The sequence below is a fragment of the Melanerpes formicivorus genome, unplaced genomic scaffold (assembly GCF_026170545.1).
Source record: "Melanerpes formicivorus ecotype bairdi unplaced genomic scaffold, bMelFor1.0.p_v2 SCAF_92, whole genome shotgun sequence".
NCBI lineage: Eukaryota > Metazoa > Chordata > Aves > Piciformes > Picidae > Melanerpes > Melanerpes formicivorus.
The window spans coordinates 2308343-2409650 of NW_027142444.1; the positions used below are offsets into that span (position 1 = coordinate 2308343).

Below are 101308 nucleotides of genomic sequence, written 5' to 3' on the forward strand. Positions count from 1 at the left end.
TCTTCTCCCAGGCAACCAGCACCAGAACAAGAGGACACAGTCTCAAGCTGTGCCAGGGGAGGTTCAGGCTGTATGTGAGGAAGAAGTTCTTCATAGAGAAAGTGATTGGCCATTGGGCTGTGCTGCCCAGGGGGGTGGCGGAGTCCCCATCCCTGGAGACCTCCCAGACAAGCCTGGCTGCGGCACTCGGTGCCACGGTCCGGTCGGTTGGACGGGGCTGGGGGGTAGGCTGGCCCGGGCGATCCTGGGGGTCTCTTCCCCCCTGCCTGATTCCATGCTTCTACGTCTCCCTCGCTCTTCGGAGGGGCCGGGGCGGCAGGCGGCGGCCCGGGGGCGCCGAGGCGGGAAGCGGCCCCGGGGGCGCCGCCGCGGCGGCTGATGACGTCTGGGCAGTTCCGGCGCGGCGAGCGGGGCACGCAGGGAAGGGGCCGCCGCCGGGAGGGCGCCGCGACGGAGCGGGCGCGGGGAGGGGCGGGCGCGCGGGCGCGAGAGAGAGCGAGCGAGCGAGAGAGAGAGCCGCGCGGGACCGAGCGCAGGCCAGGCCGGGCGGCGGCGGCGGGCGAGAGCGCGGGGGGCGGGCGGCGGTTGCGGGCGGCGGGAGCGGCGCCCGCCGTTGAGCGCCGCTGCTGCTGCCGCTGAAGGCGGCGGCAACGACAAGTATCGCGAGAGGTGGCGCGGCGCCGGCGCTAGAGGTGACCGAGACAGCGGCGGCCCCGGGTACCTCCTCCTCTTTCCTCGCCGGGAGCCGGCGCTTAGCGAGGCGGATCGGCGGCCATGGAGAAGGCGGCCGGCGCGGCGGCGGTAGCGGCGGTGGCCGAGGGAGGCGGTGACGGCGGCGACGCCGGCAGCGCCACGGCGGGGCCCGGTCCCCCCGAGGGGCAGAGCGGCGCCGCCGGCAGCTCGTCGCCGCCGTCGTGCCCTCCCGGGGCGGCGGCGGCGGCGGCGGGGCCGCGGGGGCTGGTGCGGGTGTGCGACCTCCTACTGAAGAAGAAGGCCCCGGCCAAGGCGAAGCGGAACGGGCGGGCGGGCCGGCCGGCCAGCAGCAGCGAGAGCGGCGGCGGCGGCAGCGAGAGCAGCAACAACGGCAGCGAGGAGGAGGAGGAGGAAGAGGAGGATGAGGAGGAAGAGGAAGAAGAAGAGGTCTCTGAGGTACTGCGGAGGCAGGCTGCGGCGGGGAGGCTGCGGGGGCCGCAGGGGGGCGATGCCCGAGGAGGGGAGGCCCCGGCGGCGGCGGGGAGGCCCCGGGGGTTGCCCTACTGATCCGGTTTCATAATTGCTGCCCGCTCCCGCCTCCCGCGGGGCCCTGCCGCAGAGGCAGGAAGGGGGCAGCACCGCGCCGGCCTCGTGGCGGGGCGGGACCGGGCCGGGGGCCGCGGCCTAACTGCGCCTCCCCGGCGGTGCCCCCCGCGCCCCCCGCCCGGCGCCGCCCGCGGGAGCGGCCATCGGCGCCCTGCCGCCCGCTTCCCCGGCGGGGACGGGCGGGATCCGGGGCGTTACAGGTGGATGCCGGCGTGGCCCGGTGGGAGCGGCGTGGCGGGGGGCCGGGGGTCGCCCCGCGGGCTCCCTGCGCAGCTCAGCCGGCCGCGGGCTCCCGCCGGCCGCGGGCAGGTGTGGGGTGGAAGGGGAGGGCCCAAGGGAACGCCGCAGGTGCCCCTCGGCGCCGTGTTTCGTGTCCCCGCGTGGAATTCGGATCGGGAGCGGGAGCGGGGGAGCGCTAGGGTGGGAGTGCTGCCGGTGCGCCGCGGAGAGAGGCCCGAGCCCCGGGTGTGCTGCTGCAGAGCTCCCACGCGTGGGAATCGGCTGGTCCTGAGGAGCAGCCGAGGGCGCAGCTGGCGCCCTGCCTGCCCTAGAGCCTGGGGTACTCCGCGCTCTCATCCCCCCCAGCAGCTTCCCCCTGTGATGCTGGAAGAAGCACACGGAAGCGTTTTTCACCTGCTCTGGTGTTAATGTGAGGTTCCTCAGGTAGGTGTTGCTGGGGAGAAAGGGGGGGAAAAAACCCCAAGCTGGACTTGAAGCCCCTGTCTTGTCTGCATACAGAGCCCCACGGAGTCGCTTTGCTGAGTGGTTTTCGTTCTCGAAGCTAAGCTGAAGGTTCCCTTAGGCTGTTTGATACTTTTTGTTTTTTCCCAGGCAAACCCCACTTCAGGTTGGTGAGCTGCTCCCTGAACTCGATTTCTGAGCAGTCTGGCTTTTAAGTGGTGTCTCTGCTTTTTGGGTTCAAAATTAACGTGTGCAGGAAGAAAGGGGAGGAAGAGCCTGATGCGTCTAAGGAAGGGCTGGGCTGAGATGGTGATAGGTTTCTCCACGGTTAAGGAGCACTCTGTTTCTAAAGAAGCTGATAAAAGAAGCGTTTGGTCCAGCTTCTGTGAGATAAATTGCACACAATAGGCCTCACTTAACGAGCAATTATGCCTGATGGCTTGTTCCTCTTGTGCTTGGCTTTAGGAAAGGGAATAATGTGTAGGTGGAAGGTTCTGGGGTGTAAAACCTGCAGGCTAGGCAGCCCTGATGGTTCGTGAGGAGCTCCAACAGGTCCATGTCCTTAGAATCAACCAGGTTGGAAGAGACCTCAGAGATCATCAGGTCCAACCTGTCACCCAACACCTCATGACTAACTAAACCATGGCACCAAGTGCCACATCCAGTCCTCTCTTGAGCAGCTCCAGGGATGGGGACTCCACCACCTCCCTGGGCAGCACATTCCTCCTTCTTGCATTGGAGTCCCCCAGGCTGGATGCAGTGCTCCAAGTGAGGCCCGGTTGGATGAGGCCTTGAGCAGCTGAGTCTGGTTGAGAGGCATCCCTGCTCTTTGAAGGGGGTTGGAGTGGCTCATCTCTGAGGTCCCTTCCAAGCCAAACCATTCTATGATTTTCCAAAGCTGTGAGGGCTTTACCTTCACAAGTTGCTTACTCAGAGATGGAGGAAGGAATCACAGAACTGTCAGGGTTGGAAGGCACCTCAAGGCTCATCCAGTTCCACCTCCCCTGCCATGGGCAGGGACACCTCACACCAGAGCAAGTTGCCCAGAGCCACCTGAGAGAAAAGGATTGCTCTCTCCTAGGATCACTCTGTCTCCTGGGATCACTCTCTTTTTCTCCTCACTGCTGGAGCATTTACAAGCTCTCTTAGTCTTGAACAGAGTCCACGGAGCGTTGCTGTGTGACAAAGGGGAGAAGGCCCTTTAACCACCTCGCAGATGCATTGATTCAGCCCTGAGATGAGTTGTGTGTGGTGGCAACTTTGAGCAGAAATTGTGTAAAGTCAGATTTATTGGCAAAATCGCAGGCAGATTGATCTATTTTCCTGTGGTCTGTAGCCATGCTTCCATGTGGCTCCTGCCTGAGAGCCTTCAAATGGTAAGAGTGCCCCCAGTGTGGTGGGAAAGGCAGAGACAGCCAGGGCTTGTGTGTAGGCTTAGGTGAGGTGAGCCTTGGCTCCCGTGCTGTGCCTTGCATAGCCATAGCTACCTATTGAATAGGCTTTGAGGGAGAGGAATAAAACCACCCAAATGGTTATTAAGTTGTCATGAGCTACCAGCAGAAAACTTCACTACTGCTGTTTTTTTGTTGGACAGAATGCTGTCTGCTGCATACATCAATGGCTGGGAATGCAGTTTGGCATCTGGAAGCTTCCCTGACAAGTTGTATCTTATTTATGAAGGCTTTCCCAGCCTAGGTGGTCTGAGATTAAATATTAAGCAGGGGGTGAGTGATAAATGAGTTAATAACGCTGTGGTGGCGAGGTTCAGGGGTGGCATACATTTTGTCATGCTTCAGCTGCATCCAGAACGATTCTTGGTTATTCAGGGTGCCTGCAAGCTAAAGCTGGCCTGGCCTTTCTCCCCCTGGCTTCAGGGTGGAATTCTGTAGAGCAGGCACAGTTGAAATCACAGATTTGTAGGCCTGTGACCATGAGGATGGCTGAGAAATGCAGCAGAGGATTTAACTTCAGAGTGGTTCCCAGCAGCTCCCGAGGAGCAAATGAGTTTGGAGTGTTCTCAGCAGAAGGGAGGTCTCCTTGTCTGAAAGCAGCCTGGTGTTAAACTTTGCCTTTTAGAAGGCTTAAAACCCAACCCAAACCCCACCCCAGCCATTTGTTCCTACTGTGGGGGGTTTTATTTGGAGGTTAATTCTGTGTTTAGGTCAGGCTCGAGCTGTGCAGAGCTGGTCTGGCTTTCAGCAGTTGGATCAAGGCCTTCTGAGCAGGGGCAGTCTGGGAGGCACATCAGAGGAGGAAACACAAAGCAATTGGAAGAGTGTGGCTTTGCTGTAAATGCAAAGCCTTGTGGAAATGCTGCCTGAGATGCTGTTCCCTCCTCACTGCCCTCTCCATTTTCTCTGTAAACTTAAGGCAGTTTGTCTCAGGCTATTTTTTGCCCTTCCCATGCTTAGTGCATTAAGACTTCTCTAATCTCTGAAGCGAAGCACTCCTAGATTTGACTGCTAAGGAGACAGGAGTCCAGCAGTCCAAGGAGCTATAATGGGAAACCTGGCAGATACTAAATCACCAAACCCCCAGGAGTGGAAGGGCATTGTGTGGCTCAGTTGCTGCTGAGCTGATGGAATGGAATGGAATAAAAAGTGGTAATCAGATGTTTTCATCTCAGCCTGTTTCTAAGCCCCATTAGAAAGCACATACATGGCTAGAGCCCTGGGAGAAGCTGCAATTGAGATTTCATACCAGCATCTTGGGGAGCACCTACCACAAAGCCCATGGCAACCTGCAAGGCTGCTGTTTGAAGTGGCAGCAAATTGTTGCTTGCCAAACCCCCAGGATTCCAGGTAATGTGCCCCAGTTTTGTCTGCAAGTGGCAGATTGCCTTCTCCCTAACCAAAACCTGGCAGTGCTCTTCAGAACACAGGAAGGGGAATCTTAAGGTACCAGACAAATGACAGTGAAGTTGCTTGGGGGGAGGAGGGGGGTGTCAGCTTGCATGCTGGGATTCTGGCCTGAGCTCACAGCAGAGCTGTGGAGGTTCCATAGGGTTGGTCTCTGAAGCTGCTGAGGAGCTGTGCAGGGCTGTAGGGCCACTTTGATCAGGTGATGGCTCGCAGGGAGTGTGAATTCAGGCAGAAACTGGGGGCAGGGGCACACAGGGAAGATCTGCTGGGTTGACAGGTTGGATGTTGGAGTGTGAGGTGAAGGTGCACCTCAGATCTCAATCAGCATTGTGTCAGGAGTGTTGCTGAAGGCAGCCAAATTCCTGTGACACAGAATCACAGAATGCTGGGGGCTGGAAGGGACCTTGAAAGCTCATCCAGTCCAACCCCCTGCCAGAGCAGGAGCACCTGGAGCAGATCACACAGGAACACATCCAGGCAGGTCTTGAAAGTCTCCAGAGAAGGAGACTCCACAACCCCCCTGGGCAGCCTGCTGCAGTGTTCTGTCACCCTCACAGTGAAATAATTCTTCCTCCTGTTTCCATGGAGCTTTCTATGCCTCAACTTCCACCACTGCCCCTTGTGCTGGCATTGGGCATCACCCAGCAGAGCCTGCTCCAGCCTCTTGGCCCTCCTCCTGCACATCTTTGTAAACATGACAGAGGTGACCCCTCAGTCACTGCATCCCTCATGGGAAGGTGCTTTTGCTTCTGAGGGGGGCTTTGTACAGCCCCTAGTTAGCATGGTTTATTGATAGGCAAGATGTGGAACTAACATGAAGAAAACCACTCTGACTTGTGCCTCAGGTCAAGTCAAAGGTCTCTTGTCTGAACTAGTTAAAAGATTTTTCAGGCCATGAGCCAAAACACAAAGAAGGTAAGAGGTTAGGTGAATGGAAGCTGCCATATCAGGTGAACCTTAGGGATATTGTTTGCTCTTATTTTATTTTTGGTGACATTGTGATTTAACAGCTCTGATCAGACCCAGATGTGTGCAGGTGTCTTGAAAGTGTTCCTGGGTGTGCACTTGCAGCCCAGAGAGCAAAGCAGGGCCTGGGCTGCAGCAAGAGAAGTGTGGCCAGCAGGGCAGGGAGGGGATTCTGCCCCTCTGCTCCACTCTGCTGAGACCACAGCTGGAGCTCTGGGTCCAGTTCTGGAGCCTCTGTGCCAGGAAGGAGCTGGAGGTGCTGGAAGGTGTCCAGAGCAGGGCCAGGAGGAGGAGCAGAGGGCTGGAACTGCTCTGAGGACAGACTGAGGGAGTTGGGGTTGTGCAGGCTGGAGAGGAGAAGGCTCCCAGGGGACCTCATTGTGGCCTTCCAGGATCTGCAGGGGGCTCCAAGAAAGCTGGGGAGGGACTTTTGAGGGTGTCAGGGAGTGGTAGGACTGGGGGGGATGGAGCAGAACTATAAATGGATAGATCCAGATTGGCTGTGAGGAAGAAGTTGTTCCCCATGAGGGTGGTGAGAGCCTGGCACAGGCTGCCCAGGGAGGTGGTGGAAGCCTCCTGGCTGGAGGTGTTTGCAGCCAGGCTGGAGGTGGCTGTGAGCAACCTGCTGTGGTGTGAGGTGTCCCTGCCCATGGCAGGGGGTTGGAACTGGCTGAGCCTTGAGCTCCCTTCCATCCCTGACACTTCTGTGGTTCTATGATCTTGTGAGGCATTTGGCATCAGGGAATAGTGAAACAGTGCAAAAATGAGCAAGGAGCAAGCCTGCTTCAGCTCTCTCAGCTTCCAGGATGTTTGCTGCTGGCAGTGAAGCTGATAGTTGTTTTCTCCTAGTGCCATCTCCATTTGAAGAGTTTGTATGTGGAGTTTTCTCCCTGAGCAGCAAGTCCTGTGATGAGCAGGTGTAGGTCAGGTTTGAATTTGTCTGTGTTTCTCTTTCTATTACCACTTGTGCCTGGTGTGGCTCCTGGGTTCTCTGAACCTCCTTACATCACTCTCAGTAGTGTGAGCTGTACCTTGAAGCGCTCTGCCATGCCAGGGATGTTTTTAAGTTGTTTTGGCTGTTCCTTCCAGCATTCCTGGGTTTATTTGGCCTCACAGCTGCTGTAAATAAAAAGCCCTTTTTGTTTTTTCAGCTGCCATCAGATTAGCAATGGAGCTGAAGTAGTAGGAAGAGGTAAATGAAAGGCCAGAGCCCCACCAGTCCTCTTGATGCAGAAGCAGCTACTCTTAACTGCTTGAGCTTCAGATACAAGGTGTTGAGCTGAAAACTTGGGTGTGCTGGTGTGATTTCAGGTGTCACAGGCACGTGGTTGTAATGCTTGATTTGCCCAAGGCTTTAACAGCTTAGGTGCTAAAGCAAGAGTTTATTTTACAGCTGCTTTTGAGTTTTTAAATCCCAGCCACCTTAATTAGAATCCTGGAGTGAGACCTTTGGATTCTGCAGGGCTGCTGAGGAGCCTGTGCACCACCACTGCTCTCATGCATCCCCTTGTGTCTCCAGAGATGGGCCTGAAGTGCAGCTTGTTGCTGTGTGACCTCCTGAGGCACAGTTCAGGCTCCCATTCTGCCCTGGTTCTTTGTGTCTGCTTGGGTGGTTTTTCACCTGTGCCATTTTCACAGGATCCCAGAATGATGATGCCAGGTTGGAAGGGACCCCCAGCACCATCTGCTCCAACCTTTCTAGGGAGCAGTCTGGTTGCAGAGAGCTGGCCCAGCACCCTGTCAGGCTGAGGCTTCAAACTGGCCAATGCAAAAGCCCAAACTTGTGCAAGGCCTGAGCTGATTTTGGCCTTTCCCTCATCAGTGCAGTTCCTGCAGCATAGAGCCTGGGGTAGCAACCTTCCTTCAGTTGAAGTGATGTGACTGAGCACAGGGGAGGCCCAGCAGGCTCTCTGCAGACTTCTCTTCCATCTCTAGAAAGAACCTTCTCATGGCACTTCAGAAATGCCAGTTCTCACCTGTGTGTTGTGGACACTCAACACCAAGGCTGCTCTTGGAGAAGAGGTCTGAGCTGGGCTGGTGCTGCAGGCGAGCGTTTGGCTCTGTCTTGTGAGGGATAAACCTAGAGCTGGCACCTATGGAGATGGGCTGGCAGTGTGGCAGGATGCTCCCCCCAAACCCCTGGAATAACAGGGCTGGCAGAGCTGTTGGGAGGTGAATGCACAACGGTGAGGCCTGCTGTAGCTGCCCCTAGGAAGCTTTAGCCAAAACCATCCTTTCCTGATAGCTTCCTAGCCTAGGTTCCAGCCAAATCACTCTGGAGAGCTGGGATAACGCCTTGGCTGGCTGCACTGTTCCCTGCCAAGCACCCTTCACTCATCACTGCCATCATCATGAGTGGCATGGTTCCACTTTAGGTAAGGGAATTGCCTTACTAGAGTTCATCTGCTAGGAGATCCAGTGTCCTGGTAACTACCTGAGGTGGTAAGCAAAGATCCTAGTGGGGTCTTCATAGAGTCACAGAATGGTTTGGGTTAGAAGGGACCTTGGAGATCATTTAGATCCAACCCTGTGCCACAGGCAGGGACACCTCCCACTAGCCCAGCTTGCTCAAGGCCTCTTCACGTGCCTGGCAAAGGATGCAGAGCTGAGAACCAGTGCATTTCCCCCCCTGTATCTTCAGGATGGGTTTAGCCTGCTCTGTGGAACTGGTGACTCTCTGGGTTTTAAAAGAAGTCCCCTGTGCAAAAGGAGCCCTGCAGAAGGTGGAGTTAGGTGCTGGTGGCACTGCATGATCTTGTTTACTTCCTCAGCTATTTCTCCAGGAAATGTCCTTATAAACATCACTGCTGTGCAGGCTGGAGCCCAACACCCCCTATCTGAAGCTGGTGATTTACTTCTTTAAAGGGAATGAGTTTTCTCTGGAAGAGCTTCAGCTGAGAGAATTTCTTTATCTGTCAGCTTTGAAGGCAAATGGGATTGTGGCTGCTTGTTTACTTTCCCCCTCTCTCTGTTTTAAAAACAAAACTATTGGCTGTTTATTCAGGATATAGCTGCTTTGGAAATTGAACTGAGGCACTGCAAAACAACAGCAAGAAAAGGGGAAGGCATCAATGTTGCAGTCCCAAGATGAGGGAGGAGGCTTTGTTCCTCAGGTTACAGAAATGAGCCCTCTTAACTCTGAGTTAAAAAAGAAAACTCCACAAATTAGTGATGAGAGTTTTAGGCCACTTGAGGCAGAAGCTGTGGCTGCCTTGGCAGACATTCTGCTTGCTATTGGTTTTGTTCCTTTCTGAAGTGATGATGTGCTCTCTGAGGTTCCTTCCAGCCTAAGCCATTCAAGTGCCTCAGCCAGGCTCCTCCTAGACACCTCCAGGGATGGAGACTCCACCACCTCCCTAGGCAGCACATCCCAATGGCAAATCACTTTCTCTATGAAGAACTTCTTCCTCACATCCAGCCTGAACCTCCCCTGGCACAGCTTGAGACTGTGTCCTCTTGTTCTGGTGCTGGCTGTCTGGGAGAAGAGACCAACCCCCACCTGGCTACAGCCTCCCTTCAGGGAGTTGGAGAGAGCAAGAAGGTCTCCCCTGAGCCTCCTCTTCTCCAGGCTAAGCAACCCCAGCTCCCTCAGCCTCTCCTCCCAGGGCTGTGCTCCAGACCCCTCCCCAGCTTTGTTGCCCTTCTCTGGACACCTTCCAGCATCTCAACATCTTTCCTAAACTGATGAAGAAACTCTTGCCAGTGAGGGTGGGGAGACCCTGGCACAGGTTGCCCAGGGAGGTTGTGGATGTCCCCTCCCTGGAGGTGTTCAAGGCCAGTTTGGATGAATACTTGAGCAAGCTGGGCTGGTGGGAGGTGTCCCTGCCCATTGCAGGGGTTGAAACTGGATGGTTTTTAAGGTCCCTTCCAACCCAACCCAATCTGTGAATTGATGCCTTGAAAGTGTCCTCCATCCATAGAGCTTCAGTACCTGTGTGGGACATTTTTGTCATGTCATTAACTTTGGGTGCCTCAAGGAGGAGTATTAATTGTGTGGGTGAGGAAGGCCTTAATGCTAGCAGCTGGTTTGGATGAGGTCCTGTCACACAGGTACTTAGGGAAGTACAAAGCCTTCCTTAACCTGTGGTTAGCCTCACACTTCTGTCAGTGTCTTGGTGTCCATGTGCACCTTCTGCTGACCTCTCTGCAGTCCTTGTGCAGCATCAGCAGGAGTATTTCAAAGAGCAGCTCCAGAATGTGCTTGGCCAAGGAAGGGCAGCACTGCTTCTGTTGCCACCAAGCAGTTAGTGCTTTGTGTTCCTGGTTACTCAGAGGTTATCTCAGTATCCCAGATGTGGGGGGTTTTAGCCACACTTAACCTCCTGTCTGCAATCCTGAGCTTGGAACTATCTGAGGAGCTGAAGCCATGTGGAAGCATTCCTTAACTCTTGTGTCACCTTATTTTCACATGGGCTTGCAGCTCTCTAGCAGGCTGAAAAGCAGCCACCAAGCCAAGCATGCCTGTAATATATCTCTGTTGATGCTTGCAGCCTTTTCTTTGGCTGAATGTTGTAATTATGATGATTTTGTTTGCCTTACCCACAGCAGTTTCTGACAAATTGAAATTGCTGGTGTTTGATGTGCAGGTGGTTTTCCTCTGCTGCTGTTTGAGCTGAATCCTCAAGCCTTAGGAGCAGAGTGGCATATTCTAGGAAATGGGCTGGAAGAAACCTTGATTCTAGTCATTTGGTTTTGGTTTCCCCCTGCCCCAATGTCTTAGGTCTTTGTGGTGTTAGTCATCAGGAATGGAGAATGTCTCCAAACACACAGCTGTCCAGATGCTAGAAAGCAGAGCTAGGAACAAGTTTGGAGTATGAAGAAGTACATAGAATCAACCAGGTGGGAAAAGACCTCAGAGATCATCAAGTCCAACCTATGACCTAATACCTAACACCTCCTGACAGCTAAACCATGGCTCCAGGTGCCATGTCCAGTCCTTTTTTGAACACTACCTGTTGCTGTTTGGAGTGTCACTTTGGGGTTTTGGCCTCCATTCTCCTCAGCTTCAGCTCAAAGCTGTCAAAAAGGGTCTGAATTCTTAGGTTTAGGTTCCCAAGCTGGCGGCTTGGGCTGAGCTTCCCAAGCTGGGGGCTTGGGCTGAGGTTCCCAATCCTCTTCCAGCTCAAAACCTTTCACACAATAAACCATCTTCTTTCTGGAGCTAAGGAAGCTGCCTCATGTTTGAGTTCAGGTCCATTTCCTCTTGCCCTAGTTAAAAAGGAATGCTTGTTGCTGAGCCTCTGTGTCTGTCCTTCCTTGCAGGGACTGTTGTGTGGATTCCAGCCTCAGCAGAAGGGCAACATCTGAAGCCTCTCCAGGGCAGGGAGTTAATCAGAGATAAGAGGAGGCAGGTTGTTTTTATCCTCCCCATTTTTTCCCCACACATGAGAACAGAGCAGAGCACTTCCTGGGGAGGCTCAGGCCCCTGGTTCATCTGTGCCTGGGCAGGTGTCTGGTGACTCCCACATTGCCCTGTCCCTGAACTTGACCATTTCAAAGCTTCAGGTGTTTCTTTGGTTAAGTCTTGTCCTGAAGCACTTTGCCAGCAGAATTTTCCTTGACATGCTGTTCTGCAGGTGTGAATTGTTCTCCTCCACAGCATGCTGAACAATGCTTTCCTGCAGTTGAAGATCTCAAGTGATGATGTGATAGCTTGTTCTTTTTAAACCCCCCCAACCCCCAAGTGCTTGGTGCTGCTGTTCAGCCTCTGTGTCAGCGTGGGTCTGAATCCCACTGAAGCCGAGAGGATTGGGCTGGTAGGAAGGTTACACTGAACACAGTGCTGCCAAAAAAAAAGCAAGCATTCCCTGCTGCTGCCAGCCACTTGGGAAGTGATCTGGTTGGAGAGCCCTCAGCAGCAGGGAGGGGGTTCACAGTCGATCAGCTCCTCACTCCAGTTGGTCAGGCGGCGGCACAAGAGCTTGTGCTGACACAGCGAAGAGCCAGGAGCTGGGGCAGGGAGGAGGGCTGAGGCCTGCCTCTTTTGGTGGAACTATTCATTTAAATGCCTGTCAAAGAAACACTTGCATTGTCTGGGGGGACTGGAAGTTAGGAATGGCAGCAGTTTGAGAGAATTCTTGTATGAAAGGGCAAAAGAGGCCTCCTGACGTCACCTTTGGATCTGCTGCTTGCAAGTGGCTGGGCATGGTCCTGGAAAGGTGGATCAGATGGGAATTGCTTTTTGTGTGGGTAGCTTTAAAACTTGAAACCTTCTGGAGATTAAATCAGCACTGACTGCTTTTTGTCTCACAGAATCACAGAACCATTCAGGTTGGAAAAGCCCCTCAGGATCACCAAGTCCAACCATTAACCCTATCCACAGGGTTCAGCCCTAAACCATAGAGGGCTGGAGCTCCTCTCCTGTGAGGACAGGCTGAGGGAGTTGGGGTTGTGCAGTCTGGAGAAGAGAAGGCTCCCAGGAGACCAGTATCTGCAGAGGGCTCCAAGAAAGCTGGGGAGGGACTTTTGAGGGTGTCAGGGAGTGATAGGACTGGGGGGGGATGGAGCAAAACTAGAAGTGGGGAGATTGAGATTGGCTGTGAGGAAGAAGTTGTTCCCCATGAGGGTGGTGGGAGCCTGGCACAGGTTGCCCAGGGAGGTGGTGGCAGCCTCCTGCCTGGAGGTGTTTGCAGCCAGGCTGGATGTGGCTGTGAGCAACCTGCTGTAGTGTGAGGTGTCCCTACCCATGGCAGGGGGTTGGAACTGGCTGATCCTTGAGGTCCCTTCCAACCCTGACAATTCCATGATTCTATATCCCCAAGCACTACATCCAAATGACCTTTAAACACCTCTAGGGTTGGCAGCTCAGCCACCTCCCTCAATGTTTAATGTCTCTGAAGTTTAAGGTTCTTGAAAGCAGCATATTGAGGACAGGGAGGAAAAGAGTCGAGGCAGTACTCTCTCCAAACATTGCCCCATGGAGCATCAGCATCTCCACTTCTGTGTCCCTTGGTGCAGCGCAGCAGAGGAGCCACTTTGTGCACTGGCCAGCAGAGGGTGGTCACAAAGCCCAGCTGTGATCAGCCTGGTGCTGGTGACACAAATAACCAGGAGGGCTTAAAGAAAAAGAGCACTTTCAACCCAGCAGCCTGCTGGCTGGGGGAACATATGCCTTCCCTCCATCTCCCTCCCTAACAGAAGTGAAAGTTGGCATGGCAGCCTGCTGGTATTTTTGTGAGGCAGCAGCTCCATGGAGGAGCTCCTCACTGATAAATATAGTGGCAAACTTGATGTGCTCAGCTTGGGAAAAGGGCTTTTCTGGAGCCTGGGGTGGGGGCTGGGGGGGAAATGTTTATGCTTCTGGGTGAAATAACTTCAAGTGCACTGTTGCCTGGGGGCTGGGGACAGTGCACTGTTTGGCCTGGGGTCTGTCTGAAAGGTGGTAACAAGTGGGTGCAAAGGGGCAGAAAGCTGGGGGGCAGTTTTTTGTTCAGTTGTTTGTTTGTCTTTTCTTTTGAGTCTGGAACCTGAGGGGTTGTATCAGCTCAGGATGTGTTTTGGGACTTGATATGCCCTCTTCAGCCAAGAGTTGATGAAAAGGCTCTGCCAAGTGCAGGGTTTGTTATGAAAGTTGATATGGATGCTAATTCCTCCTGGGCTTTGGAGCTGTGGTGTGCTGCTCTGCCCCAGCATTGCTTAGTCATGTCAGTGTGTGGCCAAAGCTAGGGCAGGTTGTAAATCTCTTTGCCTTCTGTAACTTTATCAGCCTCACTGGTTTGGAAGAAGGTTTGAGACCTTGAGCAGCCTGGTCTAGTGGGAGGTGTCCCTGCCCATGGCAGGGGCTTGGAACTGGGTGATCTTCAAGGTCCCTCCCAACCTAAGCCATGCTGTGAATGCTGTGAGTTCTGCCATGTGGTCCCCAGTCTGTGTTGGTTGTCTGATGGAACAAGAAGTGAACAACCCTATTAAAAGAACACAGAAGTCTCTCATTGTTTCTGTTCAGGGTGTGTGTTTTATCTCCTTCAGCCTTTCCTGACAGCTTGCTCTCTCTTAAATTCCAGGCTTGGTGTTTCTGGCAATGAGTGGAGTAGGTTTTCTCCCTGGTGTAGTCTGGGAACTTGCAGATGCCAGCTAAGTAACTCTGATTGAGAGCTTTGTAAAAGCAGCAACCCTGAAGTGCATAGTTAGGAGTCCTGCTCGCTTCCATAACAGTTAGGACAGGTCTCCACATTTGCTGTTGACCATTGCAAACAGCCTGCTGGAGTGCAGAGCTGCTGGAACAGCTGGCTGCTTCACAGCTGGGGAGACAGAGGGACATCCTGGGTTAGAATGTGGCAGGGAAGTACTTCCTATCAGTGTTCCCCTAATTGGATTATTGTACATAGAAGAAAATGGATGGACAAAGCCACTTAAAGGAGAGGAGCAGACTTTGTTCTAGAAAGCAGCTTGTTCTGGTTGAAAGCCTCCTAACTCTGCAGGGGATGCATTTGCATTTGATCTGTTCCAGAACTTCCAGTGGCTTACAGCTGGTACCTGCAAAAAGTGCTTGGACTGAAAGCACTGCAGAAGTTCCAGGGTGTGTTCAGATGAGAACAGAAGTTCATGCAAGTTCAGAAGAACCAGGAGTAAGGAACTAGCCTCCTGCATAGAATCACAGAGTTGTCAGGGTTGGAAGAGACCTCAGGGCTCAGGCAGTTCCAATCCCCCTGCCATGGGCAGGGACACCTCACACTGCAGCAGGTTGCTCACAGCCACATCCAGCCTGGCTGCAAACACCTCCAGGCAGGAGGCTGCCACCACCTCCCTGGGCAACCTGTGCCAGGCTCTCACCACCCTCATGGGGAAAACTTCTTCCTCACATCCAGTCTCAATCTCCCCATTTCTAGTTCTGCTCCATCCCCCGCAGCCCTATCACTCCCTGACACCCTCAAAAGTCCCTCCCCAGCTTTCCTGTAGCCCCCTGCAGATCCTGGAAGGCCACAGTGAGGTCTCCTGGGAGTCTTCACCTCTCTAGACTGAACAACCCCAACTCTCTCAGTCTGTCCTCAAGAGCAGAGCAGCTCCAACCCTCTGCTCCTCCTCCTGGCCCTGCTCTGGACACCTTCCAGCACCTCCAGATCTCTCTTGTAGTAGGGCCTCCAGAGCTGGATGCAGTACTGCAGGTGGGGAGGAATGCATGTTGCCTTCAGTCCTTTTTGTGGCTGCTGAGTCTTGTTTGGTGTGTTCTGTTGCTGGCTAGCCTGAGCTGCCAGCAATACCTTGTGTTACAGCAGGTAGAGGAGAAGGTGTCTGTGTTTGGGAGCTTGCATACCAGTATCAACTCGGTGAAAACCAAGAGCCAGCCTGAAGGAGGCATGTTCCACTTGCCTCTCAGGGTGCACAGAGCATCTCTTAAAGGAGGATGGGTTTGACCTTGTGCTCAGACTTTCACATACTGCTGTGAAGATATCCTGGCTGAGTGTCTGCCTTGGCACTTGAGAGGTGTTAGTGTGAACGTTGCTGGGCTGGACGTGACTCCTGCACGTGAGAAATGATGGCTCCCGTGGAGGCTGCCCGCAGCCTGCTCCCATTGCAGCTTCCTTCTCGCCAGCAGCTCACCTGGAACGAGAGGGAGTTTCATTCTGTTTGCAGAGGGATCCTCCCTGTTCCACACTGTTGTATCTGCTGAACACATTCCCCATCTTTCCTGGGTTTCCTAACTGTGTTTCTGGGCTGCACTGCAAGTTCTGGTGCTGGAGGCTCAGGATTTAATGACACCCAGTGCAAACACAGAGCACTCAGAGAGCTCAAAGGAAGCTCTTCCTTAGACAAAAGTCTGTGCCAGTAGTCATATACCTGATGAAAACCCTTTTGCTGCTGTGTTCTTTTGCCTTACTTCTGCAGCATTGTTGCCTGCATCTGAGTTTGCTTTGGGTAGTTCCTCCACAGCCAAATCACAGGGGCTCTTTTGGTGGGAGACACCAGAGAGAGGAGAAGGTGGAACTGCAGGCCTGTGTCTTGGCAGAGTTGGTTTTAATGGTGTTCTAGTTCAGTTCATCCTCAGGGCAGTGCTATGGATGAGTAAAGATATTTGGTTGCCTCCCTGCTTCATGCTTGCAAAGCTGACATCCAAACCAGGGCTGATGTAAGCACCTGCTGGAGAAGGAGGCTCTTTGCTGCTGAGAAGGGCTTCCCTCACTCCCTGCCAGACTGCTGCTCCCTTGCTAGGCTGTATTTAGATGTCAGTTTTGGTTAGGCATGGATGAAGCCCTTATTACACAAATATCCTTACACCAGACATCTACTCTGTGTGGAGATCAGTGGTGTGAGAGTAAGAGGCTGCTAATAGAATTGTAGGACATTAACTTGGACCTTGAGTGCTGCAGTGTCAGAGCTGCCTTTTGACATCCCTTCCCTTCAGAGCTCCTGGGAGAGGTGCTGCAAGCCGACTGTTGCTGCTTTGAGCCTGTGAGTGCTGTTGGTGAAGCCTTCTTTGCTCAGCTTCCCGATGTTTGTCAGTTGTGGAAGCGAGTGCTGGAATGAGAGATCTGCTATGAAATGGTAATGCAATGTGAAAGCTGAAATCCCCCAACTGATCCTGGCAGGAGATAATAGCTGTTTGAAAAGAGGTCTCTGGATATGGAGCTGTCACCTTCCCTGATCCCACCAGCACCTGATAGTTCCTGCAGGCTGCCAAGTCTCCTTTGCTCCAGCGCAGAGCTTCTGCTGAGGGGGAGCAGATCTGAGGAGGGCTGTGAAGGGAATGGGGCAGCTTTATTCCGTCAGACAGGTCATAAACATCAGAGCCTGCTGTCAACAGGCAGCCTTCAAACCTTTTTAGTTTTATGCAGCCTTTCCAATCGACATAAAAAGCTGGGGATGTGTTTATCTTGGCACTTGCAAAGGCAGTTATGTGCAGACACCTTTCAAAGATGCTAGTTTCCTTGGAGCTCTGGAAAACCTAGGTCTCAAGAATACCATGTGAAGGCTCCTCAAGGAAAAGAATTTCATCCTATCCACCTTTGTCTGCTGACCAAAATGAGTAAGACTTGAATGAAGAGAAAACACTGGATGTGGCAGAAGGGTCTGGAATGCCTTGCTGCTGCCCGAGGCCAAGTGAAGACAGAAAGGAAGGATTTGTCCTGGGAGAAAGCTGAGCTTTTGAGTGGGAAATAATCTTGGATGGTCAAAAAAAAGTTGGCAGAGAGTTGTTGCAGAAGAAAAGGGGGAAAAAAAATGTGTGTTCCTTGTGGAAGTTTCCTTGCAGGAGTACCAGAGCTGAAAGAAGGACTGTAAGGATGGGCAGCATCTTGTGATTGTAAAGCTCAGCGAGTGCTCCCCTCCAGCTTTGGGCACACGACTCTGACGTACTCAGAGGCACTGAATTAAGAGGATAACGAGGTAAAAAGCAATGGGAATAAAAGGATGTCTTTAAAAGTGGTAGAATTTTAATCAGGTCAAAGCCTGCAATCCCAGTAATGAAAATTGAAAGGATGAAGTGGGTTTCTTAGATCTGAAATTCACTCAAGCACTGTGGAGATGGGATTGCTGTGGGAGGGAAAAGCATCCTGTGTGAAAAAGCAGGGGAGGGGCAGGACCTTGGCATCTTTGGCTTGGGGGGGGCTTGGCATCTTTGGCTTGGGGGGGCTTGGCATCTTTGGCTTGGGGGGGCTTGGCATCTTTGGCTTGGGGGGGCTTGGCATCTTTGGCTTGGGGGGGCTTGGCATCTTTGGCTTGGGGGGGCTTGGCATCTTTGGCTTGGGGGGGCTTGGCATCTTTGGCTTGGGTTTTCTGCAGTCACTAGCACTGAGGATCAAGGGCAAGGGGTTTGGATCTGCCTGGAAAGAGAAGCTGCAAGAGTGGGTTCAAAGCTCTTTGGTGTTGCCATTGAACTAAGGGACCTTACAAAGGGCAGCAAGTGATGAGTGATGGGAGCTGCTATGAAGCAGAGGTATAAGATGATTTCTTGTATGTAAAGAAAACCCCAAGATGATGACAGGAGAAGTAGCAGGGAAGTTTAGTGGTTATCTGCTCTGGCTGCTGCTGTGATGGTGGAAGGTGTGTGCACAGGGGAGGATGTGTCTCTGGAGCAGTGTGTACCCTCTGGGTGTCTGTTTGGGGAAACACTCAGGGCAGACTTAGCTGTAGAGGGTTGTGAAAAGCTCTTGTTTTTACTCTTAAGAGCAAATAGGAAGAGCTTGGCTTAGTCCAACGAAATGAAGGTGTGTGGGAGGATCATCACTCCCTAAAAAAAGGCAGAAATGGACCCAACACAGAGCTGAAAGCCAGTGTTAGCAGGAGGAGGAGGAGCTGAGTGCTGGGTGGTGGATAATTGTAGTGTGTCACTTGGAGTTGTTTACCCATCAGTGTCTCCCAGTTAACTTAGGCTTCTTGCCCCCCCCCCCCCTTTTTTTTTTCTCCCTTGCTGTGCTGTCTTTATGATAATTTTACTGCAGAACAGCCTCAGGAACTGCCTCTGGTTCTGAGGGACACCAGCTTGCTAAGACTTTTTAGTAAGATTGCTCCTTTTAAAGCATTGTTTTGATGATCTGCAGCCACTAAGGCAGAATGAAGGGAGCCCTGGCTCCTGTAGGTCATCCCTCAGGACGTGATGGCTGGTGAAGACATTTGGCTTTTGGTGGTCATTTTGTAGGTGATTTCTTGTCTAAGGCATAGCTTCTGCTCTCTCCTTGAGCAGTAATAGGAGTGCATCTAGAGTGACTTGAGTTCCCTGCTTCATCCACTCACACAGACACAGGTTTGAAGTAGTCTTTGATGAAGCTGTCCAAAGATCCCTTACACCACTCAAAGTTTCTCTGACATACAAACAACTGCTCCCATGTCTTGGAAGGGGAAACTTGCTCATTTGAAAGCTGTAATGAATGAAGCTTCCCCTTTGTGGATGAGTTGAGGTTTCTGATCAGAGAGAACCTGTCTCTAATCCATGGGAAATGTCACTCTTCTCCTTGCAAGCACATCCTGTCCTGTTCAGCACGTTCAAATATCATCTGTGCCTCAGTGTGGGGAGGACTCTGGGGGAATTTTGGCCTCTTGGTGCTGCACACTGAGCAGGAAGTTGGAATGGCACAGGATCCTGGCTGGAAAGCCACCCTGCTTTTTGCTCTTAGCTGCCTCAGGAGCTTTTTGATTCTGTCTGAGGTCATCTTGTTAGGACCCTGCCTGCTGCTGGGAAGGGAAATGCTTGGGAAAGCCATGCTGGAGAGGATAACAGAGTGATACTTTGTACTGCATTGAAGGGCTATTTTGAACTGTTTTCCCACCTCAGTATCAGTTGTTTTTCTTAGTGATGAACGTGCCTCCTGGTTCTGCTGAATAAGGTGTTAGCCTCTGCGTGGGATGCAGTTTAAACCACCCAACCTTGACACTGAGCTCTGTGGCTCTGAAAACACACACACAAAAAAAGTGTGTTGATATGCTGTGGGACAGTTGGTGACCAGCACTGCTTGATCAGCTGGAAAGAGATAACAATGTGCTTTTGTGATATAAGAGTGGGAATTGTCTGATCAGTTGTTCAGATGCTTACACTTCTGGGTGCCAGAATCTCTCTCGGATCAATCGTGGGAGAGCTTCTGCTCAGAGTGATGTAGCCAGAGCTCAGAATTCCTGGGGCTCTGTGGTGCTAGAAGATGGAGTGAAGAACCTTCTTAAACTGCCCACTGGCTCTTGAGCACTTAGCCCCACTCCTTCATCCTGCAGGAGCCACTGTGTCCTTACAGATGCTTTCCTTCTCCCTTTGGTCGAATTCAATGCTTTCCACTTAGGTTTAGTTCCCAGTGCTGTGTGGGGACCACAGCACAAAGTAAACTAATTCTGCACTTGAATGAGAAATACTTGCTGAAGGCAAAACAAATCTTCACTTACTGACAAGAAGCTGAGGGCTGAAACTCTTCAGCCTGGAAAAAGAGAGGATGCTATATAGATGTATATGAGTAGGTAAAGGTTGAGAGGATAGGGCTGGGCTCTGTTCTGTGGTGGCCAGAGATAGGACAAAGGGCAGTGGGTACAAACAAGCACAGGAGGTTTCACTGGAACTTAACAAGAAGCTTCTTTACTGTGAGGGTGCTGGAGCAGGCTGCCAGCAGAGGTGGTGGATTCTCCTCTGGGGACATTCCAAACCCACCTGGATGTGTTCCTGTGTGACCTGCCCTAGGGGATCCTGCTTTGGTCCTTTCCAACCCCTCTCCTTCTAGGGTTCTAAACCAGTCTTGGTTTGTATCATCCCTGGCTTTGGCTTTCATAGAACTCTCTTTTGGGATTCCCCTTGGTCTAACAAGCTTGACTTTGGACTTCCCCCCCCATTCTTAAGCATTGCTATGCTAAGTTTGTCTCCTCAAGCTGCACTTGAAGTGTTTATCCTCCCACCTTCTATGTGGGGAGCATTTTTGTGTTTGAGCTTTCAGAGTGTAATAAGAAAACACGATGGATGAGGGTGACATGGACAGCTGTGTTGTTTCAAGGGACCTCAGCCTGCTCTTAGCAGTGGGCACTAATAGAGGAGAGCACTGACTAGGTCATGGCCTTCAGAGAAAGGCAAAAGCCTCTTTTAGACAGAAGCTGAGATGGTTCCAAAAGATAACATGGTTGGGTTTTTCCTAACAAAAACAGCTGGTTGAAGGAATTTGTAGAGCTGGCCTTGGAAGCAAGGAAGAAATGGATTTGTGTTCATCTGTGCAAAACTTCTTCAAGATCCATTTCTTGATGTGTGTTTTACAGCCCCAAATCACACAGCAGAAGTATCAGAAATGAATCCTGGATATCTAAAGAGTGACTAGAATAGAATAGAATAGAATTAACCAGGTTGGAAAAGACCTTTGAGATCATGGAGTCCAACCTCTCACCCAACACCATCTCATCAACTAAACCATGGCACCAAGCACCCCATCCAGTCTCTTCCTAAACACCTCCAGTGACGGAGACTCGGTTTAGTTGATGAGATGAGTTGGATTATTGGGATTGTGAGTGTGAAAGCAAACCAATGCTGGGTGTGACTTGCTCGGTGGAGTCCTGAGTTGGTGAGTTCCTTTGCTGCCCTGCTTGCTCCCCCCTAGAACCTGACACCTGGTGGTGCAGCACACCCTGAGGAGCTCGGGATCTTTTTTTCCCTTAAGGTTTTGTAAATGAAGTTAGGTTGCTGCAAACAGAACTCTCCCCTGCCTTCCAGGTGGGATGGGAAAGGGCTCAGCTCTGGGGCTGAGCTTGCTGCTTGTCTTCCAAGTCGTGTGATCGTTCTGTGATGGTGGAGGAGATGATGCTATGGGGTTTGCTTTGTGTGGGACAGATGACCTCTTTTGTTCCCCTGCGAGGCTGCCTTCCCATTTGAAAACGTTTGGCGTGTTGTCACATCCAAGTGCTAAGTCGTGTGTTCTGGGCTGGTTCTGGTGTGCTAAACGGTATCTCCTCTGCGCTGCTGGGGAGACTGGAGACAGGAGTGGTGAGTGGGAGGTGGTGACTGCTTTGGTGTTCTCTACATACAAAGAAATCCTTCGGGTTGGCAGGACTTGGGCTGAGATTTGCGTGGAGCTGCCTGGCTGCACGATCAATGGCATGGGGTTGCAAAGGGCATTAGCAGCGCTGACCTACAAGCACTGCTGCAGCGGAGCCATGGGATTCTGTCCTCTGCTTTCTTGCACGAACGTTTTCCTACGGAAAGCAAACTGTGGCTGTAGATGTCTGGGTGATTCATTTCCCTCATGCAGCTAAGACTTTAACGGCCGTGGTGGTGCTCGGTCCATGGTCGGGCTCGATGATCTCGGAGGTCTTTTCCAACCCAAACAATTCTCTGATTCTACGATTTCTATGAATCTTCTTGATGACCTGGCTTCAGATTGCCAAGATTTCATTTCCTTTTTTTTTTTCCCTGTGCTTGCCCCCCCTTTTTCCCCCTATTTTCCCCCCTCTTTATTTTTTGCTTCTTTTCCTGGATTTTTTTTCCCTTGGACTCTATTATTTCTATTTTCCTGGATCTTAATTTTTCTTTCTCCCCCTGGATTCTTCCGCCCTCCCCCCCGCCCTGGATTCTTTTTTTCCCCTCTTTTCTCCCTGGAGTAATTTTTTTCCCTCCTGGACTCTCTCTCTTTTTTTAATACTTTATTTTTTTTCCCCCCATTTCTTCGTTTTCCTCCTTGTTTTTCTTTTTCACTTCTCCTTTATTTCCCCCCCACACCCGGCGGCAGGCAGTGCCCGGCGCCCCCCCGCCCCGCGTTGGTAGGTGCCCGCCCCGCGCAGGGTGGAACGCTCCATTTCCTCTTCCCCTGCTGACAGCGGGGGGGAGCGAGCGTGCGGCTGCCGGCAGCGCGTCCGTCCGTCCGTCCGCGCCGGCGGAGGGCGGCAGGGGAGGGAGCGGGGCATGGCCGGGCGGTGAGGCCGGGCGCGGGCGGCGGGGCCGCCATGGAGGCGTACGTGCTGGAGGACATCCTGGAGGTAGGGCCGGGCCGGGGCCGCAGAACAAAGGGGGGCGCGGGGTCGGCGGGGGGAGAGGCGGCGGCGCCGAGCCCCGGGGAAGCGCCCGGCCGCGGGCGCACCGAGCCCGGTGGCCGCCGGCAGCCCTCCCGCCCGCCCCCCGCCGCCCTTGGGAGCGAGCGCGCCCCGGCGGGGCTGGCGCCGGCCGCGGCCGCGCGCTCGGGGCCTAGGTCGGGGCCGGGCCTCCTCCCGGCAGGGCGGCGGGGGCCTGGCCGGGCCGGGCTCGTGCGCTCGGCGGGGACGCGGCTACCGGAGCCGTGCTGCCGAGGGGAGGGGAGGGGAGGGGAGAGGGCGCTGTGGGAGCCCTCGGTGCCTCCTGGATGCCGGTGCCCGGGGCTGACACTGCAGCGCGGCTGCCCGGCCTCGGCCCCGCCGCACAGCGCCTGCCTCCTGCTGCTCCTTGCTCCTTTGCGGCGCTGGCTTGCCCCGGGTGCGCCTTGGGCTTGTGGGGCTTGCTCTGCCCAGCGCCCAGCCGCCTCCAGCGCAGCCTGGCCTTGCCTCCTCTGCATCGAGAAGTGAATGACATCTTCCCTTCTGGAGAGTGGCACTCAAAAACGCTCTTTCAGCCCCGGGAGAGAGACCTGCCTGGGAATCACAACGTGAAACTTCTGCTCAAGGGGACCCAGGCCCCTAGAGACTCCAGATGATATTTTCATAGACTCATAGGATCCTTGAGTGGGTTGGGTTGGAAGGAAGATTCAAGATCATCCAGTTCCAGCCCCTTTGCCATGGGCAGGGACACCTCCCACCAGCCCAGCTTGCTCAAGGTCTCATTTGCTCAGATAGTTGAAGGAAATGCCTCTTCTTGTCACCTTTCTTGTGGGTTTCCTAGTCCTGCAAGCAAAGCAGTGATTACATTGGCAGGTGGCTTCTTTAGAATATTTCCAACCTGGCCTTGAACACCTCCAGGGAGGGGACATCCTTCTTGTCACAAGAACCTGCTGCTCTTCACCCAAAAGGCTGCTTCCAGTGATGCTTGGCCCAGAGGTTGGTTTCCTTCATGGCCATCCTGAGTTTGCTGTAAAATTCATAGTCATAGGATCACAGAATGGCAGGGGTTGGCGGAGTCCCTCTGAGGATCAAGTCCAACTTGCCTGCCAAAGCAGGGCCACCTAGGGCAGCTCACACAGGAACACATATCCAGATGGGCCTTGAGAGCTTCCAGAGGAGGAGAGTGGTGTCACCTGCCTGGTGAGCCTTTGAACTGTTCGACATCATGACATCCAGAATGTTAACACAACTTACTAACCAGCAAGAAACTGGTGCAGATAATGTGAAGAAGGCATTTTTACCAGTATCCATGTGGCTGCTTTTCTCTGGTGAGATAGAGCAGAAGTGAGCTGGGCTTCCTGCCATCTGACAGATAATTCACTCATTTTTTCCTAGCTGCAGTTGTCATCTGCAACTCCATAGTATGTGAAATTAATGCATAGAATCACAGAATCATGCTTTGGGTTGGAAGGGATCTTCAAGCTCATCCAGTTCCAGCCCCTTGCCATGGGCAGGGACACCTCCCACCAGCACAGCTTGCTCAAAGTTCATCCAACCTGGCCTTGAACCCCTCCAGAGAGGGGACATCCCCAGCCTCCCTGGGCAACCTGTGCCAGTCTCTCCCCGCCCTCACTCAAGAATTTCTCCCTCATCTCCAATCTCAATCTCCCCCCTTCCAGCATCAGGAGTGTCTTGTCCTCTCAGCTGGTTGTAGTTTAAAACAGGGGAAGGAGGAGGGGTTTGTAGCTTGCTTGTTGAGGTAATGTGGTGACTGAGGCTGAGTTTGTTTGAGGTCCTGACTGCAAGAGGTGAGTGGCTGCTTCTGGGGCACAAATCACTTGTGAGTTAAGGTGGGGAGCAGTCCAGTAACTCACTGTTTACACCATCTAGCTTGCCCCAATGTGAAGGCTGCTTCCTTGGGGAGAGGAAGAAGTAAACTGGGCTGAAAGCAGAGCCTTTGCTTGTTTCATGACTGGTGGAAGTATTTTTCCCCAGCCCTCTCCTAGCAGAGGCTGAAGCTAAAATTGCTCTTCAGCATGTCTAATGCAGCTGCAGGCAGAGATGGCCACCAGCCTAGAGGGTTTCACGTGGCATCCTGGCTGCCCTGTGCTTGCACCACCTTCAAAGGAGCTGTCCTTAATGCAGAGCTGGAGCTGGCTTTGCTACTGGAGGCTGAAGATGGACATTCTCTTGGCTCTTCTGCTGGAATCTGGAGTTGGATGTGTTCTGTGGAAGTGCAGCTGAATAAAATGGAAGCACCAGGGGGTTAATCTGCAGGCAGCTTCTGCTCATTTGGTTCTTCTGATAGGTGTATCTTGGCCAGACTTCTGTGTTGATGGGTGACCTAGCTGGCAGCAAGGCTTTTGTTGTTGGTGTAACCTTGCAGGTTTGGGCTAGTATGTGCTAGTGAAAGAGCAATTATGCTTCAGGAGACCTTGGTGCTGCATTCAAAGAGAGCCATAAACCTGCAGCTGTGGTTTTGATGCTTGAGCTAGTCAAGAGAAGCATTTTCTGGGCTGGGAGCAGGGGAGGCATGTTTTGTCTTGATAGATGTGGCCTGTGTTGTAGTGCTCAGCTTGGTCTGAGGGCACAGAAATCCACTTAGGAAGCTTATGGCAGCAGAGGGATGCATTTCTATTCCCTGTGTTGATTTGAGACCTGGCAAGAGAAGCAACCATGTCTCTGACCTTCAGGTTCTCCACAAGTTTGGTTGTGCTTGACTTCAGAGAGGCAGATGGGAGTAGAATGCCAGCCCACATGTGGCAGTTTCTTCATGGACTTGCTGAGTGCAGTTAAGTTCAGTTCCCTTCAACTTTCTAGCTGAAGGTCATTCTCTCACCTGCCTTAAACTGTGACTCCAAATGGCTGTGCACAACCCTCCAGTTCTTGCTGTGCTCTGGAGAGTGGGCCCCACTTGCAGGAGGTTTTACTGATTCTCTGCTAGGGCCATGGGGCTGTTTTAATAACCCCCAAGATGCCACCTTGCTGCTTGGTGTGGAGCTGCCCTTGGGGTTGGTAAGAGGTGCTATCAAAGGGTCATGTCTTACATCTTCAGTAGTCCAGCAGGGACAGTGGATCAGAGCTCATGTGGTGACCAGAAGCTTTATGCAGGGCAGAGCCAGCCCAGGCTGAGCACAGGGGTGCATGATGAGATTAATCACAGAATCACCCAGCTTGGAAAAGACCTCAGAGATCATCAAGTCCAACCTATTACCTAATACTTAACACCTCCTGACAACTAAGCCATGGTTCCAAGTGCCACATCCAAGCCTTTTTGAACACCTCTAGGGACAGGGACTCCACCACCTCCCTGGGCAGCACATCCCAATGGCCAATCTCTCTTCCTGGGCAGAACTTTCTCCTCACCCTGAGCCTAAACCTCCCCTGGCATAGCTTGAGGCTGTGTCCTCTTGTTCTGGTGCTGGGTGCCTGGGAGAAGAGACCAACCCCCAGCTGGCTACAGCCTCCTTTCAGGCAGCTGCTTAACCAACCCTTCCCTGGGGTTTTGGCAGGCTGCAGCAGCTCAGGTCTGCAAGGGCCATCACTGCTCCCAGGGCTCCCCAGAAAGTGGGGACTTTGCACAAACCACCTGCAAACCGTCCCTGCTTCTGACCTGGGAACAGAATCTGGGGACTCCTCTGCAAGCTTGGCCTTCCCCCACCATCCTTCAGGGAAGAGTTAGCCACATAACCTCGAGATCCCCAAACAGAGCCTTGCTCCTTTATACATCACTCCCCAGCAGGCTGCCTTGCACCTGCTGAGAGCTCAAGAGCAGGCTGGGGACAGTGCAGGCAGCTCCTCCAAACCTCCTCCTGCAGCCTCCTCTAAGGGTTGTGTGGCTGTTGGGAGAGAGCAGAAAGGCCTTTCTGAAGGAGCAGGTGCAGTGCCTGGGCAGTCAGTTGTCCTGGTGGACCTCAGGATGACCATGAGCCTCCCTCTCTGGAGATGGTCAAGACCTGCCTGGCTGTGTTCTGTGGGACTGGCCCTAGGTGCCCCTGCTCTGGCTGCTGGCTGCAATGGGAGCAGGAGCAGCCATTAAATGGAAGAGTAATGCCTGCAGTGCACGTTTGGAGATCAGGGAGGCCTCTGCCATGCAGTTTATTGAGTTTTAACAGGCCAGGGCTTTTAATATTTATAAACACAGCAGTCTCTTGGTCTGCAGATTAAAATCAGGGATCTATTACAGTGTTCCTGTGCTGGGCACTGGGAGCTTTCCCACCTCCCAGCTCCCAAACTGGCTAATCCTTTCCCTGTTTTCTTTCTCATGGTTTCTCTTGCTAATCTTGTCTGCTTTGCTTCTTATCTTCCCCCCCTCTTCAGAAGAGTTCACCTAGGTGATGTCAGCTTTGGCCACTGATGTGCTCCAGCATTTGCTACTGATTCAGTGCAGCAGTTCATAGGTTGTCTGGCTGAGGAAAAAACCTTCCTAAAGGAGCTTTAATTTCAGTTCTACTGCTGGTTGTTTTCAAGACTATTACCCCTGCTAGTGGTATCAATTTTATCAAGGCTTTAAGTCTGGGCTGCCTTTAGTCCCCTAGCCCCAAGTCATGAGCACTGGGAGCTTGTGTTCCTAACTGGGCCCAAGGTAGTAGGCATAGGATTTGCTCTGAAGGAATCCTGAGTTAAGGTTTCTTAAGGAAGGAGGAAGAGGATCCCCACTTCAAGGCTGTGAGGTTTACCCCAGCAATGGTTTTTCACAGGGGTTGTTGAAGCTGGAGGCAAGGCAGCCAGAACACAGCACGGAGTACCTCAAGAGCTGGCCTCTTGCTTGCTGTGAAGCTGTGCCTGATGGTCTGAAGCAGAGATGCCCTTTTTCTCAGGGTCTGTGTGCTACCAAAGGCTAGGCAGGACTTTCTGTTCTGTAAGCCCTGCACTTGTGGCAGTCAGGAGCCCCCTGGTCATGCTCTTTGCCCAAGCTTTTGGAGCAGCAAATGGTTTTGATTGCTGGGTGAGGGTGTGGGACTGAATTGTCCTGAGGTGAACTTGTGTTCCAGGAGCTCTCTGGGTGAGTGAGAGCTGAACGTAGCTGAACATGCCTGGTCTGAAGTGTTGCTCAGGGAGGCAAAATGGCCTGGAGAAAAACAAGCTGAACATGATAACAGAAGAGGCTGAAATTCTTCAGCCATCTTAGCTTCAGGAGGTGGCACTGCCACCCTGGGTGATGTGCAGGGAAGGGAAGGAGGGAGACCAAGATGTCCCAGATCCTTGTCTGGCATGGATTTGGGGAAAGGGTAGAGGAAGTAGACATCCTTTCCTACCTCTGTCTGGAACCAGCTGGGGAAAAGAGGAGCTTTCTGAGCTTGCAGACCTCCTGTGCATCTCTGTGTGGAGCAAAACCCACTATGTGCTGCTGCCTTCTCTCCTGGCTGGTGGCATTTGACACTGCTGTGTCTGACAGAGCAGCAGCAGTGGCAGTCACCCAGGCTGGTGCCACCCTATCTTGGGAGTGTCTGCAGCGTGCCAGAGGTGAGTGGAAGGCAGAGTGAAGCTCCTGGCTCGTTCTGTTGCCTGGGGCTTTCACACAAAACAGGAAGGTGATTCTCCCTCCCCCTCTGGACCCTGCTGCCCCCCTGGCATGGCCTCTTCTGCCTGTTTTTCCCACGGCATGGGGCACAGAGCTTGGAACAGGCCTGCATGTGGAGTCTTCTAGAAAAGCAGAGCCTGCCTTTGAGCTCTGTTCTTCCCCTCTTCCAGCTGATTTGGTGGGTGTTTTGCAGGGGGAGAAGCTAATTTCCAGCCTCTGGGCCTGGCCTCCCTTGTGTGACAAGCAAGAAGCAGAAGCTGGTAGATGCTGATCTCTTTGGGTCTTAGGCTGTCTCTCATTGGCTTGCAGGCAGAGATTCCAAGCTTGATGGTATAATTGGAAACCATTCCAGTTATTTATGCTTTATTGCTTGGTCTTTTCAGTGACAGTTTGTGCTTGGTACAGTAATGTGAAAATGCAATTATTGTGGGAGCAACCTTGAAGGCAGTAAGTCACTCTGTACTTGAGCTGCTGTTTGAAAGGTCAGCCTTACTCCATGCTTGTGTCTTGCTAATTGGGGTAACTTAACCAAGGCCTTGGCTGGCAGTGGGTTCAGGTGATCTGCAAAGGTCTCTTCCAACCAAGTCTCTCCTGGCTTTTAAGCTAGTTCAGATTGGGTGCTGAATCACAAACAAGAAGAGAATGGAGGAAGATGCTTTAGTCAGTTGCATTTATATAGATCCTTTCCTCCTCTACCAATCACAGAATGGCTTGGGTTGGACAAGCCCTCCAAGCTCATCCAGTCCAACCATTGACCCAACACCACCATGGCCACTAAGCCCTGTCCCCAGCTGCCATGGCCACACATTCCACAGTATCACAGTATGCATTTCTTGCACACCTCCAGGCATGGGGACTCCACCACCTTCCTGGGCAGCCTCTTCCAATCCCTGACCACTTGCAGCAATGAAATCTCCAACCTAACCCTCCCCTGGCACAATTTCACTGCCTCTCCTCCTATCACCTGATACTAGGGAGAAGAGATGGACCCTCCCTCACTGCAACCTTCTTTCAGGGCTGTGTGGGAAGGTTCTTTCCATGCCAAGGTAGATCTCTCTTCTCCCTGCATGTGCAGAAACCTCTTCAGCTCTTTGCCTGGCTGGAATCTTCTGGCTGTGGTAACTGCTAGAAAGTTCCATGCCCTGGAGCTGGAGCCCACACTCCAGCCAACCTGCTGCACTGCCCCAGTATGGTGGGAGAAGGAGCTCTGGGCAGCTGGCTTGGCCAAATAATGCTTCTCTGTCACTTCATGGCCACTGCCTCCCAGGCTCCACAGCCACTGCACACTTTCTTCCATTCCATTGCACTTTCCTGCTAGCAGGTGATGAAGCTGAGCATCTTGGATGTTGCTGTAGGAAGCAGTGTGGTGTTGCTGCTGTTCCTGGTGGACCCTCATGTCCTCAGAGGAGAAGCAGCTTTGAGAAGCTGCTGGTGGGGCTGTGGTCATGTAAACATTGACTCAGTATCCCTGAAAGGCTTCATGGGGCAGTGTGGTGGGTTGAAGTTTCCCCCCAGCATTAACTTTGCCAGAGCAAGTCAGTTAGAAGCAAATGGAGCTGTGTTTGTATGTGATCAGAAGCATTGAGGGGAGAGGAGAGATTCACACTGGGGTCAGGGGTTGAAGGGGTTTGGCACAGTGCTGTATCTAGCATGCAAGGCAAGCAGTGGAAAGGAAGCTCTCCACTGCCTCTGCTCTGCCCTTACACCTTGACTTAGTTTCCTTCCCTGGGCCCTTTTTGACAAGAGAGCAAAGAGATCTCTTGGGGCTGAGTGGAATGGCTGTGCCTTGCTGTAGCTACCTGCAGGAGTCTGGGGGTGAGATCTGTTGAGATCTGTTCAACATGCAGAAGGTTTCAGTTGGGAGTGCCCAGCAGAGCAGGCAAAGGCAGGAATCCATGTGTTAGGCCTGGCTGGCAGCAGGCTGTGCTGAGGGCAGAGCTCAGTGATTTATCAGCCTTGGCAGAACTGTACCCAAATGAGGTGAAATTATTAGAAATCATTCCCTCTGTGCTCACTTCCCCAGGCACTAACAGCAGGAATCCTAATCAGATGCTGCACTTGGCTCTTGCCTGCTGTAGCTTCAGCCTCTCACTTCCCAGCAGAAGGGCAGGCTGGTGAAGGAGGCCATGCCAGGCCCTTCAGGAGGAAAGGCCTCAGATGGGAATAGAGGCAGGGAGATCTGCAGTGCCTTTTGCTTGGCTCCATTGCACCTTCTTGTGGGGCTCTGTTTTGACATCTCCAAGTGTGGCCTCTTGTTTTGGGACACCTCTGGAGCTGTTTCTCCACTGAATTTTCTAGGCCAAGAATAAATCCCTCTAAAGAGGGCAGGAGTGACTCAGTCATATCAGGGCTCTGCACCTACCTACTCATATCTTCCCAAACTGTTTTAGTGAACTCCCTCAGTGTCTCCCCATGCCACTTTGGATTGGTTGTGCTGCATGAGGAGAGGTACTGAAAGGAGATTCCAGCACAGAGGAAAGCAGATGTGCTCTGAGGACACCTCCCATTCCTACTTGGGGAAAGTTTGTCACCATGAAGAAAACTTCTCCCATGAGAGCAGTTGGGCATTGGAATCATTGCAGCACAGGGGGTTCCACCTCAGCACAAGGGGGAACTTCTCTGCTGTAAGGGTCACAGGGCACTGGAACAGGCTCCCCAGAGGGGTTGTGGAGTCTCCTCCTCTGGAGGCTTTCAAGGCCTGTCTGGATGTGTTCCTCTGTGACCTGAGCTAGATTGTATGGCCCTGCTCTGGCAGGGGGCTTGGAATGGGTGACCTCTTTGGGTCCCTTCCAGCCCCTGACATCCTGTGATCATCTCCCAGGGGAGCAGTGGATTCCCCTGCATTGGTCACTTTGAAGCCTCATCTTGACAGGGTGCTGGGCCAGCTCATTTCAGCTGGACTGTTACCTAGAAGGGTTGGACCAGATGGTCCTTGGGGTCCCTCCTAAGCTGGCATGCTGTGAAATGTTTGAAGGCTTGCAGTAACTCCAGTTCTGCTGTTGGATCATTGCTCTTGGTTCCCATTCCTCTCCAGGTCTGCTGGCTCTTGGTCACTTGGTGCAGCATGGCCCAAAGGAGCATCATGAGAGATGATGTGTGCAACACAAGTGATGTTTCTTCTTGGAGAAAGATGCACAGTGCTGCCTTCTTGGGTTTTGTTTAGCCCCTGGAACAGCACCTTGAATTAAGAGCATGAAGAGGGGGATGGAGTCCTCTTAAACTTGTATGATAACTTACACAGTGAACTGCTCATAGAATCATTGAGGTTGGAAGAGATCTCTAAGGGCATCAAGCCCAACCCATTCTACCCAGCACCTCTGTGACCACTGGACCATGTCTTGAAGTGCCACATCCTCTAGTTTTAAACTTCACCTCAACATGAGGAGAAAGTTCTTTACAGTGAGGGTGCTGGAGCCCTGGAGCAGGCTGCCCAGAGGGGTTGTGGAGCCTCCTTCTCTGGAGACTTTCCAAACCCACCTGGATGCCTTCCTGTGCAGGCTACCCTAAGTGATCCTGCTTTGGCAGGGGGTTTGAACTTGATGATCTCTTGAGGTTCCCTTCCAACCTCTAATGTACTGTGATGCTGTGACTCCACCACCTCCCTGGGCAGCCTGTTCCAATCCTTGACCACTCTGATAGCAAAGAAATTCTTCCTCATTTCCTACCCAAACCTCCTCTGGAGCAGCTTGAGGCCATTTCCTCATCTGGTCATCAGTTACATGGCAGAAGAGGCCAGCACCACCCTCAACACCTCCTTTCAGGGAGCTGTAGAGAGCAATGATGTCTCCTCTCAGGCTAAACAGCCTCAGTGCCCCCAGCCTCTCCTAAGACCTGTTGTGCAGCCCCTTCACCAGTCAGGTGATGGGGAAGGAGGGCTCTGAGTAAGCTCAGCTCCAGGTTGGGTTGCTTGAAGAAGATTTGTTGTAGTGTTCCTCATTGTGTTCACAGAAGGTGGTGCTGTGGACAAGCCCCTGCACACAGCAGGGTTTCATTCATGCAGGGGAAGCTCTGAGCTGGGCTCCCACAGGATAGCTGTTTGTGCCTCCATCCTGGCCCTCCTCCACAGGTCCTCCTCGCCTTCTGCTGCTCCATCCTTCCTGCTGGAGTGCTTGGTGCTGTGAAGAGCAGCTGGCCAAGCCCCCTTGCAGAAGGGGTTGTTTTGCTGGTGATTTTGTGTGGGGGAGGGAAAATCCCCATGTGGGCAGCTTCAAGCCATTTCTGTTGCCAGTCCCACTGGTGCTGTGCAGGTCAGGCCCCTTGCTGGCTGTGGTTGTGCTCAGCAGCCACAGTGAAGGAGGGAGTAGCTTTGTGTGCCCTCTGGGTGACTCTGCACCTGATGCCTGGGATGCAGATGTTGGAGTATGAGCAGAATTGAGGAGCTGAGAGGATTTGTCAGGGGAGTTTGATGGGAACAGTGAGGAAGAGGAGAGGTGGTGCTGCTGAGCATCAGTCCCTCCTTGAGGGCAGTGAAAAAAACTGCTGAGCTACAGCTGCTGGCTTTGGGCTTTGGCCTGCTTGCAAGGCTTCATTGCCTGGTGTGGTCTTACAGGAGAAGGAACTGATCTGGAGGGAGCAGAGATTGTACATGGTGGGCAAAACAGGCAGCCTGGAGTGGGAGGCAAACAGTTTTTCCCCCTCTTGCTGTGCTGGGAGAGATGGATACCTGCCACTGATGGGGCTTGTCCTCCTGAAGCAGATCTTCACTCTGCTGAGCAGAGGCACAGAGAGTCTGCTGCCATGGAGGGGGCAGGAGGGCTTGGGCCTGGCTTGTGGCACTGCTTTTTGCAGTGCACAATGGTGTTTCTTCAGTCCCTGATGGTGTTTTAGGCTCTGGGACTATTTGCAAGGGCTTGTAGTGCTAGGAGAGGGGATGGATTGAAGCTGGAAGAGGGGAGGTTGAGACTGGAGATGAGGAAGAAATACTTGACTGTGAGGGTGGGGAGAGACTGGAACAGGTTGTGGTGCCCCTTCCCTGGTGGTATTCCAGGCCAGGCTGGATGAGGCCTTGAGCAACCTGGGCTTAGTGGGAGGTGTCCCTGCCCATGGCAGGGGCTTGAGGCTGGGTGATCTTCAAGGTCCTTTCCAACCCAACCCATTGTGTGAATCTGAGGGTTTGTTCCCTTTCCAGCCTGGTGGTGGAGAGGGCAGGGAGAGGGCTGGTGGCTGCAGTGGGTTGCCTGCTCTGCCACGCTTTGCTGCTTCCCTGCATTTCATCAGCTGCCAGCCAAGGCAGTTTTACTGCCCCAGGCTTGGTCTGTCATCATGACCGGGGAGATTTCAGGCTGGCTGTTGGTGCAGCTTCATGCTCACTTTCACATGAAAGAGAGGAAACAGGATGCTTTGGGGGAAGCTGAAGCCTTTTCCCCACGGTGTGACCCACTCAGAAGCATGGGTTTTGGTCTGTGGCAGCGATCAGGTGGAGAGTCTGTGCGGGTTCCACCCCAGGCTACCAGCAGAACTGCCAGAAGCTTCTCCTGTGCCTTTTAGCAGCTGCTGTAGTGGAAGCGTGCAGTTCGTGCTCTGTGTTCAGAGGAGCCCTGAGCACTTCCAGCAACATGTTAAATAACTGGAGTTCTTGCAGCACAGCACCACTGGGGCAGCTCTGGCAAAGCACATCTGAGCGAGCTGGCTGCTGCTGTGCAGCACCGAGCCATTTTGAGCCTCTTCTGCGCAGGAGCCTTGCCGCTGGCTCCCCGCCCGGGAGGGAGGGCGCTTGGGGTCGGGTAGGACCCTGGGGAAACGCTGCTCTTCTGCCCCGGCTCCCTGGGGTGGGCTGCCTTCTGTCGGGAGGCTTTGTGGTGGTAATCGGCACCTGAGCTGCTAGGGCTGGGTTTGGCCGTGAGGTCTGAGTGGGGAAGTGCACAGGCAGAAGCCCTTCGGCCCCAGTGAGGGCACAGGGGTAGCTGCCGGTGGGAGCCGGGGCCGCCTCAGCAGCGCTGTGGTCCCTTGCAGGCGCGGGGAGGAACGAAGCCAAGCTGACGAGGCTAATTGCTGGAAGTTGTGCTGACTGAGAAATGCTTTCTGGCAGGTTTAGCATAGCAAAGCTGAGGCATCTCTCGGTGGAGAGCGGGGAAGTCGGTGGTTCCCCTCCTCCTAACCTCCCCGGCGCAGCCTGCTGCCAGGGAGCCCTGGCCGCGCAGCGGTGCTGCTGGGGCCTCGCCTTTGGGAGATGTTTGGAATGCACGGATGGTCCCGAGGGATAGGAGGGTGGTCTGCCCGGTGACTGACAGGAGACCTTTGTCCTCTTTTCCCTCTGAATCTGCACGGTGTAAGCTTGGCAGCTTCCTTGGCAGGGACTACAGAGAAGCTGGTTTGGGTCATCTGAGGCCTGGCCTGGTTGCAAGCGGTGCGCGGCTCTGCGAGAGCTGGGCTTGCATGGACAGACATCAGCGCTGCTGGGAGGAAATCTGGGTGAAGGCAAGGCCCCACAGCACTCCTGCTGCTGCAGCTGGGCTGCTGCTGGCTTTGTCTGCTCCGGAGCTATGATGTGGTGTTTCCATTGTTGGGCTGTGCTGATCTCCAGCCCTTAGAATAACAACTTGTTTCAGCTGGAAATGGATGGGTGTGCACGGTTCTGAGCTCCAAACTTCAGCAGAGTGCCTGGGGCCATTGAGATGGGAGAGGTGAAAAATCTTCCAGCAGAAGCACTGGGGAGAAGTTGGGCCACCTTTAGTTTTGCTGAGCTGCTCTAAACTCCCTTCTCAGAGGATTAGTTAAGGGTCTTGATCTGTTACAACAAAGCCTGAGAGTGACAGAGGAATGGCTGCTTACTGAGCTGTGAAAGGAGAGCTGGGGATACTTCTTGAAGGCTGCGGGCAGCAAACTGCAGGGAAGCCCCCCAGAAGTTAACCAGTGACAGAGGTAATAAACGAGCAGTGGGATGTCAGGCTTGGCTCTGTCAGAGACAGCAGAGTGGAAGTGGTGCATTCCTGCTGGGAACAGCTCAGGGGGGTCTGGTTTCTGAAGCTTTCACTTCTTCCTTAGGTGGCATTTAAAAAGAGGCTGGTTCAAGGTCCTCAGTGCGTGGACGTGGGCCTGTCAGGGAGCTCTTGTGCTGAGACTCCACCTGCTCACTCTGTCCTTGCAGTGAAGGATTTTCTCTTTCTGGTGAGCTCACCTTCCTTAAACAAGGCTTAGGAGAGTCATTAGCCCCTGGAAAGTAGGGCAGTGAGGAGCAGGATGTAAGGGTGCACAGCAGGGTGCCTGGTCCCTGTGGAGCACTGCTCAGAGCTGCTGGGGTGCTGTCAGTCGAGGGGCTGCTCAGGGTGTCCAGACTCTCGTGGTAGGAGCAGAGCCCTGCTTAATGTGCCTCCCAATTTGCACACATCGAATGAGGAACCTGGAGAGGCTTCCACACAGCTGTGCTGCTCTCTGCTCCTCCTCCTCTTTGTGCTCTGCAGTTCTTGCTGCTGCATCCATGACAGCCATGGCATGGTTAAGGTCAGTCTGATGGTGATGGTCCTCAGGACGGGCTTGAAGTGGGTGCTTATCCAGAGAGATTTAGAGTCCTTGAGCTGTCCTTCAGCAGCAGGAGGGGTGGGAAGGCTCTACAAGGCTGCTGATGAGGCTGAGAAGGTTGCCTGTGGTACAGTCTGGGTGGAGACTTAGCTGGGTGGGCAGGGGCTTTTGAGAGCTGCAGTGAGCACTCTCTGCCTTCTGTGGCCCTGTGAGGGACTTGGTAAGGAGCTTAAGTGATGCTTACCTCTGGTACAGGAGAGAGAGTCCTAGGGGGCTGCAGTTCTTGCTCAAGTGTGACACTGGGGACAAGGGTGATGTGGGGGGAGGGGGATTCTTGGAAGCTCACTTGCATCATCTCTTCTCCTCGTGGTGGTTTTGTGTCCTCTTCAGTGTGTGTCTGATAGACCTGTATGGGTTGGGAAAATGTGACAGGTTAGCTGCTAATGGCAGCAGAAATTGCCTGCGTAGGATCAGGCTGTCTGCTGGTATCCTTCAGTTGTCAGGGTGATCCTGCAGAGAGCTGCTTCCATTTTGGGGCTGTGACAGTATGGGAGCAACCTGGCTTAGAGCTGGGCTCTGCTGAACAGCAGGATGAGAGGGGCAGTAGCTCTGAGCTTGAAGAGGGCAGATTGAGACTGGAAATGAGGAAGAAATTCTTGCCAGTGAGGGTGGGGAGAGACTGGCACAGGTTGCCCAGGGAGGTGGTGGATGTCCCCTCCCTGGAGGTGTTCAATGCAGGCTGGATGAGGCCCTGAGCAAGCTGTGCTGGTGGGAGGGGTCCCTGCCCATGGTGAGGGGCTGGAACTGGATCATCTTCAAGGTCCCTTCCAACCCAAACCATTCTGCACTGCTGTGTAGACCACAAGAACATCTGAGGGCTGCCCAGAGCTAGCAGCAGAGTGACCTGTGGCACTGTCAAGGCTTTGCCCCTGTGCTCAGCTCTTCCCAAGGAGAGATGGCTTCTGTCAGGTGTTGCTGGTGAGCTGCCCTGTGGGGCTTGGAGGGGCAGGGTGGAGGTTCATGGCTGTGGTCAAGGGCTTGCCCTGGGAAGCTGTCAGCCCCTGGCAGGCTGTGAGTGAGGCTTTTTGTGGGCAGTGTAGCAGCAGTGTGTGGAGCTCTGAGCTTTCAGAGGCGTGGTGGCACTGGGAGAGTGTCTTAGCAATTTCTTCTTTTGAGTGATTTCTTTGTTTTTTCTTGTCTCCTGTTACTCATCTCTCAGACCAAAAGTGGGGCAGTGAACTTCAGAAGAGAGTGAGCTGGAGGTGGTGGTATTTTTGTGTTGACATGGAATCTCTCTCAAACAACTGCAGCTGAACTCCAGTTAATGCAGCAGTGTGCCTAGGGTGGAGGTGTGTGTGCCCAGGGTTTGGAATGAAGGCTGGAAATGGGGAGCAAAACACCCACCTGGAGGTGTTTTTCCTTGTAGGCTGACAGCCTCCTTGTAGCTCAGAGTATCCATCTGCCTGTCTATTGTCTGTGGAGCCAGGGATGGAGAAGAGAGGAGGGGATGCTGGTGTGAATACATCAGCACCTGTCTCGTCAGCAGCAGCTCGCTAACACTGCAGTACTAATGCAGGTGTCCCTGCAGCAGCAGCTCTGGAGGTGCCAGCCATGAGGACAGGGTTATGCCATTTCAGCAGCATGGGCTGGGACTCTTCTCACCCTTCTCCTCCCCCTTGTCATTCTTCCTTGCAGCAGCCAGAGAAAGGCAGCGTGAGGTTGGTGGAAATAAATGCAGGGTGACACTGCCGAGCCCCTCCAGCTGCTGGACTGCAGCTTCCTGCTGAAGCAGGCATGCAGGTTTGGGGAGGGTCACTGCATGGCTGGAAGACAGCAGATCTGATTATGGATCCCAGATAACTGAAGGGAAGCAGCCCTGCTGTAGGGCTGTGTGTGTGCTGTAGTAGCTGGGGAGGCTGAGGGAGCGCTGCACAGCTCGTTCTGTTTCAAAATAGATTTGGAGGGGTGGGGGGGAGGAAACCCAACCCTACAAAAACTGCAAAGCTGACATGGAGCAGGCAAAAAAGCTGCTTTGGCTTCAGCTCTCCCTTGCTGTCAGCAGGAGACTGCTCTTTAGCTAAAGGAAATGGTCTCTTGTGTGAATATCCAGCAAAGCACTTCTTGGCTTCCCAGCTGTGCCGTAGGAGCGAGCGGTGGTGAGGCTCTGGTTTGTCCCCCCCAGAAGAGGCAAGCCCTGGCAGAGGCTGGCCTGCCCCGAGGCCTTGACCGGGCATTTGCATGCAGTGAGTGATTAATGCTGTGAAGGTCTGCATCTGGAGGTGGGGTGGTGGCTCCAGCAGAGCTGTAAGCTGCAAACAGGCAGCCTGGGGTGAAAAGGCAGAGCCGTTCACCGCCCTGGAGGTGTTCAAGGCCAGGGTGGGGGAGGCCTTGAGCAACCTGCTCCAGCTGAGAGATGTCCCTGCCCACGGCCTGAAGGCTGATGTAGATGACCTCTGAGGTTCCTTCCAACCTGAGCCATTCTGTGGAGCTCCCTTGAGCGTTTTGTCTCTAAGACCCCACCTGATTTTTGTGCCAGTTAGAGGGGAAAGCTGCACCTACAGGCTTTGACAGCCCTTTGAGGTTAAAACCACCCTGGAGCTGCAAGGGGCTCTACAGTGCCTGCTTGCCTCTGAGGCTGTGGATGCCTCAGTGACAAATGGGTGCTTGGAATCCTTGTCCTGGTTTGCCACGTTCCAAATATATCCTGGCTTTGTTCTGCTTCCCTCCTACCTCCCAAATCCCTTGATGCTCCCTGAATGTTTAGATACAAGGCATTAAAACTACCCAGCAGTGTCGTGCAGAGCAAAACCCAACTGGTTATGAGTCAGAGCTGGACTTTGTTCTCGCCCTGGGAGCGTTGTTGATTTCCTCCTCTGGGTTGCAGTTGCAAGGTGAGAGTACAAAAGCTGCAGTTTCTGTGGGGAGCAGGCTGGCTGGGGGGAATGCATGGAGCAGCCAGGGGGAAAGGCTTGGTTGGAAAGAAATGCTCATGAAAATTGTATGAAAGGAGGAGAGATCCATAAAATATGCTGGGTTTGGTGTCTTGCACTGACTTAGAATCATGGAGTTGTTAAGGTTGGAAGGGATCCTCAAGGATCCTCCAGTTCCAACCCCCTGCCATGGGCAGGGACACCTCACACTCCAGCAGGTTGCTCACAGCCACATCCAGCCTGGCTGCAAACACCTCCAGGCAGGAGGCTTCCACCACCTCCCTGGGCAGCCTGTGCCAGGCTCTCACCACCCTCATGGGGAACAACTTCTTCCTCACAGCCAATCTCAATCTCCCCTCTTCTAGTTTTGTTCCATCCCCCCCAGTCCTGTCCCTCCCTGATCTCCTCCAAAGTCCTTCCCCAGCTTTCTTGACTTTCTTTGACTTGGAACAATATTCCCAGGGCTGCAGGAAGTGATCAGCAGATGTTCAGTGGATCTGATGGGCAGCAAAGAATACCTGGGGACCATTTCTTGCACAACAAGGGGCAGGGGAAAATCCTGCTGTCAGGCTCCAGTGAAGTGTTTTGGCTTGTGTGTGATCTTCATGCAAAGGTGTGTGTGCCAGCCTAGTGCCTGTCCAGGCCTGCAGGGCCAGTTGGTGAGGTGGCTGTGCTGCAGGGCCAGGTCCAAAGCAGCAAATGACAGTGGCTGTGAAAAGAGTCTTGTTGTCTTAGTGAGCTGTGAAGGGCAGGGACAGAAATAATAAGCCCTCTGCCACTGGAGGTGAGGGAGCTAAAACTGTTCTGGAGCAAGAGCAGAGATTATCTTGGAGAGTCCTTAGTGGGGTCAGGCTCTGCCTGCTCATGAGGAACCTGAGTTGCTCCTCAGGTACATCAGGGTTCACACTGCTCACCCCAGGAGAGTGGAGGGTTGGAAGCATCCTTGCTCTTTATCTTGTAACTTGTGGGTGTAGTGGGACTAAAGTTCATCCCCTGCCCTGGCAGTGGTTGGGTGTTTGGTCTGAAGGTGGCTTTGCAGTACCTGAAGGACTTGACAATCCTTGCTGAGGTTCATATTGTCCTCAGAAACCTTTTGCTGCTCTCCAGGAATGCTGGAAGGATGCTGGGGGGAAATCAGTTGTCAGAGTGCTTGCACATTGGCAGTGAGCCACAGACTCACAAGATGTTAGGGGTTAGGAGGGACCTCCCAAGATCATCTAGTCCAGCCCCCCTGCCAGAGCAGGAGCAGCCTGGAGTCCTTCTGTACCTCCCAAGAATCAATCCAAGAGATCTGGCAGCTGAGGGCTGTTGGGGTGAAACTGGCTCCCTGGCAGCAGCCACTGTCCCATGTGCCTGAGGTCCTCCAGAAAGGCTTTGTACTCAGTCCTGCTTCTTCTGGGATCCACCTGGCACCCTCTGGCTATTGAACACCAAACTCTGAATTTTGGGGTGGGAAATCAGCTGGTAAACCTCTGATCAGTGCCTAAGAAGAGGCCCAAGGCATGGGGGGCACCTGACAGGAGCTGAAAACAGGCTCCAGCCCCCAGAAAAAATACCTGCAGAGAAAGCATTTTCCCATGAGAGATGGTCTGGGGGCTTTCAGAAGCGTTTGTCTGAGCTGGTGTGGTTCCTCCCAAGTCTGCTTTCAGATGCTGTTTATGGAGCTTAAAGAAACCCCCCCCAGAAGCTCCATCCTCTGATGTTAATGAGCAGCTCCTGCTACTTCACAGCCTGCCAGAGCTGCTGCTTGCCAGCCAGCTGCCAGACACCAACACTGGATTTCACTGGGGGCTGGATGCTTTTCCAGGAGCTGTTACTAGTGGGGGGGGGGGTGTTTATTTATTTATTTGTTTATTTAGCATGCCTTCAAGCCAGACAATGGGATGGTCCTCTCCTCCCCCTCAGCCAGGAGCTCATGGTGCTTGCAGGAGGGTCTTGCTGCATCAAAGGCAGCATGGCCAGCAGATGGGAGAGAGGTGATTCTGCCACCCTAACCTGATCTGGTGAGCCCCCAGCTGGAGTCCTCTGTCCAGCTCTGGGGCCCACAATACAAGAAGGACATGGAATTGTTAGAGTGGGGCCAGAGAAGGCCACAAGGATGATCAGAGGGCTGGAGCAGCTCTTCCAACCCAAACCATTCTTTGAATGCATGAATCTTGCAGGGCTGTCCTCAGGCTGTGAAGACATGAGGCCTGTCTTGGGAAATTGGAATGACTCTTTTTGCCCAGTGAAAAACAGGGCTGGGGAGCATGTGCTGAGGTCATTGTGGCATGAGAGGTCCCTGTGGTTTGGAGCTGTGCACCTGCTAACACCACTCTTCCCTAAGCCATGTGGAAGTTCTCATCTTAGCTCTGGTCATAGATTGGTCTGGGTTGGGAGGGACCTTAAAGCTCATCCAGTTCCAACCCCCTGCCATGGGCAGGGATACCTCCCAGCAGCCCAGGCTGCTCAGGGCCTCATCCAGCCTGGCCTTGAACACCTCCAGGGTGGAGGCAGCCGCAACCTCCCTGGGCAGCCTGTTCCAGTGTCTCCCCACCCTCACTGTCAAGAGTTTCTTCCTCATCTCCAGTCTCAATCTAGTCTAAATTCAGGGCATCAAAAGTAAGCTGTTGTGCTTGGGAGCAGTCAGAACGTGGCTGTCCTGTTCTCCCAGCATCTTTTGGGTGCCTCAAACAGCAACAGCAGTGATCCTGGGCAGAGTAAGCTTGAGCAAGTACAGAACATGAGGTTTTTATTGCAGGATGAGAGAGGAGGAGAAATCTTGTAAAAGGCCTTCTGCTGGGGACTGTCTCAACAATTGGATTATGTCAGAGCATTGTTTGAGGGGAGGAATGCTGCCTGGGAGGGCAGATGAAAGGCTCTGATATGTGAGGTGGGGTATCTGGGCATGTTCCTTTAGCTAAGGGAAAGAAAATACATCTGAGGGCCACTCAAGGAAATGTCTGTTTACTTGGGCTGCTGCTGGGAATGCTGTGTCTGTGGGCTGGAGCTTCTGTGGAGAGGGCAGTGCTTGCTGGGAGAGGCTCATGGCAGCTTCACTTCTCCCAAGGTGCAGTTTGGGTCAGCTCTGTTGGTCCTCTGCCCATCAGTCAGTCACATTGAACTGGCTGAAAAGCCAAAGCTGGTGGAACTCTAAGCTAAAAGGCAGCTGGGGAGACATCAGAGTGTAAGTGGAGGCTGGCTGGGAGGTTCTGCAGGCCACAGGTGGAGCATTCTATGTCTGAAAAGGAAAACCAGCTGTGTTTGATGTCAGCAGATAGTCAGGATGGCTTCTTTAATAAGTGGAGTCCTTAAGAGGCTGCTCAGGTATGGTTTAAATGAGAGCAGACAATCTGAGGTGACTAATGAGCAGCTACTAATGAGCAGTAATCAATTGTTTTCATTCCATGAGGGGAGAGAGACCTTATTGCTCTCTACAGCTCCCTGAAAGGTTGCAGTGAGGTGGGGGTTGGTCTCTTCTCCCTAGTCTCAGGGGATGGAAGGAGAGGCAATGGCTCAAAGTTGTGCCAAGGAAGGCTTAGGTTGGAGATGAGGAAAATGTCTTTGCTGCCAGAGTGGTCAGGGGTTGGAAGAGGCTGCCCAGGGAGGTGGTGGAGTCCCCATCCCTGGAGGTGATCCAGAAAGGTGTAGCCATGGCAGCTGGGGCCATGGTTTGATGGCCATGGTGGTGCTGGGTTGATGGTTGGACTGGATGATCTCAGAGGGCTTGTCCAACCCAAAGCACGCTGTGGTTCTGTCTTCTACACTTCCTTGCAAGAGCAGCTTTCTCCTGCTGGCCTGGCTTGGCTTGGTGCTGTGCTCTTTGGAGGTGGGTGCCTTTTTCTCTCCCATGTGTTCTGGCCTGGGATTCTCTAACCATACCCTGCTCCTAGGCCTAGCTGGGAGGAGAATGGGAAGAATTTTCCATTTGGAAGTTGAGCTGAATAAAAGAGCTAATTTGAGGGGAGAGGATGTGAGTAGGGAGAGACATTTTCCTATTTTGCCTTTTTTCTGAGCAAATATTTCCTAGTGTTGGGAAGAGCTGTGACCAGCTGTTAAATATTTCACTCAGAGCAGATTTTTTCAGTCAGTCTCAGTAGCAGAGATTCTGCCTGAGCTGGGTGAGCCAAGAACCCTTCCAACTGCTCAGTGGTTTGCCTCCCCAGTGGTGAAATCTGTCGCTTGGCTCCTGAGCAGCACAGGAGTTCCTGCCTCTTGCTGCAGAAGGAGACAAATGGCAAGTCCTCAGATGAACCACAACTGAGGATGCAGAGCTGACAGTGGCTGGTGAAGGACTCTGGTGAGGCAGCTGTGAGCTGCTCCTCAGGACTGGGGAGGGGACTGGGAGTTGCCTTCCCCAGTCTGCCAAAGTGGAAAGCTGCAGGCTCTGCGAGTATCAGCTGGCAAAGGCAGCGCTGAGGAGCGGCGTGCTTGCTGCAGAGCTGGCCCCTTCTGGGCACTTGTGGGCATCAGAGCCACTTTTGTCACCACTTCAGCTTGCTGTGTTCCCAGGACTGAAGGAGGGTGAAGAGACCTCCAAGGAGTGGAAGGAGGCTTCAGTGCTGCCCTTGAGATGTGTGCCTGAGCGCTGCCAAAAGCTGTCTGGCAGGGGCTGCTCTCAGTGCTGTGGCTGGAATGCTAAATTGCAATCATTTTGGTATTCTCAGCCCACCTCCTCACACAAACACTGCCTGGGTTCAAGCTGGGTGCTAGCACCAGCTCCTACTAAGCTCTGAGAGAAGGAGCAGCTGTGTGAGCTCTTCACTTGTGACAAGAGGGTGGAGGGAGACCTTTCAGGAGCCCTGAGAGTCCTTGCTCTTGTGGTTTGTCTGCCCACTTAGACTCTTGGGGCATTCCTCTGCAGGAATCTGAACTTGTGATGTGCATGAGACTGCTTTAAACTCTGGAGCCCCAGATGACTCTGCAGAATCCCATGCACTGTCTTTGGCTGAGCTGGGTTCCATCTGCTAGTGGATGGCTGCTGTCCCACAGAGGACAGCTGCTATTACCCAGCGCTGAGGGAAGGTTCTGATCATCTCCTGGGGCTGGCTGGCACATCTGGTTTGCTCCTCTGGCAGAATGGGGTTCAGAGTCACTCTGAGTTTGGACTGGGGTTGGTGGCTTCTATTTCTTGGCATTTTGAAGGTGTGGATTGTTGAGGGTGTTGAATTGTTCATTTAAGCTTGGTCTTTATAGCCTAGGCAATGGCTTGGTGGCTGCTTCCTGGCCTTAGGGGGGTGTTCCTGGAGCTCTCAGAGGAGTGGCTTCTCTAAACCACTTGGCTCAGTCCCCTTTTACCAGGCAGTACAGCACAGCTGGATGCTGGGGGCTTTCCTCTCTGATAGTCCAGTCTCTGCCTTAAATTCCAAGTGCTTCACAGGCAGAACAAATGGAGAGGGCAGCAAAGGAGCATCTGGAGAAGTGGGAGCACTCAGCACCTGTCAGGTTGCATATTCTGGGGGAAATGTTTCCTTGAGACAGGTTCTGTGAACCCCTTGTGCTTTGCAGTTGGGGTGACTAGGCCTGGAAGGTGCTGCTGGGCTGTGTGTTGGGTTTTATTTAATGCTGGGTTAGGAGACACCAGACTTGAAAGAAGTGAGGTAGAGGAGAGATTCTTGCCTGCAGGCCAGAAGCAAGCAGCTGACACTGAGGAGTGATGCTTGGGTTGGCTGGTTTGTGTGCTAGCAGAGCTGAATGCCTCTTGAGGGCAGGTGACTGGCTGTGTGCAGTGGAATACTGCTCTTTGTTCTGTGTGTCTTCCTTACTTGGGGAGGAAAAAGCCAACCCAGCACCCTTCAGAGAAACTCATGGCTGCTGCTACCTGTAGGCCTGCAGGAGTGCTGTCTGTGCTTCCAGTTTGCCCTCTCTGTGTTAAGCTGGACTTGAAACTTGCAGAGTGCAGTGTGGGGATGTGAAGCCAGCCTGGAGCCTTTCTAGCCTGGCTGGGGGCTGTAGTCACAGAGCAGAGTGCAGTGTGGGGATGTGAAGCCAGCCTGGAGCCTTTCTAGCCTGGGGATGTGAAGCCAGCCTGGAGCCTTTCTAGCCTGGGGATGTGAAGCCAGCCTGGAGCCTTTCTAGCCTGGCTGGGGGCTGTAGTCACAGAGCAGAGTGCAGTGTGGGGATGTGAAGCCAGCCTGGAGCCTTTCTAGCCTGGCTGGGGGCTGTAGTCACAGAGCAGAGTGCAGTGTGGGGATGTGAAGCCAGCCTGGAGCCTTTCTAGCCTGGCTGGGGGCTGCAGTCACAGAGCAGGTGGGTGAGGTGGTAAAGGTGTGCTCTTCACCTGAGGCTTTGGAGCACCTCCTGCAGCGTTGCCCTGCTGAGCCAAGGGAGGGCACTTCGGCTAACGGAGCACTGACAAGGCAAATGCTGGAGGGCTAACTGCCACTGCTGCTGGTGATTCAGTTTGCTTGGGGCTGGGACATGGGTCTGGAGCCAGCTCTGTTGTGTTTCAGGTGGAATCCTTCATCTTGGATCAGGATGATCTCGAAAACCCCATGCTGGAAACCGCTTCCAAACTGCTTCTGTCAAGTACTGCTGATGGTGCTGACCTGAGGACAGTGGATCCAGAAACCCAGGCAAGATTAGAAGCTTTGCTTGAAGCTGCAGGTAAGTACTTGTGTCCCACAGGGTTTAACCCCAGTGCCCGTGTGGGACCTGCTTGCATAAGTCTAATCCATGCCAGCCTGGTACAGACACAGCATCCTGGCCTGCAGCAGGAACAGTGTGGCCAGCAGGACCAGGGAGGTCATTCTGCCCTGTACTCAGCACTGCTCAGGCCACACCTGGAGTCCTGTGTCCAGTTCTGGGCTCCTCAGGTTAGGAAAGATGTTGAGCTGCTGGAAGGTGTCCAGAGAAGGGCAACAAAGCTGGGGAGGGGTCTGGAGCACAGCCCTGTGAGGAGAAGCTGAGGGAGCTGGGGTTGCTTAGCCTGCAGAAGAGGAGGCTCAGGGGAGACCTTGCTCTCTACAACTGCCTGAAGGGAGGCTGTAGCCAGGTGGGGGTTGGTCTCTTCTCCCAGGCACCCAGCACCAGAACAAGAGGACACAGTCTCAAGCTGTGCCAGGGGAGGTTCAGGCTGGATGTTAGGAGGGAGATTTTCCCAGCAAGAGAGATTGGCCATTGGGATGTGCTGCCCAGGGAGGTGGTGGAGTCCCCATCCCTGGAGGTGTTTAGGAGGAGCCTGGCTGAGGCACTTGGTGCCATGGTTCAGTTGATGAGATGGTGTTGGGTGAGAGGTTGGACTCTATGATCTCAAAGGTCTTCTCCAACCTGGTTAATCCAATTCAGTTCTATTCTGAGGCAGTGTGAGCTTGGCAGAGCTGTGTGAGTCAGGGAGGAGGAAGAGGTTTGTTAAAGCACTCCAGAGGTTGGAAGGTCAGAGCTCCAGTGCAGGCCACGCTGCCAGTGCTGCATTTCCAACAGCCTGAGCACAGAGTGACCCCCGCCCACGGCTTGCAGCCTTACAGCACCCCCACACTTTGGTCAGGCTTTGTTCTGTAGCAGTTACTGCGTGGAGAACTTCAGCAGCTGCTCACTCTCAGTAGCTGTCATTGAAAACTGATGGCTTCTGTGGCTCAGGGGCTTTCATTCATGCCCAGCACACCTGAGCGCAGCTTTGACAGGAGCCTTGTCAACGCCTGATCCTTCCTAGGGGAGCTGCGCGTCGCCGGGTGTGCCGCCTCTGTGCCGGCAGGTCTCAGAGGCTCAGTTCCAACTTCTCTCTTCTCTCCTCTGGCACACCCCTGGGCCACAAGGAATAGGCAAGCTGTCCACAGCGGATGGGAAAGCCTTTGCAGACCCCGAGGTGCTCCGCAGGCTGACGTCGTCGGTCAGCTGCGCGTTGGATGAAGCTGCTGCTGCGCTGACCCGGATGAGAGCGGAGAGCACGGCCAGCGCGGGGCAGACGGACAAGTAAGCAGCTGCTCTGCCCGGCCTTCCCCGCTCCTCTGCTGCTTCTGGGAGCAGTTCTTCTGCTTTCCCTTCTGCTCACAGCACGCTGAAAGTCTTGCTCGAGTGGAGCTGGTGCCAGGTTGTTGCCTATGATTGCCCTGCTCGGTGTTCCCAGGCTGTCAGGTGTTGCAGTGGGGAGTGTTGAGTGCTGGACAGGTTCTGCACAGGACAGCAATGTGCCCTGGTGGCCAAGAGGGCCAGTGGGGTCCTGGGCTGCATTAAGAGGAGTGTGGCCAGCAGATACAGGGAGTTTCTTCTCCACCTCTACTCTGCCCTAGTGAGACCTTACCTGGAATATTGCATCTGTTTCTGGGCTCAGATCTGCTGGAGAGAGTCCAACAGAGAGCTACCAGGATGCTGAAGGGAGTGGAGCACTGCCCTGTGAGGAGAGGCTGAGCCCTGGGGCTTTTGAGTCTGGAGAGGAGAAGACTGAGAGGGGATTTAATAAATGTTTATAAATATCTGAGGGCTGGGAGCCAAGAGGGAGGGGACAGGCTCTGCTCACTTGCACCCTGGGCTAGGACAAGGGGCAGTGGATAGAAACTCCAGCACAGGAGGTTCCACCTCAGCATGAGGAGGAACTTCTGCACTGTGAGGGTGACAGAGCCCTGCAATAGGCTGTCCAGAGAGGTTGTGGAGTCCTCTTTCTCCAGAGACTTCCAAGACCTGTCTGGCTGTGTTCCTGTGTGACCTGTGCTGGATTCTCTGCTCCTGCTCTGGCAAGAGGGTTGGACTTGATCTTCGAAGGTCCCTTCCAGCCCCTAGCATCCTGTGATCCTGTAATGAAGCAGTTAGTGCTGCTCAGAGTTCAGAAACCACACTCCCAAGGATTCCCACTTGATCAACTATAGAGGCAGTGCCTGAGCTCTCAAATGCTGTGGGCCTTAGAGCAGGGGAGACATTGGCACAGGTTGCCCAGGGAGGTTGTGGATGTCCCCTCTCTGGAAGTGTTCAAGGCCAGCTTGGATGAGGCCTTGAGCAAGCTGGGCTAGTGGGAGGTGTCCCTGCCCGTGGCAGGGGGTTGGAGTAGATGATCTCTAGGGTCCCTTCCAACCCAAAGCATTCTCTGAATCTATGATGATGCAGAATGTGGCCACCTAAATGGTCATCCTGGAGGTGTTTCTCTTGTCAGCTTGTGTCAGAGCCAAGCCCCAGCAGGGGCTGAGTGTGTAGGGGATGAGTTGGGTGCAGAGCCTCGGGCGTGGAAGTAGCACCTCTTCAGTTAGCACTTCTCCAGCTTGTGTTTGTCCTTTGGCTGACTGCATCCTCACAGCACATTAGATTTCCACTCTGGGTGTGGAAGCAGCCTCCCAAGCATGCTGCATTTGTCACCTGTGCCCTCTGTGTCCCTCCAGCCGCAGCTTGGCAGAGGCCTGCTCGGAAGGAGATGTGAACGCGGTGCGCAAGCTGCTGATCGAAGGACGGAGCGTCAACGAGCACACAGAGGAAGGGGAAAGCCTCCTTTGCTTGGCCTGCTCAGCAGGATATTATGAGCTTGCACAGGTTGGTTTCCTTCCCTGTGTGTGTATGGTACAAAAATGGGACTCCAGAAGAACATGTGTCCCCATGAGCACAGTCAGACATCAGAATCGTCTCCCAGGGGAAGCAGCAGAGTCCTCTGCATTGGGCAGTCTGGAGACTCAGCTTGCCAGGGTGCTGGGCCAGCTCACTTCAGTTTGACTTGCCTAGAAAGGTTGGGCCTGGGTGTCCCTTCTGACCTGGCACTCTGGGATTCTATGAAAAATCAGTGTTGAGTTGATGTATCCCAGGCTTGCACCCCTGGAAGGTAGCAGAGCGTGGCAGTTAGCTGAGCCTTTGTGCTTCCCGTCTCCGAGTGTTTCTGACACAGACCTGTGGGTGGGTGGTGATGGTGGGGGCTCTGTGCAGCATTCCAACCATCTCTCCACAGGCTGGTTTGTCACTTGTCAGCACTGTTGCTCACCCTTGTGTTGGCAGGTTCTGCTGGCAATGCATGCTAATGTGGAGGACCGTGGCATTAAAGGAGACATCACCCCTTTGATGGCTGCTGCTAATGGGGGACACGTCAAAATTGTCAAGCTGCTGCTAGCTCATGGTGCTGATGTCAATGCACAGTCATCAACAGGTAATCCAGTGGGGGGCAGCCCTTGGGACTTACAGTGTGCAGGAAACTGGGTGGGAACTGGGGGAGAAGGGCTCTACAAGCACTGCAGAAAGCTTCCACCCCGAGGCATTCTATGATTTTGTTTTTCTTCCCTCTTTCCCCTGGCAATTTGGTGGGTGCTTGTGTTGAAGTGACCAAATTGGGACATCATCTTCCTTTGTGTGGCCTTAAAGTGGAGAAATTGTCTGTAGTCAGCAGCCCCTGGCTGGTGGAGTGCAGCCCCTGGGTGATGAAGGAAGTTGGGATGCCCTGAGCCCCCTTGTTATTGTTCTTGTTCTGAGCAGTTCTGCTCTGCCCTTGAACTTCTCTCAAGGTATCTTTCATGAAGGCAGCTTCTTTGTTCTGCTCAGATCCATGTTGCTGTGGTGTTTCCATGGAGGTTGTTTTCCTCTCCTTGTACAGACTAGGGGCATTTTGGATCTAACCCTTTTTGGGTGCTCAGGGCCTGCTTTAGAAGGAGCAGCAAATTCTGCTGCTTGCTTTCAGCCTCACAGCACAGCATGGCCCTGCTGCTAAACAGGAGAAGGGATGGGTTTGGGGATGGAAGCTGGGATTAGCTGGGGTAGAAATGGGAACAGAAGTCCAGGCACATGGAGATCTTCATTCTCTCAGCACTGAGCTACTTTGTGCATAGCTGTTTGGTTTTATCCCCTGCCCTCCCTGCTTGGTCTGTAGCCTGAAACAAGCATGAGTTAGGCAGGTAAAAGGGGTGAGATGAGGAGAGGCTGAGAGACCTGGGGCTGCTTAGTCTGGAGAAGGGGAGGCTGAGAGGGGATCTTACCAACTTGTATAAGTATCTGGGGGGTGGCTGAAGGGGCCAGGCTCTTTGCAGTGGTGTCCCGTGACAGGACAAGGGGCAATGGACACAAACTGGAAGCATGAGGAGAAACTTCTTTGTGGTGAAGGTGCTGGAGCCCTGGAGCAGGCTGCCCAGAGAGGTTGTGGAGTTCTCCTTCTCTGGAGACTTTCAAGACCCTCCTGGGTGACCCTGCTTTGACAGAGGGGTTGGACTCTATCTGCAGAGGTCCCTTCACCACTGGATGATGCAGTGCAGGGGCTGCAGCAGAAATGCTCACCAAATACTCTTCTCACCCCTTCTTCTCTTTGGCTTTAGGCAACACAGCCCTGACCTATGCCTGTGCTGGAGGCTATGTGGATGTTGTGAAGGTCCTGCTGGAGTCTGGTGCTAGCATTGAGGACCACAATGAGAATGGGCACACTCCTCTGATGGAGGCAGGAAGCGCTGGGCACGTGGAGGTGGCCAGGGTGCTGCTGGAGAATGGGGCAGGCATCAACACCCATTCCAACGAGTTCAAGGAGAGCGCCCTCACGCTGGCCTGCTACAAAGGTACAGCTGCACAGGCTGCTCACACCTCTGCCACCAGCTGTCCTGCTGTGCTCTCCAGCACAGAAGGAATTGAAAAGCTAGAAATGGAGACCTTTCTGCTGCTCCTGTCATGGCTGCATACCACACAGCACACAGGCACCAAGTGTGAGAGTGTGCAGAGTGTGGGCACAGCAAAGACAGACTGAGGGAGTTGAGGCTGTTCAGTCTGGAGAGGAGAAGGCTCCCAGGAGACCTAATTGTGGCCTTCCAGGAGCTGAAGGGGGCCTACAGGAAGGCTGGGGAGGGACTGCTCAGGATCTCAGGGAGTGATAGGACTGGGGGGAATGGAGCAAAACTGGAAATGGGGAGACTCAGCTTGGCTGTGAGGAAGAAGTTGTTCCCCAGGAGGGTGGTGAGAGCCTGGCACAGGTTGCCCAGGGAGGTGGTGGAAGCCTAATGCCTGGAGGTGTTTGTAGCCAGGCTGGATGTGGCTGTGAGCAACCTGCTGTGGTGTGAGGTGTCCCTGCCCATGGCAGGGGGTTGGAGCTGGCTGAGCCTTGAGGTCCCTTCCAACCCTGACAATTCAGTGATTCTATGAAATGGCAGCATATCAGACTTGTAGCCAGGCCTTTCTGATGCTTCAGAAGGTTTTTCTGTTCCCTGCTCAATGAGTTTTGAGGAAATAGCATCCTTCAGCCTGGAGTGAGTGTGGGAAGCTTCCTGTAGTGCAGCTGGACTTTACAAGATGCATCTGCTGAGGTTTAGGAGGTTGGAACCAGGTAGGGATTGGTCTCTTCTCATGTGCAGCAAGTGACAGGACAAGAGGAAATGGCCTCAAGTTGTGCCAGGGGAGGTTCAGGATATCAGGAACAATTCCTTCCCAGCAGGGGTTGTCAGGCACTGGAAGAGGCTGCCCAGGGAGGTGGTGGAGTCCCCATCCCTGGAGGGATGTCAGAGGTGTGGATGTGGTGCTGAGGGCTGTGGGTCAGTGGCAGTGGCTCAGCAGCAGTGCTGCTGGGGCTGTGAGCTCTGGGTGAGAGGTTGGGTTGATGATCTCAGAGGTCTCCTCCAGCCTGAACTGCTCCATGGTTCTATGAAATTACTCATATTTAAAGGACTTGGAGAACATGCAAGATCTCAGGTCTTGCCTTTTAGGTGTCAGTGCTTTCCAAGAGCTGTTGGATGGCCTTCTCCTGGGAGGATTGCTGTGGGAGGCTCAGTTCCTGCAGGCATGCTCAGGAGTGTGGTGGTTCCTCTGCCTAATACAGTGCTCTGGGAGGCACTGAGCTCAGGCACTGCTTACAGCACTGTTTGTAAACCCAGGAGCCCAAAATCCTCAATAACAAGGGAGTTGGAGAGGAAACCAGCAAAAGCCCCAACATTCTGTTGGTGAAAACCCTCTGGTGTGCTTGCACAAATCAAATCACCTGGGAGAGGCTTCTGCAGTGTGCACTGCTGGACTCTGAAGGCAGCTGAAGGAGCAGGTCCTGCAGGCAGGAGTTCAGAACCCAAGTGGTTTGGGTTGTAGCTGGAGTACCTACCCTGTTAGCACTCTGTGTGCACTGCATGTGTAGCCATGAGCACAGCCTTCCACAGTGCCTCATGCTGCTTGGTGGTTCTGTTTTCTCTTGCCTTTCTGTATGTACACCAGACTCTCTGTGGCTTGGGAGATGCCCTTTGCTAGGTGATGTTTACCTGTTAAATATCTTCTCCATCCAGGCCATCTAGAAATGGTGAGATTCCTGCTGGAAGCTGGTGCAGACCAGGAACACAAGACAGATGAGATGCACACTGCTCTGATGGAGGCTTGCATGGTAAGAGATGGAAGGCTTCAAGCAGTGAGGGTGGGGAGACACTGGAACAGGTTGGCCAGGGAAGTTGTGGGTACCCCCTCCCTGGAGGTGTTCAGTGCCAGGCTGGATGAGGCCTTGACCAAGCTGTGCTGGGGAGAGGTGTCCCTGCCCGTGGCAGGGGGTTGGAACTGGGTGATCCATGAGGTCCCTTCCAACCTTCTAGGACTCTCTGCACATTTCCTCTGCAGCCAGCAGCAGCAGCCAGCTGCCTTCCCTGAACAGGAGCAGCTGTGCAGACCTGTTTGTGTGTGTGGCACAGCACTGACACACAAGGAGTGGGGCACTGGAAACCTTGTCCCACAAGGGCCTTCTGCCCAGGAGCCTTTTTTGCAGGCAGCAGCTAACAAACACAGGTTTAGTGCCAGCAAGCTGTTGGCCAATGCAGCTCCCCTCCTGGCAGCAGAAAGCAGGTTTGTCTGGTTTGTGCTTCCCCTTCCTGAGCACCTGCTCTTCCACTGGCAGGGCTGAGGACTGATTGCCCACGCTGCTTGGTCTTTAAAACACACTTGGTGTGCTCCTGAAGGTTGCCAGACAGCTTTCTGTGATCTAATGGCAGTGCTGAGGCTTTTCCCAGCTGCTGCAGAGGAGCTGTGCAGCAGCACCCCAGCGATCTGTCAGAGTACAGATCACATCTCCTGCTGTTACCAGCAGATCTCAGGGCTGCTTGGCTCACATTAGTAGCTCTGAAGCATCCCCTTCTCCTGCTGGTTGGGAAGCAGGGATGAGGAGTGAGCTCTCTTGCCAGAGCCTGATGGTTGAGGCACCATCTCTGCCTCTCCCTGAGGAAAGATTCTTCATGGAGCCTTGGAGTTTTGCCCTAAAATAGTCTCATCCCTTCATGTAAAAGGTGACTGTGTCCTAGTTAGTGTCCCAGATATTTTTGTGAGAGGAAATACTGTTTTGCTCCCTGGTATTACAAGGAGGTATAAACCACTTCAGAAAACGAAGCCTGACAATGTCAGCTGCAGTCTCATCTTGAGCCTGGAAGAGAGCTCTTTGGGGCTGTGGTTTCCAGCTTGGGGAGGGTGGCAGCAGCTCTGATTTGCTGCCTCTTGCTGGCTCCTCTGAGCTCAAGGTGTGCTTGGCTCCTTCAGTGACAGCCTCCTGTTCCTGGGAAGCTGCTGGCTTCTCCCTGTACTCCTCCTGTGTTTTGCATGTCAGCCCTTTCCCCATTGTGGTTACTCCAGGATTTGAATGGTGGCAACATCCTGATGGAGAAAATCAGCTTGGAGAGGCTGTGCTATGCCACTGTCAGGCTGCCAGTGTAAACACAGAGCTGGCAAGCCACTCCAGATAGCTCCTGAAGCTGTGGCATACTGCAAGCATGACCAAGAGCAGATGCTCAAACAGTTTCTGAAGGAAGAAAGCAAACTTGGGAGCTATAAACCAGTTTGACTGCATGGTTCTGATGTCTGGAAGATCCTGCCAGGATCCTGGCTCTGGCCCAGGTGCCTCTGGTGGTGTAGGAGGAACCCCTGGCAAATGGTCTGGGTTTGGCTTTTCCTTCGGTGGGAGAAAGTAAGCTGGAGAATGAATGACAGCTTTGGAGAGCAGCAGCAGCTCCTCTGCTTGGATGGCCTTTGTGATCTTGGTGTTTTTTAACTCCTAGGATGGCCATGTGGAGGTGGCAAGGTTGCTCCTTGACAGTGGGGCCCAGGTGAACATGCCTGCTGACTCTTTTGAGTCTCCGCTGACGCTGGCAGCCTGCGGCGGGCACGTGGAGCTGGCAGCTCTGCTCATCGAGCGGGGAGCCAACCTGGAGGAGGTCAACGATGAAGGCTACACACCTCTGATGGAAGCAGCTAGAGAAGGTCATGAAGAGATGGTGGCACTCTTACTTGGTCAAGGTAACTGTTGCACTGTGTTCCTTGGGCTGTAATCCAGCAGGCAGCTGGCTGTGTGAGGGCAAAGGCTGAGTCACTCTGACTTCTTGTTTCCTCCTTCATCTTCTGAACTCCTTTTTGAGCAGGGTTGGTTTGTTAGCACAATCTCCTTTGCTCCACTGCAGACCTTACTGCAACCTACAGGAAGCCTATGGAGAAGGATGTGAGGAGCTGGGTGTGAGGAGGAAGTTCTTCCCCATGAGAGTGGTGAAGCCCTGGAATGGGTTGTCCAGGGAGGTGGTCGAGGCCCTGTCCCTGGAGGTGTTTAAGCCCAGGCTGGACGAGGCTCTGGCCAGGCTGATGTAGTGTGGGGTGTCCCTGCCCATGGCAGGGGGGTTGGAACTAGCTGATCCTTGTGGTCCCTTCCAACCCTGACTGATACTATGATACTAAGGTTGGGATATGGACATTTTAGCTGGGCCAGCTGTGACAGGATGAGGGGTGAAGGTTTGAAACTAAAGGATGGGAGATGCTGCCCAGAGAAGTGGGAAATGCTCAATCCCTGGGACCATTCCAGGTCAGGTTGTTTGGGGCTTTCAGCAACCTGCTCTAGTTGAGGATGTCCCTGCTGACTGCAGGGCTGTTGGACTGGGTGAACTTTGAAGGTCCCTTCCAACCCAACCCATTCTATGATCCTATGGTGCTGGATGGCTTTCTAGAGCAGACTGGCACCTTCCAGCCAGCCACTGAGTAGTGAACCTGTGGGTTCCACCGTTGTGCAGGCTGTAAGTTAGCCACATGTTCACTGTTGACTCTCCTGAGGTGGTGCTACTGCTGAAAAGCTGTTGAGAAGCACTTTGGGTCCCTCAGAGGGGGTTTCAAAGCACTTAAGTCAAGTGGAAATCTTCTAGTTTGATACACTTCCAGGTCTGGAAGAAAAATCCCTGCAGCTTCTAGGAGTGAGATGGGGAAGAAGCCAGCTGCCTTGTGCATCAGGAGATCTGCTGGGGCTGCTTGTCTGATGGGTGTGGGTTTGGTGCTTTGTTTGAAGGAGCAAACATCAACGCTCAGACGGAGGAGACGCAGGAAACGGCGCTGACTCTGGCGTGCTGCGGAGGCTTCTTGGAGGTGGCTGATTTCCTGATTAAAGCAGGAGCTGACATAGAGCTTGGTTGTTCCACACCTTTGATGGAGGCTGCTCAAGAGGGTCACCTGGAGCTGGTTAAATATTTATTAGCTGCAGGTATGGAGTGATTTTTGTTACCAGTGTTGTAAAGACTCTCTGTAACCTTGAGAGAAAGATCTTTACCCCCCCCTCGTATTTCACACCATTTTCATGAGCAGCAGCTTGAAGCTGACTGCAGAGGTTTGTGGAACCTTAAAGTACTACTACTTGGACCTCCTTGTGGCAGGGAGGTTGGAGGAGATGAACTCTAAGGTCCCTTCCAACCTAAACCATTCTATGATTAATTCACCTTTTGAGGGGGAAGTTGACATAAACTTGCTTGGGACTGAACTTCTGGTATCTCGAAGCAGGATTAAATTGTGGAGTTCATGGATAGTGGGTTGGAAGGGAGGAGGGGAAAAATTTGCTGCCTGATCTGTAAAGATCCTGAGGGGACTTGCATGGTTTCTGCAAGGACCTTCCCTAAGCTGTGTGCTCCTTTCTGCTCCCCAGGGGCCAACGTGCACGCCACAACAGCCACGGGGGACACGGCGCTGACCTATGCCTGTGAGAATGGCCACACTGATGTGGCAGATGTCCTGCTGCAGGCAGGGGCAGATCTGGTAAGTCCTCACCTCTCCAAAAGCTTTTCCTTAGCAGACAAAATGATAAATATCTGATTATTTATCTTTTTTTTTGGTCCAATGCTGGTTGCTGAAGACTGAATGAGTTTTCTGTTAACTGTTAGAGTTGTACCCAGGTTACCTCTTAGCCTTTATGCTTTTAGCTGAGGGAGGATTGGAGATGTTTTTCTAATGGGTTTTGGGCTGTTGAATTACCTGGAAGTGCTTAGGTTGGTTGCAGTGCTCTGGTGATTAATGTCTGAAGCATTTCCAAGCCATCTGAGGTTGCTGGTACAGAAAACTGGAGGATTTTGTTCCTGTCATGTGCAATCCTGAGCACCACTCGGCTGCTTATGGGTTAGAACCTGCAGGCTGGTCCTGTTCCTTATGGAGCAGACAACCTATGGCTCTGCTCTTTGGGGTGCCAGAGTGGAAGTCAGGTGATGGAGGTAGATTGATTTTTAGTTTTGGTAGGCTTGTGCACCAATATGGTATCCAAAAGTGACATTAAGCCTGAAGTTGTGCCAGGGGAGGGTTAGGTTGGAGGTTAGGAGAAATTCCTTGGCTGCAGGAGTGGTCAAGGATTGGAAGAGGCTGCCCAGGGAGGTGGTAGAGTCACCATCCCTGGAGGTGCTCAAGAAACTCGGCCCTTCAGGACACAGTTTAGTGGCCGTGGTGATGTTGGGTTGGTTATTGGGCTCAGTGATCGTAGAGGTCTTTTCCAACCCAAACAATTCTATGCCAGAACAGAGTGGGTTTAATTCAAAGCTTGATTGCTTCTTGCCCAGGAGTCTCAGCCCAGTCCAAAGGCAGAGTGTTTGATCTGTCTGCAAAGTGAACTCCACTCAAATGTCACATCAACTTTTATGTCTGTAGCTTGTGGAACACCGAAAAGAGATCTCCCATCTCTGGTGCTTTTCCCTTCAAACCCACCAAAGGCTGAATTGCATCCTGTCACATGTGCTGCTTTGGAATTCTGAATTGTAACCCTCTCTCCATCTGCTCCAGGAGCATGAATCAGAAGGTGGAAGAACTCCTCTGATGAAAGCTGCGAGGGCAGGTCACGTTTGCACTGTGCAGTTCTTGATCAGCAAAGGTAAGGGCGGGGGGAAAGGCTTTGGGTTTCCTGCTGCTAGGAATAGTCAGAGTTCAGGAATGTCAGTACCAGTGTGGCTTCCTTGGCTTTATTTCCAGTACTTCAACTCAGGTAGATCATTGATTCTCAAACCAGGCCTGGAATGCTCACCTCTGGTTTCTGGTGAGCTCAGTAGGATCTGCAGCTGCTTCTCAAACTGGTTGTGTTGCAGCCTCTAGTTGTAGTGTGAGCAGCAGTGGGCACTGGGAGTCTCCAGGCTCTGGGGCAGCTTTGGGCATTCTTCCAGTGGTTCAGGTGGGGTTGCCTTTCACTTTGTGACACATGGCACGTTAGATGGTAACTGGTTGAATTTCTCCAGCCATGGAGAGTTAGGTTTTACTGTTGAAGGCAAATGCTCACTTCTTGCTGCTTGTAGTTTGTGTCTGAAGGAATCTTTGTCCTCTCTTTGAAGGAGCAAATGTGAACAGGACCACAGCTAACAACGATCACACAGTGTTGTCACTGGCCTGTGCTGGAGGTCACCTGGCAGTTGTGGAGTTGCTGCTAGCTCATGGTGCTGATCCCACACACAGATTGAAGGTTGGTTGCTCGCCTGCCTTGGTTTCCCCTGAGCTTTCATTCCTCTTAGAGCTAGCGGTGCCCAAGGGAACTGGCTCCTTTGTGTTCTCTGCCACTGACCCAAGGAGTCATGATGCAAACAGAAGTCAGATGCAAGAGCTGCTGTTTCCCCAAGCAGCTGTGCTCAGCACCATGGCTCTGGAAGGTGGGGGTCAGAGGAGTGCAGGGCTGTTAATGACCAGGGATCTAAAGGTCGTGCTGTAATGATGCTAAGGTTGTAACTGTGGAAGAAGGAAACATTGTGGAAGTACTAGTGGGGATTTTTCTTCAGTTGACATGTTGTGCAGATGAGCTATGAATATGTCTTGAAAGCAATCTTGGAGACACTGTGCCCACACCTCCCAAAATGCCTCAATATTGTCCTGTTTCGATGATGCTCTTCTCTGACACTGAGATCTTTCCCTCTTTAGGATGGCTCAACGATGTTAATAGAGGCAGCAAAAGGTGGTCACACCAGCGTGGTTTGTTACCTCCTAGATTACCCAAACAACTTGCTTTCTGCTCCTCCACCTGATGCTACTCAGCTGACCCCACCATCCCATGATTTAAATAGGGTAAGATTGAAGGGCTGGATCTTTGTGGGGCTTTGGTGCATTGCTTCTTGGCAGCTTACTCAAGGGTTTTAACGATGAGGGGGCAGTCAGTCCTGTCCTTTCAGGAGCTGTAGGTGAACACACTTCAGTTGCTGTGAGCTGTTGTGAGAGTGGTGAAGGCTCTGAGCATCACTGGGGTGCTTTCTTGCTGCTCTATAGAATACCTTTGGAAAAAATGATGGGGGAGGGGGGGGTGGCGGTGGTAAAAAACCCACCCCAGCAAGTGAGCAGCTCTGCTTTGACCAGGCTCTTCAGAGCTGCATTATGTTGAGCCCTTTGTGGCTTGGATTTGCTTTGCTCTGTCCCATGCTGCAAAGTCTCTGGAGGTCAGCTGTTAATTATCAGCATCTGGGGCCGAGGGGGGGTGGGGGGAGGGAACCCCCAGCCACGTAACAAATGTCATGAGTCACCATGAAAGTCTGCTGCTTCTCTAACAGGTTTTGTTTACCTTCTGCTTGAATGCTCACTAGCTCAGAGCATATGAGAAAAGTAATCTGTTAGTATCCAACGTTTTAGGCTCCTCGAGTACCAGTGCAGGCGCTGCCCATGGTCGTCCCACCCCAGGAGCCCGACAAACCCCCTGCTAATGTCGCCACCACCCTTCCCATCAGAAATAAAGGTCAGTCTTAGCTCCGCAGCTTCTTTTCTCAATGTCCTTCCTAGGCAGAAGATTAGAGGGCTGTGCACTCTGTAGCAAGGTAGCTCCTATGAAGAGTGTTTATGGATTCAGTGGAGGAAACCTGCAGTGGTGGTTTCTTTTTTCATTCCTTTTTTTTTCCCCCTCCACCCTCTCTGGCTTTTGAAGGATTGCTTACCCGCCAGGCACCGGGTGTCAGTTCATCCTGTCACCATACAGCGTCAAGAAACCCGCCTCAGTGAGGATGCTAAAATAGAGGTTAGGCTGGACTAATGCAAATCACACCAAAAAACACCAAACCAAACCACCCAAATCTCACCCAGAAGCCTTCTAGCCATTTGATCCTGGAAGCTGTTAAAACCCAAGGCTGCTCTCCACGTGGGAGTTGGTTTGCTAACCGGCGTTGCCTTAGGAGCGGGTTGGACTTAATTGGATTGAAGGCGGGATTTCTTTTAAGCCTTAGAATGGGGGCTCAGGGTCCTCCTCGGGACTAAATTTTGCATCTTGATTTTGCTCTCGCCATTTTTAACCCTTTCCTGTGCTTTTCTAGAGGGAGTTCTCTTCCAAACCCAATTTATTGCCTTTTTATTACTATTATTGCTATTGTCATTTGGGGGTCAAGGAGCAGCAGTAGTGCAAATACAGGCGTGCATGGCATAAACAATTAACCCTCTGTGTACCCTTGTATTGTTCTGGAAGTAACCCAGCGAGGAGGAGGAGGAGGAGGAGGACTTTGGAAGACAAACTGGGCACCTCCACTGCCTCAGAGCCTGAGTTCCTCCTTTGCCTTTTGCCCTTCAAAATTAACTGACTGTTCTTTCCCCACCTGGTATGGCAGACCCTGTCAGCTGTGTGGTACTGTGGACTTCTTCATATAGAACAAAAAAAACCCAAACAAAAAACCATAAAGGTGAATTTGGATGAGTTCTTCATATTAAAAACACCCCAAAAAGGTGAATTTGGATGAGTTCTTCATATTAAAAACACCCAAAAAGGTGAATTTGGATGAGTTCTTCATATTAAAAACACCCCAAAAAGGTGAATTTGGATGAGTTCTTCATATTAAAAACACCCAAAAAGGTGAATTTGAATGAGTTCTTCACCAAAAAAACACCAAAAAGGTGAATTTGGATGAGTTCTTCACCAAAAATACACCCAAAAAGGTGAATTTGGATGAGTTCTTCATATTAAAACCACCCAAAAGGGTGAATTTGGATGAGTCCCATGGCTCTTTCTTGCAGGGAGGCTGAAATATTTGCCTTGCCTGGGCAGAGAGCTGAGTGTTGTACACAGGCCAAAAAACAACCAAACCAAAAAAAAAACAACCCCACCCAAATCCTGTCTGCTATGGAGTTAAAAACTGTAGTGGCTAAACATGCCCTGTTAGATCACCTTAAAGATCTAAATGCCTAGCCTGGGTTGTAGAGCTGTTTGTCAAGCGAGCAGAGCTGGATGCCTGTAGCGAAAGGGTTCAGTAGTCCTAGCGAGCGGCCTAGAGCGAGCCGCCTGCCCCTCCGGGTGCTTTTGCATCACTTTTGCTGTGCTTTCAGGGCTTGTAACCACACCTTTGCCTTACCACCATCCCAGGCAGAAACCATCCAGCGCAGAGGCAGCAGAGCTCCTTGCCTTTTGTGTTCCCACGTACCCGGTAGCGGCGGCTCTGGAGACAATGGCTTCCTTTGGCACGGGCGTAGCGATTGTCGGAGTCACAGTGTCACCGTAGGGCAGGGCCCTCTGGATTGGCTGGGCAGCGAGCTGCACTCTTAAATTGCAATCTTGGCTGCTGGGTTAAAATTGCTAGCAGGAGGAGAGAGAGAGAGAGGGTTTTCTTGGAGGGCCTTGAAGTACACGCTGACCTTCTGTGGGTGCTGTGTCTTGGTGCATAACCGGCCATTTAGCATCCCAACAGTAGCTCTATAATGAGGATGCCATTCATATGCACTTCCATTGGTTCTGAGGGGGTTTCTTTTTCACACAGCTGCTTCTAAACAAAAGTCCAGCAGTCATTTGCCAGCAAACAACCAGGATGTACAGGGTTACATCACCAATCAGTCTCCAGAGAGCATTGTAGAAGAGGCTCAGGGCAAGTTGACAGAGCTGGAGCAGAGGATAAAAGAAGCCATAGAGAAGAACGCTCAGCTGCAGTCCCTGGAATTGGCACACGCTGACCAGCTCACCAAAGAGAAGATTGAGGAGCTGAACAAAACCAGAGAGGAGCAAATCCAGAAGAAACAAAAGATTTTGGAGGAACTGCAGAAAGTGGAGCGAGAGTTACAGCTGAAAACTCAGCAGCAGCTGAAAAAGCAATATCTAGAGGTAAAGGCGCAAAGGATTCAGCTCCAGCAGCAGCAGCAGTCTTGCCAGCACCTGGGACTACTGACTCCTGTTGGGGTAGGAGAGCAACTCTCAGAAGGAGACTATGCACGATTGCAGCAAGTGGACCCCATCTTGCTTAAGGATGACCCCCAGCAAGCTGCTGCGCAGACGGGTTTTGCCCCCATGCAGCCCCTGGCCATGCCACAAGCTCTGCCTCTGGCAGCAGGTTCCTTACCTGCAGGGTCCATCGCAAATCTTACAGACCTGCAAGGTGTGATAGTTGGACAGCCAGTGCTGGGCCAAGCACAACTAGCAGGGCTGGGGCAAGGAATACTGACAGAAACACAGCAAGGGTTAATGGTAGCCAGCCCTGCTCAGACGCTCAATGACACGCTGGATGACATCATGGCAGGTGGGTTTACATTGCTATGAGCAGGTATACTATTTGCTTGCCCAGTCGAGGGGATGTCCACTTCTGTGTCTGTGTGTTTGTGTATCCTGCCAGCTTACAGCCCAGCAGCCTCCTGCTCCCTGCCTCCAGCAGTGCACAAAGCACAGCTTTAACTCCTCCTCCAATTTGCAGGGCTGCCTTGCCTTTTGTTGAGCTAACTGGTGCCCCTTGGTCAGGTTGGTATGGCAGAAGAGGCATTGGTAACTCTTTCGTGGCCTGGGGGGGGATCTGCTAGGTCTGACAGTTCTCTTTTGGCCTGTTTGTAGCTCAGGATCAACACCTTAGGCTTAGCTGAGGAGAAGCTTCGTCACTCGAAGGGTTCTCAAACACTGGAGTGGGTTCACCGTGGAGGTGGTTGAGTCCTCATGCCTGGAGGTGTTTCAGAGAGGCAGAGATGTGCTGCTGAGAGCAGAGTTAGTGAATGGTTGGACCTGATGATCTGGTAGGTCATCTCCAACCAACACCATTCTGTGATCTGGATTGTGCTGGTTAGTGCTTGGGACCAGCTGAGAGCTGGCTTGGAGTGCTTGGAATGGGCTTTGAGTAGCTCTAATACCACACCAAGCTTGTTGTGAGCAAGGAAACTTTAGCTTGTCTTCTGAACCAGCAGGCCTTGAGCAGTCTACATACTGGAACACAGAATGCCAGGTTGAAGGCACCCCAAGGATGATCTAGTCCAGCCTTGCTAGGTCAGAGAGCTGAAAGGAGCTGGGCCAGCACCCTGTCAAGCTGAGTCTAAATCTGTCCAGTCTCTAACTGGAGTTGTTACTTCTGTTTGGGGCAAGAAAGGTGAGAATCCAATGGCTTCTTAAAATGTCTGCTCACCAAACCAGCTGCTTTGCCAGTGAGCCCCAAAATGAGCTTTACCAAATTATTCTCAATTGCTTTAGAGAGTTCTTCACCCAGTGCTTTAAGGCCTTAAGGAGGGAAATACAGGAATGAGCCTGAAGGCTTCCTGAATGTGTCTGAAGGGGGAGCCTACAAGAAAGCTAGGGAGGGACTTTTGACAAGGGCTTGGGAGTCATAGGATGAGGAGCACTGGACTGAAGCTTGAGGAGGGCAGATTGAGACTGGAGATGAGGAAGAAACTCTTGGCAGTGAGGGTGGGGAGACACTGGAACAGGTTGCCCAGGGAGGCTGTGGATGTCCCTTCCCTGAAGGTGTTCAAGGCCAGGTTGGATGAGGCCCTGAGCAACCTGGGCTGGTGGGAGGTGTCCCTGCCCATGGCAGGGGGTTGGAACTGGATGATCTTTCAGGTGCCTTCCAACCCAGTGCATTCCATGAATCTCTGGATTTTACTACTGCAGGCAGTGTGAGCTGTTGAGTTGTTAGTGCTCCTTCCCTTCACACCTGCCTCACTGGCACTTAATCCCCTTTCCATGGTGAAGCAGCTGCTGAAAGACTCCTGAACACTCAGCTGAGCCCAGATTAACTGGTAGGACATGGTGTTAAGAAAGATCATGTCATTCCAAACCTGGCTGAGGTGCTCTTGGTTAAGCTGGTGCAGTTTCAGTTTTAGAAGGCTTGTTTAATGTGGTGTTTGAAGCATGCTGGGCAGGTGGGGCTGTGTGGGCCTGAGCCTGTGGCCTTTTCAGACTAGAATCATCCAGGTATGGTGGGGTGCCAAGCTTCATCCGTGGAGCTGGTAGCACCTAGAAGCAAGGCTGTGTGTTTGTAGTGCACTTCAGAACATAGCTCTGGCTCTTGTCACCCAAGGCATGTTGTGCACCTGGGGTGTGCTGGGTTGGTCTGGAGCATGTGTGCAGGACCGTGGCTTTGAGTCGCTTCAGATACCACAGAGAGATTGGGGCAGAGGAGAAGAAACTGCTGTGGAAAAAAGCCTCTTGAATTGGCTTGGAACAAGGTGGAAAAAGCTGCAATATCCAAGATGCTTTTGGTGACATTTGGGGGTGTTTTTTCAGTCCTTCCTGTTGGCTGCTTGCAGAGCAAAGGAAACAGTTCCCTGGTACAGCTGCAGGAGATAAGGGATGAATGCCTCCGAGCACGCTGTGCCCACGAGCAGGCAGCACTCAGAGGTCACCATGAAGATGAAATGGGATTGTAGAAGTGCTTGGTTTCTGTAACACCTTGCACCCAGTGCAATTACAAAGGTATGCAAGGAAGCAGCAAGCTTTGAGCCATGCCAGATCCCTTCTTCCAGACACACCTTTGGATTCAGAGCATGTAGATGGATCAGTGAGGAGCAGCAGAGCCTCTTGGCTCCAGTGTTGGGTAGCTTGTGGTGGAATTTGCCAGCTTGGCTCTTTGCTTTCCTCCCTGGGTGCTGGGGCTGCTTTTGTAAGCCAAGTGCTGCTCTGGGTGGTGAGGCTGTTGGGGGAGAAGGCAGCAGCTGGCAGCATGGGTATTGTTGAGATGTCTGGAAAGCAATCAGTGCTGAGAGCAGCTAAGGTGCTGCGGTCAGTCAGCACAAACCTGGCTGTCTAGTACCCAAAGAAATGTAAAAGACTCTGACTGGTCAAGTGGTGCTGGGGGGGTGATGCACTGTGAGAGAGAAGCTTGGCCTTGCTTTGGGAGGTGCTGAAGCCTGGTAGCTGGTCCTGCAGCAAGGCATTGGATATACTGAAATCTCCCACTAGTGAAGGAGCTCTGCAGGCTTTGTTACCCCAGGCATGAAGTAATGATCTTCTCACGTTGAAGTACAGACTGGCAGTCAAGTTTGCCCATGGTTCATTAGAGTAGAGGGGAGGATAAACCTGGATTGGACAATCAAGCTGCTTGGTTCCTCTTCTCACTGCTGAGGGAACCTTTTGGCTTATTAAAACCATTCCATAGCTCTGTTTGGATGCTGAAGATTCCATTCCTTGCCCTTGGCATGCCAGTTGCAGAGCTGAGCTCTGCACAGGTGATGGTGAGATCCAGCCAGCCAGGTCAGAGCCCATCAGAATGGCTCAGGGGAACGTGCTGCAGGGCCAGGAAGGAGATCTGATGGTGGATTACTGCACTTGACATGCATTAGAGATGAGGACTGCAAGTCAGCATGCACCTCCTCTGCTAGCAGGCTGCCAAACTGAGCTCTGGGTCATGCAAGAAAGGTTCTCTTCCTGGGGGAAGGAGGGGTGGTGGCTTTCAAACATAGCTCTTGGGGGTTTGCTTTGCCTTTGGTTTCCTCCCTGTAACAGCACTGGTATATAAAACCAGCCTTGACCTGAATGCAGACCTCACTGAGCACTGTGATTGTAACTGATTTGGAGCTGCAGTGTGCCTCCTGTGACACAGTAGATGCTCCTCAGCCCCCATCTGGGGGTCCCAGCAACTGCTTGAAACTGCTGCAGCAGGGTTGACTTGGTGGATGTGTGGACTCTTTGCTGCTGCTGGTTTGTGTCCTGGGAGTTACACACCCAGTTAGCTTCCAGTCCATTCTGCCATTCTTGCCTGGGTTCTTCTGCACCAGATGTGAGAATCTGGAGCCTTTATGTTCCATCCCTGCTTTATGGGGCTTTAACTTCCTGCTTGACCTTACAGCCAGAAGGTGGGATACAGCAGTTGTTCCAAGTGGGCTGTTTGGACCACTCAAGAGAGGAGCAGGAGAACTCCTCCTGTGTTTGGGGTTCTCTCTCTAATTTTACAGTCAGAATAAAGGATGAGACAAGTTTAAATGAGATGCTCCACTGCTTGCTGAGCTTTGCTTAGTTCTACTCTGCACAGGACTACTCCAGGCCAATTTGGGGCCTTGTGGAGAACATTTTGGCTTAGTTTCTCTGTGTTTCTTTAAATCCATGCCCTGTGTGATTTGTCTCAGCAGCTACATCAAGATCAAGGCACTTTGTATCTTGATTTCAATCTCCCAAGTTAATCTTGCTTTTCCTGGGCTGAGTTTGGGGCTGTTCTTTTTCCCTCAGTGACATTTCTCAGCTGCTTTTGCTGGGGTTTGGTACAGGAATTCCAGCAGCTGAGTTGGTGATGGGTAAGAAAAAACCCACCAAGCCCAGAGCTGCCTTGCAGGGGAGTTGGCCTGTTGGGGTACAGTCTTTGTGGCATCTGTTGAAGAACTGAACACTGCCAGTGAAATCTAGGAGCTGATTCTCAGTAGCTGGCAGTTAGGGCTGTGGCTGGTTACTGAACCTGAGCAGGGCTTGAGAGCCTGGGGTGAAGGGGCTGGGGTGAAGGGGCATTCATTGTGTTGATGTTCCCTGAGGTGACTCTGGTAATGTGACACAATTTGGGGGGGCTGCATTTCTTTTCAGTTTGCAGTGCTGTCTCCTCTGCTCAGCACACCTGACAACAAGCTGGGGGGTTAAAAAGCAGAGAGCAATACTTGGAGCTCTCTTAGGGCAGCTTCCCTCCAAAGCTTTCCCCCTGAAGGCCGTTTGAGATTGCAGTTGGCTCTCTGCTTTCCACCATTGTATGAAACGAATCCCAGGGGCACTGGGGGCTTTTTTGTGCCATGTCAACATACTGTCAGCAGCTGTAAAATTACATTTCCTTTTGCTTATCCTAACAACCTTGACCAAAGTGTCTGCAAAATGACTGTTAAAGGCTTCCACTTCTCTGGTTCCAACTGTGTGAGCATCCTGACACTGCTGCTTTGTCGTTACCTCCATGGGGGGTGGGCAGAGGGGGTGGAGGGTGAAGGTTGGGCAGAGGTTGATTTATCTGAGAATGTTTAAAGTGTTTGAAGACAAATTGCTTAGATCCCATTGATTGGATTTGTTCTGCAGAAGGTATGGAACTCCTGGGCCAAACGACGGCTCCCACGTAGCCAAAGACCTTTGGCTTAAAAGCAAGCAAGCTCTGTGGTGGTTTTGTTGTGGTGGGCTCCTAGCAAACCTGCCAGCGTTGCACCTCACCTTTTTCCTTCCCCTGATGCACTTCACCTTTTTTCATAGCTGGTAAACTCAAAGTGAGAAGGTCCCAAGGTTGGGTTAAACGTGTGGAGGATTTGTACTGGTGGCGAGCAAAGCCGTGGGGGAGCTCTGTCTGTGGGTGGGACTTGTGTCCCACTGTGTCCCTTTGGCTGTCACCTTCAGCTTGTGAAGCCTGGTGCTGTTCTTTTACTAAGTGTGGTTCTTCTGTCCAACAGCAGTGAGTGGAAGAGCATCTGCAATGTCAAACACTCCTACCCACAGCATTGCAACTTCTGTCTCCCAACCTCAGACGCCGACTCCGAGTCCCATCATTTCTCCTTCAGCCATGCTCCCAATGTACCCTGCTATAGATATCGATGCCCAGGTAAGCTGGCAGCCCCTCAGGCTGCTTTGCTTCTGCACCCTGAATAATTCAGCAGGCACAAACAGCTCTGCTGTGAGCTAACTGGGGGTCTGTGGGGGTTCCAGAGACTGGATCTGCTGCTTTCAGAAAGCCTGGACAGCTCCCCAGGGAGGTGCAACCCACTTTCCTCAGTGTTCTCTCTGAACAAGAGGTCTTGAAGGGCCTTCTTACAAGGGCTTGTAGTGACAGGATGAAGGACAAGGGAGGGACTTTTGACAAGGGCTTGGGAGTGATAGGATGAGGAGCACTGGACTGAAGCTTGAGGAGGGCAGATTGAGACTGGAGATGAGGAAGAAACTCTTGAGAGTGAGGGTGGGGAGACACTGGCACAGGTTGCCCAGGGAGGCTGTGGATGTCCCCTCCCTGAAGGTGTTAAAGGCCAGGTTGGATGAGGCCATGGGCAACTTGGGCTGGTGGGAGGTGTCCCACCAGAACAAGAGGACACAGTCTCAAGCTGTGCCAGGGGAGGTTCAGGCTGGATGTTAGGAAGAAGTTCTTCACAGAAAGAGAGATTGGCCATGGGGATGTGCTGCCCAGGGAGGTGGTGGAGTCCCCATCCCTGGAGGTGTTTAGGAAGAGACTGGATGGGGTGCTTTGTGCCATGGTTTAGTTGATCAGATGGTGTTGGGTGAGAGGTTGGACTGGATGATCTCAAAGGTCTCTTCCAACCTGGTTAATTCTATCCTATTCTAAAGGGTGTTGGAACTGGATGGTCCTCAAGGTCACCTCCAACCCATTCCATGAATCTGTGACCAGTTGTACCTAGGCTAATCTGCAGTACAAGAGAGGGGTACTGGGAAAAGGAGATGTTTACCTTGTGTGTGATGTCTCTGTCTTTCAGACTGAGAGTAACCATGACACAGCTTTGACTCTTGCTTGTGCTGGTGGCCACGAAGAGCTGGTGCAGACCCTGCTGGAGAGAGGAGCCAACATTGAGCACAGGGACAAGAAAGGTACGTGGGGGAGCACAGCCCCTCCAGTGTGCCCCACCAAAGGCATGCACAAGCAGCACTCTCTCTGGGGGCTGTGCTGGTGGTCTGCCTGCTGTGGCTGTGGGCTCTGCAGATGTCCTCTCTCATTGCAGGCTTCACCCCGCTGATCTTGGCCGCCACAGCTGGCCACGTGGGAGTGGTTGAGATCCTGCTGGATAATGGAGCTGATATTGAAGCCCAGTCAGAGAGAACCAAGGACACTCCCTTGTCTCTGGCTTGCTCAGGAGGGAGGCAAGAGGTGAAGTACAACTTGAGTCTTCAGCAGCAGTGTGTAAATGACATCTTGAGTCAGGAGGCCACAGCCATCGTCCAGAGCAGTCTCAGTGACTTCAGGGATGGGCTGGCTGGGACAGGCTGCCAAGGGCTCCACTCACTCTTAAGTCACACACTGCAGCATCTCTCACAAAATTCTGTCTGCTGGTATAAGCTGGACCAGAGCAGTGCAGATGACCTCGTGACTGTAATCATTAGTGGCTCATTCTGGGCCCTTTGTCAGCATAATTAGATGTAGATATGATGAGGGGTCTTGGTGAGAAGCTGGAGTTAGACATGAGTCAGCTCCCTGTGTGAGCCAGGAGGGTTTTCTGATGGGCCAGAGGATATGAGAGAGCTGCAGCTGACCCCAGTGCCTCTCACTAAAGCCACAACCCCCTTTTTTCCAAATGATTGATCAAAAGCAGGTTCAGGGGAAGGTTTTTTTCCTGTGTTCTGTGAAATACTGAGTTCTGGGACTCCTTAGGAAAGCTGAGGTTTGACTTTTCCCTACCAAATCCCAAGTGTCTCATTCTGTTACTGCTTGGGCTGCAAAAGCCACAGTGGAAGCTGCACAATCTGGTGCAGGATCACTTCTCTCTGTGGCCATCTGGAAATGAAGGAGGCTGGAGACACCTCTCCCACTCCCACAGTGGCATTTAAAAGGTGATGACTTCCCTAGACAAAACTTGCAGCTCTTCTGGTCTGTTTTTAGTGCCATCCAGATTTCAGAGGCTGAGGGGTTGGTGGTGACAGTCTCTTGCTCTCAGCTGGGTGGGTCTGATCTAAAAGTTGAAAAGCTGAAAGTGGAGCAAGCTAAAGTGGAGCTGACAAGAGTGGCTTTTCAGCTGAGTGCTCACTTTGATTGCCAGACAGTTTAGTTTCTTGTCAAGTGTTCTGCAGCAACTCCACTCCAGAAAGCAAACTTGCTGTAGGGTTTGGGAAGCTGTGAACTGTTTGGGGTGAAAATGAATCTGTAAGGAAGGGATCATGCAGGAGGCACTCGTGGTGTTTAGGTGATGCAGAGAGAAAACCAGGAGGGGATGCAAATGTGGATTTGTGTGACTGGGGCATGCATGAGATCCCTGTGTGCAGCCTGCACACTGGTGTGGTGGTGGAAAACACAGAAGAGGAGAGCTTGCCACTGCTGCTTCTTGGCTCCACAGCTCCAGTCTGAGGATTGGGTTTTTCACTGGAGCATCGAAGTGGGAGAGGACAAAAAGCAGAGAGTGATTTGTATGCCCTGTTAAAAGTCCTCTCTGGGTTTAGGAGTCCTTAAAGGTGCAGGAGATACTATTGAAAGCTCAGCTGTTTCTTGCTGCTAGACAGTTTGGTCTGAATTGGTTTGAGCATGAGCAGCAAAGATTCATTTTAAAGGAGGCTTTGGAGGACCTGCAGCCTGAGCAGTGCACGGAGGAGGGGAGGAGCACAGGGGCAGCAACTCAGGGTGATCACTGGAAGATGTCAGTGGTCTATTTAGGCTTCAGAAACATTTGCCCTGGCTAGATGTGCAAGTTCAGGAGAAAACCAGATGTTATTTCTTCCAACACTGCAGGTGGTGGAGCTGCTGCTAGCTCGAGGGGCAAACAAAGAGCACAGGAACGTTTCTGATTACACACCCCTGAGCCTCGCCGCCTCTGGTGGCTACGTGAACATTATCAAGATTCTGCTCAATGCTGGGGCAGAAATAAATTCCAGGCAAGTTCCCTTTTCCCCCCTTCTCTCATGGCTCTTTGTAGGCTCCCCAGTTTTTACCCTTTCCAGAAAGATTGCTTGGCAGTGACCTGGAGCAAACTGTAACACCATGACGTGATCACGAGCAATGAATTCATTTGCAGTAGGATTCTTCCCCCTTAAGGGAGAGAGAAAACATTTTGACTGTTGCCAGTGCTCTTTCAGCTTCCATCTCCCTCTCTGCATTTTGGTTAACTTCTTCCCTATCTCATAGAATTTTCTTTGTCAGAGAGAAATCTCTTTGTTCTGGTTGGCTGCTGGACTGACATTAGCTCTGGGTTACATGAAGTGTGTTTTGTCTCCTCCTTTTCCCCCCCTCTCTGCTCTCAGAAAAGCTTTGCACATACCTCCTGCTTTTGCATCTCACAGGAAGTAGAAAAGAGTCTGGGGGTTTGGTTGGGTTTCTTTCTCCCTCTACCTTTTTGGGAGGCAGAAAACAACTCACAAACCAAACAAGTCCAGGCAGAAGTTCTGCTCCTCACAAGAGATGTCTTTAAACTGACAGCAATTAAAAGGTGCCACACAGAGATCTCTGAGGAATGTTTGTAACAGGCACTGCATAGCTGATTATTTTTTCTGGGGGGTGGGGGTCTTGGATAACTGCTCTGCCTTCCTTAGTTTTGTGATTTATAAAGAGGGGTTTGGGGTTTGTTTTTTTCCCTCCTGACAGAACTGGCAGCAAACTGGGCATTTCCCCCTTGATGCTGGCAGCCATGAACGGGCACACAGCTGCTGTCAAGCTGCTCCTGGACATGGGCTCCGACATCAATGCCCAGATAGAGACCAACAGGAACACAGCACTGACTCTGGCCTGCTTCCAAGGGAGAACTGAAGTGGTCAGCCTGCTGCTTGATAGAAAAGCTAACGTGGAACACAGAGCTAAGGTAAGAACAGAGAGCTGAGCAAGCCTGCAGAAAGAGAGCCTTGGTAGTCACCATTTCTGTGGTCACCTGGGGATTTTTCTTGCCCTCTCTGCCAGTTGACTTCTCTAGTTGAGCTGACTGAACTGAACCAAGTACTGTAAAGAAAAAGTGTTTCTTCTGAAGCCCTAATTAATCTTTTGATGCTTCCAAGCATGAGAGTAGTAATGCATTAAATTAAGAAAAAGAGGAGGCCTTGCTGCATTGAGGACCAGTCTGGGTATGCTCATGGTCTGGTCTGCCTGACCAGCTGCTCACATCCACAGTGCTGCTGCAGAGCTGACCCCAGCTCTTTACATGGGAAGAATCAGAATGCTTTGGGTTGGAAAAGCCCTCTAAGATCATTGAGGCCAACCTTCAACCCAACCCCACCATGGCCATTGTGTCATGGGCACAGGTTTCTTGAACCTCTCCAGGGATGGGGACTCTACCACCTCCCTGGGCAGCCTTTTCCAATCCCTGACTGCTTTTGCAGGAAGGAAATCTTTCCTGACCTCCAAGAAAGGCTTGTCCCTAGGAAAAAATGGCTACAATATTGAAGGGGAGAGGAAAAGAGACCTAGAAATGCAGCATTCTCTTCTCCTTTGCTACTATACTTCATGCTTGTCCCAGAGGAGCTCAAAAGCACTTGAATGGTGCTGGTCTGTGCTAGGTTTCTCCTGGCTGAAGCTGTCCCCTTGCCCTAGCCAGCTGCTTTCTGGATGTTGGCTTTGTAGGGTCTGCTGGAAAAGGGGAGGGAGTGTGGTTTGCACTGACTGTGTGACAGCAGGGGCACTTGGTGCTGCCGAGAGCTCCTCTTGGGCCAGCTGAAGATGGGCTCACCTTCACAATGTTGGTATGAAACTGGCTTCAGGGATCTGTAGCCCAGAACTAGAAATGTTGTTGGAAGCTAGAAATAAATCCTGGCTCTGAAGTTAAAACCACCTCCTACCCCCCAACTGATGGCTTGATCTTCCTCCTTGCTCATCCCAGACTGGTCTCACACCACTGATGGAAGCAGCTTCTGGTGGCTATGCAGAAGTGGGCAGAGTTCTGCTGGACAAAGGTGCTGATGTAAACGCTCCTCCAGTCCCTTCCTCAAGAGATACAGCTTTAACCATTGCAGCAGACAAAGGGCACTACAAATTCTGTGAGCTCCTCATCAGCAGGTACTGTCTGCAAGTGTTCTGCCTGGGGAAAAGCAGCCTGACTCTGGCCTTGCTTAGCTTCGTCATTCCCAGTACACACTGGTGCTCCTCAGCCTCACCAGCAGCTGCTTTAGGTGGTAGTCTGAAGTCCTTCAAGGACAGAAGATGCTCACAAACCCCACACCTTGAATGTTTCTTCTTGTTTTGGATTGCTCACCGTGCACATCCAGAGCAGTTCTGTTTCCTGAGTAGCTGTGGGGTGTTGTCTGAGCAGCAGCACCGGTGGTTGGCTTGCACTTGAGATGATGTAGGTTGTTCTGGGTGAGCTAATGAAGAATAAATAGAGTGTACTGGTGGTGTTAAGCTGGATGGGAGTTAGTGAAGTCATTGGAGAAGCTTGAGAGACAGCTGACAAAGAGCATGATTTAGTGCTGGCAACACTTTTAGGCCGAGCTGAAGCTCTTGACAGCATCAGAAGAAACAAAAAACACAGCTCTGGAAACCAGAGCACTCTGAAAGCAGATGTGTGTTGTATGGAATCTTAGCCTCTGGTGCTTCTGCTGTTGTCCTGCTGATTCATGGAGTGAATCAACACTCTGGGCCTGAGCTCTGACTGAACCTCTTTGTTTCTGTAGAGGAGCTCACATCGACGTGCGGAACAAGAAGGGGAATACCCCACTGTGGCTGGCAGCAAATGGGGGGCACCTGGATGTTGTCCAACTGCTGGTGCAAGCTGGAGCTGATGTAGATGCTGCTGATAACAGGAAAATTACTCCTCTTATGGCAGCCTTTCGAAAGGTAAAGCATCCAGTTCAGCTTTGCTCTTCGATTCATAGAATGGGTTGGGTCAGAGGGGACCTTGAGGATCATTTAGTGCCACCCCCCTGCCCTGGGCAGAGACACCTCCTGCTAGAGCAGGTGGCTCAAGGCAGTTGAAGCTAAATGCTTTGCAACAAATGTTTGGATTAAAGTGGGTTTAAAGCAAGCCAGAAGCAGCTGGCCTGATAAAAGCTGCTCCTTGGGATGTCTTTGCCAGGGTCACGTCAAGGTGGTGCGTTACCTGGTGAAGGAAGTGAACCAGTTCCCATCAGACTCGGAGTGCATGAGGTACATTGCCACCATCACTGACAAGGTAAGGCTGTGAGAAAGGAGAGGGCTTGGAGGAGCAGCAGCAGAGCTGTGACTCAGCTTTAGGGACCCTCTTGTGAATGCTCTTCAGCTTCCTGCTGCACCAGATTGCAGCCCAACGGTGGCTCCCGTTGGAATTGTTCAGGAAGAGTAGTGAAGGTTGTCCTTGGGACTGGTTATCCTTGGTAGTTTTCAGCTGTTCCCCTGGGTGCTCTGCATTTCCTCCCTGATGAGCAAGCTTGTACTGAATTGGAGAGCTTTGGCAGTGAGGTGGAGGTAACAGTGAACCCCTGCTTGAGAGGGTGTGAGCTGAAGTGTGAGGAGTCACCATCCTGTCAAAGTGGCTCTGCCAGAGAATAGAATTGCCAGCAAAGTGGTTTCTTGTAATGCTGCTCTTCCTTGTGGAGCTTGTTCTATTTTCAGTTGGGCATGAAGATGACCTTCTAGATTCATAGAATGGTTTGGGTTGGAAGGGACCTTCAAGATGATCCAGTTCCAGCCCCCTGCCATGGGCAGGGACACCTCCCACCAGCCCAGCTTGCTCAAGGCCTCATCCAGCCTGGCCTTGAACACCTTCAGGGAGGGGGCATCCAGGACCTCCCTGAGTAACCTGTTCCAATGTTTCCCCAGCCTCACTGGCAAAGCTGCCTTCCTAATCTCCAGTCTAAATCTGCCCTCCTCATGTGGGAGGGCATTTGAAGTTCTCCCTTAAAGTCCTGTGCAAGTAATGCAGCAGTTGCTGACTTAAAAGTGTGAGCTTGAGATCCTAGCCTCAGAGCCTTGCAGGGTTACTTTTCTCAGACAGAGGTGGTGTGTTTTATCCTTGCAGGAGATGCTGAAGAAGTGCCACCTGTGTATGGAATCAATTGTTCAAGCCAAAGATAGACAGGCTGCTGAAGCCAACAAAAATGCAAGCATTCTTCTGGAGGAACTGGACTTGGAGAAGGCAAGTTGGAGCTGGGAATGTTTTCTCTGATCAGAAAATTCCAATGTCATGTGCTTTCAAGATCCTGAGATTGGTGAAAGTAGGTATCAAAGTGTAGGAGTATGTGGAGTTACCATGACTGGAGTGTCCAGAGGTAGGCAGCTTTGTTGTTCAGGTCATCTTTGAACTTTCTGGACTCCTTATTCAGAGAAATGGGCTCAAGAAGCTCTCCCCAGCTATTTCCTCTGGAATGATACTGTCCAAAAAGAAGGCTTTCTGAGGATGATTTTGGCAGGTGCCTGACAGATGGGCATTTTCCAGTCACAGGGGTATGGGTTTTGGGGCTAAACCCTAGTTTGTGTGTTAAATCTGTTCATATTCTGTGTAGAAGTCACAGTGCTGTAGTAGGAGTCTAAGGGAAAAACCAAAGTGCAAGTCAGATGAGCAGAGGCTTTATCTTCAAGCCAGCTGAAACCCTTTCATCTTCTTATCTCTGGAAGGGAGGTGGGTGTTGTTTGGACTGCACTGAGACACACAAGGTTACACCAGGAATCCTGAAAATGCTCCTTGGAAGCCTCTGACTTAAGTTTCTGTGGTGCCTGTCCTCCCTTTCTGCACTAACCTGCTACCAGGAGTGAGCAATCTGCTTGGAGTAAGAGAATCCATCCAGCACAGGGCTGAGAGCTTCTGCTTTGTAGATGTCTTAATCCACAATGCAGATGGTAGGCAAGAGAAAACATCAGCAGTGCTTGGGGAACCTTGTCAGAACTGTTGTGTGCTTGACTTGCAGCTGAGGGAAGAAAGCAGGAGACTGGCTTTGGCTGCCAAGAGAGAGAAAAGGAAGGAGAAGAGGAGGAAGAAGAAAGAAGAACAGAGACGGAAACTTGAAGAAATAGAGGCAAAAAATAAAGAGAATTTTGAACTGCAGGCTGCTCAGGAGAAAGAGAAGCTGAAAGCTGAAGGTCATTTAAAATATTTGCCTTCTGTTCAGAACATGGCCTTGATTTTGTTCCCAAACAGTGATGGTAATGAGGAGCTGAAAAACTGGCAATTCCAAGCATGCCCCATCCCCTTCTTAGGCAGCAAAACCTGGTGGGGCTGTGGCTCCAGGCAGTGGTTCTAAAGTGCTGTACACAGGAATGGCTCACTGCTGGGACAGTCAGGGAGAGACAGCAAAGGGGGACATGTCACCATTGTTTTCCTCTTCTTTCATGTGCTGGTGTATGTTCCCTGATGGCTTGCAAAGGTCTTGCCCTGTCCAAATTCCCCTGCATGTTTGCTTCAGTTGCTACTGCCCTCGTTCCAAGAGGAGACAGGAACTCTGTGAGGTGGCATGAGCAGGGGGAGAGGCTCCATGGTGTGCCATCTAGAATGGCTTTGCAGATGTCTGCACAGCTGGGGTTTGCACATTTCTTGGAGTCCTGTGAAGCTGCTCATGAGTCATTTGGTAGGACAGATGTGATTTGGAAGCCAAAGCCACACAAGCTTCCTCAAGCCTTAATGGTTGGACTCACAGAATCCTAGAATGGGTTGGGTTGGAAGGGACCTTAAAGATAAGCCACTTCCACCCCCCTGCCATGGGGAGGGACACCTCCCTCCAGCCCAGGTTGCTCAAGGCCTCATCCAGCCTGGCCTTGAACACCTCCAGGTAGGGGGCATCCACAGCCTCCCTGGGCAACCTGTGCCAGTGTCTCCCCACCCTCACTGGCAAGAATTTCTTCCTCACCTGCCCTTTCCCAGCTCAGAGCCATTGTCACTGCAAGCTCCCTCCCCAGCTTTCTTGTAGGCCCCTTGCTAAAGGCCTTGCCCAACCAAACCCATGAGTCTAGGCCAGCCAGGCTGATCTTGCTTGTCTCACTCTTCCACCAGACGATCCAGAGGTCCCCATGGAGCCTCCCAGCGCTACCACTACAACCACCATAGGTATATCAGCAACTTGGACGACGTTAGCAGGCTCCCATGGGAAGAGGAACAACACCATCACCACAGCCAGCTCCAAAAGGAAAAACAGGAAAAACAAAGTCACCCCTGACAATGTTCAGATCATATTTGACGATCAGCTGCCCATCTCCTACAGCCAGCCCGAGAAGGTGAACGGGGAGTCGAAGAGCAGCAGCACGAGCGAGAGCGGCGACAGCGACAACATGAGGATCTCCAGCTGCAGCGACGAGAGCAGCAACAGCAACAGCAGCCACAAAAGTGACAATCACTCCTCCACAGCCGGGCCCAACGCTCAGAGCAGCAAAAAGCAGCCCTCGGTGCTTGTCACTTGTCCCAAGGATGAGAGGAAGGCGGTCGCTGGCAAGTCGGCCATCAAGTAAGTCGCCCTGACCACGCGTGCCTCTTGGGACTGGCTGTTGTCCAGGGTCTCAGTGTTGTGCCCTTGTCTTCAGGGACTTGCAGCCTTAAATCAGTTGGTAGGAAGGGGATGAGGCAGTGCCCTTGCTCTGGTGTGCACAGACACTGTGTGGTGTGGACCTGAACTCGCCAGGAGGTTCTGAATCCAGAACTGTTGTGCCAGGAGAGGTTTAGGCTGGAGGGGAGGAAAAATGTCTTTGCTGCAAGAGTGGTCAGGGATTGGAACAGGCTGCCCAGGGGAGTGGTGGAGTCCTCATCCCTGGAGGTGTTCAAGAATCATAGAATCAATAAGGTTGGAAAAGATCTGAGAGATCATCAAGTCCAACCTGTTACCTAACACCTCCTGGCTAATTAAACCATGGCTTCAAGTGCCACATCCAATCCTTTTTTGCACACCTCCAGGGATGGTGATGTGTGGCCATGGCACTTGGGGCCATGGTTTGATGGCCATGGTGGCATTAGGCTGATGGTTGGACTTGGTGATCTTAGAGAGCTTTTCCAATCCAAACCATTCCATGCTTCTCTTCGGAGATGCAAGCATCTCAGTTGAAGCAGCTCTGTAAATAACACAGTGCCTGCCTGCTAGAAGAGGAGAAATGGCCTTGGGGGGCTGGAAAATGGGCAACAGTCTTCCATACCTTTCCTTTTTTCCCTTCTGGCTGCATGCTGACAACATTCAATTCCTTTTCAAGGCTGTCTGAAGTCATGAACGAGGTGACAAGTAACTCCTTGTCTACGTGCACAAAATCTGGGCCTTCTCCCCTTTCTTCTCCAAATGGAAAGCTAACCATTGCTAGTCCCAAACGTGGCCAGAAAAGGGAAGAAGGATGGAAGGAGGTTGTGAGAAGGTAAGCAAGACATTCCCCTAGCTCCCCCTTGTTGATGTCCTTCTGCAGCGTTTTATCCTGCTGCAAGCTGCCAAGAGGTCCAGCAAGCACCTGCTGTGTGCTGGCCTCTGCAGAAAGCCTCCAAGGAAGCTGTTGGGTCTTCCTCATGGAGCATCTGAGCATCCCTGCAGGAAGTCCCCTCCTGTGGCATGATGCTGTTGGCAAGATGGGGTCCTGAGTCAATAATGAAGCAGCTTCCCCCACTTCCCACCCATCCTTTCCCTGCTGTCAGCCAGAGCCTCACAGCCAGACCCCCAGAGAGAGTGGGGAGCAGTTCGGGTCCCACAGCAGAACAATCTGCTCAGCTTGGATCAGACAGCTGGAAGATGTAGGCATGGCACTTTGGGACATGGCTTAATGGCTGTGGGTCAACATTTGGACTCAATGATCTTGGAGGTCTTCCCCAACTGCAGTGGTCTGTGACCCGGTGCAGCCCTTTCTGGGGTTACTTCTTTGAGCAGACCTGATAAGGTGTCACAAACCTTCCGCTCCCTAGGTGGAACCATGACTGCTAACACCACAGTTGTGCTCTGCCTGCCCACTGCTCTCTGCCATGGAAGCATTCCCCACTTAAGACTGTTTCTTTCTTGCACAGATCCAAGAAGGTTTCCGTGCCATCAACTGTGATTTCCAGAGTCATTGGCAGAGGAGGCTGCAACATCAACGCCATCCGTGAGTGCACAGGAGCTCACATAGACATTGACAAGCAGAAGGACAAAACTGGGGACAGGATCATCACCATAAGGTAGGCAGGCTCCTCCCCTTGCCTCTTCCAGGAGGGAGCTGCCCATCCTACAGCACTTTGCTCTGTAGCAAAAGGGAAGGGGCTTGACCTTGTTGTCCCTGGAAAGAGCACTTTGAGGCGGGGGAGACTGATAGGGTGGGGAAACTGAGGACAGCTGCCAGGGGCTTCTTGCCTTGACCCTCAATATTGCAAGACCAGGATGGATGAGGCCTTGAGCAACCTGCTCTTATGTGGCAGGGAGTTGGAGCTGGATGATCTTTAAGGTCCCTTCCAACCCAACCCCTGTTGTGGTTCTAAGGCTTGTGAGATGAGCATAAACATGAGGATTTTTAACTGCTTGGGGCTTCAGAGCTACTTTTCTGTCTGCTGGCATGGCTATTAGGATATTATCATTTATATGATTATAATTATTGGGTATTAGGAGCAATTTCTTCCCAGCAAGGCCTCTCAGGCACTGGAACAGGCTCCCCAGGGAGGTGGTGGAACCTCCCATCCCTGAAGGGATTTCCAAGAGGTGCTGGTGTGGTGCAGTGGCTTAGCAGCAGTGGTGGGGTTGTGAGCTCTGGGTGAGTGGTTGGACTTGAGCTCAGAGGTCCCTTCCAACCTCCCCAGTTGTGTGGCTCTGTGGCAGACACCAGGCTGGGCAGTGTGCAGGAGGTACTTGACTGTGTTTGTAAATGCTTTAGATGCGCTGTCCCTTTTTGGTGGGCTCACAGAATGGGTTGGGAGGGATCTTAAAGGGGACCCTAAGGATATATTTAATTGGTTTTTTCCTTCCCTTCCTTCCTGCCCCAAGGGGTGGCACAGAGTCAACCAGACAGGCCACGCAGCTGATCAACGCTCTGATCAAGGACCCCGACAAGGAGATCGATGAGCTCATCCCAAAGAACCGTTTGAAAAGCTCGGCTGCCAACTCCAAGATAGGCTCAGCCGCGCCTGCCGCCTCCACAGCCGCGAACAGCTCCCTGGTGGGCATCAAAGTGACCACCGTAGCCGCTTCCTCCGCCTCCCAGACGGGCTCGGCGCTGGCCGTGCCCGCCATCTCCTCCGCATCCAGCCACAAAAGCATCAAGAACCCGGTGAGCAACGTGAGGCCTGGCTTCCAGGTGTCGCTGCCGCTGGCCTACCCTCCCCCGCAGTTCGCACACGCCTTACTGGCCGCCCAGACCTTCCAGCAGATCCGTCCTCCCCGCCTGCCCATGACGCACTTCGGAAGTACCTTCCCGCCGGCTCAGTCCACCTGGGGCCCGTTCCCCGTCCGGCCCCTGAGCCCTGCCAGGGCGACCAACTCGCCGAAACCTCACATGGTGCCTCGCCACAGCGGCCAGAACAGCAGCGGTTCTCAGGTGAACTCAGCGACTTCTTTGACGACCAGCCCCACGGCTACGACAAGTTCAGTGGCTTCTACCGTGCCTGGTTCTTCTGCCAGCGGCAGCCCGAGCTCCCCCTCGGTCAGGAGACAGCTCTTCGTCACGGTCGTGAAGACCTCCAACGCCACCACCACCACGGTGACCACCACGGCCAGCAACACGAGCACGGCGCCCACCGCCGCCACCTACCCGACTCCTACTGCCAAAGAACACTACCCTGCCTCCTCCCCCTCGTCTCCCTCTCCTCCTGCCCAGCCAGCAGGTGCTTCCAGGAGCAGTCCCTCCGACTGCGCCGCCGCTGCCGCCGCCGCCACCTCTCCCAACAAAGGTGCAGCTCCCTCCGAGCCCGAGGCGGGCGGCGCCCCCGCGGCGGAGGCGAGCGGCGCGGCGGGCAGCAGGCAGCCCGGCTCCGCCGGCGGCTCGGCTGTGCACCCTGCTCATCAGCAGCCCCCGGGAGCTCCCCTGCCAGAGGCCAGGCCCCCTCTCCAGCAACCTCAGGTTCCTGCGCCAGATCCTCGGATGGTTGTGCCTCCAAGCCTGGCAGCCACGAGCTCCTCCGCTCCCGCGGCAGGCCCGACGCCCGCCCCCATGACCTACCCCCTGGCTCAGACGGCCATGGCGGCTTCTCAGCCCCCAGCCAAGATGGAGGCCCCGGCCATCAGGCCTCCCGTCCACGCCTCTGGGGGCGTCCATAAGAGCGCGGCCGCCGCGCAGAGCTCCTCGGTCGCAGTGCTCAACGCCAACCACATCAAACGGCCCCACAGCGTCCCCTCCTCGGTGCAGCTTCCTTCTACCTTAAGTACACAAAGTGCTTCTCAGAACTCGGCCCACCCAGCAAGCAAGGCCGTGGGGAACAACTTCAGCGCGACTCTGCCCTTCGGGCCCTTTAGTACCTTGTTTGAGAACAGCCCAAGCTCTGCTCATGCCTTCTGGGGGGGGTCCGTCGTGTCATCCCAGACGCCCCCCGAGTCCATGCTAGCAGGGAAGTCCTCCTTCTTGCCAAACTCAGACCCTTTACACCAGTCTGATACTTCCAAAGCCCCGGGTTTTAGGCCACCGTTACAGAGGCCAGCTCCAAGTCCCTCAGGTAAGGCTGTGCTTCACCCTGCTTACCTCCACGTGCTTCACTCAGAACTGCTGGGGGGGTCATTTGGAACACTTCATGCCCTCTGCCTCGGCTTCTGTGGTCATTCATAGGCAATCTGTCCTGCCATCAAAGGGGGCTGTGGTAGGGCTGCTTGTTGCTTCTGTAAGCAGAGTTGAGGTCACCTTCCTTTTAGGTGTCCCTGGACGTGTTCAAGGCCAGGCTGGATGAGGCCTTGAGCAACCTGGGCTAGTGAGAGGTGTCCCTGCCCCTGGCAGGGGGGTTGGAACTGGATCATCTTGAAGGTCCCTTCCAACCCAGCCCATTCCATGCTAGAAGTCACACCGAGGCATCCAGTTTGCCCTTCCAGTCCACTCTTTGGAGATAGCTGAGATGATTTGACTCAGAGATCTCCTTTCCAACCAAAACAACTCCCTGCTTCTGTGAACTTTCCACTGTTGTTTCCACCTCCCTTCTCCTAGTTTTGTGATAACTTGCTTTGTGCCCTTGAGGCTGCTGGAAAACAGGCAGCACCTTCAAAGCCTTGGGATGATAAAACCAGTCGTGTTTTGATGGGAACCTGCCATGAGAGGTGTTCTCTTCATTACCACATTGAAACAAAGGCCTTGGTCTCACTGATTGCTTTTGCAGCAAGATGTTTGACCTTCTGCACAGAGCAGGCAAAGGGCTGTCCCAGAACTGCTGCTGTGGCTTCCAGAAGGAACAGGCACAGCTGGCTGAGTAGGAGCTGTGAGGTGTTGGTGGGGCTGTGGTTAGGGAATCAGGAGCTCTAACAGCTGCCTTTTGCATCCTTGGTGAACATCACTGTGTTGAGTGACTTTTGAGGTGCTCCTCAGGAATTCTGTCAGCTTGCTGTGCTTCTCACTTGGAGCATTTTGACTGTGGCAGGCTCTGCCCTGCCTGCCACTTGAGTGTGCCCATTGGTTCCTGAGCAGGAGCAGTGTCCTCACCGTTGTGCTGCCATTCACCATACCACCATCCTACTGCTACCTCTCTTGGAAGGCTGCAGGCACAGGAGATGAACTTGGAGGTGTCTGCAGAGTCAGTTAGCTCATGGTGAAGCAGCCCTGAGAGCCTGAAGAGTGGCATAAGCTGGTGATGGGTGATGCCTGCACCAGGCAGCTGCAGTGCTGCTTCAGTCTCCTGCCTGGCACTGCTGAAGGGAAGGGTTTTTATCCTAACTAGCTCTACAAATTGAAGTCTTTTGTCCTTATGAGCACAAGGGTGAGGAGCCTCAGCAGCTGGGTGCTAACCAGCTTCCTGACCAGTGGAGGTTTAGTGGCTGTTGGCTCTTTCCCCTTTCTTTATTGAGGAGAAGATTCAGGGAGTAGCACTTCCTGCTCTTGGGATCTTCTTGGTGCCATTTGGTTACACTACATTAAAATATCATTTTGCTAAGCAAGGGAAAAGGTATCCCTGGCTTGGTAAAGAAACCTGTTTTCAGTGCTGGTCATGGTGCATAGAGATGGCATTCTGGAAGGGAAAGGTGGATGGAGAGAGTCTGCAGAGCTTTAGCATTATTGTCACCATTCCTGGTACAGGAAGTACAGAAACCTGAATCTCTAAAGTCTCTAAGCCTTCAGCATTATTTTCACTATTCTTAGTACAAAATGGTGCTTGAGAAAGTCCAAACCCCTAGCAAATGTAAACTACAGCTTGCTGAAGTGCTCAGTTCCCTTTCCAGTGCCCAGTGATAACCAAATCTGTTCCATTTCCTTCCTTTCTTGGCACTCTGGGTGTGGAACTGTTCTTGGCTTACACAGCAGAGCTGCCACACCACCAGAACCTGCAGAGTGTGAAGCTTAAGATTCCCAGTTCCCTTGGAGGAAGGCTCACCCACCTCCCACCCCCCTCAGCAGCTGATCAGCCCAAAGCTTTCCTTCCTTCTTGGATTATATCCATGATGTGGGCCAGCCCTTGGTGGACCTCCCAGGGTCACCTGTGCCACTTTCTCTCCTAGGTATCGTCAGTATGGATTCACCCTATGCTTCTGTAACACCTTCTTCTACTCACCTGGGTAACTTTGCCTCCAACCTTTCTGGGGGTCAGATGTATGCACCTGGGACATCCCTTGGAGGAGCACCTGCAGCTGCTAATTTTAACAGACAGCATTTTTCCCCTCTCAGTTTATTGCCTCCATGTTCATCAGCATCAAACGGTGAGTGTGAGGCCTTGGGAGGCTGCTGTGGCCTCCTGCACAGCCTGCCCTCGGGGGTGGGGGGGAAGCTTTGCTGCTTCAGGTTTGCAGCTCCTGTTGCAAACCTCTTTGCACTCACACATTTTGAGATAGAAAATGTTCTTGTGCACATTCTGATCTCACAGAGTGGCAGGGTTGGAAGGGACCCCTGGAGATTAATGCAGTCCAAGCCCTTTGCCAAGGCAGGGTCACCCCAGGCAGGTCACACAGGAGCACATCCAGATGGGTCTGGAAAGGCTCCAGGAAAGAAGACTCCACCACCTCTCTGGGCAGCCTGCTCCAGGGCTGTGGCACCCTTAAATTGAAGAAGTTCCTCTTCATGTGTAGATGAAACTTCTGATGGTCAGGATTGTGCCTGTGACTCCTTGTGCTGTCACTGGGCACCACTGAGCAAAGCCTGGTCCCAGCCTCCTGACAACCACTCCTGAAGTGTTGATCAGCACTGATGAGAATCCCCTCAGGCTGCTCTTCTCCAGATTGAGGGAATTGAGGTTGTTCAGTCTGGAGAAGAGGAGGCTGAGGGGAGATCTCATTGATCTCTACAAGGTGGGGACTGATCTCTTCTCCCTAGTCTCAGGTGACAGCAGGAGAGGCAATGTCCTGAAACTGTGCCAGGGGAGGCTGAGGCTGGAGGTCAGGCAAAAATGTCTTTGCTGCAAGAGTGGTGAGGGGTTGGAAGAGGCTGCCCAGGGAGGTGGTGGAGTCCCCAGCCCTGGAGGTGTTCAAGAAACCTGTGGCCATGGCACTTGGGGCCATGGTTTGGTGGCCATGATGGGGTTGGGTTGGACTGGATGATCTTGGAGGGCTCCTCCGAGCAGCACAGTTCAGTGACTCTATGATAGGTGTGGGGTGCCTGGAGAGTATCTGGCTGCCCTGACTAACCACTCTCCTTGCTCTCTCTGCAGAATCTCCTGCTCAGTCGGTGTCCTCTGGAGTCAGAGCACCCTCTCCCACCCCTTCAGCAGTGTCCTTGGGATCAGAGAAGCCCAGCAACGTTTCTCAGGACAGAAAAGTTCCTGTCCCCATCGGGACCGAACGCTCCGCACGCATCCGACAAACTGGAACTTCTGCTCCCTCTGTTATTGGGAGCAACCTGGCTGCTCCAGTGGGACACAGTGGGATCTGGTCCTTCGAAGGTATAGGTGGCAATCAAGGTATGTGGTGGTCCTCCATGCCCCTCTGCTTGCAGCTAACCCCAGCCTTGTGTTCTCCTCACTCACCTTTGCAAGGATGATGCAGAAGTGCAGGAAGCTTCCAGGGGAGTTGGGGCAGGCCCCTTTGGGTTGCTCTCCCATCCTCTGAATTGTGTTGTCAGAAGGCCTCAGAGAACCTCAGAGCTTCTGAAATGCCCTGGCTGCTTGCTCAAAGCCAAGGAATTAGAGGGACAAGAAAAGCAGAGGGTTTCCAAGGCTGAGCTGAGCTGGGAAGAATCCTGAGCAGAGGTGCAGCCTTTCTTTCTTTAATGGCCAGGAGTTAAGGTTTAGCTGTAAGCCACAGCCAGGCTGGAGCCTTTGCTGCTGGGGAGTGGGCAGCTAGTTAGGAGCTGGAGTGTCCCACATGGGAGCTGGCTTTGTGTGCATCCCTGCTTGTTAGCTTTTCACTGAGCCAAGCCTCTGGGCTCCAGTGAAGAGCTCAGAGTTCACTCAGGACTTGTTCCTGGCAGGGCAGCTTCGCTCAGCAGACACCTCAGGAGGCTTGCATGCAGTTGAGGAGACTGCTGCAGGCTTTGCAGATGGGTTTTGGGGGGGATTTTGGTTTTGTTTGGGGACTGTTGTTTTTGTTCTCTCTTGGGGTGAGAGGGAGGGAATTCTGAGACCATGGTGGACAGGAGCTCTGGAGGCCATGTCAGCCTCCTGCACAAAGTGGGATGTGTGTGAGGTTGGACTGGGTTGCTCAGGGCTTTATCCACTCTGTTCCTGAAGGCCTCTAAGGCTGGTAGCTGCTCAGCCTTTTGGAGCAACCTGTTCCACTGCCAACCAGCTTAGGGCCTTGATAGGCTGACTCTGCACATGCTTTGCATGCAAGGAGTGTTCTGCCCTGGAATACCTTTTTCCCAGACACCAAAGTGCCAGGATGTGTCTAGCTTTTATGGTTCTGCTTGTCTGGTGGTCTCTCTCTCACCTGTGCTATTGATCCTTTAGAGATGGGATGGCTTTGTTTGCATTGCCCTAGCTGTGCAGGTCACCCTTTCTGCCTGCTCTGCTGCTTTCTTCACTTCCACTGCCTCAAGGTTTTGATGCTCAGTTCAGACTGGGTTTGGCTCTTCCAGTGATGAGTCTTAGGATTGCTTCAGAAATGTTCCTGTGTTCCTCCTCTGCCCCTCAAAAACAATTTCCTTATGTTTTTATTGTGGAGAGGTTGAGATTTGAGTTGTAGCAGCAGCACCAAGCTGCCTCTAAAATGCATCCATGTAACCTGAACTGTTCCAGCTGACCACTTTCTGGGTTTGCTTCTCTAAAGTGCTCCTCTGTGTCTTGGTTCAGTAAATGTTTGATGAAGGAATGGTAGTGAAGTGGAGCACAAAGCCCTCACAGTGTGCATGCTCCTCTCTCAGCACCAGCCAGGCCAGGAGTGCAGCTCTGGGAGGAGGAGGAGTTGGCACAAGCACCATCTGGCCCTTAAAGTGAGGGAGAAGTGCAGAGAAGTGGTGAAAGGGCTCAGGGTGCCTGTCCTGGTGTGTGCCAGGTGCCACTTCTGCTGCTCTCCAGCCCACCTGCACCAAGGTTTTACTGCAGAGCTGCAGATGCCCAGCAGCTGCAAGCAGAGCTGACAGAATCACAGGGGATGGAAAAGGCCTCTGGAGATTGAGTCCAGCCCCTGCCTGAGCAGCATCACGTAGGGCAGGTCACACAGGAGCACAGCCAGGTGGGTTTGGAATGTCTCCACCACCTCTCTGGGCAGCCTGCTCCAGTGCCCCATCAACCCTAAACTAAAGAAGTTCCTCCTCATGTTTAGGTGGAACTTCTATGGTCAAGTTGATGCCCATTACCCTTTGTCCTGTCACTGAGGACCACTGAGAAGACTCTGGCCCCATCTTGCCGCCCCCCAAAACTGCTTTGAGAGTGGCTGGTGTGCCGAGGTTGAGGCTGGCAAGCAGGTGGTGCCCTGCCTGATGGTGCTGTGTGTGTCTCCTGTCTTGCTAGACAAAGTGGACTGGTGTCACAGCGGGATGGGCAGCCACATGATCCACAGGCCCATGTCTGACCCAGGGGTCTTCTCCCACCAAGCCATGGAGAGGGACAGCACGGGAATCGTGACGCCTTCCGGTACATTCCACCAGCCCGTTCCTGCAGGATACATGGACTTCCCAAAAGTGGGGGTAAGGACCTCCCTGCCCTCCCTGCACAGGGGGCTGCTGGGCTGCCCCCTCACTGCCTGGGCCAGACCAGGCAATGCCTTAGCTTGGAAGGGACCCTAGAGATCATCCAGTGCCGAGCCCCCGCAGTGGGCAGGGACACCTCCCACCAGCCTGGCTCAAGGCCTCATCCAGCCTGGCCTTGGACACCTCCAGGGAAGGGGCATCCCCAGCCTCCCTGGGCACCCTCTGAAGACAGCACCAAGGGCATCCCCAACCTCCCTGGGCACCCTCTGAAGACAGCACCAAGGGCATCCCCAGCCTCCCTGGGCACTCTGTAGACAGCTCAGCTACCCTACCTGGCCTTCAGAGTGGTGCAGGAAGCTTGCCCTAGTGACAGATAACTTGCCCATGGCCTAATAATGACAGGCATGGAAAGGTTTTGCCTTAAACTCAGGCATGTCACAGAGTGCCAGGTTGGAAGGGACTCCAAAGCCCATCTGGTCCAACCTTTCTTGGTGGTGGGGTGGTTGAAATGAGCTGGCCCAGCAGCCTGTGAGGCTGAGGCTTCAAACTGGCTGATGTGGGGGTCTCCACTGCTTCCCTCGGGAGCTGATTCCAATGCCCAGCTGTGCTCATGGGGAGACATTTTCTCCTGGAGTCCAATGGGAATCTCCCCAGCAGTAGATTGTCCTCATCACCCCTTGTCTTTGCCATGGGGCTCCTTGTAGAAAGGGAGTCTCCATCCTCCTGGTAGCCACTTGGCAGCCTGAAGCCAGGCCTGAAGCAGCCACTGACGCCGGTTCTCCTCCCTCAGGGCATGCCCTTCTCTGTGTATGGCAACGCCATGATCCCTCCTGTAGCCCCCATCACAGATGGTACTGGAGGCCCCATCTTCAACGGGCCTCATGCTGCTGACCCATCCTGGAACTCCCTGATAAAGATGGTCTCAAATTCCACAGAGAACAACGGGCCCCAGACGGTAACTCCCCAGCCCGGGGGCAGCTGCGGGGCTGCTGCAGCCTGGTGGTAGCATGCACTTACAGGGGGGGTGGTTGTTCTCCTCGCTCTCTGGGCAGCTCCTGAACAGCAGCTGTGTCTCCAGACACGAGGGTTAAGTTGTCCTGAGGGCAAATCCTCTTCCCAAAGCGAATGCAGAGCCAAGGAGCCTGCGCTGTTGCTTCTGGGAGTGTTTGTGCTGGGCAGCTGGGCAGCTTGCCTCCAGCTGAGCTTTAGCTTTCTTTTGAGCTGTTCTGAGCACCCCCAAAAAACCTGGGGTTAAGGCTGGCTCTGAGCAGCCCCAAAAAATCTGGGGTTGAGGCTGGCTCTGAGCAGCCCCAAAAAATCTGGGGTTGAGGCCGGCTCTGAGCAGCCCCCAAGCCTGGGGTTGAGGCTGGCTCTGAGCAGCCCCAAGCCTGGGGTTGAGGCCGGCTCTGAGCAGCCCCCAAGCCTGGGGTTGAGGCTGGCTCTGAGCAGCCCCAAGCCTGGGGTTGAGGCCGGCTCTGAGCAGCCCCCAAGCCTGGGGTTGAGGCTGGCTCTGAGCAGCCCCCAAGCCTGGGGTTGAGGCCGGCTCTGAGCAGCCCCAAAGCCTGGGGTTGAGGCTGGCTCTGAGCAGCCCCCAAAGCCTGGGGTTGAGGCTGGCTCTGAGCAGCCCCCAAGCCTGGGGTTGAGGCTGGCTCTGAGCAGCCCCCAAAGCCTGGGGTTGAGGCTGGCTCTGAGCACCCCAAAGCCTGGGGTTGAGGCCGGCTCTGAGCAGCCCCCAAGCCTGGGGTTGAGGCTGGCTCTGAGCACCCCAAAGCCTGGGGTTGAGGCCAGCTCTGAGCACCCCAAAGCCTGGGGTTGAGGCCGGCTCTGAGCAGCCCCCAAGCCTGGGGTTGAGGCCGGCTCTGAGCAGCCCCAATGCCTGGGGTTGAGGCTGGCTCTGAGCAGCCCCCAAGCCTGGGGTTGAGGCTGGCTCTGAGCAGCCCCAATGCCTGGGGTTGAGGCTGGCTCTGAGCAGCCCCCAAGCCTGGGGTTGAGGCCGGCTCTGAGCAGCCCCAAAGCCTGGGGTTAACCAAAGCTTTCTCTTCCAGGTGTGGACTGGAACTTGGACACCTCACATGAACAGTGTGCATATGAACCAACTGGGCTGAGTGGGATCAAACTTGCCTAGCCATGAGAGTCCTGTTTTTTTGCAGAGGAGAACACAAGTGGCAGAGAAACAGTTTATGTGCTCCCAGATCATTCTACTGATGTGCTTGACTGAAGTGTGTAGGCTTTTTGCAGAAGAACTTAACTAACTGACCTTTTTTCTGTGAACATTGTGACCACCCATTCCCCACCATCATATGTTCCAACTTAGTTAGACCCTTTCCTCTTTTTCTTTTCCAAATCTCTTTTGGTTTTTGGTTTAGTTTTGGGATTTGTTTTGTTTTATTTTGGTTTATTTTTCTTTATTGTTTTTTTCTCCCTTTTGTTTTGGGTTTGTTTGTTTTTTGTTTGGGTTTTTTTTTCCTCCCCTCTCCCCTCCCCTCCCCCCCCCCTCTTTCTTTTCTCTTTTTTTTTTGTTTTGGACATAACTTTCTGTTGAAGCTGTTCTTTGGCTGGTTGGTTTTAGTACTGTAAACTGCTTCTGAGCAAACACAGAAAAAATTAGCAAAATTATGTAAACTTGATCCTGAAGTTTTAGAATGGCAAAATAAATGTACAATTGTTTACATAACAAACAAACAAACCAACAACAACAAAAGAAACAAACCACAAACCCCACAATGGCTAAGCAGAAAGTAAATTTCAATATGTCAGTATAGAGGCTCTACTTTATGTAGACTTAAATTAATGTGAGATATGTACCTTCATATTCAGAAATCTGGATGTTTCCTTCATACATTAAACTATTAATAAGCATAGCTTTTGCTGCTGGTGTGGTTTGCAGTGCTGCTTTGGGGGTAGTGCTGAACAGGAGCCAGCAGTGTGCCCAGGGGGCTGAGAAGCTCAAGGGCATCCTGGCCTGCAGCAGGAAGAGTGTGGCCAGCAGGAGCAGGGAGGTCATCCTGCCCTGTGCTCAGCACTGGTTAGGGCACACCTGGAGTCCTGTGTCCAGTTCTGGGCCCTTCAATTTAAGAAGGACATTGAGAGACTTGAAGGTGTCCAGAGAAGGGCAACAAAGCTGGGGAGGGGTCTGGAGCACAGCCCTGTGAGGAGAGGCTGAGGGAGCTGGGGTTGCTTAGCCTGCAGAAGAGGAGGCTCAGGGGAGACCTTCTTGCTCTCTCCAACTCCCTGAAGGGAGGTTGTAGCCAGGTGGGGGTTGGTCTCTTCTCCCAGGCAGCCAGCACCAGAACAAGAGGACACAGTCTCAAGCTGTACCAGGGGAGGTTCAGGCTGGATGTTAGGAAGAAGTTCTCCACAGAAAGAGAGATTGGCCATTGGGATGTGCTGCCCAGGGAGGCTCAGAAGCCTTTCAGGGAAGAAAACTGCAAGCTCATGGTACCTGTCTGCACCTGCTCAGAAGAAAGAAATATAGAAATAATTAAAACAATCTGATTGCCCTCTGATAATGCCCTGCCCCCCTCACTGCACTCAGAATTAACCAGGTTGGAAGAGACCTTGGAGATCATCCAGTCCAACCTCTCACCCAGCACCATCTAATCAACCAAACCATGGCACCAAGTGCCTCAGCCAGGCTCCTCTAGGACCCTGAGCCCTCTTCTGGGTTTTTATTTCTTTGCTTGATCCTTCAGTGCTCTTCAGGATGATTGGAAAGGATCCTCCCTGGGAAATAAGGTGCTCAGGGTTTGTCATCCTGAATTCTGCTGGTCAAAAGAGCAGAGCCTCTCCCGAGGGGGGAGTTTCTTACCTATGGTTTATTGACTTGGAAAGTGACATGGGGGCAAGGAGAGCAGAGGCTGGGTGCTACCTGTGTGTGGTATCAGCCTTGTTCAAGGAAGAAGCCCTGGGGGCTGATGGAGGGCTGGGGATGGGAAGGAGGGGAGGGGATGGGAAGGAGGGGAGGGATGGGAGGGGATGGGAAGGAGGGAGGGGATGGGAGGGGATGGGAAGGAGGGGAGGGGATGGGAAGGAGGGAGGGGATGGGAAGGAGGGAGGGGAGGGATGGGAGGGGATGGGAAGGAGGGAGGGGATGGGAAGGAGGGGAGGGATGGGAGGGGATGGGAAGGAGGGAGGGGATGGGAGGGGATGGGAAGGAGGGGAGGGGATGGGAAGGAGGGAGGGGATGGGAGGGGATGGGAAGGAGGGAGGGGATGGGAAGGAGGAAGGGGATGGGAAGGGATTGGATAGGATGGATTAGGGACATTTTAATTTTCTTTTTCTCCTTAGATAGACTTTTTTTTATATCTAGTTTATATGTAATGCTCTTTATTAGACCAATTTAAAAGGGGGGGGGGGAAGAAAGCCAGGTTCTTGGGCCGCGGGAAGGTGATCTTCCTTGAGGAAGGGAACCAACCCCCGGTGAGAGGTTGGAGGTGGTGTGGATCTGGAGGCAGGAGGAGGTGTGAAGATGGAGGCAGCAGCAGCTGCGTTGCAAGGGCGCAGGGGCAGAGGCAAGCAGGCAGCGCTCGCAGCCCGGCCGGGCTCAGCGCGGGAGCAGCGGAGCGAGCGGAGGCTGCGTCCCAGCCGCTCGGGACCTGCCGGTCGCCTCCCCGCCCGTTCGCCGCCCTTGCCCTTCCTGCTGCCCTCACTCAAGATGGCCGCCGCGGGGCCGGAAGCGCGCGCCGCGCCGCCTCCCCCGGACGCGCGGCGCCCTCCTCGTGGGCGCCGGGGGGGGCCATGTGGCGGCTGGCGCGCGCGCGGCGCTGGGCGCCTCCCGCCGCGGCGGCCCCGCGGGCGGCGGCGAGCGGCGGCCCCGGCGCCTGGTACGAGAGTGCGGCGCGATCGGCGCCGGTGCACTGGGCCGAGCAGGCCTTCTTGTCGCTGCAGGCGGCCGGCGAGCTGCCTTGGTGGGCCGCCATCGCCTGCGGCGCCGCCCTGCTGCGCACCGCCGTCACCCTGCCCCTGGCCGCGCACCAGGGCCGCCTCCTGGCCAAGGTGGGTGCCCGCCGGCGGGGCAGCCGGTGACGGCCCCCGGGAGTTAGCTGTGTGCGGGGAGGGACCGAGGGGAAAGGCTGGCGCGGGCCCCAGGTCGGAGCGGCGTGCAGGGGCGCCGCGGCGCAGGCGCAGGAACGTTTCCCCTTCCTTCCAGCTAGCTGGAGAACCTGCAGCCCGAGATCAAGAGCCTGGCGCAGCGTCTCCGCTATGAAGTGTCTGCCCGCGGGAAGCAGATGGGCTGGTCTGAGAAGGTGGCCAGGTGAGCTGGTGGTGGTGGTGCGAACCCGGACCGAGGGGTGGCAGGAGGGGAAAAGTCCTTGGAGCAAGGATAACGGAAAGGTTCTGCTGCTGCCCAGGGCTTGGGTTTTGCCTGCTGCTTCCAGAGTCGTGAGGGAAAGCGCCTGGCAGAGGAGGGGGGTGGTTGGACGTGGTGCCTGGGGTGAAATTCGTAGAGCAGGGTTATGGGTTGGACTTGGCGATCCTGAGGGTCCCTTCCAACCTGAACGATTCTGCGAGGTGTAGCTGAAGAAGGCTTTGGGGTGGTCTGGAGCTGCACCTAAGGGGGCTGTGCTGGCACGGTGTGCATGCTCCGGGCTTGCTCTCTGCCGAGCTGAAGCAGTTGCCCCCGGAGGACAGGAGGGGACTTGGTTTGTCTTTTCCTTCCCCAAGGCTGCACTTCCAGAGGAACCTGCGGAGGCTGATCGCGGAGCTGTACGTCCGAGACAACTGCCACCCCTTCAAGGCCACCCTGCTGCCCTGGGTGCAGGTCCCCATGTGGCTGTGTGTGTCCCTGGCTCTGCGCAACTGCAGCGTGGGCGCCGCCGGCCCGGAAGGTGACTGAGCTGGGAGCACCCCGGAGCAGGCAGCCTGGGCTCCCTGGCTGCCTGTGGGGACACTCTTAATCGCCACAGCCCCCTGAGCTTGGTGTCTGGCTGCTACAGGACCTGCCCCACTGCTCCTAGGCATTCTCCTCCCCCTTTACTCTGCCCCCGTGAGACCTCACCCGGATTACTGTCTCCAGTTTCAGCTAGTCAGGAGGTGTTAGGTGTTAATTGGTTGGACTTGATGATCTCTAAGGTCTTTTCCAACCTTATTGATTCTGTGGTAAGATGGAGAGGGATCTGCTGGAGAGAGGCCAAGGGAGGGCTGCAAGGATGCTGCAGGGACTGCAGCACTGCCTGATGAGGAGGGGCTGAGAGCCCTGGGGGTGGTTAGTCTGGAGAGGAGAGACTGAGAGGGATCTGATCAATGTCTATCAATATCTGAGGGAGGGGACAGGCTCTGCTCACTTGCACCCTGGGCTAGGACAAGGGGCAGTGAATATAAACTCCAGCACAGGAGGCTCCACCTCAGCATGAGGAGGAACTTCTGCACTGTGAGTGTCACAGAGCCCTGGAGCAGGCTGCCCAGAGAGGTTGTGGAGTCTCCTTCTCTGGAGCCTTCCCAGCCCCATCTGGATGTGTTCCTGTGTGAGCTGTGCTGGATTCTCTGCTCCTGCTCTGGCAGGGGGCTTGGACTGGCTGATCTTTGGAGGTCCCTTCCAGCCCCTAGCATCCTGTGATAGAGAAGTAGCTGTTAACCTTAAGGGGTTAATGGAGTTTGTCCTGTAGATAAAGCCTACCTACAAACCTGGGTGGTTTGACTGTGGATGTCCCCTCCCTGGAGGTGCTCAAGGCCAGGCTGGATGAGGCCTTGAGCAAGCTGGGCTGGTGGGAGGTGTCCCTGCCCATGGCAGGGGGCTGGAACTGGGTGGTCTTGTCCCTTCCAACCCAACCCCTGGTATGACTCTATGGTTGTTATCCTTGGTACAGTTCTGACTGCCTTGAGGCAGCCAATCCTGCTGAGTTCTGTGTTTCCTTTGCTCCTGCAGTTAAAGAACAGCTTTCAGCTGGTGGAACCTTGTGGTTCCCAGACCTCACAGCACCAGATTCCAGCTGGATTTTGCCAGTTTCTCTCGGGCTGGTGAATTTGCTGCTGGTGGAGGTAGGTTGGAGCAGCAACCAGGATGACTCCAAGAGGAGAACTCTTCTCACAGCACTAAGACAGCGCTGCCCAGGTGACAGAAGGGCACTCCCAGGTTATCTGTCACTGCTTTAAATGCCCTGGGCAGAGCTGAACAGTTCTGTGGCATCTGAATGGCAGGGGGCCTTGTCCAGGGGTGAGCAGGCAGATCTCAGATGGCTCAGCAGGATGTGGGCTGGGCTTTGAAGCTTCTCCTGGGCTGAGGTCCTGAGGAGCTTCCTGGCTGCTGAGCATCCAAAAGCACACTTGGGGTTTGTTGTTTTGTTGTGCCCTCCAGTTATCAGTTCCTGCCTTGTGGTATTAACACCTATTAATTAACATTGTTCAGTGTTCTCAATGGCAGAAGAGATCCAGAGCTTGCTCAGGTGATTGATTAATGAATAGAAACAGCAAAGGGCAAAAGAACAGCAGAGGGGAAAAACCAAATCTGAGTCTCCCCTTTTGGGGGTAGTTTAATGGAGGTATTTTCCTTCTTGCTGCTGCTCTGAGGTGCCTCTTCAAACTCTCACCCTCTGGATTTCATCCTGACTCCACTTTCTTCTCTTTCATTTAGAGGGGGAAAAAGAGAACAAAGTAATTGTAGACCTGCTTCTGCTTTGGTTCAGTCACCCAGCAGCTGTGCTGGGTCTGCTCCTGTCAGCAGCCTCCTCTCTTGAGGGCTGTGCTTCAGCTGGTGGGGCTTCTGGATGTGCTCCTAGGTGCCCTGCCAGGCTGGTAACTGTGGCTTCCTTCCCCTGCAGATCTTTGCTTCACAGAGGATGGAGGCTTCCAGGCTGCAGAAGCTTGCTACGAATTTCTTCCGAGTGGTGTCGGTGGTGATGGTGCCTGTGGCTGCCACAGTCCCCTCTGTAAGTGCAGAGCTCATCCCCCTGCCCCTCTGCAGCCCTCTGCTTCAGCATAGAACCACTGAATTGTCAGGGCTGGAAGGGACCTCAAGGCTCAGCCATGGGCAGGGACACCTCACACCACAGCAGGTTGCTCACAGCCACCTCCAGCCTGGCTGCAAACACCTCCAGGGATGAGGCTTCCTCCCTGGGCAACCTGTGCCAGGCTCTCACCAGCACAGCACCACCTGTGGGAGGGAGGCCTCCAGCAGCCTCTTTGGTTTGCACTGAGATTAACATCCTCAGTGTTCTGGAACAGCAGGGAAGAACCTGCAAGCTTCCCTTTTCTGAGCATCACTTCTGGGGCCTGGGAGGACCCTGAGAGTTTGTTAACATCCTGCTTGTGGTCTGAAAATGAGAGGAAAGCTTTTCTCTTGAGGACAGAGGGGCAAAGGTTTGCTTGCTGTGGAAAACAGCATTGTTATCAGAGCTGGAAGATAAGGTCTTAGGTAAGGAGAAGGGTTTGGGTTGGAAGGGACCTTGAAGATCATGGAACCATAGAATGGGTTGGAAGGGACCTTGAAGATCATAGAACCACAGAATGGGTTGGGTTGGAAGGGACCTTCAAGATCACAGAATGGGTTGAAAGGGTCATTAAAGATCATCCAGTCCAACCCCCCTGCCATGGGCAGGGACACTTCCCCCCAGCCCAGGATGCTTAAGGCCCCATCCAAGCCTGCCTTGAACACTCCAGGGGAAGTTTTCCACAGTGTCCCTCAAACCCTTCCCATTCTCAGGTGTTTTGCAGAGCTCTGGCAGCTGTTAGAAAGGGTGAGGGTCTCAGAGCTGGGCTCCTCAGCTGCTGCAGCAGGTGAAGCAGCTCTGTGTGCAGTGATTGAGGAGCTGCTGGCAGACCCCAGGTGACTTCTCCAGAAGAGGAGGGAGGAGGCTGTGGGATGGAAGCCACTGCTGGTGCTGAGAGGGGTTGGGGTTGGGTGACTTCTCTGTGTGGCTAGGGGTGGGTGATGAGCTGTGCTCTGCCCCTCAATCTGACCTTGCTGCTTTGTCTCTCTGCAGTCCATGGCCTTGTACTGGCTGAGCTCCAGCCTGGTGGGGCTCTCACACAACCTCTTGCTGCGCTCTCCGCCCGTCCGCCGCCTCTGCCTCATCCCAAGGACCAAGTCCGAGTCTGACACCCCCTACAGGGACCTCCTGGCTGCCTGGGCTGCCAAGTACAGCTTCAGGAGATGATGGCACCGGGGCTGGCCCTCAGGCTGGCCCTGGCTGACTGAGGGGTGCTGCTCCCCCGAGCTGCGTTCCCTGCACTCCTATTTATTTGCCAATAAAGCCCTGACTGATCCTGCAGCACGAGCTGGGCTTTGCTGGCCACTTCCTACAGGGGGGAAAAGCCCTCTGAGATCATCCAGTCCAACCAGCAGCCCAGCACCACCATGGCCACACAGACCATGGCCACACAGACCATGGCCACACAAACCATGGCCACAGCTTTCTTGCACACCTCCAGGCATGAGGACTCCACCACCTCCCTGGGCAGCCTCTTCCAACCCCTGACCACTCTGGCAGCAAAGACATTTTCCTTATCCAGCCTAAGCCTCCCCTGGCACAATTTGAGGCCATTGCCTCTCCTCCTATCACCTGAAGCTAAGGAGAAGAGACCAAGCCCCAGCTCACTGCAGCCTCCTTTCAGGGACTTGTGGAGAGCAATGAGGTCTCCCCTCAGCCTCTTCTCCCCCAGCTCCCTCAGCTGCTCTTCACCAGCCCTGTTCTCCAGACCCTTCCCCAGCTCTCTTGCCCTTCTCTGGCCCTGTTCCAGCCCCTCAGTGTCCTTGGAGTGAGTGGCCCAAACCTGTCCCCAGGAGTCAAGGTGTGGGCTCAGCAGTGCCCAGTCCAGGGGCACCCTGCACAGGGTGCTAGAGGGGGGCTGGCTGTTCCCTGCCAGAGGAGTTGGTCCTTTGCCTGTCCTGGTTGTCCTTTGTGGTTGTTCAGTGGGGAACCCAAATCCCTGCTTCCCAGCTGGGTTGCTGGGTGGGTTCCTTGAGGCACCAGAGCATTCCCAAGGGCTAAGTGTGATCACCTTGTGCTCTGCAGCCCCAGGGCTCCTGGGGGTGAGGAGCAGTGCTGCAGTGGCTTGGGCCGTGCTGCTGCACACACGGGGGTGCTCAAGCTCTGCCTCTGACGTGCAGGGCGAGCAGCAGATCAAACCCTCTCCCTGCTGCCTTTCTTCTTGGCCTGGTTTCAGCACCTCATCAGCCCCTGGCCTGCAGAGCACACTGCTCTTCCACCCCGCTGCCACGGCCCTTTGAAGTGCCCTGCTGTGTAACCCTGCTGAGCCCTGCAATAACCAGGAGCTCCTGCTGCCTCTCCGGGCTGAGGGTGCCAAGTGGAAGCTGGCAGGTGTCAGGACAATCCCTCCTGGCTGGCTCTGCAAAGCCAGCCCTGTGGCCAGCTGGCAGGAGGGATCCTCTTACTGGTTTCACTGGTGAGCTCCCAGACTGGTGTCTGACTGCCTGAGCTTGCTGCTGCTGGGCAGCTCCCTGCGCCTCTGAGGCTGTGCAGCGACAGCAGCTGCTGCCCTCTCAGCAGGGGAGGTTGCTCCAGCCGTGAGGCTGGGGGGGGGTCACAGCTTTGAGCACCCTGAAAGAGAGGGGAGCAGGGGCAGTGGGCAATCTGCACCACGAGCACTGCTGCAAAGCATGGCTTTGCCCTCTCTTCCTCCTCCTTTTCCCTCCCTCTTTTCCCTCCCTCCATTTTATCCCTCCTTTTCTTGTTCCTTCCCTCCTTTTTCTCCCTCCCTCCTCTTTCTCCCTCCCTCCTTCCCTCCTCTTTCTCACTCCCTCCCTTCCTCCTCTTTCTCCCTCCCTCCCTTCCTCCTCTTTCTCTCTCCCTCCCTCCCTCCTCTTTCTCTCTCCCTCCCTCCCTCCTCTTTCTCCCTTCCTCCTCCTTTCTTCTTCTTCCTTCCTCCTTTCTTCTCCTTCCCTCCTTCATTCCTTTTTACCCCCTTCCTCCTGGTTTTCCCCCCTTCCTCCCTTTCCCTCCCCCTTCCTCTCTTCTTATTTTTCCCTTCTTCCTCTATTCTATTCTATTCTATTCTATTCTATTCTATTCTACTCTATTCTATTCTATTCTATTCTATTCTATTCTATTCTATTCTATTCTATTCTATTCTATTCTATTCCCCAGACTCCACTCTCATTCTGGCTGGGAAAGATCTTTCTGCTGGGTGTCCCTGGGGGGGTTTCCCCCTTTTCTGCTGGGTGTCTCTGTGGCTCCTTGCTGCTTTGCTAACTTCCTTCCTCCCTTCCTTCCTCCCTCCTCCTTTGGACTCTCAGCTGTTTGGGATGATTTCAGTCCCTTAGCCCCAGGAGTGTCTTTGCTGCGGGGTCAGGGGGGCAGCTGGGTCCTTAGGTCCCTGGGGAAGGTGCAGCCCTGGCAGGAGGAGCACAGGGAGAGGCTGGAGCCAGGTCCAGCGATCCCAGAGCAGCTCTGAGTTTCCTCTGGAGCCACTCTGCAGCTCAGGGGGGTTTTATTTAGTTTACTCCCTAAGTGCTTGCTCCAGGGAGTGCAGCTAATAATGCTCTGGGTTTACAAAGCAAACAAGCCCAGATTAATTGGATAATAAAAGCTTTGCTGTGCTTGCATTTCTCCCTCCCCCCTCCTCTTTAGGAGCTATTAGTGGAGGGCTGGGAGATAAGCTGTGTTTGGAGATCTTCAGAGGAACCATTCCAGCAATGAGTCCCCAGGGCCTGCCTCTGCACAGGGCTGCGATTGCTGAGCTCTCGAGCTGGGGACCTTTTCCCCTTCAGGTTATCCAGAATCAGCTAATTGGAGAAACAAAGGGCAGCAATGCCTGGAAATGCTCCCTAGCTCCTCTGCTTCTCTGGGCTGCAGCACCAAGGTGCTGAGAGGAGGGTGGCTCAGGAAGGACAGGGCCTGGGCGGGGGGGGGACAGCAAAGGGCTGCAGAGATGCTGCAGGGGCTGGAACTGCTCTGATGAGGAGAGACTGAGAGAGTTTGGGGCTGCTTAGGGCTGCAGAGATGCTGCAGGGACTGGAACTGCTCTGATGAGGAGAGACTGAGAGAGTTTGGGGCTGTTTAGGGCTGCAGAGATGCTGCAGGGACTGGAACTGCTCTGATGAGGAGAGACTGAGAGAGTTTGGGGCTGCTTAGGGCTGCAGAGATGCTGAGGGGACTGATGAGGAGAGACTGAGAGAGTTTGGGGCTGTTCAGGGCTGCAGAGATGCTGCAGGGACTGGAACTGCTCTGATGAGGAGAGACTGAGAGAGTTTGGGGCTGTTTAGGGCTGCAGAGATGCTTCTGGGACTGATGAGGAGAGACTGAGAGAGTTTGGGGCTGTTTAAGCTGGAACCCAAACCAATTCTGTGGTTCCATAGGGCTGTAGCTGTGTGTTGAGCTCCCCAGTGGAAACATTCAGGTTGGGGTGAGAGTTGTGCTTCCCTCAGAGCAAGCAGTGAAGGTTTCAGGTGTGAATACCCCAACCCAGGATTACTTCTTCTCCATCTGGAGCTCAGTGGTCTCACTGGGCAGCCCACTGCCCCCCAGCCTGGAGATGGGCAGCTGAGGATGCTGGGCACAACAGGAGGGTGTTTTGTTGGCCAGCTGTGAGAGAAGTCAGGAGTCACCACTGTGGCACATTCCAGCTGGTGCTACCTAGGTGCAGGAACTGGAGAAGAGAAGGCTGCAGGGAGACCTCAGAGCAGCCTTCCAGGACCTGAAAGGGCTCCAGGAGAACTGGGGAGGGACTTTTGACAAGGGCTGGGAGTGACAGGATGGGGGACAATGGCTCTGAGCTGGGAGAGGGGAGACTGAGATTGGAGATGAGGAGGAAATTCTTGCCAGTGAGGGTGGGGAGAGCCTGGCACAGGCTGCCCAGGGAGGCTGTGGCTGCCTCCTGCCTGGAGGTGTTCAAGGCCAGGCTGGATGAAGCCTTGAGCAAGCTGGGCTGGTGGGAGGTGTCCCTGCCCTTGCAAGTAGACAAAGGTCCCTTCCAACCCAAGCCACCCCCTGAGCCTGAGGCCTGCTCTCCCCCAGTCCATCTGGCTCCTCTTAGCCCCATGCAGGACTTGCCAAGTTGCCATTCTGTGGCCTTGGAGCTTCCCGTGTGCTGCGCAGGCGGAGCTCCGGCTCCGGGCTCCAGCTTCTCCCTGCTGCTGGGAACTGCTCTGGCTGATGGCAGCTTTTAAGACCTGCTGGTTCACGTGGAGGTCAAGGAACACGAAGGGGAGAGAGTCTTCAGCTAGCATTCCTGCAGCTTGGCACGCTGGGGGGAGCACAGAGCCAAGCTGGCCTCCTCCTTTCGGCGGTCAGTTTCTGCGGGGCTCCTCTGGGACTTCCAGGCAGTGGAGCTGAAGTACAGGGAGAGAACACAGCCCTCTGTCACCAGCTGAGGGGACCTGGCAGGGTCCAGCTGCACAAGGGATGGTGCAGAATGCTCAGGAGGTCTCTCTGGGAGATGAGGAAATGTCAGGTTTGGGTCCTGGGGTAAACAATTCCAGAGGTAGCCAGGTGTGCACTTCGGTCACAGCAACCCCAGGCAGTGCTGCAGGCTGGGGTCAGGGTGCCTGGAGAGCAGCCAGGCAGAGAGGGACCTGGGGGTAGTGGTTGACAGTAGGCTGAACAGGAGCCAGCAATGTGCCCAGGCAGCCTAGAAGGCCAATGGCATCCTGGCCTGCATCAGGAAGAGTGTGGCCAGCAGGAGCAGGGAGGTCATTCTGCCCCTGTGCTCAGCACTGCTGAGGCCACACCTTGAGTCCTGTGTCCAGTTCTGGGCTCCTCAGTTTGAGAAGGACATTGAGAGACTTGAAGGTGTCCAGAGAAGGGCAACAAAGCTGGGGAGGGGTCTGGAGCACAGCCCTGTGAGGAGAGGCTGAGGGAGCTGGGGTTGCTTAGCCTGGAGAAGAGGAGGCTCAGGGGAGACCTTCTTGCTCTCTCCAACTCCCTGAAGGGAGGCTGTAGCCAGGTGGGGGTTGGTCTCTTCTCCCAGGCAACCAGCACCAGAACAAGAGGACACAGTCTCAAGCTGTGCCAGGGGAGGTTTAGGCTGGAGGTGAGGAGAAAGTTCTTCACAGAGAGAGAGATTGGCCATTGGGATGTGCTGCCCAGGGAGGTGGTGGAGTCACCATCCCTGGAGGTGTTAGAAAAGGCTTGGATGTGGCACTTGGTGCCAGGGTTTAGTTGTCAGGAGGTGTTGGGTGAGAGGTTGGACTTGCTGAGCTCTGAGCTCTTTTCCAACCTTATTGATTCTCTGGTTCCAAGCTGCTTTCAGAGCCTGAAGGCAGCTCCGTGTCAAGGCAGGAGGCACATCCAGCAGGAATTTGTTGTCATTGCTTTCTCCTTGCTTGTTTCCACCCCCACCCCCATGAATGAGGGTTAACCCAACCCCCAGCACACGACCTAGGAGCTTTCCCCCCAGCCTGGCTTGGTCTCTAGGTGCAGGACCTTGCAACTTTGCCTGGCTGGACCTCACCAGGTTCTTCTGTGAGGTCTGCTCTGGGCTGCCTGCCTGGTGCTCAGTGTGCAGGTGGCTGGCTGCCCTGGAGCCCAGCTGCCTTTCCCTCTTTTTTTTGCTTCTTTCTTTGTCCTCTTCCCATTTCAGGCTGCACCTTCTCCCCCTGTGAGAGCTCTTCCACTGCTGTCATTTGCAGTTGCTTGAGGGAAAGAAGAAGACAGAAAAAGGAGGCAAAAATACAAGAGCCAGGAGACATTGAGGGGTTGGTGTGAGGGGTGGGTGTGAGGGGTTGGTGTGAGGGGTGGGTGTGAGGGGTGGGTGTGAGATTAAGCCCTGGGTGATGGGAAAAGTTGTTTGGAAAGCTCTGGGAGGAAGGGAAAAACCCAAACCTGTGCTGACCTTGAAAGGTTTTTTAGCTCTTTTCATCTCAGTGGAGTCCTTGCAGCTACACCTGGGGGTGAATTAATCCCTTCATTAGCCACGTCTGAGTGCTCAGGCAAACGGCTCCTGCAGCTGCCTGAGCGTTCTGACATCCTTCTCATGCAAAGAGATGTCCCCGTGGCTGCTGGTGGCTCCCAGGGGGTGGCTGAAGCCTTCTGCTGCCGGAAAGACATCTTCTGGCTGCCACTGAACTGGAAAGCACCACTGCACTCTCTCTGTTCTGCTGCCTCCATCCATGGCTCCTCTGTACATCCCCCCACCCCCCTGCCCTGTCCCTGCCTCCTCTGCTCTCCCCCTCCTCTTGGGATTCAGTTGTATGATTCCAGACCTACTGATGGCTGCTTGTGGTGCACCTTGAGGTGCCCTGCACACCAAAAGGGAAGAGAATCTTCTCCTTGGGGCTCCTTGCTCCATGAAGGACATTGAGGGGCAGGAGCAGGTCCTGAGCAGGGCAGCAGAGCTGGGGAAGGGTCTGGAGAGCAGGGCTGGGGGGGGAGCAGCTGAGGGAGCTGGGGGTGTTCAGCCTGGAGGAGAGGAGGCTGAGGGGAGACCTCATTGCTCCTGAAAGGAGGTTGGAGCCTGGTGGGGGTTGGTCTCTCCTCCCTAGTCTCAGGGGACAGAAGGAGAGGCAATGGCTGAAATTGTGCCAGGGGAGGCTTAGGTTGGAGAGGAGGAACAGTTTCTTTGCTGCAAGAGTGTGGTCAGGGGTTGGAAGAGGCTGCCCAGGGAGGTGGTGGATCCCCATCCCTGGAGGTGTGCAAGGAACCTGTGGCCATGGCACCTGGGGCCAGGGTTGGGTGGCCCTGGTGGGGTTGGGTCTCTGGGTTGGACTGGGTGACCTTGGAGAGCTTCTCCAGCTGAAAGAGTTCTATGATTCCCTGGCTCTGGGTGGGTCAGCTCTGGTTGGTTTACAGCAGAAAGGAGGGGATTTGGGTTCCTGAAGTGAACAAAACAACAACACATTGCAGCCTTACCCTTGCTCAGGGCTGTCTGAGCTCCTTCACATCACCACCTGCCTGCCTTTCACCTCTGCTTTTCTCCACTGGCACTGGCCTGGACCAGCACAGCTAAAGCTGGGAGGTGAAGCTGCTGCCTCTGCCACCTGGATGCATCTGCCAGGCTTCTGCCAGGGCTCCCAGTGTCCTTCAGCCTCAAGCAAGCAGCTTTCCAAAGGCTTTGTGCCCCCCTGGTGCACCTTTCCTCCAGACCCCTGGTAGGTGAAGTGCTTTTCTCCTCTTTAACCCCTGAGCCAGCTGCAGAGGGTTTGCCTTTGGGTTTGGGGGTGGTTTGATGGGCTTTGGCTTTGCTTTCTTTTGTTTTGGGGCTTGGTTTGTTGTTTGTGGATCATTTGTTGGGTTGGTTCTTCTTCCTTCCCTTCCCCCTCTCTTCCCTTCCCCCAGTATGCCAGCAGCCCAAGACTTAGCTCAGCAGCTAAAATAACCTGGGAAGAGGAGAGGAGAAGGAGAAGCAGAGGAGGAGGAGGAGATGAGAAGCAGAGCGGAGGAGGAGGAGGAGAAGGAGACGAAGCAGAGGAGGAGGAGGAGGAGGAGAAGGAGAAAGCAGAGG

General features: G+C 53.5%; 2 protein-coding genes across 7 annotated transcripts; both read left to right on the forward strand.

The window, feature by feature from the left end:
* The first annotated feature begins 472 nt into the window (after nt 1-472).
* Nucleotides 473-87834, forward strand: ANKRD17 (ankyrin repeat domain 17). 5 transcript variants are annotated; one of them, XM_068165735.1, is made up of 34 exons: nt 473-1149; nt 44540-44693; nt 45842-45998; nt 47393-47540; nt 47994-48141; nt 49295-49528; nt 51227-51321; nt 52970-53207; nt 54235-54426; nt 54862-54971; nt 55980-56067; nt 56519-56646; nt 57096-57239; nt 57795-57897; nt 59894-60643; nt 65724-65872; nt 66753-66864; nt 66996-67141; nt 68711-68853; nt 69560-69773; nt 70782-70957; nt 71572-71734; nt 71973-72068; nt 72894-73010; nt 73780-73951; nt 74859-75306; nt 76040-76195; nt 76830-76979; nt 77776-79436; nt 81415-81612; nt 82557-82805; nt 84795-84970; nt 85764-85928; nt 87019-87834. In XM_068165735.1, exons 1-34 carry the CDS (start codon nt 775-777, stop codon nt 87076-87078), a joined length of 7815 nt encoding a protein of 2604 aa, XP_068021836.1. In that variant the 5' UTR covers nt 473-774; the 3' UTR covers nt 87079-87834. The 5 variants fall into 5 exon arrangements, with proteins under 5 accessions (XP_068021836.1, XP_068021838.1, XP_068021840.1 ...); XM_068165737.1 differs by having other exon boundaries at nt 65727-65872; XM_068165738.1 differs by lacking the exon at nt 473-1149 and adding an exon at nt 22078-22166.
* A 1861-nt stretch (nt 87835-89695) lies between these two features.
* On the forward strand, nt 89696-94179 carry COX18 (cytochrome c oxidase assembly factor COX18). Of its 2 annotated transcripts, none has more exons than XM_068165750.1 (6): nt 89696-89968; nt 90127-90227; nt 90638-90801; nt 91839-91951; nt 92731-92838; nt 93892-94179. In XM_068165750.1, exons 1-6 carry the CDS (start codon nt 89711-89713, stop codon nt 94063-94065), a joined length of 918 nt encoding a protein of 305 aa, XP_068021851.1. In that variant the 5' UTR covers nt 89696-89710; the 3' UTR covers nt 94066-94179. The 2 variants fall into 2 exon arrangements, with proteins under 2 accessions (XP_068021851.1, XP_068021852.1); XM_068165751.1 differs by having other exon boundaries at nt 89880-89968; nt 90123-90227.
* The last annotated feature ends 7129 nt before the right edge of the window (nt 94180-101308 follow it).

Excerpts from the sequence above, each read along its gene's own strand:
- COX18 (XM_068165750.1), top strand. The coding sequence starts at position 89,711 with ATGTGGCGGCTGGCGCGCGCGCGGCGCTGGGCGCCTCCCGCCGCGGCG. Across the intron at positions 89,969-90,126 it reads AGGGCCGCCTCCTGGCCAAG|CTGGAGAACCTGCAGCCCGA; the intron begins GTGGGTGCCCGC and ends CCTTCCAGCTAG. Across the intron at positions 92,839-93,891 it reads TGGCTGCCACAGTCCCCTCT|TCCATGGCCTTGTACTGGCT; the intron begins GTAAGTGCAGAG and ends GTCTCTCTGCAG.
- ANKRD17 (XM_068165735.1), top strand. The coding sequence starts at position 775 with ATGGAGAAGGCGGCCGGCGCGGCGGCGGTAGCGGCGGTGGCCGAGGGA. Across the intron at positions 49,529-51,226 it reads CACGCTGGCCTGCTACAAAG|GCCATCTAGAAATGGTGAGA; the intron begins GTACAGCTGCAC and ends TTCTCCATCCAG. Across the intron at positions 65,873-66,752 it reads CTATAGATATCGATGCCCAG|ACTGAGAGTAACCATGACAC; the intron begins GTAAGCTGGCAG and ends TCTGTCTTTCAG.